At 44.2% G+C, this 121896-nt stretch overlaps 2 protein-coding genes across 14 annotated transcripts; one reads left to right on the top strand and one right to left on the bottom strand.

Moving 5' to 3' along the window:
• Positions 1 to 1216: 1216 nt before the first annotated feature.
• AGFG1 (ArfGAP with FG repeats 1) lies at positions 1217 to 64229 on the top strand. Of its 13 annotated transcripts, none has more exons than XM_025182999.3 (15): positions 1217 to 1666; positions 21385 to 21478; positions 31612 to 31727; positions 33928 to 34090; positions 43007 to 43163; positions 48960 to 49079; positions 49740 to 49811; positions 50911 to 51120; positions 53383 to 53566; positions 54346 to 54425; positions 54750 to 54842; positions 57020 to 57067; positions 58522 to 58680; positions 63076 to 63167; positions 63565 to 64229. In XM_025182999.3, the coding sequence occupies exons 1-15, from the start codon at positions 1500 to 1502 to the stop codon at positions 63622 to 63624; spliced, it is 1815 nt and encodes a 604-aa protein (XP_025038784.2). In that variant the 5' UTR covers positions 1217 to 1499; the 3' UTR covers positions 63625 to 64229. The 13 variants fall into 13 exon arrangements, with proteins under 13 accessions (XP_025038784.2, XP_075793723.1, XP_075793721.1 ...); XM_075937608.2 differs by having other exon boundaries at positions 1367 to 1666; positions 53383 to 53479; positions 54349 to 54425; XM_075937606.2 differs by having other exon boundaries at positions 1367 to 1666; positions 53383 to 53479.
• A 14218-nt stretch (positions 64230 to 78447) lies between these two features.
• On the bottom strand, positions 78448 to 102711 carry SLC19A3 (solute carrier family 19 member 3). The gene is given in 7 exon segments (XM_014571932.4): positions 78448 to 78877; positions 78880 to 79032; positions 83360 to 83501; positions 87176 to 87368; positions 96750 to 97557; positions 98860 to 99020; positions 102572 to 102711. Coding segments are annotated over 6 exon segments (1533 nt in total). The 5' UTR covers positions 99010 to 99020; positions 102572 to 102711; the 3' UTR covers positions 78448 to 78790.
• Between the last annotated feature and the right edge of the window lie 19185 nt (positions 102712 to 121896).

Below are 121896 nucleotides of genomic sequence, written 5' to 3'. Positions count from 1 at the left end.
GGGCAGGGCAGAGGGAGTGGCTGGGAGGCGGGGTGCGATCGGCGCTGGGATCTTCCGATTGCATCTGAGGAGGAGGGGGAGCCTTGTCCCTGCTCCTGAGTGCTGGTCAAGCGCGTTGTGGAGCCGCAGCTGGACTTGCTTCGCCGGGACCGTGTGTGGGATGGGCAGCGCCCTGGAATCTGCACGTGCCCGGGTCAGTCCCCCCACCCCCACTGATTCCCCCCCCCCCCCACCAGCTCTGCTTCCCGCTGGCCACCCCCCCCCCCCCGATCTCCCCCAGCCAGCCCCACTGCCTCCCCCCTGCCTGCTCTGCTTCCCATTCCCCCCCTTCCTCCCAGCCAGCCCCGCTCCCCTCCTTGCCTGTTCCCCCCCCAACTCCTCATCAAGTGTGTCCAGTATTTTTTGAGACTACCTGGTAACCCTAGTTTCAACCACGGGTGGAAGTACCAGGACTTATCCATACGCTGGGGTCCTGGGCAAGGTGTGTGAGGAGGAGCTCTTGGCCCAAGCATAAGGGGTAGGCCTTCATGTGTGCTGCTGCAATGGTGGCTGTGAGCCCTGGAGCTCTGGTGTCGATTTGAAAGGCCTGGGGCACCCAGCCACTGCCCCAGTGGCAATGGTAGTCAGGAGCCTCAGGTCCTTTTACATGGGCAGTTCTGGAGCAGCTGCCCCTTTTGCTCACGGCTGCCGACAGAGAGGAGCCAAAGGAGGAGCAATGTTAAGTGTTGCCACAGCAGCGCGTTAGCATTGGCCTGTATGGCCCGATATCGGCTGCTGCTTGTTAGGGCACCAGCCCACTTTCACCTCTGGTTTCGGGGATACTTTTGGGATACGTTTTTGCAGAAAACGTATTGAATCAAAATGCCAAGTGTGATCATTGCGCTTCTTGCTGGCCCAACTGTTTTGATTGTTGATGCTCTGCCACCAAGCTGCCCTCTGAACCAGGCGCCTGGAAACCATTGGATGTTTGTCACCAGTGTCTACAGCAAGCCCCTCCCTCCTTCTGGGCCGGCTCTTGAGCGGCCAGGGGGCAAACGGGCGACACCCCGAACACCCCCCCCCCGATCTGTTCCTCCTCTCGCCTCAGACACTCCAGGGGAGAGCCCTGGCGCCAAGCCTTTGTGGAGGTGAGATCGGGGGGAGCTCCGAGTCCTCCCAGGCGGTAGGGGGCGCTGCAGGGAGGCAGCGCACCCGCAGGAGCCGACCAGCCTCGGCCCCGCTCTCCTTGTCCGTCCCCGCTACGCAAAGGTGTCGCGCAGGTTCCGCCTAAGCTCGTTATTCAGCCGCCCCAGGCCCGGCTCCGCCACCCGCCTCCTCAGCGCCGCTTCGCTGGTGCGCGCGGGCCCAGCCCCCCCCGCTTCTCCGCCCCGCTGCCCTCCGCCTCCCTCAAGTCGAGCGGGGCCCCTCACCGCCTTCCCCGGCCCGGGCCCCTGCGTGCCGCCGCCGCCCGGTGTGTGCGGGGCCCGGCTCTGCCGGCCTGTCCCCTGCCCGGCGGCGCGATGGCCGCCAGCGCCAAGCGGAAGCAGGAGGAGAAGCACCTGAAGCTTCTGCGGGAGATGAGCAGCCTCCCGCCCAACCGCAAGTGCTTCGACTGCGACCAGCGCGGCCCCACCTACACCGACATGACGGTGGGGAGCTTTGTGTGCACCTCCTGCTCCGGCATCCTGTGAGTGCGGCCGGGCCGAGTGGGGCGGCGGGCGCGGGCAGAGCGGCCGGGGGGATCCTTCCTGGCTGGCTCTCGCGTGGGGTGTCCGCCCTTGGCGGGTGCTTCGCTCCCTCCCTGCTCTTGTGCCAAGGCCGGGAGCCGCTCGTGATTTCGCAGGGCTGTGTGGCCGTACCAGCAGCGATGCTTAGTTTGCCGTGGGGCACTGAACCGGATAACGGCCTGGTTTCACTACTTTGGGCGGGGGGGTGGCACTGCAACTATTAACCACAGTGAACGTGAGAAATCCGTTAGCTTTCTGCTTTAATATGTTCCTTACGCTCCCTTTTTGGGTGCACCACAAATCCTCTTCATTTTATCTACTGCTTTGATTGTGCTTAATGTTATAGGTGGTTCATTCATTTCAGTACTGGAAAAATGGCTATACAAGGCTTAATAATTTGGATTAGGGGAGTCAGGGTCATAACGTTATTCATATGATTAAATGCTTGCAAGATCGGAGCCTAACCAGTGCAAGTGTCTGTAAGATTGAGTCCTAAATCACTTACAATTTTTATAACTGAAAATATAGGAGTAATGTATTTAAACAATCTAAGATGAATGTTTGGGAGGGAGGAAAGCAAACTTTAGTAATTATCATAATTTCAGGAAAAGACAATGGAAAACATAAGTCTCTAGAATAAATACTGGAAAAGTACCTGTTAAGGTAACCATTGACTTATTTTTCGATACATATGTTAGGTCACAGAATTGTAAGGTATGAAGGATCATGGCATAGGACAAGCTTTGTGGAAAGCGAGGCTGTTAAACAATTTGCTAATATAAATTAGTTTTCTTTTATCAGATTAAAGTTTAGACTGTAAAAAGTTCAGGAAATTGTCTGGTAGAAAGTTACCATTGTCACATGAACGAGCTTAAGCTGTCTAAAGTCACTGGAAATGAAATGGACTTTTAAAACTTAAGAATGTTTTTCCCTATTGCTGTACTAAAATACAGAATTAATTCTTTATAAATTGCTTACATATGTGTTGTACAGATAAAGCTGTTGGATTCTTAATATACCTTCCGTTGGATCCTTAATATACCTTCCTTTTGCCCACTCTAATCCCACATCAAAAAGATATGTGCAACATGAAATCCAAAGCATTGAAAAAGTCAGGGTTTTTTTTCAGGTTTTTTTAAAGGCTATCTTGCAAATGCATCAGTCTAACTTTAGTTATGTGAGGAGTCATATTGACTTTAGTGAAACAGCTTTGCATGTACAGATGTTTACAGGTTTGAGTTCTACAGGATGAAAAAATTAGAGAAGTACGTTGGTGTTTAGGCAGTAAATATTATTCATTAGATAAGTTGGAGTTTGTAGATTGAAGTCAGAAATCCAAATAATCAGTGTTTAGGCCTCTATATCTAATGGGAATGAAGGAAGGGTGAGTGTGTGAGAGAGCTATTTTAAACTAGGGATATAAAATCCCATTTAGTTAACTGGTTAAACAGGAGGCTGGCAGGCAGTGCTTTTATTATTTAAAAAAAAACCCCAAAACGGTGCCAGTACTCTAGGGGAAAAATTGTTGAGTGAGCTCTGACTGGAGGTGCCGGTACTGCGTGCTGGGCAGTACTGTCACAAAAAAACACTGCTGGCAGGAGTAGCGGGGGAAGGCGTGCTGCAGTTGGGCTGGAATAGAGTGGCTTCCTACATTGAGTGGTTAAATGGTAGGGCACCTGTGCACATCCCTATTGTAAACTAAGTGTGGTTGTATAACACTGGTAGCTTTTCTTTTTTTAAACAAGGCAAACTAGTCAGTTCCATGTTAAATTTCCTTTGAACAAGCTGCCTTTTATATCTCTAGACTCCTACTTAATCTTGCTTTTCCCTTTTAATTGTCTTGCACAGATGTGTATACTTGTATGAATGCCATTTAAAACTGAAAGGTGAGCTCCAGTTATGGAATTGAAAAACATGCTTTCAAGTTGAATATATACTTGGCCCTTAAGCAATCAACTCAATACATTTTGTGCTTGTATTCAATACTATTTTAAGATGCTGCACATAAGCTTAACGACTGCATATGTTCTTTCTGCTTAAACTGACTGCACGCTTACATTACTCACAACAATACTATTTTGAATTGGCAGACTGGCTATTTTAAATAAACATGAGCACACATGATATAGAAAAAAATGATTTCAGCGATCTCAGTTGAGATGCAAGAGGCTTTGGATCACTTTTAGCTCACTGGTTAAGCTACTATTTATGGACCACTTATAGTCTACAGACCTCAGAATGGCCATACTGGGTCACAACAAAGGTCTATCTAGCTTAGTATTCTGTCTTCCGACAGTGGCCAATGCCAGTGTCCCAGAGGGAATGAACTGAACAGGCAATCAAGTGATCCATCCCATTGCCCATTAGGGATGTGAAGGACTAGTTGACTATCCGATAAGCAAATGCTTATTGGATAGTCAACAGGATAGTTGACTAGTCGCTCCCCTCCCTCTTGCTGCCTCTATCAGATAGAGCAGTGGTTCCCAACGTGGTGCCTGTGGGCGCCATGGCGCCCACTGGGCCATTTCTGTGTGCCCGCTGAATGATTGGGGCTGGCCCCGGACGTGCGGCACATGGGTGGACTCGCTCCCAGATGCGCGGTGCAAGGGCTGTGCCGGCCCTGGGCACGCAACATTTGGGCGTCCCCGCCCCTGGGCACGCGGCACAGGAGCAGCGCCGTCCCAGGCGCGTGGCGCATAGGCGCTGCCAGCTCCTAGACGTGCAGCACAGGAGTGGCGCCAACGCCGAGCATGCAGTGCATGGGCTGTTCTGGCCCCAGTCATGTGGCGTATGGGCAGCCCCACGCCTGGGCATGCGGCACAGGAGCGGCGCCGGCACCGGCGCCAGCCCCAGGAGTGCGGCGTATGGGTGGCCTTGCCCCTGGACCTGGGTGTGGCACCGCCCCCAGGTGCCCAGCAGCCCCAAAAGGTTGGGGACCACTGAGATAGAGGCAGCAAGGGGGCGGGACAAGAGAGGGGTACTTCAAAGGCAACTCCGTACGGAGCCCGGAGTTAGCTGCTCCATGCAGCGCTGCCGCTCTGAAGGCCGCAGGGAGCTTGGTGTCAGGCTCCTTGTGGCATTTCAAAGTGGCCATGCCATGTGGATCCCAGGATCAGCTGGGGTCTCCCCAGCTGACCTTTGGCTCCATGCCTTGATGCTACTTTGAAATGCCATTGGGAGGTCAAAGCAGCAGCCCTGCATGGAACTTGGGATCAGCTGGGGACTCGGTGTGGTGCTGTTGCTATAATTCTAGGGCCGTTGCTACACTTCAAAGGCGGAGGAGCCCTATTGACTATAGTTACCCGATACTTAACATCCTTATCACCTATTCCTAGCTTCTGACAGAGACTAGCGAGTTGCATAGGTTGATTGTGAATTGTATGAAGAATTACTTCCTTTAAACCTGCTACCTATTAATTTCATTTGGTGACCCTTAGTTATTTACTTCTTTGCATAACACAAGAACTCTTCTAGACTACAATTAAGATGCAGGGTTCACCCACAGCAAGTCAGACTGCAGGATGTGGGCTGCTAATTGTCTAGCCACTACACGTACAAACAAATATCTGAAGAGACAAAGATATCCTTTGAAGGAGAGATTCTCAGTATTTTTAATATCTTTTAGTCTTCTAATTAAAAAAATCAAGTTCTCACTGTTTCTATATATGCAATATGTTAAAATCTTAAGGAAGTGGCTACTGTTTTTTACAAATAGAGTACAGGCAGTCCCCGACTTACGCGGATCCGACTTATGTCGGATCAGCAGTTACGAACGGGGCTGCCCCAGAGTAGACGGACTGTGGGACCTCGCGGTCCTGCCGCCCGTGTACTCTGGGGCTTTCTCTGCGTCTCCCTGGTCTGCAGACCAGGAAGACGCAGAGCAAAGCCGCAGAGGGGCTCGGGCAGCGGGGCAGCCCCACTGCCCAAGGGCCCCCCCCCCCCCCGTGCGGCTTTGCAAAGCCGCGGGGAAGCCGGCGGCGGGGCAGCCCAGACGCCCCGCGGCTGTCCCGCTGCCGGCGTCCTCAGAGGCTTTGCTCCCTGTCTCCCTGGTCTGCTGGTCTCCAGCAGACCAGGGAGACTGGGAGCAAAGCCGCGGAGGACTCAGGCGGCGGGACCGCGGTGCGTCTAGGTCCGCCGCCCGTGTCTTCCTGGTCTGCTGGGGCGGGGGGGGCGCAGCTAGTAACCCACCCCCCCCAGCAGACTAGGCTTTTCTCCGGATGCCTGTGGCAGAGCAGCTGGGGTGCTGCCGGTTGGTCCCGCAGCGCCGCTCTGCGCGCTACTGGTCCAACCCAGCAGCACCCCAGCTGCTCTGCCCCAGGCGTCCTGATTTAGCCGCTGCTGAAACTGACCAGTGCTGACTACAGGAAGCCCGAGGCAGAGTTGCTCTGCCCCGGGCTTCCTGGAATCAGCTGCTGATCAGTTTCAGCAGCAGCTGACTTGAGGACGCTTGGGGTTCTTAAGTTGATTCTGTATGTAAGTCAGAACTGGCGGTCAGTTTCAGCAGTGGCTGAATCTGGATGCCAGTTCCAACTTACATACAGATTCAACTTAAGAACAAACCTACAGTCCCTATCTTGTACGTAACCCGGGGACTGCCTGTAAATAGTAATTAAGAGGACTTTGTTAATGTTTAGTTTGAAATAAATTTAGCTTCAGACTTATCATTTTGACTTATTTCTTCATATATCATAACTTATGGCTTTTTCTTGATCTAGACTATATGTAAGAATCTGTCCATATACAAATATATTTTCTGGACATAGTGAATTAATATACTTGATGATGATACAAGTAATACTTGCTTGATGGCTAAGATTCTTGCTGGTATTTAAGTCTTGCTATCTCATGATGAAACTTTAAAAAGAAAGTATGCATGTGAAAATGGAACTAGAATTCAAACTGGCTTATTTCTTACTACAGAAATTTCAATGTGGAACTGAACAATGATGAGAGAGAGCTTATCAGTAATACAGTAGGACTTTAAACTGTTAGCTTCTTCATATGACCTCATTCAGAATATTGTAGGGAGTTGATGCTGTTTGGACAGCTACTGTAGTGTTTGTGGTGTGGAAATGTACTACAGTACAGAACTATATTAATTGAGTTTTTATCATGTTAGCTGTTTCATATGCTACAGAAACAGATCAGAGTTATTCCTACCTTCCCATTTTTATTTTTGTTTATACCATTTCAAAGGGTACTTCCTTTGTAGTATATGACAGTTATTTCAAATCTAAAATGCATTGTGCAATGAAGGAATATCAGGTTCACTTATTCTATAAAGTGCAATTAACTTTGATTCGGCTAGCTCTTTGGGTAGCCATTTTTCTTGGGGGGGGGGGGGGGGAGGGAACCTCCAGTTACGTCCACACTGCAATTGCATTCTTTTGGAAAAAAATCGAAAACAGAGGAGTTTTTCCAACATTGATAAACTTCTTTCTATGAGGAAGAAGCCTTTTTCTGAAAGAGCTTTTTCGGAAAAAGTATGTGTGGACGGGGAAGAGAGAGTTCTTTTGAAAGAGGAGGAAAAAGCACAGGTGCCCTGGTGGCCACTCTGTCTACAGTAATCATAGCTTAAATGTGAGATAGCGTCCACACTGAATGGACACTATCTTTCGAAAAAGCAGATAGCAAAAGCGCATCAAAAAAGCAATGTAGATGCTCTTTTGGAAGAAGTTTTCTGGAAGATCTCTTCCAGAAAAGCTTCTTCCAAAAGAAGCCTGTGGTCTAGATGTAGCCAGAAGAAGAGGGGAAATTATGAATATAGTGGGGATAAGCATGATGTTTCAGATATCATCAGCTTTAAAAGTTTAATGCTGATATCTTGTGCATACTCTCCTGAAGATGTCGTCTGAAGTGCGACATATATATATATATATATATATATTATATAGAGTTCGTTCTTTATTTTGACTATGATGGGTAAAAATACAGTATGCTCCTCTCTCAATATTTCACTTCAAATTTTCACCAACAGTCTCCTGTTAGCTTTGGCTTTTGTGCAGGAGAAAAGAAACTTACCATGCAAACTAGGTTTAATCCAAAATAGGTGATCTTTGTGTGTCTGCCAGTTCTCTCCAGCTTGACTTCCATGGTGAAGTAACAAGTATGCCTTTATTGTGAAATTATAGGTCTTGACTTGATAGCTAAGGTTGATTTCTGTACTTAAATTGGGGGTTAAAACTGTGTATGAATGATACAGGGTGTACTAGGGATGGGAAAGGTTTAACCAGGTAAGCATCACCCTTAACAAGTGATGCTTACTGGTTCTGGATAAATGGTAGGGGCTGGAACAGCTCCCCACATGCTGTGGGCGGGGGGCTGTTTCAGCTCCTTGGGGCCAGCTGTAGACAGGGGCTTCTCTGGGCACTTGGGCTGCCCCCGTCTGTGGTGAGCCTGGGGGAAGAGGGACAGGCAGGGGCTGCTCCAGCCTGGCCATGGTGGGATGGGGGCTCTCCACCCCCCCCCCCTTATTGGTTAAGATTCACATTTAACTGATTAAACGGAATTTGGCATCCCTAGGGTATATATACTTAACAAAATGTTTAATGCTTAGCAAGTACAGAATTAATTCTGAGAACTTGCATATATATCTGTTAACTTGTCTCTCTTTGGCCAAGATGAGCTGAACAGAATAACACTTTTCAAAAGGTTAAAACTCACTGAAACCTTGTGCATAGGTTATATTTGAAGAAATTAGATAACATAATTGTAACAAATTTTACCTCAGGGCTTTAAATATTACGTCAGTAATGTAGGACATTCTTTAACTTATGCTGTTGTGATAAGATGTAACTCGGCCAATTACTGGCCTTCTCCTCCAGGTGAGGCATATGCTACCTTTTCAGTGGCTGAAATGAGTCAGTGAATATAGGGTAAATGGGACAAATTACTGGCCTCAACTGTTGCTCTTTAAAGCAGGTATGGGGAACCTTTTTTGGGTTGGGGGCTATTGACCCACAGAAAAATAATTCAGGGGCATCATACAAGTGAGAAGCCAAAACCCTCAGTGACGTGGTCCCGAATAAGAAGCGGAAAGACTCCCCCCACATTGTTCTTGCACACGTGTAACTGGGGGAGCCCAGGCTAGTAGATTGTGTTCCAGCCCTGTGGAGCAGTGGCAGGGGGCTAGAGTGCCACCATGGGCTTGCTTGGATCCAGCTCCTGAGGCACCATCCATCCTCTTATGGCCATCTGTGCTGCTGTTTATACTCCAGCCCTCTCCCCCTGCTCAGTCCCATGATGGGCTGATCCTTACTTTTCTTTTTCTTTTTTTTTCCACCCCCAGGGCTTTGTGCCCAGCCAAGAGCAGAGTGCTGGGCAGGAGTTGCCTTTAGCCACAAGAGCCCCCTCGCCATATCCTCCGTGGATGGGCAGGGGATGGAGGGAGTGGGAGCTGAGGAAGCAGCACGGGCCAAGAGAAATGCTGGCAGCCACTTCCTGTTGCTTCCCTTGAGGGGTCCATAAAATTTTAACAGATTGAAAAGGTGTCCGTATGCTCAAAAAGGTTGGGAGCCACTGCTCTACCTGAACAGAATCTGTCCAAGGCATGATCTTCCTTAAATTTCATGGCTTTAAGAATGTAACTTATAGTATGGATACGTAACTGCTTATACTGCCTGGTATATAAATCTTGTGATGATCAGTAAGCCACTGGCTCTTGCTAGAACACTTACAAGGCACTCATTAGTCATTTATTATGCATGTAAGTGTCCCAGGATATCCATGTAAACCCCATGGGTCCCCTCTGTTGTTCGACATCAATCAAGAGTTCCCTGGGTCAAAGTAACTATTGGAAACATTTGTTGAAAGTGGAAAAAAATGGTAGATTGTCACTTGAAGTCTTTAAACCAATTAGGTATCTTTGTAAAAGTTACAGTATTTCTCAGCCAGAAAATGGTCGTCAGAAGTGGGTTTTATTCTGTTAGTAGTGTAATACATACCTGTGACGATTGGAAATGTATATCCAAGGGATGTGACTGGCCGACTATCCGATAAGCAAAAGCTTATTGGATAGTCAACACATTAGTTGACTAGTAGCTTCTCCCCTTACTGCCTCTATCACAAAGAGGTAGCAGAGGAGGGAGTGCTGGGGGAAGCCGGCTAAAAAGCTGTTTTCTCCCCCCCCCCCCCCCAGCTCTGTGGGGCGCAGCAGTGGTGCTTCCTCTTGGAAATGGCAAATGCTAGTCGATTTAGTTAACTAGTCGATTAGTTAATTGATATTTAACATCCCTAATTATATCCTATCCTTAATATAAAATTGTTGGAGTCTCGGTTAAAACTTCACAATGAGAGCTCATACCAAGCAATCTAAATTGTGCTATTGAACTGATCTCTTCTTGTTTACAACTGTTTGTCTTTGTCACCTACAAACTTCACTAGCAATAGATTAATACACTGATAGATTAATACACTTCACTGATAGATTAATACAAATATTGGATATAATCTAACAGGGATCAATTCATGGCCAATGATACTACATGTACAATGACTTTTAGGATTTATGGACAAGTTTTTAATTATAGGTTGGACCTCCCTGGTCTGGCTCCCTTGGGACCTGATCAGTCCTAGATGAAGGCATTTCCCAGACCAGGGATGGTATGAGGATGAAGGGATGCCAGCTTCTCCTCAAGGCTTCTCTCCGCAGCTACCTGCCACTATGGGCTGTGGTGGCCCCAAAGGCTTTTTACTTCAGCAACATCGGTGGTCCTTTCGGACAACGGATGTGGCCAGACCAGAGGTTCAACCTGTATGTGCTAAATTGAATATTGTATTGTATTCTCTTTAATGAAATTTTGTAGTACACAATTTGTCAGCAGTTACCTTGCTCAGTTGGACTTGTCACCTTGTGTCTCATGCTTGTTTAAGACCTGAATTTAATAATAAAAAACTTTGATTGGCATTAGTTAGGTTACCATCCTTTTTAATTCATTATTGATTGAACCCTATTTTTGCCTGGAATCTGTCAGGCTAACTAGTCTGTAGATATTTGCATTATCCTAAATACACTTTTAAAATACTAGCACAATTTTAGTTGGTTGTCTCCAGTTATCTTCGGTGCTTCGGTATGTATTAAAATCTGTATTGAGAGTAGGGATGTTAGATATTGAGTAATTGAATAATGGTGTAACCGCATCAAAACTTAGCAGTTACACAATTATTTGATAGTCCCCGAGAGTGGGCCTGGCAGCCAGGGTGCTCCTGGCTCCACTCCAGGGGAGCCCTCTGCTCTTCTGCCTCTCTAACAAGGACAGCAGCTCTGGGTGTCAGAGGGAGCCAGTTTAAAAAGCATCTTCTTTTGCAGGTTAGCTGCCTGCTGCCCCACACTGCACTCTCTGATACAGAAACAGCAGCGTGGAGTGGCAGCAGCCCTCTTCATGGTGGGGCTGAACTCTGCATGGACTGAGGCTGCTCTGCAATCCATCCACAGGGAATTTGGATCCCCCCAGGAAAGGGGCTGCTGATGCAAAGCAGCCTTGGCCCGCAGTGGGCCCAGGCTCACTGCGGACAGAGGTTGCCCTGGGAGATGCAGAGCAACTGCTGTCTGTGGAGAGCTTAGACTTGTGGCAGCCTTCCCTGCTCTTCCCCCTCATCCCCACCTGCTGCTTCTGATAGAGGCAGCAGTGTGGGGGTAGGGCAAGGTGGCACCATGGAGGTAGGAGAGAGTCATTCAGGTACTGTGGTAAAGGGGGCCACACAAATACTTAAGGCAGATAGATGCAACTTTGAACAGCGATAAAAAAAATTTTCAGCTTGAACAAGACAAATATTTAAATCAGAAGTGACATGCTACAAAAGACCAGTGAAAAAGCCAGTGAGTTGAAAGGGTTTATTCACGTGTCACTATCATCCGCAAGAGACATGTGAGCTGATTCAGATACAATCTACTGCAATTCCATAGTTATGTTTCCAACAAAGGAAGGGCCAAATGCACAACTAGAACTATCTGTGCAAGGGATGTTAATTGCAGGTAATCAGCTAATTGAATAGTCAATGGAATTTCCATCAACTAATCAGTTAGTCAGTAAGGGGGGAAAACTGCAGAGCTAAATGTATTAAGAGCTGCCAGGCACAGCTGGGACCAGCCACAAGCTGCAAATCAGCTGATTCCCAGTTTGCATGTGGTATCCTGCCATAGCATGCCTCTGCCTCTCCTCCCCGGGTGTGTCTAGACTACAGTGTTTTTTGAAAAAGTGCCCCCCCTCCAAAAAAAGAGAAAAACTTCCACTGCGTCTAGACTGCTGCCGCATTCTTTCAAAAGTAAAACCTCGTTTGAGGAATAATGCCTTTTTTCTAAAGTACTCTTTCGAAACAAGGTACTATGTTATGCAACTGTTTTTTTTTTTTTTTTTTTGTTTTTTTTGTGCTTGGTGCTCTCTTTTGGAAAAAGCAACTGCTTTTTCGAAAGTACTGGTTGTAGTCTAGATGTTCTTTTTTGAAAGAGGCTTGCAGTCTAGATGTAGCCCCAGAGACAGTGCTGGGAGGAACCAGCTTTTAGGCTGGCCCCCCCTTGTATTGGGTCCTGTTCTCCTTGCCCCCCACCCCCACTTGCTACCTCTCTGATAGAGGCAGTAAGGGGGGGTGGGGAAGTGACTAGTTGAGTCACTTCTCAACTACACGATGCCAGTTGCTTAAATCCCTATTCTGTACTATTTCAAATTCTATTAACCTATGGAGGAAAAGTATAGTTTACCAGTTGAAGCATATTAAGGCACACTTAAATCTAACAAACAAGTGTTTACATTTTGTAGATGTATATTACGGACCACCAAAAATCAGAAACAGGAACCATGCAACTGTTATACCTATAATGGAAAGTAACACCTCATACTGTCAATACTAAAACATCCTTCTTGAAAGGAATAGATAAAAGCATAATACAAGTAGCACACCTGGGTAGGGATAATTCTATATAGGCTTCATTTGATAGATCAATTCATCTTATCAGTGAATGCAAGATAGGTGGCTTCCTTGGTTCCCCTGATCATGAAATCATTGGAAGTTGAAAAATGTAGGTCTGAAAGGAACCTTGGTATGTCACTCATTCAGTCACTGTGCAGAGGCAGGAATAAATATTATCTAGACTATCTTAGACAGGTGTTTGTTTTGCATATCTAAACTGCAATAATGGAGGTTTCATAACCTCTCTAGGTAATTTGTGTCAGTGTTTAAATGCCCTTTCAGCTGGGCTGTGCATCACTGCTAGCTAATCTGAGTACAGGTTTTCTGATCAGTAGTGCACTCATCTCTCTCTCTCTCTCTCATTCATATATATATATATATATATATATATATATATATATATATATATAAATCTAGAGAAGGGGGGGAAACCTAAGGCTGGCATGCCTGGATATCCCCTCAGTATGGGGGAGCCTGCGCTGGTGCTCCAGCCTCCTGCTTTCCCCTCATGGGACAGGAACACATTATACTGGGGCCCCCCTAAGTTGTGGTCTGCAAGGGGAAGGTGGGGAGTGTCATTCTCCTTCTCAGTTGGGGGCCACATCAGTGAGGGTTTGGTTTGGGGTTGTTGGTTTTTTTTGCTTGTGTGGCCCCCAGTTGACTGCTCTGTGCGTAAAAAGTCCCCAGCTCAAAAATTGTTCTGCACCCCAATCTAGAGAGGAAAAAATTTCAAGTTGGTTGTATGCCCCACATTCGCTTAGGATATCATGTGAAAGCATCTAAATCCTTACTGAAGTTGAGACCTATCACGTCTATTGCTTCCCGCTATCCACAAGGCCTTCAACCAGGTAACAAGCTACAGTCCCAACTAGTAACATATTGCAAAATGGATCAGTTTCCCATTTGAGTAACACTAATTGGGAGAAATAGGTTACAGAACATTTTTTTATTATTATTTTTATTTACCAGGAGAAAAAGGAATCTTAGCAAGGTATAAGTTTTACTAGATGGAGATAGTATAGAGATGGTAAAATCGTTGTAAAATAGTATTCAATATTTCAGCTCTATATTTGAAGAGAAGGTGGATGGCTTATTCCAACTTGATGGAATAGAAAATGCTTTTACTGCTAACAGAAACCAGAGAAGTTTAATACATAACAAGAGATGAGAAAAATTTAAACTGTACAGAAGAATGTTTAAAGAACTGATTAAGATCTTAAATATTGAGCTCTCACTTAAAGATGTCAAAATGTAGTTGATACTCTGATAAACCCAGGCTTATTGGTTAATCAGTTAATCCTGTTGACTACATGCATTCCTCCCCCCTGCTGCCTCTGTATCAGAGGCAGCAAGAGGGGTGGGGAGAGGTGGGAACTGGTGTCGGCTCCCCACTAGGGATGTAAGCAAGTAGTCGACCATTTGACTATTTGATAAATTTATGCTTATCAGGTAGTTGAATGGAGTTCTTGACTACTCTCTTCTTCCCCCTCTTCCCCCCTTTGCTGCCTTTGTATGAGAAGCAGCAAGGTGGGGAGAGTCAGGAGCTGGTGCTGGGGGGGGGGGGAGAGGACCTGGCTTTAAAGCCTTTCTCTTCTCCCTTCTTCCCCCCCTTTCCCTTCTGGACCGTCTCCCTGATGCTGCCTGCCTCCTGTACTGCCTCTATTGAAGGCACGGGGTGGGGGATAGGGAGGCTGCTCTGGCAGCAGCCCCTGTCCATGAGGGTCCCAGCTGGGCCCCCCCACAAACATGAGTTGCTGCCACCAAGCAACCCCTGTTCGTGGCAGCCCAGGTTGGCTGTGGCCAGGGGCTGCTTGTGGGGAGCCTCTCCCCACCCTTTATGGGTTAACTGGGTGTACGGTAACATTCTTAATATAGTCCTAGTGTGTGACTAAGTTCTGTGATGGTATCACTTGTATAGATATGTGAACTGAGTGGCAACAGGTTTGTTACAGAGGTAGATTCCTGGGTGAGTTGTGGTGTGTGGCTGCTAGCAAGTATTTACTTCAGGTTGGGTGGTTTTCTGTAGGCAAGGATTGGCCTGTCTCCCACTGTCCGAGAGTGAGGGATCATTTTCCAGGATAGGTTGTATATGGGCAATGATGTGCTGGAGGGCATGCAACTAAGTAAATTTTTATGGGTTTTTTTTTTTTTTTTTTTGGTGGGTAAAGGCAAAGACTAGGTACTGATGAGGAAATATGACTAAGGAGGGTTGGCAAACCAGTCTGTTGACTGCCTTTTTGGCCAGAAAGAGTGAGGCTGGAATTCTATCTCCAGCCAAGCTTTGCTAGTAATATGAAAAATTCCTTTCTGATGTGGATATATGACCTCATATTTCTGTAGAGACTCATCACTTCTTGCTCTTTCTCCTGTTCCCTGCTGTTTGAATCATATATTTCTGCAGCCTGATTCCTTCGCTATGTAATCTGAGTCTGTAAGGGCCCTAGGGGAGGCAGACAGGCAGCATTTCAAAGATTTTGATGGATGGAATCTTCTAGAACAGCAGCAACTAGAAATAGAACTGAAAGTCTGATGGCTGATTGAAAATCGAAGATTTCATAATTGAGAGAAGTAGTGAAACATTAATTCCCAGAAGTAGTGAAACATTAATAACTGTAACATCAATTATGTAGCTTGGGTGAGAGTTAAAAAGAATTGGAAACTTTTTTACTAGACATAACAGATTTTCTATGGTCAAAGCTGAGTGCAGCTTCTGTAGTTGTGTCTGTGACCTAGATAGAATAGAGATACATGAATTCTTGTGATGTGTTCAGTATGTCCAACTACTTGCAAAGATTTATTGCAGGCAAATAAAAAAAAGGAAAACGGTTCTACAGCAAAATTTTTCGTTCTCTGCGTTCTCCTTCTGCATCATCTTTGGCAGCAGCATCACAAAGCATGGAGTCTTTTGCTGAAGATAGTAATGTGAGTGAGAATGAAAGTGATGCTAATTCTGTTTCTTTATCTTCTAATTGAATCTTGCTGCTCCATCTGCTTCTGCATTGAAAACTTACTCCTGGGAAATCTTCTGACCTTTATCAAGGAATTGGAATTAACAAATTTTCTGGAGAGAACATTCTTTGACCAGAAAATCCAACTTGACCATATATTTGCTAGAGTATTATGTCAGCAATTGCACAATTTCATGTAGCTGAACATCTTAGAGATAATCTTTTTTTGTAAAGTTGCTGTACAATAGTACACCATAAGAAATTACTAAAATGACTTGCCGGAACTCTTTTGAACGCCAAAGCAGATTACGTGAAAGAGGATTGATGTTAATAAGAGTACCATCAACTTCACAAAAATGCCACAACCTATGTTTTACTTATCCTCAGTTGCACATCAGAATTAGCACTTACCCTGTTGCATTGGTGACAAGTTAAAAAATATCAGTGAATTGGTTCCTGGAACATTATTTCAGTTGTGGCGGACAATGTGGCTAATATGAAAGCTGCTTGGGCTTTGCTAATGAACTAGTGTCCAAATGTGTGTGACTGATGTGCTGTCCTTATAGTGTAGTTTTCCATTGGTGATATTGAAGCTCTGACAACTTTCTAAGATGTGACAAAAGTGAAAAGCATTGTCAGATTTTTTTTTTTTCAGACACTGAAAAGATGGTACTGTACTTGTTTAATTTTCATGTGCTTTGAGTAAGCCTTGTGTGTTAGGTATTTTCTGTTAAAGGTCTCAACTTAAAATATGCAAGAGGCTCTTTAATCAGCAGCTGTTGAAAAAGTGGTGGGTCATATCCCCAACTAATTTCCATTGACCTTATTTTGTCTTTTGGGTGCAAAACTTGAAATTGATTTAATGGCTTGAACCATAGCTCAGTCAGTTCAGAATATGGAAAATGATAGTTCTACGCTGTCCTTCTGCTTGAAGTCAATAACAGGTTCCTGAACATTAAGAAGCATATTTTTGTGAAAAGAATTGTCTACTACCTTTCTCTTCATATTTTGTGAAGTGGACTAAGTAATATTGGAAAACCAAGTGATTGTTGCTACCCTCTTGGTCCGTGATTGTAGGGCTAGCCCTTTCTGAATATTTATGCATTTCAGCTTGTGACCTCTTAACGATTGTTTGAAATATTTGAAGAAATCTAAATGAATGATCCAATGGTTCTGATGAAGGTAGAAAACACATAAAGCAGTAAGTGTCCTGTTCAGTTGTAAAGTAATGTGGAGCGCAGTCCTACCTATTAAATCAGAACAGCTTTTCCCTTCATTGTGACGGAAAATTTCCTCCTTGCACTCTGGCTATAGTGGCAGAATTTCTTTAACATGTCCATCCCTGTACTACTGCATGTATAGAATGAAATTGGTCAGTTTTGGGAATTGACCATTCAGAAACAGACTGAACACCTTCCCTGGTGGAAAGCGAGATGGCCTCTTATCTTTCATAAATTCATTGAAAAATGACTTTCTTGCCTTGTTGCTGTGTGTATTTTCTCATTTGCAGTTGTTCAGTCTTCAGTTCTGTTGTGACAAGTCTGAAGGGTAGCCATGTTAGTTTGTATCTGCAAAAACAAGGAATTCTGTGGCACTTTAAAGGCTAACCATTCATTTGATGGTGGTAGTCTTTACCCGTGAAAGCTTAAGCCCAAATAAAGCCTTAACAAATTTAAGGTGCCACAGGACTCTTCGTTTTTTAGTTCCATTGGCAGTTAAATGCTAACCTATAAAAATAACTCTTCTTTAATTTTCTATAACTTCATTTCATAGTTTATCATTGCTCTAGTTAAAATAACTCAGTTAAGGAATTTGTTTTTGTAAGTAAGCATAAGTATTTAAGCTTATTGGAAAACAAAGTCTTTCTTTTTTGTTACTGATATTGTTCACACTTGTGCTTAAAATATTTGCACATTTTTGACAATATTTGTCTAATTAACCAGTCACCTTAGGACCAGTTTTTTTTTAATGGACTAAAGAAGATGAGTGTAAGCAAAATAAAGGATGGAAGAGTTATCACAGAAGTGTGAAGGGTAGCCTTAGTCTGTAACTTTAAAAACAATGAGCAGTCCTGTGACACCTTAGAAACTAACAAATACATTATATTATGAGCTTCTGTGGGTAAAATTAACTTCATCAGATGGCTGGAGTGGAAATTACAGAATCCAGAATATATATAACAGCAAAAGCAGTTACTTGTCAATTTTAGGACCAATGTTAATGAAGCTAATGAAGTCAGGCTGGGTGTGTCCCATTCATAGCTTTTGATGGGTAAATATGCATATCAAAGGTAGGTGAAATTGCCTTTGTAGTGCATATAAATAGAGCTGAAGTGACTGGAGCTCTTTGCAAATCTGTGGCAGGGATGTAAAATCCTGTTTAACTGGTTAACCATTTAAAGGGGTGGGTGTACCCCGTACTGCTGCCTCTATATAAGAGCCTGTATGCTCCAGCCCCACTCCAGAGGAGCCCTCTGCCACCCTGCATGGCTGCCTCCTATCAGAGGCAGATGCATATGGCAACTGGCAGCTAGTCCATGGGAGGAGCTGGCACCCTGTGCTGCTGCTTCTGATAGAGGCAGCAGCATAGAGTTGGAGGGGGTTCCTTTAGAAATGGACCAGGAGTGTACTGTCTGCTGGCATCACCCCTGGGGACTAGAGAATAGTCAAGTAGCCGATTAAAAAATTCATGAGGTTAATCGACTATTCAGTTGATTGAGATGTAACACCTTCCTCTTCCCATCACCTTCCTTTTCCCTTCTTACACTGTTTAAAAAAGTGTCAAAAAAAAAATCAAAGAAAGCACTGTGGGGATCACAGGGCCAGTGGTGGACTCAAGCAGTACCCTACTGGCCCCATGCTCCCCATGGCGTTCCAAAGCCGCAGCGCTGCATGGAGCCAGGTTCAGCTGGGGAGCTTCTCCCTCCTTTCCCCCTGCCTCTTTCTGATTGAGGCAATGTGGGGTGGGGGCAAGCGAGTAGTCCACTAGTGTGTTGACTATCTGATATACAAATACTTACCAGATAGTCGACTAGTCATTCACATCCCTAATATCAAGAGGTCATCCGTTCCAATCCCTGGCCTCAAGGTAGGACCAAACCCAACCAGATCTTCCCTGACAGATGTGTCTAACCTGCTCTTCGGTATCTCCAATGATGGAGATTTCACCACCTTCCTAGACAACTTTATTCCAGTGCTTAATCACTCTGACAGGACATTTTTCATAATGTCCAACCTAAACCTTCCTTGCTGCAATTTAACCCATGCAGTGCTGCCACTTTGAAATGGCACGGGAAGCATGGGGCCAGCAGGGGACTGCCCCACTGGCCCCATGCTCCCCGCAGCGCTTTTGCCTTCAAAGTGTAGCAGTGGCCCCAGGGCTGTTGCTACACTTCAGAGACGGAGGCGACCTTATTGACTAATTGAATAGTCAGTGCACATTGCATCGAAAATTAGATTAACATCCTGGTTATCCAGTACACGCGTTACATTTTAGAAGGCTTCAGTTTAAATTACCCCATTTGCAAAACTGTTGCTGTTTTAAAATATGATCACTAATACAGGCAAGGTTTGTAGCATGTTGGTTACTAAGGTTGCTTCCCATTATAACCTCCTGTTTTCAATTCCTTGTAACTGTAATGGCATTTAATTTCAGCCCAAACAGTTTTCCATTTCAGGTGACTGTCTAAGGCTGATTATATTTTGAATTTCAGCCATTTTGTGAACAAAGTTAGGGGAAGATATAAAAATTGATGACTTCTTAATAGCTGTAGTGCACCCATGCTTTGGTGCAGAGACTTGAAATTTGATGGGATGGGATGGGGGCAGATAGTAAATAAGGTTGTCCACTTTCTAATTACATGCAACCCAATGCGGTGCCCCTTCTGAGACCCTGCCCACCTGACTCCATTGCCACCTCATTCCTTTGCTCACACTCTCTCCCACCCTTCTTTACTTTTGGAGTGGGGGAGCGAAGGGTATAGGAAAGTGCCAGAAATGAGGGATTCAGGATGTAGGAAAGGGTTCTCTTTTGAGGGGAAGGGGGCGTAGGGAGAGAGGCTTCTGGCACGGAGTGTGGACTCTGGTGTGGGGCTGAGGATGATGGTTTTGTGCTATGGAAGGGAGTTCTGGGATGGGACATGGGTTTGGGATCTCAGTGGCACTTGACACAGCTCCTCTGGAGCAGCTGCTGAGACCCCAAGGGAGCTTGGCAGGCTCAGTTGTCTGACATCACACCTGCAGGTGCCAACCCCGTAGCTCCCATTGGTCATGGTTCCCACCCAACAGAAGCTGCTTAAATGGCACTTGGGGTTGGGCAGTGCATGAAGTCCCTTTTGTGCTTTGGGTGGCCGGGACTTGGCAACAACTTCCTGGAGCTGTGTGGAACTAGTGAAGGTAGGGAGACTATCTTGGCCATGGGCCACAGCTTGACCAGAGCTGCCAGGGTCTCTTTTGGACCAGGCCTTCTAGTTGAAAACCAGTCACCTGATAACCCTGGTGGTATGGTAGCCTTTGAGGAATGTGCCATTTGCTGTTTCCATATAAAGTTGGCCACACTTTAAGACTTTCTTTGAAAAATTGTGATGTACACATGCTCAGAATTGATTTTGAGAGAAATTCCTAGAAGAATCTGTTCACACCAAGCATGTTCCAGTTTGGGGTTCAGTTAAGACTTTTCATTGCAGCTGTGGGTTGCTGCAGGCTGTGTTGGCTCTACACCTGGTCTGGGCGCTTCAGTTAAGAGTAGGGTGCCTTTCTTTTCTGATCTCATATTCCTCCAGTGCTGTCCAAGCAGCATGAAGGAAGAAGCTGCTTGGTTTGACTGCAGATGGGATAAGTCCTATAGTGACATTGGAATGGAGGAAGGTATAGATTGGAGCAAAGGCCAAGTGGGCAGGAACAGGAGACTGGCACTTGGGGATGGAAAGTGGAATTGACTAGGCAAAATGACTGAGATTGAAGACTAGTGGTAGGTGGAACGGGTTGGGCAAGGACTGGGAGAAGAAGCTCAGGTCGATGAGGAAGATGCTGGGTGTGTGTGATATGCACTGAGATTGAATGGAACACTGAGGGTGGGTGTGTGTGTGTGTGAGAAAGAGAGAGACTTGGATAGGTATGTTAAGTTTAGTTTAATCAACTAATTGACAAGAAATCCATTGACTAGTCAATAAGCAGGGGAGCTAACCCTGCTGCTGTTCTGCTTTTTAAATGTATTAAGAGTCAATAGACTCTTAATATATTTAAAAGGCTAAAGCACCGCAGGAGGGGCCCAGTGAGAACTGGGACAGCTGATTCCTGGCTCGTGCTGGGTAACCCCCCTCCCCCTGCTGTGCACCGGCCTTTTAAATGTATTAAGATCTGATAGGCTCTTAATACATTTAAAAAGCAGAGGTGCAGTGTCTGGGACTAGGTATGAGCCGGGAATTGGCTGATTCCCGGCTTGTATCCAGTCTCTGCTGGCCCCCCCTCAGATTGTGGGCTGGAGGGTGAACTGGCTTTAAGCTGGCTTCCCCCCAGCAGTGGCTCCTGCTAGTCACTTGTATCCCTAGACTTAGACTGTCGAACGAAAGACCATCTCATTAATAAAGAAGCAGACTTTTGAGGAATTGCTTTAATGTGGTTAGTAGTATATTTAATATACAGTATACTACCACTCAGGGATCATTATGTTGGTTGGTTGCAGTTTCACTGCATATTTTCCGCAAACCCAGCCTTTTAAACCACGTTTTAATTTTTTGTAGCTTATTGTAAATATGTAACTGTGTGTGTGTGTGTGTGTGTGTTTAGAATACTGACAAACGTTTGTTTTTGTTTTGTTTTTTTTAGGCGAGGTTTAAATCCACCCCATAGGGTTAAGTCTATCTCCATGACCACATTCACGCAACAGGAAATAGAATTTCTGCAGAAACATGGAAATGAAGTAAGTGCTTGCTTATTGTAAAATACCTAATGTTTGGTGAATGACTTAATTTGTTCTAATACTTGAATTTGAGAATTTCTCAAGAGAATGAGTGCTGCAGCTCAAAAGTAAATTGAGGAATTCAAAGTTTTGGACACTTTTAAAAAGTTCTTTCAATTACCATGGGGGATGGGGGGAGGATTTTTTCCTTATTGTAGTGATGCACTATTTAGTAACCAGCAGACACCTGGATTCATACAACTAGCACCTTCCACTCTTCATTTTAGGTGTGTTTCTCACCTAAATGTAAACAGACTTGTTTATCTGAGCAATTGGTTGAACAAAAAGTAGGACTGAGTGGACTTGTAGGCTCTGAAGTTTTACATTGTTTTGTTGTGCAGTTGTGTAACAAACCCTACATTTGTAATTTTCACTTATGACCGAGATTAAACTACTGTTCTTTTGAGATGAATTAAGACACTATTTTTTATTTTAGAAACATTTGCGCAAAATAAACAAGTGAGCACTGTATACATTGATTTCTATTACAACAGAATTCAAAGTATTTGAAAACTTAGAAAACATCCAAAATTTCAATTAATAGTCTATTGTTTAATCTTGAAATTGGTTTTTAATCATTTGCCAGTCCTAATAATGTTTAGGGTCTTGGCAACATTCCTTTGAAGCATAAGTAAGTAGCTTCTAATCCATAATGCTTCCATTGTACTTCCATTGTGGGCTCCAATAAGTTCTCTGCCCCTTTCCCTCTGCTATCCTTCCTCTCCTCAAGGACTTGAAGAATTAATTTTACTAATACACTTTTACTGACATCTGTACAGTTGAGATTGCAAGGAGCATGCAACTGATTTTCTTTTTCCTCTTTTAAGAGACTGGTGATGCCTTCAGTCTCCACAGAGGGAGCTTACCAGGCATGAATATAAGAGTGCATACTGGATCTCTCAGGAATACATAGCAGAAGATAACAGGAGTTATAGTGAAACATACTGATGTACTTCAAGCACCTGACTAGAGACTCTGAGCTAAAGGAGGGGAAATGGATACCTAAAAAGAACAAAAGTGCTAGCTGTATGAATCCAAAAAAGGTTCTATGGTTTAAAGAAATTGCCATGACACATCCCTCAGCATCAATTGGTATTTTGAAAGTGTCTCAAAGAGAAGGATTTGATTTTTTTTTTTAAATCAAAGGTTCCAGCATTTAGAATCTTTCAAGAGCACTTAAAATACCAAAAATCTTCAATTTCAAACACAGTTGTGCATCAAAATGTATCAAACAATCCTATACACTTGGTTTTGTCTAGGACTGATAATGAAACCTTATAGACTTTAAGGTCAGAAGAGACCATTTTGATCATCTAGTCTGACCCACTGCACAATGCAGGCCACAGAATCTCACCCACCCACTCCTGGAATAATCCTCTTACCTATATCTCAGATATTGAAGTCCTCAAATGATGGTTTAAAGACCCCACGATGCAGAGAAACCTGAACTTCTACGCTGAACTATTTGATATTTTATGTCATATCTTTCAGCAAGCAGCCCTCCAGTCCACTGCAGAGATTGATCTGCATTGAGAACTTGTCTGCAAGTTTTTTCACCAATAATTATCAGTTTCTAAGCCAATATGGCTACATTAGTGCAAAAAGTGTGTGGGGATAGCTTTTGGTTTTGATGTTGGTTTAAAAATTTAAACAAGCTATGCCGATTAAACGCTTTGACAGAATAACTGTCCACACATAAAGGTTTGCCCTAACTAGACAGTTTAGTTTATTTTGGTCTTACTCAGTTTTTTCCAACAATTTAAGACAAACTCTAAATTGCAAATATCAAATCACCTGTACAATTAACCTTGGGTTTTGTCATCCTCCTCTCCATGTTTGAAGAACTATACTTTAGGTTGAATGGATTTTAATGGAAGTAGTGTTTGTGACAGCACTGTGCAATAGAAAGCCAGTTACACATTTAACTGACTCAACCTGATTTCATACAAAGTATACTTACAACCGTTATTACTGGAAGAATAAAATCCCTCCAGTTCCTTCTCAGTTGCCCTCAGCTTGAGATGGAGCTCCACAGTTCTCTGCCTTACTGACACTCAACTAGTTATTAGCCATTAATTGTTAGTAGGCAGTTAGTGTTCTTCTTATGTAGTTAGTAGTTGTAGTTTTTAAAAAAAAAAACTTTTTTCTGTCATGCCTGGCTCTCCGGTTTTTAAACAGTGCACCTCTTGCAGAGATGCAATCCCAATCCCCAACAAGTTTATTTAAATTGTGGAATAATTTAAATACAGGCAGTCCCCGAGTTACACGGATCCGACTTATGTCGGATCTGCACTTACGAACGGGGCTTTCTCGCCCCGGAGCTCGCAGGCAGTGGGACCGCCCAGAGCGCAGCGGTCCCGCCACCTCGACCTCCGGGGTGAGAAAAGCTGCTCCGGGTGCCCCTGGTCTGCTGGGGACCGTCTCCAGCAGACCAGGGACACCCGGAGCAAAGCCGGGGAGGCGGAGGGGTCCCGCGCCTCTGAGGCTTTGCTGTGGCAAAGGCTCAGAGGCGTGGCACCCCGCCGCCGCTGTGGCTTTGCTCCCCGTGTCCCTGGTCTGCTGGGGGGGGGGGGGGGGGCGCAGCTAGTGCGGCCCTCTCCCTCCCAGCAGACCAGGCTTTTGTTGTGGACCCTGGGGTAGAGCAGCTGGGGTGCTGCCGGGTTGGTCCTGCAGGGACCTACCTGGCAGCCCAGCTGTTCTGTCCCAGGCTCGAGATTCAGCCGCTGTTGAAACTGATCAGTGGCTGATTCCAGGAAGCTGGGGGCAGAGCAATTCTGCCTCCAGCTTCCTGTAGTCAGCCCCTGGTCAGTTTCAGCAGCAGCGGCTGAATCTGGAGCCAGTTCCGACTTACATACAAATTCAACTTAAGAACAAACCTATAGTCCCTGTCTTGTACGTAACCCAGGGACTGCCTGTAGTAGATTTCCTCCCCCCCCCCCCCCCCCCCCCCCGCTGTGTGTCTAACAATGGTTTTGAGCTGAATTTAGCAATAACAACAGAACTGTGGCTTATTCAGACCCAGTATTCAAAATAGAAAAACACTAGAGATTTTATCCTTTTAGTACACTTAAAATCACAACTGGGGAGATAGCGGCTACTTAAAAGAAACTTTCATTTACCCTGGAGAATTACTGGGAATTATCAGTGAGGTCAGAGCTTGAACTATAGTATTTTCTTAATTGATTTGCAAATACGAAAGTGTGGACAGTAATTTTTTGATGGGGGCAGGCACTCCAAGATTTTGGGTAAGTGGTCAAGGGCAGTACTTTTCTATGGAGGAGGTACAGAGGTTGGGTACAGAAGGGAACTTGGGATAGGAGACATGAGTACAGGAGAGGATGTGGGGTCTGAGCGTTGTGGCCTGTGGCAGGGGACTGGGGTGCAGGGTCCAGGAAAGGGTATGGGTATAGGAGAGTATTCTGGCAAGGGGAGGGACTAAGGAGGGGGGGCATGGTTTAGGAGGGAGTTGTGACCAAGGTAGGGGTAGGTTTGGATGGTGACTTGTAGCAGGGAGTTGTGGTACAGCAGGGAGTGGGATGTCAGAGGTGGGGTCTGGCCAAGAGGCACTTACCTAGGCAGGTCAGCGGACTCAGAAAGGCTCTCTACTTGCCCCCAGCCCACAACTGCTCAAAAGCAGCTGGCGATTCCATTTGGTCTGTGTGCTACATGCCCTTCACACAATCTCTCAGCTTCCATTGGCCAGCTTCCTCCTCCCTAGTGCATGGCACAGAGCATAGTAGCAGCCAGCTGCTTTGAGTGATGTGGAACTGCTCCATGCCTGAGGGTCCTGGCAGAGTGGGCTTTGTACCAGATTAAAAAGCTTGGTGACCTGTGGGCGGGTTCTTGGCCACTCCTGGTTAAGACTTTATTTGTGATGTACCACTAATAGGGCCCTTCCAAATTCACAGTCCATTTTAGTCAATTTCACAGTCGTAGGATTTTAAACTACAAATAGAATCACTTTGTCTATTTAAAGCTAAAATTTCATGGTGTTGTAATTGTAGCACTCTTGACTCAAAGAAGATACAGGGGAAGTGTACAGAGTTATAGTGCAGGAGTTGGGGTACTGCTACCCTTACTTCTATGTTGCTGTTGGGAGTGGTGCTGCCTTCAGAGGTGGGCAGCAGAATAGTGGGGGCTGCTGGTTGGGAGCCCAGCTCTGAAGGCAGAGCTGCTGCCAGCAGTAGTGCAGAACTAAGGATGGCATGGAATGGTATTGCCATCCTTACTCCTGTACTGCTACTGTTGGGGTGCTGCCTTCAGATCTGGGTGCCTCGCTTACAGCCATCACTCTTTGGCCGCCCAGCTCTAAAGGCAGCACAGAAGTAAAGGTCACAGTACTGCACCCCCTAAGATACCCATGCATACCCTCCCTCCCTCTGTAACTATCTGTTGGGTCAGGACTCCCAATTTGAGAAATACTGGCCTCTCTGGTAAAATGTGTAGTAAAGGATAAAAGCGCACTCAAAACCTAAATTTCATATGCAGAGACCAGATTTCATTGTAGCAATGTAATCGTATAGTTGATTAACCTATAAGCTTTTGCATATTGTGTATTCTATAGCATTAACCACCATTCCCCCCTCGTCCTCTCTCCCTCTCCCCCCACCAGTACTTTTTGTTTTGTTTTTTTGTTTTGTTTTGTTTTTTTAAGATGACTGGCCAGCTATCCATCTCAGTCCTGGCTCATGCCGGGTCTGGGACCTACCTCTGCTGTGGCTCTGCATTTTTTTAAAGTGTATTAGGAGCCAGGTGGGCAGACTCGTGCTGGGTCTGGGAACTCAGTCGTCTCCCTTCTTTCGCCCGAAACAGGGGCTCATGAGGTGACAGGCAGCTAATTCGAGGGGAGCTGGGGTTTAAACTGGCTCCCTTTGTGGACCAGCTCCCGCCTGGTACCCCATGCTGCTGCCTCTGTATCGGAGGTGGCTGGCAGGGGGATCCTCAGCAGTGGAGCCAGAGTGCACTGGCTGCCAGCCCCGGGGACTATAGAATAGTCGAATAATTAAGAATTAATTAGGTTACTGTTTCACAGTCCATGATGCCCTAACTAAGCATTAAGTACCATTTTAGACCTGGAATTTGTGTGATAAACCACTTATCTCTCAAGTTTTTCTGGTTGCATAACAGAATGATGTCATCAGACTCTGGCACCAGAGAGAGGGGGGTTGGCGAGCGTAGGGAGCAGGAGGCAGCCCGCTAGTTCCTTTTAGTAGCATTTGTCAAGCTAGGGGTCTTGAACCAAAAGGTAGTTCCATGCCTGTTGTGGAGGGTGGGAGTCATAAGAGGGGAAATACTATTTCTGTGCTGCCACTGGAGCTGGGTGGCTGGAGAGCAGTGACTGTAGGCTGAGCTCATGCAGCAGTGCAAAAGCATGGGTGGCATAATCCAGATATGAAGTGAGGGCTCATCACAGCCTGAAATACTTTCAAAGGGAGTCACAGCGGAAAACTTTTTTTTTTTTTTTTTAAAGAACATTCTGGCATACAATAGTGTATCTGATCACCTCTGTTAAGAATTTTTCCTAATAGCTTTCAGATAATGCACCCAAAAAGATACAGTATCTCATGGTCCACTTACCTGAGACACAACAGATAAACATTTTGGTGACTAAACCTTTTAGCCATTTGAAGTTTGTACATTTCACCTAGATTACACTTGGAGTAGATTGTAATTTCAGGTGTTTAAATCTCAAATTAATTCATTATTTAAATATTTTTGGCTCTTAGCTGTAGTACCTGTGTTTAGTGCTCTAGTTATCTACTTGTAAATATTATGTTTTTCTGGTTTCTGATTTACCTGCATTTCATAGTCTGCCATAAAGTGATTCTGAAATTCTCAGGACTGGGAAGATTTGTCAGTGAAAGCGTTTGTTGACATAACAAAATTGCCAAAACTTAAAACCGGTCAAACCTGTCTTTCTACCACCCATTGTCAACTTATCAACATGGCCATGAAAGCACCCCTTTGGACTGAGCAAATCAATATGGGTAAGAATCCCATAGTGCTTGGTGTCACCTTCAATCGCAAAGCACTGTGGGAATGCACAATGTAATTTGGGAATGTGAAAGTCCCATCAGCCACCTCTTCACTTCCTAACCTTCTCTGGGCTTCTGGCTTACTTTTGCACGGCCTCAATGACCCTTGCTGAATGCTCCAATATCTGCTGAGAAATCATGGATCTTTCAGGTCTCTCCCATAGGAATGTTAAATTGTATTTGATCAGTTAATTGAGTAGTCAAATGGAATTTCCATTGACTATTTGATTTGTTAAGGAGGGAAACTGCAGAGCCACCAGGAGGTTAGCTCCTGGCCCTGGGAGTTAACCCTGCTGTGGCTCTGCATTTTAAATGTATTAAGAGTCGCCAGGCTCTTAATATATTTAAAAGGCAGAGGTGCAGCCGGGGGGTTACTGGGTGTGTGCCGGGAATCAGCTGCGGAGCAACCGGATGTGAGCCGGCTGCGCCTCTGCCTTCCTGCTCCCCACCCATGGAGACAGTGCTAGGGGGGAAACCAGCTTTTAAACTGGCTTCCCCCAGCACCGACTCCTGGTCTTCTCCCCTGCCCCACAGCCATTGTTGCCTTTCTGATAGAGGCAGCAAAGGAGGGGAAGAGGGGGAGAAGCGACTAGTTGAGTCATTACTCACTACCTGATAGCCATATGCTTAATGGGTAGTCGACTAGTCGCTTACAACCCTGCCTTCCCATGTTGTGTTAAATGTACTTGAGACATCACATATTGAAGATTCTTTACTCCATACACTGGAGCAGTGTTTCCCAAATAGTACTCTGTGGAACCCCAGGGTTCCGTGAAGCGAAAGTAAGGGTTCCGTGAGAACTTGGAACGCCCCTGTTAGAGACAGTTATCGCTCTTGACCAATTTTTCTGGCTGGGGTTCCTTGAAATTCTAAAGGGGTTCCTTAGCCAAAAAAAGTTGGGGAACGCTGCACTGGAGCAATGCAGCACTCTTGGATCTTAAGCGGGAGAGCATTTTGAGCAATAGCAACCCTTTTTTTCATAAGAAGACACTATGAGGAGTTCACTGCACAATGCACCAGAATTGTTGGGAAAGAATTGTTAAAATTCCTGTGGTTGGCAAGTGGAAGGGGCACATCTGTTTATGTGGCTGCAGAGCAGCAGAGTTCAAAGCACTGACCAGGACGGCTGGAGGTCAGTAAACATGCTGGAGGTCAATAAACTTGGCAAAAAACCTACTGAAGTACACACTACAGCAGGGCTACTCAACTTTGGAGGCTCTGGGGGCCTTAATGATACTCACAGCACATGCCAAGGGCCGCAACTGAACTGTGGTTGCATGAACATGCAAAAATATATGCAATTAGTTTCTTTGACGCTGACAAAAGTGAATACTAAGACAAGACTACACAACACGCAGGCCCCATTTAAGTCAGTTCTGCTGATATTAATAAAATGCAATATTTACCCTATTTACACCCATATTACAGCATGTTTAATGAGCAACGACAGTCCAGGAATTGAACTACTAAAATGCATATCAACAGAAGACCATTATATTGATTTGCCATTATGATGTGTGTTCTCAGTGGAGGACGTGTTCAAAAGATCCCACCTGCATGTTAAGCCCTGCATAAACCCAGACTGCACCATGGGCTGCAAACAAACAGGCTGCGGGCCGCGTGTTGAATAGCCCTGTACTATATGATTGTCAACAATAAAGGGAGGCGGAGAGAAAAGTCTCTTGTGGAAGTGGAATTTTTGTGTCACTAACACTGCATGTTTGTCACAATTTTTGATGCTTTGCAATGTGAACTAGATTTTTGTAGCAGTGTGTCTGGATTTTGTAGCCAAAAAGCGTTTTTTGACAACATAACTTGTAAGTGTAGACAAGACTTTAGAGATCAGCATCAACAGCACATTCTTCACTGGGACATCTGAGTACTACCATGATAAAAATAATAAATCAGCACCACTGATTCAGAGGCAGCAAGTGGGGGCGGAGGACGGGGAGAAATGTGTGTAGTCGATAAGCCTAGGCTTATCAGTTAATCATATAGTTGACTACATGTTGACATCCCTAGTGAATAACATAGCTGAAGTTGACTTGCTTATATTTACTTACTGTGGTGTCTTCACTGCAGTGAATTGATGTCTGATGATCTCGTCAACTCTACCTACAAGTCTCCTTCTGGTGGAATACCAGAGTTGATGTGGGCACACTACAATCAGTTTATTTCTTATGCCAGAACTGATTAATTGACCCCTGCTGGATTGATCAGTACGATCTGGTGGGTAGTTGTAGGCTTGCCTAAAGTTGTAGACCTGGCCTCTGCTTGCTTTGTACCTTTTGGGAACTCCATGTTAAGATAATCCTTGAGATTTCTGTGATGGTTTCTGTTTTCTTTGAACAACCTGAGTGTTTCACAGAGCAGAGACTCAGTTCTGAAATGCTTATGGTGTTCCCTCCATCTTCCTGAAATGTTTTACAGTCTCAGGCTGAAAAGGTTGGACATCACTGACCTGAACCAGTCCACCACAGATGAATGTATTTAAAGCCAAATTAATATTCCATCGTACTTCCAAACTGACACTTGGCTATGTTACAGGAAGCAGTGTTTAGGATTCAGAAAAACACTTCACTCTGAATCTAAGCCAGTGCATTGTGCTCTCATATACCGTTCCAAAAGAGATATGTGGCCATTAAAGATACTAGTCACACTTTTTTGTAAGAATATTGACTCCTTTTCTTGCTAAATTACAGCTTTTTTTCCCCCCACCATTTCCTAAGCAGTTTGTTGAGTAAGTTCTCCATTTGTTATACTATTATCAGAGTTGCCACCTTTCAGTTGATTGGCTTTACTTCAGTAATGAACCAAGTGAGAACTGTATCATTCTCAGGTGTGCGAAGAATTTTTTTGGGGAGGCAAGTTACTATACCTAAATGTCTCAGTGGGGAAATGAGTGGTTAGAGGCAAAGCACTAAGTCTGATAATTTTTTCAACTTTGATTAAAATAGAATGCTGTCCTAGGATAAATCTCTCATTGCATTGTGTTCAGTTTCTGACTATGAGACTTGGAAAATATTTAAAATATGGCAGTGGAAATGCATATTTCCGTTAACTTGTGTATGTTTCACTTTTTGAATATGCTTAGAAACTTTGAGGTATGAATTTGGTCTTTGTTAGTGGCAAACTCTTAAATTGTTGGCACAATACTCTCTAATCCTGCTTGAGGAATTGTGTAGTTTTTAAATAAAACAGTCCTTTAAGCAAGATGACTTATAACCCTGTGTGCATGCCCTCCCCGCTTCTTGAGTTGCTTTCTACTCATATAGCTGAGTGCTGAGCAACTAATGCTAAGTTTTTCATGAGAGAATTTTGTTTTTGCTGAATCATAAAGAAGAGCTACTGCCAAAAAAAGCCGAGGGCGACCTCATTTTCTCTTTGGCTTAATTAATTTACCCATTGAAGGGACAGGACCAATTTGAGACACTTCTGTTCACCTGTGAACTCCTTGTTGTTAAATATAGTGTGTTAATTTTCTAGTTAACCATGCTGCTTTATAAGCACCTCATACATTAGACAGGAATTTGCTCTGTACAGCTGAAAACAAAACACTGTATATTGGGAAATTTTAAAAGCTCAGAAGGATTCTTAAACTAATTCATACAAACATAATTAATAAGCTGGAGTCTTCAGCTTACAGTGACCTGTAAAGTTTGGAACAGAGAAGCAGAAAAGAGTCTGTGGCTTGAACGTGTAGATCTTGGGGAGAAGGATTTCCAAAGACCAAAATGGCAGTTACTGTGTTACACCATTGGGAGTACTTTCAAAATCAAGTACTTCCTGTATATGTCTATGAAATAAGATACCAAGGTTTGTTTCTCCTGCTGTGACAGATGGCCTTGCAATATCTTAAACAATGAACTGTACACTCTCACTTCACTGAAGTATTTGTGTAAGCCAAGTTCTGTGCAAATAAATATGGTAAAAGTGGTTATTCAAAAGTTGTTAATGGATTCTATCTAAGATTGTAAATTGAGAATGAAAATATACATTTAATTTTGTTAGAATACTGATTTTTCTCTCTTCTTCCCTCCCCCCCCCCCCCCCGAATAGGTGTGTAAACAGATTTGGCTAGGATTATTTGATGATAGATCATCAGCAATTCCAGACTTCAGAGATCCACAGAAAGTAAAAGAGTTTCTACAGGAAAAATATGAAAAGAAAAGATGGTAAGCCAACACTTCCCATTAGTTTTGATAGAGATGCTCTCATACAGTAAAATGTCATAATTTCCCAAGCCATGTTATAGACATTTCAACAGGATAATAATCAGCAGATTGAGTTGACAAATAATACATCCCAGGGCATGTACAAAATATAACCATATAAATGTATCCCATGTTCACAATTAGTTTCCCCTGGGCTTCTTCATAAAGGTCTGTACTTGGATCCAAACTGCCTAAGCAGCTGCTGAGGCTATACAAGATACTTTCCCTCTGAAGGTGAAGAAGTTGCCCTCTGTTAAAAAGGGCAGCTTTTGCTGTTTCCATCAGAGTGGCTTTTAGGTATGGCAGAAGAGATGCTATTGGGTTCTGTTCATGCTCTAACAGCCCTTGTCTGTTGTTTTTTTGTTTTGTTTTTTCCTTTTTATATATGTGGCAGACCTTGTCAAGCTGTATTAGATTTGTTGCATTATACCCTGAATAGGCTGTAGGAACTACAGGTTGGACCTCCCAAAACTGGAACTCTGTCATCTGGCAACATTTGTGGTCCAGCAGGACCATAAGTGTACATAAACCTGGGATTCCTGGCTGGGAGTCCTGGTGGCAAAAGGGATGGTGGCTCAGAGCCCTGGTGGACAGGCCTGGAACTGGCACTGGAGCCCTAGTAGTAGAGCTGGTGATGTAGCAGGGCCGCAGCAGCATGGTGGGAGGAGGCGTGGCTGTGTCCGACAATGGGGAGGAATAAGGGTCTGGGGAGCCAGTACCAGGGAACTTCCTCTGGTCTGGCAAATACCTTCGTGCGGGACTGGTCAGAGAGGTCCAACCTGTATTAACTTCTCCATTTAAATGAGCTCTATCAGGCGATTGAAGTTCTGTATGTTTTCCATTGAATTGGGCAGTCAATATTTCATCTTGAACAAGGAAACTGTAGTTTCATATGGTGACATCAGCAGTAGTATAGGACTTACTGGGTAGTCCCTTACTGGGATGGAAGTACAGTGAAAGTAGCAATATTTACCTGGGGTTTGTAAAAATACTGATAATCTGTAAGTGAGTATTTAATAAATATTAATTCAAATTGCATTTTAAGGAAATGTTGACAGCATCTTGTATTCTCTCTCTACTCCAGCCCACATAATTAAAAACAGGGATGCAGCCCTTGGCATGTCTGGATCTGGCCCCGAGGCTCAGGGCTCTTCAGCATTGGGGAGCCCATGCTGGTGGTCCAGCCACTACTGCGAGGCTGGAGCACACAATTTACTAGTCTAGCCTCTTAGGCTCTGGTGTGGGGGGAGGGGAGGGGGAAATGTGTGGAGTGTCTTTCCAGTCGGGGCCATGTCAGTGAGGGTTTTTTCACTTTTATGCGGCTCCTGACTCCCCCGGAGTCAGCAACCCCCAACCCAAAAAAGGTTCCCTGCTCCTCATTTAAAAGCTCATATGCCAAACTTCAATATTACCTATTGTGTTCCCTCCCTCTGGGGCATCTGGTATTGGCCACTGTCAGCAGACAGGATACTGAGCTAGATAGACTTTTGGTCTGACCCAGTATGGCTGTTCTTATGTTCTTAATACGGTATGCAGCAATGGTTCAGACCATGGCAGTTGGTTGAGAAAGGGACTCTTAACATCACTCTTGAGTTGACGTGGATGTGACTTCAATACCCTAATTCTGCTAGAAGTGTTTTTTTTTTTCTTCATTTGTGGACCTCTAACATTTTTTTCAAATGAAGGTGCAGCCCCTTTTTGGAAATCCAGCCTATGCTCTACAGACTCCTAGCATAGAAGTCTTAGACACATGCTTGGCACAGTATTTGATGAAGCATTAGAGGACACTTAACTGTTTCTGTGGTGGTGGTGGCATTTCCAGATTTTGACCTGTAAGCGGGGGAGAGGGCATTCTGTTTTTCTGATGAATGAAAAGTGAGGGCCTTTTCTGGGATCTGAAAGGCTTTTTTGTTTATAGTCACTTTTTGCAGACCACAGATAGAAAACTGCTATAAAACACTGGAAAATTGAAGCATCAAGCTTGTGAAACCCAAATGGTTTGAGATGTGGGACACTAAAATGGTGACTGGACTATCAGACCAGTAGTGCAGTTTGACATTGGTCCAGGGCCTAACTAACAGCAAATCTCAGACCTCACAGCAATAACTCTTGTTCCATATTGGAACAACACTTAGTTAAATATTTTGCTTATTCGACTTAGGTATGTTCCTCCAGAACAAGCTAAAGTTGTGGCATCGGTCCATGCATCTATATCTGGGTCCTCTGCTAGTAGTACAAGCAGCACACCTGAGGTGAAACCACTTAAATCTCTCTTGGGAGAATCTGCACCGGCACTGCACTTAAATAAAGGCACACCTAGCCAAGTGAGTGAGTAATGGATGAAAGTTCTATTGCATGGGATTGTCACCAGATTTAAAAGGAGAATGGGCATTTTGTGCATTGAACAAGATTTTACAAAATACTGAAAATTAAGGCATTAGTGGATTATTACAGTGAAACAGGCTTTAGTAGCTTTCATGCTCGGTTGCTTTTACAGAATGTGTATAGTGGACTGATCAATTGAAAAACAGAGTTCAGTGGTGGCTTGACTTTGAAATCTTTAAACTAAAAATGATACTCTGCCCTTTGTAGCAGAGTAGACTAGTATTTTTGGTACTACTTAATAAAACTAAGACTTTCTTTTACAACTGCCATCTTTATTAAAGGGAGGCATGGACAGGACTTCTTTCTCAGCCAGTGTTACTGATTTTTTTTTTTTTTTTTTTTTTTTTTTTTTTTTTACAAGTAAAACACTGGCTTTTCAACAGCTAGAGATATGCTATATCTCTTTTTAATTTGGGCCTCTGACAATATTAACTGAAATATAAACTAGATTTTATATAAATTGTGTGTACAGTACTCTGAGGTGTACTTAGTATTTTGGTCAGTCCAATATACTAACTTTTGTTAGCCTCCCTTCCTTAGAAGCAATTCAGGGGACACTGAAGCTAATTAAATAGATGAATGTAATCAATCAATGTTTCTATATGGTTATGAATACTGTGCTGTAGATTATGCAAGTATGTGTTGTAGTCTTGTCATATGACTTTGTTCAGCTCTCTCTGTCTAGCTTATCCATAACTGCATGTGATATGCTGAAGGTAGGAAGGGAAACATTTATATATGAAAAATAATGTATGATGTAAATGAATCTGTACAATTAAACACACAAAAGGATCAAACTAAGGTTGTGTTTTATAGGATTTCCTGGTCTTAAATGTTTAATCATGTAGCCTTAATGTTCTGTCAGAAATTCTTCAAGAAGCTTAATTTTTTTTTCTGGAAGATGAAAAGGGGATTCGGTGAGAACCAGCTTCTGTCTACTGGGCTCTGAAGCTTTTGCTGGGCTTCAGAAATAATTACAAATACTACATACAGGTTCCATAATCTAGTCATTTGTTTAGACCAGTGGTTCTCAAACTTCTTCCTGCATCACTTGAAAATTGCTGAGGACCTCAGCATGCCACTTACAGATCTTTATTTCCAAATGTTTATCATGAACTAACCATTATAAAATACTTTGGATAAAAGTACTATTAAACCCTCCCCTCCCCCCCCAAACCTTGTATGAACAAGACATTGCCATCAAGTTTTAACAGTGGTTTGAGAAGAGAGCTCTTTCCTTCCACAGAGTTACCAAATTGGGGCTGGGAAGGGTCGGTCTCTCTCTCCCACCCATGCCCTGGCAGCTGCTGAACTGGGTCTAGGAGGGAAGGTGTGTGCGTGTGCGTGCTACTGTAGTAGTCACAAAGTTGAGGCTGGAAAGGAGAGGTTCTTACCCCAGCTCCCAGGCTCTGACTACTTGGGAAAGTTACCTTCTTTCTAATATCACTGCAGCCCTGCAAGTCCCAAAATACGACACCCCCCCCCCCACTTGTCACCCCACTGCTGCCTCCCACCTGAATTATATTTCTCCCCCCCCCCCCTCCAGGTCATCACCTCAACTTACATATGCTTACCTGCATGGCTCCACTGATTAGGTGGGCAGCCCTTCATTCTCTCATGTGACCACCTAGGCAAGCATTTTTAGTGCAAGGGTTATCAAACTTTGGGTTGTGGCTTGTAAGGGTAAGCTGCTGGTGTGCTGTGAGATTCTTGATTTACCTGAGTGTCTGCGGGTACGGCCGCTCGCAGCTCCCAGTGGCTGCAATTTGCTACTACCATTAGTCGGAAAAAGTGAATCATGTGTACAGACACTTGGGTAAGCAAAGAAGCTTGTGGCTTACCCTTACAAGCCGCAACCCAAAGTTTTAGAAAACCCCTTACTTAGAACTATCCTCATGCCACTGAGGCCCATAGTTTTTGAGACCCTCTGGTTTAGACACCTCTAATTTTCCTGTTTTGCATCCATCTTTGTCTCTGGTAGTCTGCTGCACAGCTCCTTAAGCAGGGCTACCTGAGACGCTTGCTAAGTCCATAGAGTTTGGCGAGGGGGGCGGGGAATATGATCTTGCACACCTTGAAGAGGAAAAGGAAAAGTTCTTTAAGTCATTGCTCATGCATATTCTTAGTTATGGGTGTGCATATCATGTGCACAGTAGCCAGGAAGGTTTTACCCTACCAGAATACCATTGGTCGGCAGGGGAGACCCCTAGAGTGGCGCCAGTATGGCTAGATATTAAGCACCCTGCAGACCACCCCACCCCTCAATTCCTTCTTACTCCCAGTGAAGGTTGTTAGAGCTAGCATTTCTTGCCTCGGGCAAGCGCGCTTTCCCTAGTTGGCCTTTGTAGGTGATTCTTTCAGGTGTTAAGTAGCTGTTGTTTAACAACTTAGGGGCTGGGGCATGGTGGCTGGGTCATGCCTCAGCTCCCCAGCTTCAGTCAGTAAAGACAGTGCATGAAGTTTATGTCTGCAGGTGATCCAAATGATTCCTGCCTGCAGTGTTTGAAATGGCCCAGTTACAGACAAGTGCTGCAAGATCTGCAGGGCCTTTACTTCAAGAATTTGAAGGGACAGAGCTTCGCTTCTGAAATATGTTGGCAGACATCCCTAGATTGGCATTCAGCACTGCAGGCTGTGGGACTGGAATCGGTGACGTTGGTGCAGAGTGTACCAGCTCCGTGTAAGGAGTCGGACAAGCCATTTCAGCACTGACATTTGCCGAAGTCTAGTTCTTGGCTCCCATCCTGCTGTGGTGCAGAAAAAGAAAAAGGCAGGAGAGGGGGCCAGTCCCCATTTTGAATGCTAGAAAGCTTTAAAGAATCATGTCCTGGGTTGGAGCACCCATTGAAAGAACCTGCCCATACAGTGCCGTTAACTATGGCGTCTCTGCCGATCCCGTTGACTCTGAGAGAGTCAGATGGGAGACGTGGTTATGCCATATACTCCTGAGACAAATGAAGCGGCCCATGACCTGATTTAGTGAACATCTGGTCAGTCAGAGTCACTGAGGGAGTATCCTCTGGTCCCTCTGGCACTGTTGCCAGTACTGGGCTTGGTGCAGTCAAGGGGGAAGCCTCCCATGTTAAGGTCATTTTTGCCTCTGCAACGGTCGTGGAATCGGGACCGACAATCTCTGCACTGCTCCAGTGAGGGCTTCTGTTCAAGGCAGAGGCCTCCTGGGTGGCACCATTGATTCAGCAGAGACTGTTCACTTCAGCACCGGTCCCAGGAGGGATCCTGTACAAGGTGGAGTCTTCCCGATGACCTCACTCCTGCACAGAGGCTGCCAGTGTGGCATAGTACTGATCCTCTGTAGTCATCACGTTCCACATTCACATCGGAGTTGGAACCGGAGGGTCACCTGTCCAAGAGGCGGCACTTCGATGCAAGAACACCTAGAGAGGAGGCAGGAGCTAGCCTTACAATGGCCTCCTGAGTGGCAGGCCCCACCTCATTGGCCTTTCTGGACTCCTTGGGCCTACCACCAGGTACAAGCGAGACGTTCTAGGTCCATCTCAGTGGCCTTCTCAGCAAGGGCACTCCCTCAGCGGCCCTAGACTGAGACCTTGACGTAGGGGTTCAGTTGTCCCAGCAAACAATGTCGGGGTTGCAGATATATGCTACGCATCATTTCGGGGTGCCGGAGGAATCCCGTTCGGTACCGAGCCTGCAACTGTGACAGGCAATGGCTTCCCTTTCCGGGGAGGACCAATGACACTGGGTTCTAGGATTGTGTCCGCATCACAGCACTCCGGTGCTGATGACCAAGGGCTTGTGCCTTCGGTAATGGATATGGAATAGGAAGAAGAGATGTGGGACCCCTTGACCTCATTGTCTCCAGATGAGAGGGTAGCAGGTGCAGTGACATTTGCAAATAGAGGAGGTGGTGGAGGATGCAGATCCTATGGTGGACATTTTGTCTCGGGAAGGGTGGGTGTCCAGGGTCACACTCCCTTTTTATCAAGACTATTTTCTCCACCATGAAAACCCTCTGGCAGACCCTGGCTTCTATCCCTCCAACTGCTGAAGGGGTTGAGCGTCGATACTTTTCCCCATCTAAGGGGTACAAATACTTGTATACACATCCACATCCCAGCACCCTGGTAGTGGATGTGGCTAATGCTAAGGAACACCAACGTTGCCAGTGTTCCAGTCTGAAGTCCGAGGACTTGAACAGGCAGGATCTGTTGGGAAGGAAAGTTTACTCATCGGGTAGTCTCCAATTAAAGGTCTGCTACAATTATAATTGGGCGACCAGGGACAAATTTAAAGAACTCCTCCTATTAGACTCTAGGGCTGTGTCCAGACTCAGGGGTTTTTTCGGGAAAAGTAGCCTTTTTCCGAAAAAACTTCCCCTGCGTCCAGACTCAAGCCGCGTTCTTTCGAAATTAAATCGAAAGAATGCGGCTTTTCTTTCGATGGCGGTAAACCTCATTTCACAAGGAAGAATGCCTTCTTTCGAAAGTTCCTCTTTCGAAAGAAGGCGTTCTTCAATGTAAATAGGGCTTCTTCGAAAGAGAGCATCCAGACTCACTGGATGCTTTCTTTCGAAAAAGCAAGCCGCTTTTTCGAAAGTTCAACGTGCAGTCTAGACGCTCTCTTTCGAAAGAGGCTCTTTCGAAAGAGGCTTGCAGTCTAGACATAGCCTAGGTCTGAGTTTGCGGCCCTTGTAGAGGAAGGGAGGGTAACTTCCCAAACCTCCCTTCAGGGAGCTCTTAATGTCCAGTCTGTCAATGGGCATAGTTATGAGACGGAACTCTTGGCTTCAGGTGCCTGGAATCCCTCCAGAGGTCCAGAATATAATACGGGACCATCGTTTGATGTTAGAAGTTGGAGTGGGGGTGTCAATAATGAGGCCTAGGCTTCTAGGCAGTTGCTAGGGCCTAGGAAGAATTTTTGAAGGTGTGCCCGAGGGCAGTGTACCTTTCTCCCTCTCAGATTCTGTTCCTATGTTTGGGGGCTGCGTGTCCCATTTTTACCATGCTTGGGTCCAAGTCATGTTGGACAGGCGGGTTCTGAGCATGGTAAAAATGGGACATTCTATTTAGCTTCTGGCAACCCCACTTTGCCATTTCCGTCCCATCCTTTTTTTAGGGACTCCTCTCACAAGCAACTCCTGTGGCAGAACATGCAAATGCTCATCAGTGTAGGGGCAGTAGAGGGGGGACTATTCAGGGGGACAGGATTTTATTCCTGTTAATCCTTATCCCAAAGGCCAAGGGCAGGTTATGTTCCATAGTAGACCTGCATGGTTAAAATTCATATGGTATCTCTTGCCTCAATTATCCCTTCACTCAGTCTGGGAGACTGGTACACTGCCCTCCATCTGAAGGATGTCATGTGGCTATAGTTCCAGCTTTCACAAGATTCCTTCATTTTCTGGTGGGTGGTTCCCACAGTCAGTTGAGGGTGTTACCTTTCGGCCTGTCTGCTGCACCAAGGGTCTTTACAAAGTGCATGACAGTGGTGGCAGTATTCCTGCAGTGCAGAGGGGTTCGGGTTTTCCCTTAAGTGGACAAATTGGCTGATCAAGGAGCCTGTGACCAAAGTTCCTTTTTCTGAGCCCTGCACAGAGGTTCAGAGCTCCCCATGCAGGCAGAGAGCTCAGCTGATTGGCTGGGGAAGCACGGGCAGGGCACTTGCCCTCTCAGAGGAGCAGAAACAGCAGCAGCTACTTGAGAAGCTGGCTGCAGCTTCTACTCCAGGGCTGAGCAAAAGATTATCTTAAGGCTGGATCCAGCTGCAAGTGCCTCAGCTGGCTCCCTGCCTACCTACTGCACCTGGCACTCTCGAAAGCCGAGTGCAAGGCCACATGTGTGTTTGAACTCAGAGCCTGGAGGGAGGGGGAAAGAGGCTTCTCTTACTGCCCCCACCCCCAGTAACTCTCATTGGCTGGTTTCGACCAATAGCAGCTCCCTGATTACAGGACAGGCAGCGTGTGAAGTACATTTTTCCCCTCATTCCCTAGGCTCACCTCATTCAATTGGAGCTGCAGGAGCTATGTTTATTGCTCTAATGAGCATGTACAGAGGTTGGAAGGTAGAGACTCTGACTAAGGAGGCTGCTGTCAGGGAGCCAGGTAAGGTCTCTGGCACCCCAGCCTCTGCCTCCCCCCCCTTAGCCCTTCTAACCCATGTAACCCAAACCTTCTGCACCCTTGCTCCAGTTCCTAGACACTACATCTGCCTCCTACACCCGTGCTTAGGTCACAGCCCTCTCCCAGACCTTGCACCCCAATCCACTATCCCTGGTCACAGCCCAAATCCCTTCACCCCCTCCTATACTCTTACCCCAGGTCACAACCCCTCCTCTCCTCAGTCCATTGTCCCAGATCAGGATCACCTACTTCACCCAAACTCCCATGTCCCACACCCCAATCCCTTATCCCAAGCTCCCTTCTGCACCCAGCCTCCATCCCAGAACCCTGTATCTCCTTCCTTAATATAATGGAAGAGTGCAGCCCTCTGCCACTTGCCAAATTCTTGCAGTGGTCCCTCATTAAAAATTATTGCCCACCCCGGCTTATGGTAAGAAAGAAAAAGATTTTTTTAACAGATTTTTTTGAGTGTTTCAGATATCTAAAACTCTGATCTTTAATGATTTTTTAAAATGCGGTATTATAGGTAACCATGTATGTATTAGTATTGCATTAAGGCCAGATTTTTGCTATCTGGTAGAATTCTAGCTCTGAGTCAGAAGTAGCGAGTCTTAGGCGGTTTGTAGGATGAAACCTTATTTGTAAGATCTTTGAAATGTGCATCTGTCTCTTATAAAGGATGATGCATGGACTCCAAGGTCTCAGAGGAGTAGCCATGTTAGTCTGGTGGGTTTTTTTTGTTTTTGTTTTCCCCCCCCCCCCTCATTACAACGGTCCTGTAGCACATTAGGCTAAACAAATATATAAATAGTATCATGAGCTTTTGTGTGCACAACCCACTTCAGCCAAGAGTAGTGTTAATTTTTCTTTTTATTTGATTTCATATTAAATAACATAGGCATTGCTCCTTGGTGATTATCCCTTGTTTTAATATATTTTCTTCCGCAACTATGGACTATTGTTTATACTGGTGGGTGCACATCCACACACTGCCTCACTTGCACATAAGAAAATTCAACCTGCCCAAGGATAGAAAATCTTACAGGGAACACTGACCATGACCATGTTCAGCGGGTTAGGCCTCTTATTTACCTTCAGAAGTCTACCCTATCACCCATGCAGAGCCTAGAGTTTGTAAGGGCACGTTTGGACTTGCTGGCAGCCAAGGCATCCCTCCCTCAACCCTGTGTTGCGCATGTGCAAACTATTTCAAGGTCTGGGGGCCCATCCTGTTGGGATGGCCAGGATTTGCCAACAGGTGTTGAGCATATGGCTTCTTGCACCTGCGTCATTCCCTTCGCCAAGCTTTGAGTCCATCCACTACCGGTGTGGCTAGCCAGCATGTACAAGCAGTCTTAACATTCTCCCCAGAAGGTGCCAGGTGTCCTGCCATTGGTGATAGATATCCTTCAGTGGTGGCTGGACCCTCTGAACCTATGCTGGAGATTGTTTTACTTTTTGGCTCTCACTGACTTTAGTAACCGATGCCTCAGACTTGGGATGGGTGCGCATTTGGGCAGACTCGTGGCATCTGGTCATGGGCAGAATGTGCAGTGTACATCAATGTAAAAGAGCTCAGGGCAGTGAGGTTGGCCTGTGTGGCCTTTTTGGAAAGTGTCTCAGTTCACACAGACACCACCACAGCGATGTTTTGTCAACAGACAGGTGGTGCTCACTCTGCTCCCTTGTGCAAGGAGGCAATGTCGCTGTGGGAGTTGTGCATCTTATTGTGCAAACACTTGTTGGTCTCTTACTTGCCAGTGAGTTCTGAGATCTTGGCAGACAACCTCAGCCGCTTGTTCCAAACTCACAAGTGGGCTCTGAGATGGGAGGTAGTGCAGTGCCTTTTCCAGAGGTGGGGTCGTCCCCATTTGGACCTCTTTGCCATGAGAGGGGAACAGAAAGTTCCGAGCCTTCTGTTCTTACCTGGGCAGCAGCAAGGGCTCCCTAGAACAGGGTTTCTCAACCTTTTTTTATTAAGTACCCTTTTAAAAAAAAAAAAAGTACCTACAGTTTTCAGACACATTTTTTACTACCATTGCAACACATTTGTTTAAACAACTTAATCGTAGCCAGGTGGGCGATGAAATTTTTGGGTGTGTAAAGTACAAAAATAATAAAATGCTGTAAAACTTAAAACAAAATTCAGTTTTCTCCAAATTTCTGTTGTTGATGTACCATCCCCTTCCGCCTCCAGACTACTCTAGAGTACCCCAGGGTACTTGTACCACTGGTTAAGAAATACTGCCCTAGAAGATGCCTTCCAAATTCACTGGGGAAGGGGTCTCCTACATGCATTTCCTCCTCTTCCCCTTCGTTCACAGGGTGCTAGCGCCACTTTGGGGTCCCCTCTGCCGACTTATGGTATCCTGGTAGGATAAAATCATCCTGGCAACTGCACATGCTGTACGCACACGTGTAGTTTCGAATGCACATGAGCAATATGTCTCAAAGAATACCAGTTATGAAGGGTAACTGTCTTCTTCTGTGTACCACAGGAGCTCTAGATTAAATTACAGATTTTAAGGAACTGATTGATTGTTGTGGGGTTTTTTTGGTTTTTTGTTTTAAACTGTATAAACTGTGGTCTGAATTGTAAAGTTATGAAAGTAAACTAACAATTCTCAATGGCAATACAACAGTTAAAACTAGTACCAGAATAGGTTTTCAGTCTGTGTCCTTTAGCTTTTTGTAAATATTCTGACTTGGTTAAATATTGGCTCTCTTATTTGTTTAGCTAATTAAATGTTGTTTGTAGTCCCCTGTTATTGTTAGATCTCAAGGACAACAGCAGCAGGAAAAGAAACAATTTGACCTCCTCAGTGACCTTGGCTCAGACATCTTTGCTGCTCCTGCTCCTCAGTCAACTGCTACAGCAAATTTTGCTAACTTTGCACATTTCAACAGTCATACAGGTAAGAGGTGTTTTTTTTGTAGACCCTCTCTCCTAATCAAATACATAGAGACCTTAAGGGTTACTTTCTTGATGGCTCTGAATAATAAAAGGAGTGACTCTTTCTGTGCCTGGAACATAGTTATATCAGTTCAGATTTAGCTTGCAGCAAGTTGGAAATAAACTTTAATAAAACAAGTATTTAAAATTTTACAACTTCTAATTCCTGCAAAGAGTTAGTGCAATTAGAAATGGGTCTCTCAAATATTGATATGAAACTGACACAAATTGAGTTTGGTCACTTTTTGTCACTCTACTTTTATTTCCTTGGGTTGCTTGTTTATAAAGAGAATTTTGGCTAAAAGGAGGAAGCAGGATTGTTACTGGCAAGAAGAAAAGGTGAGTAAAGTAGTGGGGATTGGCAGACTATGCAAGATAATATCGTTGCTTCCCTGTGAAAGTTGGCAAGATACTTTTATGGAGAAGGAATGAAAAACTGTCAAGAGACAGCTGGTATGGAAGTCAGTGAGGGGGAAGAAGCAATGCTGCCTCAGAATATAACAGAACTGAAGGAAGAGAGAACGAACTTTGTAGTGGAGGAAGTTTATATGGCTGGGATTCAGTAGCATGGGAGCAGAGACAAAACAGTTACTGAATATAAACCAGGGCTCGGTGTGGTGCAACAGACTTGTAAATGTTTGTAGAATCACTGTTTTTAAACATCCCTGAATATTATGGGAGTGAGGGGAGAACTTCAATCCATACAACTTCACCCTAAAGAAAAATGACCACAAAGTTGATTCTGAACGCCAATATTTGTCAGCAGCCTATAGCTATTGCTAGTGTGGTGCCCACAGTCACATAGGTTAGTGGTAAGTGCCTATCCTTTGTAATTGCTTAGCTTATGAACTCTTCAGAGTGGGTAATTTTTACTAAAATGTTTACTATTTGGTATAGTGGAGCCCCTGTCCTAGTGGTTGTCTCTGGTTTCTACTGTAATATTGCTAATACTGAAGAGAAGTGCTACTAGTGAAAAATCTGTGGCGGTCTGAAGTTAGGGTTGCCAGGTGTCTAGTTTCGAGGCGGACAGTCCAGTATTTGAGCTTTCTGTTTGGGGAAACAAATCGAGAAAATATAAATGAGAAAATATAAATGTCTGGTACTTTCTAAATAAGATGTAATGTAGATTGTGATGTAATGTCAAGTGTGTCTTATATTTTTGTTGAAACCATCTGGCAACCCTATCTGAAGTTGTCATGCTTTATATGAAATTACAAAGCTAAAATCATTGGTACACACTTCTGGTGAGCTGAGTAAGAGATTTGGGTCACCAGTTTAAATAAAAAGTTTATAATGTTTTGGGTTTTTTCCCCCAGATATTGTATTTTAAAGAGAATGTGAGACCAGTTGAATTCAGTAGACTTTAAACATGAATAGTTTTAGCATATTTCATGAAATGAGAGGCTCATATGAATTAGTTTCTTGGAATGTAGTTAATTTGGTATGATTGAACCATTACCTATTTTAATCTGAAAATTTACATGCTGATGGTTTTCTGTGATGGTGGCCAAAATTTTACTCCAAAGGTGTCTTAAGTCTTTCCTATAAAGATCCAGCATAAATACACTACATAGGTACTAGATTACTCTCACTTTTTTGGCAAGACCTGTAAGCCTCTTTTTTAGATATTTTGTGCTTGATAACTGATCGTGGTTTATGCATTTAGATTTATCTCTGTTCAAGACTATCTTACTGTCCCCTATAGGATAGGACATGTATAAAGGATTTTATATATATGAGTCAAGAGCAGGGGTGGGCAATAATTTTTGCCCGGGGGCTACTTCAGAAATTTTTAAAGTAGCCCCGGGCCACCCTGGAAGGGTTATCTAGGGGTGGGGGAGCCCCTTTGCCCCCTTCCCACTAGGCACCCATGCCCTGGAAGAGGCTTGGCACACTCACCCACCCCTAGGCCAATCAGGACTTGGGGGCGGGGGAGCATGGGAAGCCTTCTCCCACCCTGTGAGGAGCCCATGGCACAGGCTCCTTGCAGGGCTGGGGCAGGGCAAAGGAGGCTTCACACAGCTCCCCCGCCCCCAGGCCCTGATTGGCATGGGGCTGGGGAGCGTGTGAAGCCTTCTCTGCTCTCCCCACCGCCCCGCAAACAGCACATGGTGCTTCAAAGCCTCATGTACTCCTGGCACGTAGGCCTGGGGGCGGAGGAGCATGCAAAGGTGCCTTCGCTCTGCCCCTGCCCTGTTCGCAGGGGCAGAATGGAGAGGGGCGGGGGAGCAGCAGAGCCTTGGCGGGCTGGATTCACCCACTTTTGCCCACCCCTGGTCAAGAGGGAAGACTAACCTTTTTCAACGAAACCAGCTACTTTTGAGATTGAAACCATTGCTTTAAGTTGTGATGAATACTTGGAACATATCTCACTAGTATCCTTTTCTGCAGTAAGGTGCTCTTGCTCCTCTTATGTAGTGAATTTGGGGAAAACAAACCCAATTCAGAGCCTTCAGCTTGATCTGGACTAGTACTTTTTACATCTTACAGACACATTAAATTGCTTACATCAAGTGGCAAACTTTAGATCACCAAGCCAGTTTCTGTACAGTGCAAAATACCTGTTTACCTGGTTTGTAAGCACCATATTTTATAAGGGCATTTCATGTGTAGTAAACGTTTCCAGTGATCCAGCTCATGAGTCACAACAAGGCTGAAGCCCTTTTCTTTTCCTATCAACATCCTAGTGCCATTCCTCCCCTCCCCCATCCCCACGCTCCCATGAACCTGTGTTCAGTATTCAAGTTTCTAATCAGGTCTATGCTTTGCCCTATGAAGCTGGTTCTGATGTTACAGATTTGTCTTCATGGACCAAAGGAATGAATTGTTCAACTCATGTACACCTATCATAGCAAACTCTTAAAAGGTCTAAAATAGAATTGGAATTGCACACAAGATGGACATGAACCTCTTACAAGAAGAACATAGGATTGTTACAGTAGTTTTTTCTGTAGTTGTGTATTGGTGGTGGTCCATGATGCCTATTTTAGTAATGTGGTGGTTCTGCCTCCTCTACAGCTCCTCCTACTGGAAACTGAATATTTTTTTGCCACTTATAGAAACTGCAGCTGAGAGGCAGCAAGAATAGCCTTGGTTTTATAAGCTTTTGCAGCCACAAGAGGATGGGGGCATTTAGTAGCCAGCAAGAAAAACTGTGTTGGGTATTTCTGCATTGGTTGAGTAGAATGTGGAGAGAGCGAGAGCACTCTATGGGCGGTTGAGTGCCTGTTGCTGTACTTGGGTACTGCCTGCTAACTACACAAGAGTGCAGCTTCTGATGTGCTTTTGTAGCTCCTTACATGCCAAGTAGTATGTGGGAACTTGGGCAGAAGGGCTTGGGAGAAGAGAGGTGGGGAAAAGGAAACAAAGTGACGCATTGGAGATATGAATTGGGGAAGGGAAAACCATTTTAGTTTCCTATCTTCAGTATTCTGAACTACAAATCTACTTAAGTTTCTTCAAGTGATTGCACTTTTCCATTCCACTCCTGGTGTCTGCACCCAGGGCATGTTCATCAATTTTTTTTTTCCTGGGCTTGATTTAGTAGTTAGTGCCATTTCTATAGTACTCTATAGGAGCTGCTCCAGCTCCTACTGGTTAAAGTTGGATATCCCTACTTGCAAGTAGTCTTAAAGTATAGCACTCCCTGAAATAGATCTTAACAGTTCAATCTGGAAATCCTAGAAATAGTTAACTCTGGCAAGAACCTTGTGTGAGAAGTAATTGAATTCCAGTTGCAATTGGGAATGCATAAATATCCTAAATTGAGAGCTTCTTACCCCCATTTGGTAAGAGGAACTTTTCTAGAGGGCAAGCAGCATGTATAGCGTTATCTAAGATGCCTTAACAAAGCAGACATCATACTAATTGTATTGATTTGAACCTGAGTCTGCTTCCTTTCATCATAACTTCCATCTTAGCCAGGCACTGATAAAAACAAAGCTTTTGCACAATCTGGAGATGAAGTCTGTAGCTGTGTATGTCTGATGGAAATAATTAATGTGATTTTATCTATATGCAATTCCCCCATAAAGTAGTTCTGCTTTGAACAAATGTGATAGCTTCACAGCTGAACTTGACAAAGTATGCCTTTCTTTCACTATGCAGTGATGGTGTAGCCATATCAGTCCTCGGATAATAGTAACACAAGGCACATGAGGCCATATAGTTTGATCAGACTAACTTCTGTCTCACTCCTCAACAAAAGTTGGACCAACATTCTCACTTGTATTGTTCCTTTTACTTGACAACTCAGACCTTGTGTCATGGGTAGCTATATAGGTGGCTTTAAATAAAGCAAACCTCCTGAAGGGGGTATTTTGGCATTGTCCTGACTAGTAGTGTTTAATATATATGAAGCTTTCTTTTTACATACAACTTCACTTTCTAAATATGCAGTCTAGATGTTTGTTACACAATTCTTATACTTTGTAAGAGAACTTTGTTTTCATAGCTGGAATTGTCAGAACAACTATACTTTAGGCATCAGCATTTCTGTTGTAGCTTCTTTTTTTTTCCTGGGGTTTATGAAAACTTGCTCTGGCAAATTGAAAGCACTGATCTGATAATACCACAGTATCTCCAGAGAACCCATTCCCATCTGGTATACCAGCAGAAATTCATGTACTGAGACTTTTAGATCAACTTAGTCATTTTAAAATAGACTCATGTGTTGGGATTCCCCTCTGGTCATTATTACTTGTACATTGTTGAGTGTAAATAGTGGCTAGAATTTTCAAAGGGTCAATAAGTAGGTTACTCAGTTCATATTAATTTTCAGTGGGAATTGAGCACCTGACTCCACAGCCATGGTCTTATGACATGAAGGGAATGCTTGAGGGCAATGGGTGTCTTAATTCTAAATTTCCTTCTTTTTCAGGTTCACTCTGTGCTCATAATGTTGATTGGTGTGCAGTTTTTGTTGTCCAATATTCTCAATATCTGGATGTGGGGGCAAAAAAGCCAAATAAACATAAATGCTGTTTTGCAAAAGAAGGCATCTTACATTTTTGTTTGTTTTTTAATTGCTTAGTTTGGCTTCATGTTCTATAATGTGATTTTATTTTTTTTGTTTGGTTTTAAATTTGACAGGGTAGGTGACTAAATAGTGATGATTAAATTCTGTAACAGTGTTGTAGTTCATATGTCAACACATGACATTTTAAATGCTGTAAAAATACATCCTCGGAGTGAACATATTTCACATTTCCAAGCAAGACTTACAGGAGTCAAGTAGCCTACCAAGTACATTGGCATTTCACTAGAAAATGGTTTGGAAAAGTGAAACTTTGTGTGTGGGTGTTGGCTTTTACTAATTACAAATTTGATCTTCCAAGCTTTCTGTGCTAGTATTGTTTAAGATGAATCTGATATTGTATGTCTACATTGCAGTAGAAAGTGTGATTGCAGTACTGACTAGGCATGCCCATTCTAGATTTAACCTAGCTTTTGTAGACTATCTAAAAATAGCAGTGAAGCTGCCTAGTATTGGTTTTGCTCAAACTTGACAAGTATCCCCAGCCTGTGCTGCTACAACTTCACTGCTAGCTATGCCTGCTAGATTAAAGCTAACATGGGTATGTCGCCATTAGCTGCAGTTATACTTTACTAAAGAATGTGATGCTTCATTTATAAAAAGAGAGGTTGTGCTTGAGGCGGGACATAACAGTGACCAACATAGCCATAATTTACTTCAGTTAATACATATGTTTTTGTTTGTCATACCCATTAACATGTTTTGTTCCTTTACAATTTACAGCGCAGAACTCTGCAAATGCAGGTTTTGCAAACTTTGATGCATTTGGACAGTCTAGTGGTTCGAGTAATTTTGGAGGTTTCCCCACAGCAAGTCAGTCTCCTTTTCAGCCCCAAAATACAGGTAGACTACTACTAGCATTTCTGATTAATCTTTAATTCAAAGTAATCCAGACATAAAAGTTAGAAAGTACCTCAGTTCAATTCACTTCCTGCACCTGCCTGCTTTAACACAATCATAATCTGAAGCTCTGGGGAAACTCAAAATGAATGCCTTTTTCTCTTTGGTTGTTCGGTGTGTTTTTGTTTTGTGTTACTTTTTATTTTTCTTGGCTTTTTTTGGGAAGTCTCTTAATTTGTGACATGGTAATTTATTAGCCCTACACATGAAATATTTGTAGGCTTCCTGAATAGAACTATATTGATACTACTGAATATCAGATCACATTTATCTGTGGCTTGTATCTTCCAAGAGAACATTTCATTAAAGTTCAATAATGCAGACCAGACTGGTGCAAGTATTGAATGTATTTACCATACAAATGCACGTTAGCTACTCAGAATATTCCATGTGTAGGATCTATTGCTAAATTCTTATTTTGCTTTTCTTGTTAATTTGGTCACACTTAACTAACTTGGACTCTCAGTTGCTGTTTGTCTATTTCTTTGGATGATTTCTTTTCCTCTTTTCCTTTTTAAATGTGGTGTCGTTTAAACTTTTTTTTAATTTTTCTCCCTCCTTATGTTAACTGTAATCCCTCTCTCACAATTTCTGGCTGTCCAGCGTTCAGAACGCTTTCATCTAGCTGCAGTTTTGGGGAATTTACTTCAGCTTTCCCTCTCCAGGCTGTACACAGTAAGTTCCATTGACTAGGAAACTTAGCTTGTTTTGTTTTTGTAATTGTGTGTTTGATTTAGTTCCAGCCTTTAAATATATTTTCACCAGTCCGACTTTTTTGCTTATGTCTGTGCTTGCATTTAAACATATCAAATTGCTGATGGTGTATTAATAGTTAATACGTGCTGAGCTCTCCTCCAAGTGTGCATGCATGTACACATACACTTTTTTCTATTCATCTTAAATCTAATTTGATTTGTACATATTAACAAAACCCTCTGTCCACAGAGAAGATTTGGAAGCTCATAAATTAAATATACCTTTTTAGAGACTTAAACATAAAATTTGTTGCACACATTTAAAAACCTGGAGCTTTCAAACTGACTGCTATATTACAGATCATAGTGTAAGTTCTAATATATGTTTAATTTATTTTAGCATATTTAATGCTGGGGGGGGGGGTGATTTCCTTGGAAGAAGGGCTCTCTGATCCCTTTTCTTTTCCTTTATCTCCCCTCCTCAAGGCTGTATTGTCTGAGTGCAGCCATGACATAAGGGGGAGGAAGGAGAAAGGACTGAATGAGTCTCTCTGAACCTTGGCCTGGTATCCTGTTGTGCTACCTCTGGACTTTCAGGCTAACCTTTTTTTGCCTGCAGTGGTTACTGAAATGGTCAAGCATATTACACTGTTGAGGAAAATAAAGCAACTTGTATGTACTTTGCTGGATTGTTACAGCAGGAAAATTTGAGTTGCTGTATTTTGGATTTATAAAATTAAAGCTATTTTTTTCTAGCTAAATATTAGTGGTGTTCGAGTTAACTTGACAGTGTTACACTGAAACAGTTTTGCAAGAGCTGATTATGGTGTCTGCAAACTATTGAAGTTTCAGTGTTTGCTTCAGATTTAGAAGTTCATAGAGATAAATGTGCTCATTCTGATCATTCACAATTAATTTTGAGTGTGAGAGGGGTTTTAGCTAGTCTGTGGGATAAAAACCAAAAGTGGTGTTACTTTCTGGTGTAACCACCAAGAGGTGGGATGATATTGCCACCAAGAGAATTTGGAGAGACTTTCCTATACCTTTAAAGTATCCATGTTTAACTTATTTTGTTACAGGTGGAAGTGCTGGATCAGTGAATGCTAATTTTGCTCACTTTGATAACTTCCCCAAATCCTCCAGTGCTGATTTTGGAGCCTTCAATGCTTCTCAGAGCAACACAACAGCAACTGCTGCCAGTAAAGTTGCAGTGAATAAACAGAATCTCCAGTCAGCAGACAAATATGCAGCTCTTGCTAATTTAGATAATATCTTCAGCACAGGGCAAGGTATTAAGTTTTTTTTCTTTGACTTGTTCTACTTTTTTATTCCTTAGGAGGATGGCTGTGGCTGTCAAGAATGATAGCCAACTATATTAAGCATGCTTTTAAATGGTCTATTCTAATTAACTTAACAAGTGCACATTTTAAACTTCTGTATTGCTGTGCTGCTTCTTGTAACAAAGAAAATGCTTTAATCTATGCAGTCATTTGCAAAATAGCACTTATCAAAAAGCTCATGGGTTTTTGATATCATGCAAAAGGTTTTTTCATGTTGTCAACAAAATTATTTCCTAGTGATGAGTATTCTAATATACAGAAACCCGAATATTGTACTACTGCTGAAGTGTGGAACTTCATATATTTAATCACACCAGCTGTGGTCTAAAGTAAAAGTTGTCTTTGCAATCAAATGGGTTAGCTTCATGTACACACTAATCATACATTGAACAAGAGTGAAACATGAATTTCGTTGTCACTTAAGTTTGATTTAGTCCAGCATACTATAAGGGCAAGTTTAAGTCATGTATATCAGTTCTTAAGCAAAACTGATACAGTATATGACTTTGTACAACTTTAAGGGAAAGAATATTAACAGTCTTGAAGAGGGCCGTGGGCGACTAACTCTCTGACCAGATCTATACTGCGATAAATTTAAGATATGCAACTCTACCTACGAGAATTGAGTAGCTGGAGTGGATGTAGTTTGAATCTAATTTTCTCCATCCTCACCACTGCAGGAAGTTGATGGGAGAAACATTCCTGTCAGCTTCCCTTACTACTTGCAGCCTCGTGGAGTACCAGGGTCAATGGGGATGCCATCAGAGTTTGATTTAGCGAGTCCTTGCTAGACTTGCAAAATTGAACCCCAGAAGATCGATCTCTGGAGCATTGATTGTTTTTTTTCCCCCCTTTTCCCCATAAGTGTAGAATAATGGCTCATCCTGAGGCTTGTCTAAGTGCGACGTCAATACTGGCTGCTCCATAACTAAGTCTGCCGTGAATTTTGTTTTTAAAGATGAAATTTGAACCTATTCTAACAAACATTGCTGTTATATCTGTGTTCAACACAAATACAGAACAGATCTATTAGGTGCACAGTCAAGAGTCGCTCAGTATTTGTATCGCCATTGACCTGGCAATGTTTATGAAAGGAGATGTTAAAAAATGCCCTACTTTTAACCACAAGTTGTCCAATTTTTTGATTGCTCCTGCATGTTTTGGTGCATGCTTGCTAGATTGTTTCACTGAACTAATATCTTACTTAAGGGTATCATGAGGTGACTTACTACCCCTGTTCTTACAGTGTACCTGCATAAAATCCTTAAGTTACTCTCCTTTGTCAACTGTTTTGGTTCATATTCTTCCATATTCCAAAAAATAGGTGGTATTACTCAGTGCAGTTCTATGCTGTTACACGCTTAAAGTTTGAGTCCTTTAGACTTCTTGGTTTCAAAATGCCATGCACTGGTGCTTATAAAATAATCTCTGGAATCTTTATCTCAGTGGAAATCTGCTGAGAAAAGGTATCCTTGGAAACAAGGAGATTCTGTAAGGTTGTCGATGGTTTCATTTTTTTTAAAACTAATGCTCTGGATCTGTATCATGTAGCATTTTTTTTCAAGGTTTGAAGTTTTGTTACCCTATTAGGGCATCAAAGAAAATTAGCCACCAGTTGGAAGATATGGCATGGCATATGACACATTCTGCATGGCTCATGAATTCAGTGTTTAGTGGAAATACCATATAGAAGGCTTGGGAATACTTCCCAGCATATGGCCTTTGGGCTGAAGGCCCTGGGAGTGTGGGTTTCTGTATGATGATATTTTTGAGATAATAGTTAAGTAAGAGTAAGTCTATCATTGTAACTTGAATTGTTATGCTGCATTGCTTTCTAAATGTGTGTAAACTTGTTTCCATCTAAATTTTCAAAGCTCTATTTTAAAGATGTCACACTACATACTAAGGTTTCAAATGAATTTGTCTTTTTCACTGAAGCAAGAGTATTTGACTTAATAATACAATTGGTGGAAAATAGGAGGCTGTTTTTAGAATTATAGATCTGTTGAAGCATGGTACTGTGTGCTTATAAAAATAGAGATTTGGGAAGCAATAGTTGAGCCCTGTATTAGTGCTGCATTTAAATCTTATTTAATTATCTTAAATGATGTGAGAATAATTAAAACATTTCTTTGAGTGTGGAAAAGATTATAGGAAAAACATATTTTAGAAGTGTCCTTTTAAACTTCAATATGGTGTCTTCTTTTCTAGGTGGTAGTGAGCAAGGAGGTGGCTTCGGCTCTGTAGTTACAGCACCGTCAGGTCCTGCTGTGTCAGCCCCAAGTCAGCCAAGTGCATCTTCAGACAAGTATGCAGCTCTAGCAGAATTAGACAGTGTGTTCAGCTCCACAGCAACCTCTAGTAATGCATATACTTCCACCAGTAATGTTAGCAGGTACTTTTTCTTGTTAGAAGTTAAGTAATTAGCTCTAAGACAGCTGTATATATAGGCAGAAAAATAGTCCAATGGAAGCATTAATAAAGTTGTTTTTTTAATCTGCTTGTATTTAGCTGTTCTTCTTTGTTGTAGATAATTTAAAAATTGTAGGGAATTAATTCTGGAGAGGAGTTAGTTGTCTACGAGTGTCCTTACTAAACCTGCATCTTTTCTTAACATAGTTATGGTGGTACTGCCCGCTAGAGGTTGTAAAATTAAATTGAAACAAGTGTTCATCAGTGAAACACTTTTACACCTTCCCAGTCAGCACACACTAAATTCTGTTGGAGGATAATAATCCTCCATATGGATTACTTGCATGCTTTTTTAAATGTATTGCCTTAAACAGTTAAGATTAGTTTTGAATAGTGGGATATCTGCAATGTACAGGTCTTTCTTTTTTAAAAGTAAGTAATTAAAAGCAAGCACCTGTAGGAACTTTGCTTGGAAATATAAATTTCCCTGTGGCTTTTGCTTGGCAGCTTATGCCTATTTCTTTTTTTTTCTCATTGTCCTTACTCCTCCATTGGCAGGCAGGATTTCCCATTGCTCAGCGCTAATGTATTTAGCCTTTGACACTGGCATCAGGAATTCAACTCCTGGAACAAATGGATTATATAGGATTTTCAAATCTGTACATAAATATCCTTTTCTATTTGGCTTTAATGTGCCAATATTAATGGTAGATGTTTGTTGAATGAGCAACTCTAACTTTACTGAATGTGAATTATTTTCAGCAGTGCTTTTGGAACAGTACCAGTGGCTGCTACTGCACAGACACAGCCTGCATCTTCAAGTGTGCCTGCTCCATTTGGAGGTATAGTAAATGTTACTAATGTTCATGCAGAGTATAAGCAAATGTATTGCTGAATTTTAGTTCAGTATCCTATTTGTATGATACTAAAGATTTCACTGTCATTAGACTAAATAAACTGCCAGTGCAATCAGTATTATACAAGTCTAAAATATTAGCATGTTTAAAAAAACCTCTGTAGTACCCAACAAAGAAAAGGTACTTAAACCTTACGTAAAGTTATTTCTGACTATATTTGACTTTGCAAAGGATCTGTAGAACAAATGTAAATCAGTATAACCCTGTGTAAAGGTTTTTTTTAAAAATTAATTGTTCTTAATCTTTCAGCAACAACTTCTACAAACCCATTTGTGGCAGGCCCTGTTGCTCCAGTAGCACCTTCAACAAACCCATTCCAGACCAACAGCCGAGGAGCAACAGGTTAGAAAAACATCAAACTGTACAATGCATTTTTATGCTATGCAATAGCATACATTTTTAATTTCAAAGCTTTCGAAGTAGTGTCAACTTTATAGGAAGTGACTGAAAATAGGTCATGCGCAAATAAACATAAAATTCTGCACTTTTTTTAAAGCAACAGAGCATAATAGTTAAATGAGATCACTAGATATAGCCAAATTGTCCCTCTTTGATGTTGCAAAACATTCCCAAGGCTCTTGGCAGCTCGCCTAGTGAGGAACCTGGAAAGCTGCCTTTGTTCCACGGACCCTGGAAGCCATTGGTACTAGAACTTTCAAGAGCTTTGAACATGACTTCTGTCTCCAGACTCCCCACCAGATGGGCTGCCAAGGAGCCTGGCAGAAAACCAGACTAGGCAGGTTTTATAAAATGTTCAGCTTCCATCTATATTGTTGTCATGTTCTCATGGAGCGTTCAATGATTTGCCATTTTCTGATGTAAGATTTTTTTTCTGCTGGAAACTTTTTCCATCAGCTGTAATAATCCTATTCTGTCTCTAAATTCCCTTTTCAATTTCAATTGACTACAGCATTGACCTGCTGTGTACAACTTGTAGCAGTTATATGCTAGATGTGATTACACTACAGCGTTGGCTGTAACAGTTTTTGTATATACTTTGGAAAGCACTTTGGGGTACTCGGGTATGAAATACAGTATCTATAGGGCCCCTTAATTGTAGTTCTCTGTGGACTATAAATTCTGTTAGTCACAGTAACTCTTATAATTGTACTAAACTATCCACTGTGAAAGGCAGAGTGGGATTGAGATAAGAATACTTGTTGAATATTTAAGTATTTGAAACAGTTAACTGACATGTGCACTGTCACTGTGAGAACTTATAACCTGTTTAAATGAATGGAGCCGTTCTTGCTATTACCGTTCTCTGCACCCTCAAAGACAAACCCCACACCCATTCATATTTTTAGGTTTTTCCTTTTTTGCAATTAGGATGAGAAATCCTTTTTAAATGCTATCTTAAAAATATGAGGCAAAAGGTGAAATCTGGAGAAGCCATTGTAAAATGGTTAGTTGATTAATTGAAAAATCAGATTGCTGTTCCTCCTTCCAAAACAATGCTCTTGGATTTAGACACTACTTAGTAGCATTATATTTTATTCCATCTCTACAATGCTGAATCTTAGGATTGGTCCCATGTGGCAACTTGGACTATTCTGCCATTTAATATACTATTCATTTAAAAGTTTTGATATGCAACCAAAACTATCTCCTTTATTTATTTAATTTCATCCCAGTATTAAGATCTGGACCACTTTGGACTGTCTTCAGAAATTTGTCACTATTTTGTATCCATAAAAACTTATAGCCTTTAAAGAGTTTGTTGGACTTCACTGCCCAGTAGAGGCATTCTGAAGTTACCTCGGATATGCCTTCATTGACTGCAGTTAGAACTGTGCAGGTATGAGATGCACTGTGTGCCAAAGTGCTGAATGGATGCTGTAGATGTGACCTAGAAGACTCCTAGTTTACATTTAATGTAATCCCCTTCAGACAGGGTTCCATTGATGTGAAGTAGGAAGTTTTTTAGTTTTACTTCCACATGAGTTGGGTTGTAGCGCTTTGAGTGCGCTGCTATTCACTCCTCATTAGGCTGAACTGTAGGGCAGTGTAGGCAAGCCCCAAGTATGAAGATGGTTTTTCAGGTTAACCCTTTAAAACAAATTCTCCAACTTCTCTCCCCCATACTTCCAAAACATGCTATCCTTTGGAAAGTGTTTGGGCATCAACAAGTTAATACTGTCCTTGAGTTAAGTATCTGATACAGGAAATATTAATTACAGTATCCTCTCCTAAGTACCTTTCTGCAAACATGAATGTAATACAATGGCTTATAATTTAGCTTTATGCTATATCTGCATGCATGCAATAAACAATGGGTTTGGTATAAGCTTTAGAGTGCATATTAGGAACAAAAATTAGACATTTGACTTTGAAATTATGCTAACATCTATAATTTACTGCTTGATCTATAGCACATTTGATAAAGCTAAAGATGTTAGAAAAAATTAAAACAGCTAATTAATCACTTGACTTTTTGTTATATAAAATAGTTGTATAAGATGACTGTTCAATATATAATTCATTTGACATTGTTTGGTCTTTTTGTGGCTTTCCATAAGGCCTCTCAGGAGCAATGCACTCTCACATATTTCCTCACGCTCATTTTGGTAGGTGGCCACATTTGGCATCTGAGTTTCGTGTGGCTAATTGTTTACTTGCTTGTGAAAGCTTATTGCCAGCTTCCTGATTCTCTGCATGTAAAATTTGAGTAGGCTGTTTTTTCCATATTTTAAAATGGAGTGGGCATGGATGTGTGGCACTCAAAAAAATAAATAAAAATTGACTTTTGCATAACGCACATAAAAAATTATACCAAGACACAGCCATTATCACTTGCCTCCATGGTCACGTCAGTAGATGCTTATAACCTTGTTTAAGTTAATTCTTTGAAGCTTGTTTGTAGCAAGTTTGACGTTTTTTGGATATTCCCAAACCATTGGACAATTTATCACAATGTGTTTTGGGTTTGCTGTTTTATCAAGCTATTACATAGCTGTGCAGTATTAAATATCCTCTGCTATTAATGGTAAATTGTGAAAGTAACGTCAATGCATTCTTTGTATGTACTGTGTCAATTATTTGTTTAGTTTGTATCCCTTGCTACTTGTCTTAAATTTAAGTAACCATTAAAAGGAGTTTGTATGTGAGTGTACACACACAAACCTCATTCCTTTCCTGACTATAGCTTACCTTTTAGTTAAGTGAGATTTAGAATTAAATTTGTGCAAGTTTTATGCCAAAGAAAGCTAAATTGAAATTTGAAACACTTTAAAAGAATGATGAACAAGAGCAAACATGCGGCAGAAAAGCCTGACATTTATGTTTATGCCAAAATGTCTTCTGTGCGCTGCTCAATCCCAGTAAACACCAAAGGATGTAATGTTTTTGCTGCTAGTTTTTTGCATAACTGTGTTGCTGTTAGTTAGCATTTTTCAGATGACATGCCTGGGGCGTGTACATACTGCAGGTTTGTTCTCTGGACTGTTCGGTAACTGTCAGATGAGACTTAAATTTTTTTTAAAAGTATAACCTGAATTTTAAGCTAAGCAATCCGTGCTAGGAATTTTTTTGTATGAGTCTCAGTATGGTAATACGTTATTTTTAAAACACTGAAGATTGATTGACTTTACAACTTTTATCTCATTGTTTATAATGGAAATCTGAAAGCTTTTTTTCAAAAGTAATGTTTTCTTCCACTGAATGTACACACTTTTTTTGATGTTGCCTGTAAGTACTGGTCTCCATATTAACTCTTTTACCAGAAATAGAGACAGTTTGGAAGCACTTGAGCAGAAGTAAAACATGGAAAAGAGTTCAATGGCTTTACAGACACCCACTATTCTACTCAATTTTTCTAAAGCTAAATTGCAATTTGCATATATTTTAGCAAATTTCTATTAAGCAAATTAATTCAGTGGCACAGGAAGTGGAGACTAACCTGCCCACTAGCAGTTGTGTGGGTATTGGGGAAACTATCTAGATTCTTAGTGTGGCATTGTAGTAAACTCTTAAGAAATTACTTTTAAATGTAAAAGTAATTGAATGCTACTTTCCCTACCAGCGGCAACATTTGGCACAGCGTCCATGAGCATGCCTGCAGGATTTGGAACTCCTGCATCGTACAGTCTTCCTACTAGCTTCAGTGGCAATTTCCAACAGCCTACCTTCCCAGCCCAGGGAGCTTTCCCACAACAGACTGCTTTTGCTCAGCAACCAAATGGTAAGTTCATATATACCAGAAATCTTGGTTGAGAAAATGGGACTATGTAAAGTAAACCTCCTGCATGTAAAGGGGAGGGAGGACAGGAATTGACATTAATTTTTGTCTAAGTTGTGGTGTATACAGTACTTCATGGTCAAACTATGTTTTAGAAATCCAAGATAATGCTTAACTTCTAATGTACATGTTCCTTATTTTGGATCTTCTTGGATGATGCAGTTATTTAATTGCATGACTAAAGAACTGGGCTTCATGGTCTTTTGTGGTGTGGTGTGTATATATAATCTTTGTCAAAATGTCTCCAGTGTTATTCCTATAACTATGATTACAGTCTCTGATAAAAAAATTATAGTGAGACTTTTTAGGAAGATTTTTACTGAAACGTCTATACAGAGAAGACCGTTTTCCACTTCTGTATTAGCCTGGAACCTATTAACATATTTTCCTCAAACCTTAAAAAGGAGAGAGGGCTAGAGAGACTCAGAGAAAATTGCCTAAAGTATTTTTTGGTTAGGAATGGTTCAAAAAGAAAACTGCACTCGAATACAGTCAGGCAAGGAATAACCTTTGAACTTTTAGAAATAACCAGGCAGCTGTTGCTTTCTTTTTTTCCACTAACGCAAGAGCTAGGGGCAAATAAAATAGGAAGAAAGAAGTGTCTACTCTTGACATCTTAAATTAGAAGAGTTACCTGATGTTGTCCAGTGTCAGCCTGCGGAAGTGGGGGCCATGTGACCCACCCACCAGCTTCTCCCTGAGGAAAGCCCAAGCGGCAGGGACTGCATGACCCAGCATGGAGGTGGCCAGCAACTGCTCCCTGGGGTGGGCCAGGGTTGCAGGGGCCATGCTCCTGCCAGAGATGCTCACCAGGGTCGGGGTGCTTGCTGTCTCCTTGTGGGTCATTAGCGAGTATAACTGTCCCTATCACCCTGCTCCCTTTCAGTTTGATGCAAAACAATTTTATTCCAGGCACATCCCATTGTCCTGGCACAACCAAACCCTGATCTTCCTGTACATAATGATAAAAGGAAGCTGCCTACGAAATTTGTGGGTCCTAGCTCTTACCATTTAGGACGCATTCTTGAACAAACATTCACAGATGGATGGACATGCAAACAGACATTCATAAACTCTAAAATATATAGTAAATTAACACCTATTAATGCCTTTATAATTGGAATAAAGCTCAATCTTAGGTAGTATTATTAAATCAATATTTGTTGGCATTAGCTTTAGAGAGGCAATGTTCAAATTCTGAATACTCTTAAAAAGATGCTGTAACTTACGGTGCTTCTGTACTGTTACTTTGTACAAAATATGTAGTAGAAAATCACAATGATTTGACTTAATTTCTTCCTGGAAAACCACTAAAAGTCCTGGCTTACAGCTAGTCTTGGAAGGATTTGTTTTTATTAAATGTCGGTTAAACATTGGTTCCATTGTGTTACACAGGGAACGGGATAACGTTAATTTAGAATAGAATTAGACTCGCTCTAACTAGGTGTTAATGATCCCTGAATCAAAAGCGAGGCTCGCCTGGTAATCCGTATTTCTATCGCCGGCGGACTACAGGCAGTCCCCGGGTTATGTACAAGATAGGGACTGTATGTTTGTTCTTAAGTTGAATCTGTATGCAAGTCGGAACTGGCGTCCAGATTCAGCCGCTGCTGAAACTGATCAGTTTCAACAGCTGCTGAAACTGATCAGTTTCAACAGCTGCTGAAACTGATCAGTTTCAACAGCTGCTGAAACTGATCAGTTTCAACAGCTGCTGAAACTGATCAGTTTCAACAGCTGCTGAAACTGATCAGTTTCAACAGCTGCTGAAACTGATCAGTTTCAACAGCGGCTGAAACTGATCAGTTTCAACAGCTGCTGAAACTGATCAGTTTCAACAGCTGCTGAAACTGATCAGTTTCAACAGCTGCTGAAACTGATCAGTTTCAACAGCTGCTGAAACTGATCAGTTTCAACAGCGGCTGAAACTGATCAGTTTCAACAGCGGCTGAAACTGATCAGTTTCAACAGCGGCTGAATCTGGATGCCAGTTCTGACTTACATACAGATTCAACTTAAGAACCCCAGGCATCCCCAAGTCAGCTGCTGCTGAAACTGATCAGCGGCTGATTCCAGGAAGCCCGGGGCAGGGGCTTCCTGTAGTCAGCCACTGGTCAGTTTCAGCAGCGGCTGACTTGGGGATGTCTGGGGCAGAGCAGCTGGGGTGCTGCTGGGTTGGTCCAGTAGCGCCGCCGCTCCTCGGCGCTACTGGACCAACCCAGCAGCACCCAAGCTGCTCTGCCCCAGGCGTCCTGATTCAGCCGCTGCTGAAACTGACCAGCAGTGGTTGAATCAGGACGCCTGGGGCAAAGCAGCTAGGGTGCTGCCGGGTTGGTCCAGTAGCGCCCAGAGTGGCGCTACAGGACCTACCGGCAGCGCCCGAGCTGCTGTACCACAGGTGTCTGGAGCAAAGCCGCGGAGCACGGGGTCAGCGGGACAGCCCAGACGCGCCATGGCTGTCCTGCTGCCCTCGGGCTCCGCGGCTTTGCTCTGCTTTGCTCCCCGTCCCCCTGGTCTGCAGACCAGGGGGACCGGGAGCAAAGCAGAGCAAAGCGGCGGAACACGCGGGCAGCGGACAGCCCAGACGCATCTGGGCTGTCCGCTGCTTGCGTGCTCCGCTGCTTTGCTTCCTCTCCCTGGTCTGCTGGAGACCAGGGAGAGGGCCCTGTTCGTAACTGCGGATCCGACATAAGTCGGATCCGCGTAACTCGGGGACTGCCTGTACTGATCCAACAATCAGGCACATGAGGTTTAGGGTGAAACCATGTATTTTAGAATATAAACAGCAAAAACAGGAGTAGTGAACACAATTCACCCTATCCCAAGATTTAAAGAAGATAGAAAACATCCCAATACAAAAAGGTAATACGTTGCAAAATGTCAGGCGATCGGCGCCCGTGACCTTCTTCTACTTAGCTAATTTTAAGCTTCGAAGGAGGACCAGTGGGGCGATCTCTCGACACAGTATCCTCGCCTTCTGGCTTGGGCTGCTGGAAGATCCTTGATCGTTGGATAGTGGTTCTCCCTGGATACGGGAATGGATGGCTTGTCAGTGAATCCGTTCAGTCCAGAAGATGGGTGGTGGTGATGGTTAATAAAGTCTAAGTCCAATGTAATGACTGTAGCCCAAAAATTCTTACATTGGATGATTCCACACGTGAGTGGCAAATAAGTTTAAACCAAAAGGCTTTACCACAAAACCATTAATCCAATGGTGTTCAGTATGACAGGAATGAAAACGGGTATGGAACCTAAGGACCCAAAGAGCAAAAGGGTCCAAAGAAACCCGAACTCTTCTCAGCCCAGGCCTTTTATTGGCCCTGAGGAAAGGAAAGGGCTCAACGTGCTGAGTGCAAGATTTTAGGGTGGTGTGCAAAGACTTAGAGGGCTGAGTACAGCTAATTAGAGGGCTGAGTGCAGCTTTGGTGAGGGGTGCAGCACTGTAGTGACGAGTTCACATGATGTGGGGATGAGTGCATAGGTAGAGTATCATGTGTAACACTGCTCTTTTGGCAGGAAGCAACCCTTGTGATCAAGACATCCCTTATACAAAATGGCAGTTTCACAGACTATTTTGTGTACCCTTATTCACATAGAAATTACACTCAGGGTAACAATTCTGTGTACACAAATGGAATAGAGATGTCAGTCAACAATAGAAATGTACAGATAAGCAAAATATCTTGAACTTATTTAAATAAAAATCCAGAGATATAAGATTTTTGAATTAGACTTGTTATGAATTGACTAACAAATGAATAGTAAATAGCTATGATTGGTTGTTTTAAGCATATTTGTCAAAACCATGACACCATATACGAGGTGTATGTTAAGGGTTTATAGAACTTTAATTTTTTTGAATCTCAATGTATGTCTTAAGTTTTATAGCTGTAAAAATTACTTAATTTTTGCTTTTATTGTTAGTATGTTTGGCATTTTACTCAGACGATGAAAATAGTTTGAACATGGAAGTTAAACTGATTAGTAAGTTTCTGATCAGTTTCACATAGTGTCATGTACTTGAACAACTTTGGAGCATTTTGGCATGGAGACAATCCTCAAAGTTGTTCTAAAACATGCTTCCACAGGAATTGGAAAAAAATTCACGGTTTGTTTTTTTAATTTGCCTTCAAGTTTTTTGCATAAAATTTATATTTAGAGAACCTAAATTATGGACCAGACTTGACCTAGTCCTCCTCTCTTGAGGGACAAATTACCCATGAAAAAAGTTTAACTTGTGTGTCTATGGTGGCAGTTGGCTTTACAGGGAATTGTTTTCTTCATTTAAGGCTTGGCCACCTGTATAAAGCTACTTTTAATGTTTTTTCTCTTGACAAGGTACAGGTTTTGCTGCATTTGGACAGGGAAAGCCTGTAGTAACCCCGTTTGGACAAGTTGCAGCTGTTGGAGTGTCTAGTAATCCTTTTATGGTAAGTGAGACTTACTACATAGTAATAGTCCTCTTACAGGTCCAGACAGAGAAATGCACAATGCATCTAATTTAGATATGCATGCAGCTTACTTTTGTTTTAAATTAGGGAAGGCCGCATGCGATCTCCTAGATATAATTCAATATTCAGATGGCATGGCATTGATAAGGCTTTTCAAAATCAGACCAAGGTATTTACGTACAATTATATTAAACCATCAAAAAGTACAATACATAAAATACTAAGCTTAACATAAAAAGGAAGCTTTTTTTAAACCAAGATAGTAATAGGTGTTTGGTCTTTTTTTTAAAAAATTCCATCTAGATACAGTACATATTTATATGTGCAAAAAGTTTGTGCATTTGATTTTTTTTTTTTGGTCTTGTCTATTTTTCAGGCTGGTGCACCAACAGGACAATTTCCAACAGGAACCTCCTCAACAAATCCTTTCTTATAGCCTTATAGACACTTTTACCCAAAAGAACTCTTATGTGGTCACATAACATCTCTGCGCCTCTTGCACTGTTGTCTTGTTTCACTGATCTTAGCTTTAAACACAAGAAGTCTTTAATAAAAAAAAAAACAAACAAACCTGCATTGTGTATTAAAACCACTAGGTAATATGTGCAAAATGGGAGGCTATGGTAACATCCTTAACCTGTGAAATGGCAGGAGAAACGTAGCGGTATCATGTATATTAAAAATTGGCTAATAAGTAATTGCAGATACCACATTCATTATGTTGCAGAACTGTACATATTTTTTTCTTAGAAAATAGCTATTTGTGCATATCAGTATTTGTAACTTTAACACATTGTTATGTGAAAAATGTTACTGGGGAAATAGATCAGCCACCTTGAGGTGCTGTTGTATCTCTTGGAATGAATTACCTACATCATTTTAACCATTGCTATTGGAAGTCATGAAGTCAAATTGGAGGTTTTGTTCATTCTTCAAAACGTTTTCCATTCCTAAAGAGCTCTTCTATTTATACATGCCTACATTCTCTATAATGTAGAGGGATACCTGTCTGCCTAATAAAGCTGATCATGTTTTGCTACAGTTTGCAGGTGAAAAAAATAAATATTAGGAAAAAAAGACTATGTGTATTCTTGCTGCTGTGCAGTAACAAAAAATGGGTTGAAATGTAAGCAGTGTGCGCACTGGTACATTGGTCCATCCATGAACACTTAAATGAAACAAGGCAAACACAATGAGTCTGCAGGTTTTACAGGTAAATTGAGGACAAAACTTCCATATGATTCAGCAAGTCAACTTGATACTATTTCATTTCTCTCCTTTCAGTACCATTCAGGTCAAACTTAGGTAAAGCCTTCATGCACTGGTTAGCTGTAGGGTGGCATCAGGATTTAGAAGCCTTTGCATGCGCTTGCCCAGCAGACATCAGATGTCTGTGTGTGCAAGTGTCCTCAGAGCTAGGCAGCAGCTGGATAGAGGTTTTGTGAGTGTTTGTATCAACTAAAGCGTTGGACATAGGTGCTTAAAGAGACAGCTATTCACCAGCGCCCATTTGTGAACTTACATAAGATACTAGCTCTTAGTTAGTCTTTATCCTGAATGCTTGTACATTGATGTGTGATTTTTAGGATATTTGGCCACAACAATAGATTCAATTACCAGTTGTATCAGATATTATGTTGTAAATATATATCAGGCTGGTCTGTTTTTTGAAAGTTTTTTTTTTCATGCTGCAATCTACTGTAATTCTGATATGACATAATAATCCAACTGACCAATAGGTCTGGATTTCATTGATTCAGAATATTGTAGTAAGAGGATAACTTGAAACAATTTGATTGTTCATGTGCATTCCAGTCAGGTGCGTACGTGGATGTATGCATGGTACGAGGAAGATTTTACTCTTATCAGCTAGTCATTGGGTCAGCCTGTGTGCCACCTAGAGTTGCACCTTCATGGCATCGAATATAGAGTCCAGTTGACCTGCCCTCTGTTCAGTTCCTTCTTACCACTGATGACGATTAGGTAGAACTTCTCTGCTCTTGTCTTTGAGTGTGCTACCAGTTAGCTTTTACATATAATTGTACAGAGTTCATAGTTAATAGGTATAATTCAGATTTAATTACTTAGTATTAATAGGGCTCTTTGGGAAGGCTTCTCCCTTGTGTCCCCAATAGTGGGATATGCCTAGGTTGCCAGGCTTCAAAACCTGTGCAAAGTGCATGCCTATGAGTGATCCCCACACTGTCTGAGGTGTCAAGGTGAAATCCATCCAAGGGCAAGAACTTCAGACCAAGCATCCTGAAGGGTGGAGCAGAATGGCTGAAGGTGATACTGACGGAAACCAGTCTTCAGATGCAGCAGTGAGTTAATCGTTCTTTGTATGGAGCCCACCTGCGCCATTAGTGGGTCTGGTACCATGTGACCATTCCAAGAGTTCCTCAACCAGGACGCAGGCACTACTCTCAATCCCCAGTGCCTCAAAAAGCAGCAGCATGATAAGGATCACTCTGCCACTTTTTTAAGAACAGGGAGTCTGCTACTGAGACCCCCAAGTAGGGCCACAACTTAGCGACCCTGCCACCACATGACCTTGCATCGACTCCTCCCAACACAAGGAGGGTTGAGTCTGCAAGTCCTGTTGTCACCACTCCCAACCAGGGACTTGTAACGACCTTTGATACCAGAGGCTTTCTGTTCTGCACAGGACCTCATGTATGCCACAGTGCCATTCTCCCCACTGAGACGGGGCAAGTTGCACAAGAGAATGACCATCTGCACTGTCCCGCAGCAAGCCGGCAACAATGATGCAATCACCAATTGTGCCACGTCACTCTCCCAGCCTAGGACTTCCCAAAGCCCCACTCGAGGCCCTTCAGTACCCGGGAGTACAGCAGCTCCTTGGTCTTCAGCATCAGAGGCCTCTGACTCAGTCTGACTTCTATAGCTCAAGCAGGAGTGCAATCAGGAGCAGGAAATCTTCCCGGCGAGGCAATAGTGCAGCTCCCACTCAGCACTGCAGCCAGTGCAATGGCAGACCATGACGGGGGTCATTTTGGACACCTTGGGTTTTTCACCAGAGCCAGGATCACCCTCCTCACTCTAATTCCAAGGCAATGTCGGTGTCCTCAGTCTCCTTTGTGCCTCTCCTTGGCACTGCAGGCACCGATGTTTTTGTTGTCTCTCACTGTGCCCATGATCTACAGCATATTGATTCAAACAGCTATCTCTGCATCAGTACCAGCACTGGCAGGACCTTCTCAGACACTGTTGGTTCTTCTGGTACTGGGGCCAACACCATTGTTTGCCTCACCGGTTCCCATCCTTGTGTTGACAACAAGGATGCAAATGCACCAAGTGGAGTTGGCTACATCCTCTGTTTGAAAGGCACCGGCAAATCACCCAGACCCGGTTCTCCACCAGGAACCCCATTCCCGAGACCCCTTTATGGGTGATAGCATGGAGGAATAGCCTATAAGGTTGACAATATTCTCATCCTTCCCAGATGAGGCATTAGCTACCACAGCCATGATCCCAGTCCTTGAAGACGATAGAGCCCTGCAACAGCTCTTGAGGAAAGGGAGTATTTATTCAGGCCAAAGAATTCATGAAAGATTGCCCTGCCATTAGTAAAGACCATTTTGGACAACACAGATCCTGGGGAAGACAACGGAGTCTGTGGCCCTTGCAGCCGAGAAGAAAAGTAAGGCGCTATTTTGTCCCATTGCATGGGTATGAACATCTGTACGCCCACCCTCCCCCATCTCACTTGTCATTCATGTAGCTAACCAGTGAGGATGTTGGGGCTTTCAGGGTCCCTTTCCAAAAAATAGGGAGGCAAAGCATCTCAATTGAATAGTCAAAAAGTCTATGCCACTGAAGGTCTGCAGCTCCAGATTTCAAATCAGCAGGCCCTTTGAAGTAGGTATTCCTACAATACCACTTGGACATGGCTTAACTTATGGAGCTACTACCCCAGGACTCCTGTCCTGAATTTTTGGCCCTGGAGGAGGAGGGCAAGTTGATTTGCAAGGCATCGTTACAAGCTTCCCTGGATGCTGCCACAAGGGTAGTGGCCATGGGTATTGCCCATGTGACAGAGTTCTTGGCCTCAGGTTTCATCCCTGCCATTTAAGGTCTGTCAAAGAATCTAGGATCTCCCCTTTGAAAGTCTGTGGGTTTTTTTTTTTCCTGGAGAAGACAGATAAGAGGCTTCACTGCCTCAAGGACTTGAGAGCTACTAGTCCTTTTAACATTAACAGGCCGATCACACAGAGGAGGCACTTAATCCTCCTGTCTCCCCCGCATCCATAAAACCTCTGGGCTGTCAGGAAGGCCAGAGAAGGAGGAATAAGTGGCTGGAAATGGCCTGAATCCTGGCTTGCCCAGTTCAGGTAACAGAAACCATCATCTGGGCATAAGCAGACCTTTTGAAGGAACTATCAAGGGGGACTCACAAGTCATGCAGCTGGATCCACCCTGCCTTGCTTTCTGATCCTGACTGTCCCCTTTCTACCATGCTTGGTCTCTCATCACATTGGCTCACTGAGTCCTGCACTGGGTAAAAAGGGAATATTCATCCAATTCTCTGCCCTTCCACTCACCCTTCCCCATCCCTCTTCAGGGAACCTGTTCTCATGAACAACTCCTTATCCAGGAGATGCACTTGCTCCTAGCTCGTGGAGCAAGTTACTTAATTCTGGAGACAGGGTTTCTTAGTCCCATTATTTCCTAATTCCGAAAGCCAAAAGTGGGCTCAGGCCTATTCTGGACCTTTGAAAACTCAACAAATTTGTGTTTAAAAAAAAAAATCAAGTTTCACATGGTCTCCTTGACTTCTGTAATCCCTTTCTTGGTCCCAATGGACTTGTATGTCACGCCCAGTTTAAGGTATGCTATTTTCATATTGCTATTTACCCTTCTTACAAGAAATACCTCAGGTTTGTAGTGAACAACATCCTCTGCCAATTCAGTCCCACCAATCAGCTGCTCCAAGAATGTTTACAGAATGCATGGCAGTGGTATCAGCCTTCCTACGCAGACACTGTGTCAAAGTATTCCTGTGCCTACACTACTGGTTGATCAAGGCCAGTCTCAGGTGAACGCTCATCTCAGGTTTATCACAGATGCATTCAACAATCTGTCTCATAAATAAGACCAAATCTGAGCTGTCACCGGATAGAGTTTGTGGGAGCAATCCTAGACTCCAACCAGACAAAGGCATTTCTCCCAGAACCCAGGTTTAACACTGTGACGTAGTGGGGGTACCTGGCTGGTTTCTATGCTGCTGCCGTGGGTACCACGACCCAGCAAAACAGGATGAGTCACTATGCAAACGAGCATGGCCAGCCACCCCCCATGGAGAGGAACAAAGGAAGGTGGAATGCTGCCCTGGCTGGGGGGCAGGGGTGGAAGAGGGGGAGTTAGTTGGTGTCTGGGAGCATGGAGGAGAGCCTAGGGAAAGAGGCTGGAGTTTAGGGGCCCAGTCTCTCCCATCTCAAGGGGGCCTGAGGCATCCTAGCCCAGCTCTGTGACCAGACTACATCTGTGCTGTGCTGTATCCTGGAGAGGCAATAAACTTCCTCTATTCCACCGGTGGGTGCAGTCTGTTTGTGCCATTTCGGGGTGCAGGAGACGGGGGACCCCCAACGCGCCGTCACAAACACTAATGCCCAGGTACTCAGACAGGTCCCCACTACAACAGCAAGGATGTACTTGAAGCTGCTGGGGCACATGGCAGTGTGTACATTTGAGGTGCAGTATGATGGGCTCAGACTCTGATCTCTCCAGTGTTGGCTAGCATCAGGCTGTAGACTGGGCAGACAATCTGCACATAGGGTAATACTGCCCAGGATAGTTCTTGACTCCCACCTGTGGTGGATGGATGCTCAGATGGTTTACACAGAAGTCCCCTTTGTGGCCCAGCAACCATTCCTATCCCTAGTGACAGACACATCAGATGTGGGTTGGGAAGCCCACTTAGATCTTAGGACTCAAGGTTTTTGGCCCTTCCCATTAACATGAGAGCTCAGAGCAATCTATCTGGCCTGTCAAGCTTTCAGCTTCTATCTGGCGGGACACTGCATTTCAGTCAGCACAGACAATAAAACTGGCAATGATCTATATATTAACAGAGGGGTGCATGCTAAGAAGCCCTCATGTTATGGGATTTTTGTATAGAACATTCTGTGTACCTGCAGACCTTGTACGTACTGGGGAAACCGAACGAACTAGCAGATCACATCAAGTCCTTCCACAAGCATGAGTAGTCATTCTGCCTAGACACTGTCATCACTTTTTTGCAGGTGGGGTTGTCCCCAGTGGATCTCTTCACCACATGTCACAACAAGAAGTGCCATTGGTTCTGCTCGTTGCAGAACCACAGTCCAGATTTTACTGCAGACACCATTCAACTTTCAATGATTCTGTGTGTGGCGGTGGGAGGGGAACGCCCTTCTTTAATACATGCTTGTAAACAAAGTACTCATCAAGATCAGGAGGGACCGGGCTAGAGTTATTCTCATAGCCCCAGCTTGGTATATCTATGATATACCGAGTCAACATTGGTATATCTCCCTGCTGGACATGTCAGTACAGAAACTGGCTCTGCTCCCCCTGGTCCTGGACCTTCTCTAACAAGAGCCTGTTAGCTTATGCAATCTGGACCTCGAGTCACTACATCTCCCAGTATGGAAACTCCATGGCTAAACCTGTTGGAGCTTTCCTGCTCAGAACAGGTTCAGGAGGTTTTGCTAAGCAGTAGAAAAAGCCATCCACAAGATCTGTTTATCTTGCCAAGTGGAAGAGATTCCTGGTCAACACAGCAGGGATTTCCCCTTATGCACAGCGATATGGACCATTTTAGACTACCTGATTGTTCTTAAACAACAAGGTCTATAGGTTTTCTCTTAAGATCCACTTAGCTACATTATCTGCTCTTCATCTAGAGCAGGGGTCTCCAAACTACGGCCCGCGAGGCCCTCTCATCCGGCCCGTGGAGACCGTCCCTGGGGCGCCGCCGAACGGGCCCTTCTTGCCGCGGGGGGGGGCCCTGTCAGGGGTGTGCGGCGTGTACTCACGCCGCGCCGGGGCAGGAGAAGCGGGCCGCTCTGCTGACAAGCGGCCGCGCGGCGGCAAACGGCGCAGGGGGCGGGGGTTAGCACGGGCGGCGTTCCCCCGCCCAGACTGACAGGGCAGCCGGCCAATCGGGGCAGGATGGACGGTGGTGGTAACGCCCGCCCGGCGACGTGCGGGGGAACGTGAACCCCGGCGGGAACTTTAAAAAGGTGACCCCTTCCGCCCGGGGGGGGGAAGGAGTGAGCGGTGGCAAGCAGGAGGGGAGGACAGCGTGCAGAGGAAGGGGAGAGCAGGGGGAAAAGCCCCCCCTTCCAGGAGAAACGGATTCGCAAAGCCAGAAATGTCTGCTATTTTGGCATCCAGGAAACAATTTCACCATTCACACTAATACAGGTGTTCATGTGTAGTGTATCAATGTGTTATTAAATAATAACTGAATAAAATAATATTAAATAAATAATTTAAAACAACATCCATGTTTTGATTGTTTTTTATTTGGACCTGAAGTGTGTAGTCGGCCCCCGAACTGCTGTTTGATAGTTAATGCGGCCCTCGGGCTGAAAAGTTTGGAGACCCCTGATCTAGAGGTACTTGGCTGATCTGTTTTCACAAATCCCATGGTTGGTTGGTTGGTTTCTAAAGGGCCTTGAGAGATTATCTTCTCAGGTCCAGCAACCTCTTCCTCCATGGCATCTTAACCTGGTCCTACCCAGACTGATGGAACCACTGTTTGAGCCACAGGCCTCTTGTTCCCTTCTCTACCTCTCTTACCAAGGTAGTTTTCCTGGTAGTGATTTATGTTGGCCAGGAGGGTGTCTTAGCTTAGAGTGCATACGTTGGAACCATCCTATATGGTTTTTCATAGGCCAGTGTCCAACTTTGACCCTACCCTTTTCTTCCATAGGTGTTCTCTGTTCCATATAAAACAAGACCATGTTCCTTCTGGTGTTTTACCATGAGCCTTACTCTCATACTAGGGAACACAGTCTCAACATTTTAAATGTTGCAGGGCTTTAGCTTTCTACATAAGACAGAACTAAACTGTTTAAGAAGTCTTCCCTAACTGTTTATAGCAGTGGCGGACAGGATGAAAGTTCAGAGGAGCTTGTCATGGATAGTTTCTTGTATCCAAAAATGCTAGAAGTTGGCAGGAGTACCCCAACCACCTCTCATAGCTCACTTCTTCCAGGGGGTTTCTGGTCCAGATCCCTACTTAGGAGATCTCTAGAGTGGCAACCTGGACTAGGAATGATGCATCCTTTGGTATGGGCAGAGGTTCAGTCAGTGCAGAACTCCAACCCCACCTCCTAACGAGAGCTTGTGAGTCTCCTGATTGGAATGCACATGAACAAGAAATCGAAATAAAAACATGCTTCCTCGAAAGTCTTTCTTGAGATGTGGTATTCATGTCCAATCCAGTCCCTGCACTCCCGCCTTCCTATCTGTGGGAGTAGCTGGCAAAAAAGGATCTGAAGAGGGGGCAGGTTGACTGGGTTCTACTTTTGGTACCAAGAAGGTGCTGCTCCCAGGGGAGCCCAGGTCAACTCTAGTTACCTGCTAGGGAAAAATCTTCTGGCTGTCGTGCTTGTGTGTACATGCCTGACTGTAATCATGTTAACACACCTTCTTGCAACTGTTCTTAAAGATATGTAACTATTTTCAAAGTGAAGAACTTATCAGCATGTCTTGAAACCATGCTGAAAGCTGCAAGTGTAGCTCAAATACTAGGTCATCTTGGAAGGACACTTTTTGGGAATTCTCCCAGAGGTTTTTTAACTAGCACAAGGGAATCTATCACTTTATTTTTTGACCCACAAGGTCAACTGGTGATTCCTATTCTAAATGTTAAAAAGGAAAGGACAACAGTAACTTTTACCTATTGCTTGTTACATCTCAAGCTTTTGAGTAGTTGTTAACAGATTCTTTTGCATTAAAAGTACTGAAATTTTCCTTTAAGTTAATCAGATGTTGCATTTGGGTAAGTTTAGTTATAATTTCCAAATAGTGCACATCTTGAAATTATCTATATAATTTTATACAGTAAGTTTTCCTTCTGCTTGCTATTACCAGGTGAAACAGGCATTTAGGGATTTATCAATTTTAGTTCAGGGTTGGCTAATATGTATTAGCAAACCCCACTACCCATTTTTCCTATTCAAAGCAAATAGGACAGGAAAGCCCCTATGCTCTGTATTTCTGTATAGCTTCCAGCTAGTTAACAATACAAGTGTCATCTCTTCATGCAATAGCAGCTTCTATTTTGTGTAATGGCAGTTTAGTAGTCAAGCAATTCTAAAGTACTGCTTTGTGGATCTAGTGGCTATTCACTGGATAGTAGCTGTATGCATGAAGGGTAGATGAGAACACAAGTTGAAACTGCAGTACTGCCACGCTGTGACACATGCTCTAATTCTGTATATTAAAACATTTAATGGATTAATTGACAAATATTAACATATGTATGCGGTAACTGACTCTTCTACAGCACTTCATCTTTGTGTGTGCCATTCAGTAATGGAGATGTAAAATTCCAAATTAAAAACTCATTGATGAAAGAAACTATATATTAAGGCTAAAATTTTAATTATACTAGAAGGTTGGAAAACTAAATTATAAATGTCTATTAAATATAGTCTCCCCAAGAAATATGTAAGAATGACAAATCTGTGATGGTAAACTGGGGCAAAATGACTGTGGAACATTAGTTAGGAATTGAGTGGTTAACCACATACCTCATTTGGAAATAAAATATGCAGTCAGGCTGTAGCAGAGAACCCCCTAACCTCTTCCCCACAAAAGCAAGTAAAGTTCCGTTTTAGAGGTTAGGGGGTAATGTTTTTTGGGGAAAATTGACATGATAAAGACATTTCTTTGCTTGTTTCATTTGAATTAAGACAACAGTGTCATTTTTCTCCTGCGTAATGTGGTTTTGAAAGTTTGAAAGTCTCAGTTCAGTTGTAATCTTTTTTGATGGAAAAAAAACTAATGTTTTGTTGAGGTTCTACTGTGATCTCACTATTGGCTCCAATTTTCCAAAACACTTAAGTGCATGTGCTTTTAAACCCTCCCCCACCTCCCTCAAAAAAAAGGGGAGGGAGGAAGAGTGCCACATACGGTGATTGGTAGTTGTGTTGCTTATTTCACTTTTGGAAGCACTCAACTAATGACACTATAAAATTCTCAATGGAGTAAGTCCCATAGACTGCAATAATTAAACATTTGTGTAGACTGTGGTGAATTTTAAGTGCTTTTCTGGGTTCAGCTCCTTTGAAAATGAAGTATTGAAGGCAGGATTGTATTCTTGTATGTTTGTTTCTCAGTACTGCATTTGGAGAGGCCTATTTGAAAGTGAAGCTTATACCTGTAATAGTTATTAAAGTCACATTAATACTCTAGAATATGCATAACTAGTCTCACGCTGGAGTAACAGACTAGTCAGTCAGAGATGAGCTTCTTCCTCGTTCCTTGCACTTCAGTGAAGCATGTCTGCAAAACAGTATCAAGGTGTATAAGCTACAGGAATGTTGCATTGCTGGTTGCTACCTGTTTACTGATCTGTGTTTCTGAATGCTCCTGAGAACTTTGGAAGAGCTCTGTGTTTTTTCTGCATTTGGGTGGAGATAAAGGTATAAGTTTCTTCTCAGAAAAGTCCCAGCTAACAGTGCAAAATAGCTACACCCCTTTCTCCCTTGCCCTTGGAGAATGAGGGGAGAGAGTACATGGACATGAAGCCACAGGGATCCCTTCCCTGGGAAGGGGCAGGAACAAACCCATTTTTCACAAAGGGAGGAGAGATCAGAGCTTCAGGGTTCTTCGTACACCTCTGAAAATGTTTACTGCAATCCTCTCGTTTCCTATCTAACAGCCTTCTGCTCCTGAGGGATGCAAGACAAAGAGCTCTGCCTGTCTCCTCAAGCAGCTCTGGTTGTCTCTGCTTTCCCAGAAAATGGGAGGGTCAACGGGGTTTGCAGGTACTTCTGGCGAATTGAGTGAAGGCTAGTTCCCTACTCTACCAAATGTGTGCACAGAGTGTGGGCTTGCATAGTGGAGCTGCCAGAACAGTCTTGAACCAGGAGTGGAAGTGGCTATGAACCAGGCTGCATTTTAGCCACCTGTTGGGATCATCATGGTTGTCTGTACGTTCTCTCCAAACACACACAAAGGAGACTTGCTCAAGGGGATCAGGGTTTCTCCTGTAAGTAGCCAGTCTCTCCAGTCCCTCACCACAACAGAATCCCTTCATCCAGGAGCCATTGCCTGGCTAAACAGGGCCTTTCTTGACCTTAGCTCCTCCTCACCTCTTCGCTCAGCAGGCCCATATTCCCTGGGTGTGCAGCTCTTTGGCCTGACTGCTAGACCCCTAATGAAAAGTCTGAGGGGAAGTTGTGTTAATCTGTAGCTTTAAAAATGAGAAGTACTGTGGCACCTTTTACTAACAAATATAGACTTTTACCATGAACTTGAGTCATCTGAAGAAAGCTAATACTAACTAATGAAAAGACACTTGAATAGCTAGAGGAGCCCCAAATAACTTGTTTTTAGTTGCTCAAATTGTGAGCATCTCATATGGACACATTCTGGACTAAGCAGTCAAAAGTGAATGTTAAGATAAGTGGCTGTGTTGTAAGAACAGAGATTCATGAAGCTCACTTGGCTAGCAGAAGTGAGGATCTTTTCAGGATAGCTTTGTGAATTGCTCAGTCTGAGATGTAATGGACTGTACCCATGAAATTTCTTCTGAACATTGTAAAGGTTGAAAATGAGACCCCTTTTTTATTGTTACAGAAATCTCATGAATTTAGGCACCCAAAGAGTCCTTGTTTGTTCAAGTCTTTTCATGAGAGATAGTGAGATCTATAATTGTCATCTTGAAAACATTAATCCAAATATGTAGGTTCCAGAAATGCCATTCTTTGCCTTCACAAACCTGAATAAAAAGAAAACTAGTACTCTTACAGATTTATCTTGTTGATGAAATAAAAAACAAAAAACTAACACGTCCCATATGTTAAGGTTGCAGAAGATTTCTGTTGTTCTTGCTCTATCTTGTTACCTAGTTGCTTTGTTTTGCTGCAAGGATGAAGTATGGCTATTTTGCCACCTCTTTATTGGCATGTTTGTAAATCACTTTGGGATGAAATTTGCTTAACAAATGTTAAATGTATGCTGAATTTTTATGCATTTGATAGCGCTTTCTGTGGCTAGTTAGTTTTTTAATATTGACCAATTAATAGTTTTTTCTGTGCGAGGAAAGGATGGCAGGGCTAGCGTGTTTTGTGTTTTTTGTTTTTGTTTTTTACACAGAAATGGGAGAGACTTTTTTATTTTTCACAAAGCAAGTACACAAAACAAGTAGGGGAATGCCACAGTCTCACCTGAAATCAGCCTTTTTTCAAGTTAATGCTGTCCATTTCAGCTAGCTACTAATTTAGTCTTTGGAAAAGCTAAATTTAAAATGTAACTATTTTCAGAGGATTTCCATTTGAGAAGGAAGAAAATGCTTATCAACAGAACTGGGTGCAATGCAAATAATATCCAATCTCAGACCTTTGGAATCCATTACAACGGTTAGTGGTCTGAATCACTTGTATGCTTTTGTGTTTGGATTCAACAACCTTATCAAAGTGTTTCATACTGTAAACTGACAGCAGTCTGAAATCTAATTTTAAACTAGTAGGTGAGTTAAACTCCATAGGACTTGCATGTAGTAGCTTTCCTTTTTGGCGAGGGAGAGAAAGATGACTTGGTGTGATTCATGCACAGAAGGAATTTAAAATTACTTTTTTTCCAGTCACTTTTTACATTCTATATTTGTCAGTGATGTCCTTTTTAGCTCTGCTGAGTTTCAATGTTTTCTCATGCACTTACTAAAAAAAAAAAAATTCCCTTTTAGTACTGGAGGCTCGTTTTGTTGTACGACTTGTTTTAATTTATGAACAGCATTAGTTAGAGATTTTTTTTAACTTTACTTTGAGTGTTTGGGGATTTTTCTGGGCCTGAAAGAAGATGATCACAGGCTTAGGTATGTTCACTGTCATTGAGTGGAGCAGTTATGCACATCTGCGATTGTGGGAGAATTAATACAGTGTAAGGAAGTTACCAGTTTTTAAAAACTAATGAAATTGTATTTCACTGGTTATCCTGTTCATCTAGTCTAATCAGCTAAATGTCTTGCTCTTGTCACAACTTGTTCAGGTAAAAACAGTGCAATATTTGTTGTCTCTCCCTCCCCCCAAAATAAACTTTAAGTGGAACTCCAAACTGTTTCTAATGAATTCCTCTTCTTTAAAAAGTATAAAATAACTAATGTCAAACTACTAATTATTATTTGAATCTGCACTGTTGTGGTTTTTATTTAAGTTGCTATTTTTATGAAAGTCATGTAACATGATTTGAAAATTACGTAGCTAGCCTAACATGTCTAGATGTTGGCAGCAAAATATGAGAAATAAAGAGTGAGCACCCATGCAATAGGCTAATTCTAGTGTTGGGTCTCCTGAAAAGTCCCTGTTCATTTTCATATATCCCACTGCTATGGCTGAAGAGCTGCTTGTTGCTGCAACTCTAACAAGATATAAGAACATTGTGGCAGTCAGACCCTCCAGGCTATCAAGTAAGAATAATATATCTATTTTAGTACAATGTTAAAATACCAGTTTATAGTATTTCTGAACTACTGTATAGGTAGCAATTGTAAGTTTATACAAAAGGTCACTTTTTCAGAAATAAAATTTTGAATTAAATATTTATATATTCATTTCTCTTAAGACAACCCAAACTGATTTATTTAGCGATCATGTTTGTAGAATAAAGGGAAGATGACTTTTTTTGAGCCTGATACCTTGCTGGTAAGAATGGGAAGCAGACAATTCTCCATTTTAAAAAACAAACAAAAAAAAAAAACAAAAACCCTTATTGCTTTTACTGTGGAGTAAAAAATGGGGCTGTAGCATGGTTTTTCCTAATGTCAACCGTAAATTTCTTTTGCTGCGATTTGAGCCCATTGTTTCTTGTCCTACTCATTGAGATGAACAAGAGCATTTTTTCGCTCCTCTCTTTGTAATAACCTCTTACATATTTGAAACCTGTAATTGTGTGCCACCTCAGTTTTCTCTTCTCCAGGCTAAACAAACCCATTTATTTTCAATCTGTCCTTGCAGCTCAAGTTTTTAGACTTTTCCAGTTCATTCACATCTTTCCTTCTTCTTTGTCTAGTCATATATTTGGGTGAAAAGAGGATAATACTTACCCGCGTGCTTCATATAGCCATTGGTAGGGCTAGGTAAGTAATATCTGTACAATTGCTTTGAGTGGAGAAACTCTTATGTAAATATGAAATATTTATAATTTTCTTTTATTGATAGTCTGGCTTTGAGAAATACTTGGAAAGTTCAACAAAAGTTTGTTATGGGGGGAAAAAAAAGTATAATGTGAGACTGGACATCTGTGAGGCAGATCTGTGCTTTCTGAATTTCTCCCCTCATTTAGCCCCGATCGTGAAAATGGCGATCGGGGCTTTTTTGTGGAAAAGCGCGTCTAGATTGGCACGGACGCTTTTCCGCAAAAAGTGCTTTTCCTGAAAAGCGTCTGTGCCAATCTAGACACTCTGTTCTGAAAATGCTTTTAACGGAAAACTTTTCCGTTAAAAGCATTTGCGGAAAATCATGCCAGTCTAGACGTAGCCCAGGAGTGAAAGGTCCAGTTTTCAAGAGTGATCATAAAAGTGGAGGGGAGGAAACAGCATTACAGGTACACAACTAAGATGAAATGTTATAAAGTGCAGATGCAGTAGTTCTTTTAAGGTACAGCAGGATAGAGCATACGTAGGTAGAAGCTGCCTGGGTCTACCTTGATCAAAGGTATGAGCAAAACCCTCTTCTCACTTAGTTTTTGCTACTCTAATTACCAAATAGAATGGCTTTTGGAATGGGAAGCAGCACATGTACAATTTTTTCAAAAGCCTAACTGAGCGAGGGAAAACTAGCATTTTTCGTGTAGTGCACGATAGTTATACTATTGTGTAAATAAATTCATATCCAATAAAATCAGTCTTCCTTTATTGGCAAAAGGTCAGTTCCTCCGAAAGATATAACTTAGTATAAATCAGTTCAGATCAATGGTACAATTTTGATTTGCACCAGTATTGCCCATCTCAAGCATGCAAAAATCATGTCAGGTGTTCAGAAATCACGATTAGTTTTAAAATCATGACTTTTTTAAAAAAAAATTACATTTTCATTGGTTTCCCGTTTCTGAGCCTGTAGGGCACAGTCATTTCAAGTGGTCAAGCTTTCCTAGGTAACCAGAAAATGGCTTTTTTCAAAATAAAAACTGAGATTTTTCACACATTCACATGACTCCAGGAGTGTCTCCTTCTGTATCTTGATTCCAGAAGCTAGTGTGGTGAGGTGTTTGATTTAAAAAAAAAAAATACCACAATACCTGTGATAAGGTCAAGAGAGCTGGCAACATATCTGGTATTAAACTGTTAGGCAATTCTTTCGGTTAAAGAAAGTTTGTTGTGATTTTTAGCATGGACATACATGAAGGACTAAATGCTGCTCCCCTTACCGCAATCTTGCATTGACGTCAGTACGAGTTTTGCAAGCGGGCATTTTTGACAAGTTAGAGGTACAGATGTTAGCATAGCTGGTTATAATCTGGTTTCTGATGCTTGTTCCTTATTGTTCTGACGTTCACTGGAGAAATTCTGTGTTTCTTTTTTGCATTGGATTGAGGCAATTGTGTAAATGCTTCTGATGAAGAAAATTCCAGCTATGATTGCAAAGTAACCTCCATAAATTAGGAACTGGGGGGAGGGGAGGAAAAAAAGAATGCAGAAGAATTGGTGAAACACACATACTGTTCTGGAGAAATACCCACCCCTTTCTGAACTAGTAAGTATAGAGATTCTATACATTTGTTCATTCATGCCATCGCTAAATTTCTGCAAGCACAAATTTCATCTAGATGGCTTATCAGATACCAGAGGATCTGTGTGAGATGCAGAAGTGTCATACTGGCTCTTACACCAGCCCCTTGCTCCTCCTGGCCCACATCATAAGACTATGATCAGGAAAGGAGGCGTGGTCAAATAATTCTTTAGGTTCTCAATGACCAGCTGCTGCAATGGCTCCTTGGGGTATATAGGCAACCATTGTAAGGGAGAGCAGCCTTCGGAGACGTTAGTTTATTCTGAAAGCAGGACTATATCAATATGGTCCAGGACTGAGAACACAAGATCTGTTTGCACAGTATCAATGATATTCTATCTTCTTCTGGTATAAGGCTTATTGCATCTTGGAAAATATTACAGTTCTACCTTGTTCATACAAACTTCAGATGCTGAAACTGTTAACTGAAACACATCGTACATATCAAACATTTATCAATTATGCTGATAAACTGATTATCCAGAAATGATGATCATTCCTCTGATAAGTATGTAGGCTAAGATGTACTGTAAATTTGTCTTCATCTCAGGTTCTCAAGATGTACTGTCTTAGCACATTTGTTACCTTCACTGTAGCACGGATCAAAATTTAACACATCAGGAAGCAACTTTTTGCCATTCACAGTGAATGGGGAGGAAGGAATATTTTTAATATTGTGAAAAATGTAAAGCTCTGATCATTTACTAAAAGCAACAGAAATTACTGTCAAGTAATACCTGAGAGATACCAGTTGAATTTCGAAAATGGCTGATTCTATCATAAGCCTGCTATTGTGCCTCTGTTGTAGGGGCTTTAATTCAGCATCTGTGAAAAGAAACCACCTAGGGGTCTTTACCATTTTGAACAATATTTTGAGTTCTCCCCCCATTGACCATAATCCTTTCTCTATCAGTTTTGTCAGACATTAACATAACTTTGCTACTAAAACCATCTGGCAGGTAAATAGTATAGCCAAGTTATTGTGCAGATGTAACCCTAAGAGGATAATCCAAGAGAGGGGTGCTCCATGCTGAGGGAATATGAAGGGGATGAGGGCATCAGTAGTGTGCCAATCATCAGTCCAGGAACTCTGCCTACTTGTGCTAACCAGCCAAGATCTATAAAGTTATGGAACAGTATATCTAAACTCAGAAGGCACACCTCTGCTGAATGGTGTATCTGAACACCTTTTTGGTGTTCTTGGAGCCCAAAGGGCCAGCAACAGTATTGTGGAATTTCTCTCTGAGATGTCACCGAGGGAACTCTACATTCACCTATAAATTTGGTAAAGATTGAAACTAACAGAAAATGTTTTTGTTTTCCATATTCAAAAGTGAGTTTTCCATGGACTCTTTTGTCTTACTGAAATATCTGATGACTTAGAGTACCCATATGGTGAACATTTGTTTGCGTAAGTCTTTTCCTTTGTATTGTCAATGCATATTATTTTTACAGTTCGCATCATGAAAGCATAAGTCTGATAGGCATGCAAATTCCAGAGTGGCATTTCTTAAACCTGCCACATCTAGGGTCAATTGGTGTGAATGGTCAGAGCTTCATTGACTTCAGTGGACCTCTGACAATTTACACCCTCTGGGGATTAAGCTTATAGAATTGTTGCTAAATCACTCTTTTAATGAGAGAGAGAGAGAGAGAGTTAGCGCCTAGTTTCTGGCCGTTGCTGGTCATGAAAGATCCCATGGCACTCTTTGTAGGAGGCTAAGTATCTTTGTCCTTACATGCCCCTCCCCCACACATGACCATAATCTCTTAGGAGAGGTTTCACCTTTCATTCTCTAGGATCAGGGTATCCACTATAATCCCCATTTTTGCATATGGAGAACTAAGGCACAAAGACACCAACTCAAATAGTTTTATACTCTATATACAGAAGTATTCTGTGCTGTTGGATGGAATCAGTATTCCCACTGACAAGTCTCAGAGGAGTAGCCATATTAGTCTGTATCTACACAAACCACCAGAAGTCCTGTGGCACCTGAGACTAGCAGATTTGTTAGGGCATAAGCTTTCGTGGGTAAAACTCACTTCAACAGATTAATTAGTCAAAATTACAGAGGCAGGAATATAAGAGAAACAGCAGAATAATTGATTTGCAAATTTAATACAATCTAATTAGGACTGAATGAGGATTTAAAATGGTTATCATGCTACATAGGCAGTTTTCCCCCTCTTGGTATTCACACCTCCCATCAACTGCTGGGAGTGAGCCACATCCACCTGACTGAATTGGCCTTGTTAATACTGCTCCTACACTTGCTAAGTAACTCCATTCTTTTGTTATACTAGTACTTAGAGCCCTATCTTTGTAACTTCCACTCCAATTCATCTGAAGTGAGTTTTACCTATGAACGTTTATGCGCTAATAAATCTGGGTATGTCTACACTACCCTCCTAGTTCGAACTAGCGGGGTAATGTAGGCATACCGCACTTGCAAATGAAGCCCGGGATTTGAATTTCCTGGGCTTCATTTGCATAAGCGGGGAGCCGCCATTTTTAAAACCCCGCTGGTTCGAACCCCGTGGCTACACGGGGCTCGAACTAGGTAGTTCGGACTAGTGGAACGAGGTGTACCGGTAGTTCGGAATAGGAAGCCTAGTCCGAACTACCTAGTTCGAGCCCCATGTAGCTGCGCTGCACGGGGTTCGAACCAGTGGGGTTTTAAAAATGGCGGCTCCCGCTTATGCAAATGAAGCCCGGGAAATTCAAATCCCGGGCTTCATTTGCAAGTGCGGTATGCCTACATTACCCCGCTAGTTCGAACTAGCGGGGTAGTGTAGACATACCCTCTGTTAGTTTCTCAGGGTACGTCTACACTGCACATTTATTTCAAAATAACATATTCTGGAATAGTTATTCCGAAATAGCTTATTTCGAAATAGCGCATCTGCATTAGAGAAGCCTGCCTCGGATTAATTTTGAGGCTTCCCTGAAGTATCTCGATTTAGAGCCCCAGGAAGCCCTGGGGAGGAATAACTTAGAATGGCCCTGGTTGAGGGGCTATTTTGAAAGAGCAGCAGTGGAGCGTCTACACGTGTCTTGTTTTGAAATAGCTATTTCAGAATAGGTGGTGGTCCTCGTAGAATGAGATTTACAGATTTCAGAATAAGCCGTCCATTATTTGGAAATTATTTTGTAATACCGGAATGGCTGTGTAGACATGCGCCTTGTTTCGAAATAATGCTAGTTACCTTGAAATAACAGTGCAGTATAGGTGCACCCTAAGGTGCCACAGGACGACTCATAGTATTCCTATTGTGTGCAGAATGGCTGAGAGCTGCAAGGATATAGCAATTATCAAACTGGCTCCGCCATCCAGCAGAGATTCAAAGTGGGGTCCCCTCTCCATGTCTTGCCCTCTTTGTCAGCTACTCAAAATGTGTTTGTGTCAGTTCCACCCTCTCTTTACTTTCCTATTATAGTACCTTAATGGTTCTGTCCCTTTTCTCCTTTTCCAGCCAAGTTGCTGATGGTTCCTTTCCACTTCTCTTTAGTCAACTGGAAAGTATCATGATGATTCCAAAGAGGGAAAAATAACTTACAAAGGTTTTGGCCATATCCTGCTGCAATTGAACTCAGACAAAATTTCAGCTGACATTTATGGGAGCAGGACTGGGAGCACTGAATATACCTGAGACAAGTAGCTATTATGCCTCAGTTTACACATGGGAAAACTAAGGCAGAAAGGTACAGTTATCTGAATTAAGTTACAAAATAAATCGGCTTCTGAGATGGAGTGAGACTGCAGGAACCTCTTGACTTTAGTTCTGTGCTTAGTCCAGGCTACCTCGTGTGTTACATGGTGGCTAGAGATATGTTAATTTCTCAGCAGGGTTGGGGGTAGGTAGTTTAGTTGTATTCACTTAGACGAAGTTGGCAGCAGCCCAACATTACCTGCTCAGTCGTGCATTGGTCTGCAAAAAACAAAGGATCAGTAGAATGTGATCCTAGAGTGTGGATCTGGTCGTCTACGGGTGAGGGGCTAATTTATGCGCTTCATGTAAAAACTTTCAAACCTCCTGACCAAGTTACAATAGTGCTGTCTATGCAAAGGAAAGGATAAGAAAAATTGAGTTGATTGCTTAAAATAGAAATTATGACTTCAAAGGATTCCTTTTACAGATTTAAGGTACATGAGATACTAACTTTAAACAGTAAATGTGAAATAAATTAATACTATTTACCTGGATGTCTACCTTCAATCCCAGACCTCCTGAATCAACTATGACTACGGTTAAAATAGTCTGAATCACCAGTGCAACAAAATTATTGAGTCCAAACATTAAAGCGTAGCGTTCCATGCTTAGATTGACAGCAATCTGAAACCTAAAATTAAATGGTTTGTTAGTTGAAATGCAGAGAACATGAATCTATTCCCTTCCCTTTAACTTGGGAAAGGAAGATGATTCACATGTAGAATAGTATGTCTAGGCTAGGATAAAAGGTGTGTCTGAATAATAGCGTTAGTAACATTTAAACAATTCCTCACACCCCGTGTAGATAAGGCAAGATGTATTTGAACATATTAGTTTTCTATCTCTGTCCTTACAAGCACCTCACCCCCCACATTAGTATAATCTGTTAGAAGTTTCACCTTCTATCCTCTAGAACACGGGAGGGCAATAAAACGGCAGCAGTTCACCAGGGTTAGCCCCTGGTGGGCTGCTGCCACTATATTTACCTGTACCTCTGCAGGTATAGGTGACTGCAGCTCCAATTGGCAGGGAATGGCATCCACAGCCAGCAGGAGCTGTGATGCGCTGTACCTGTGGAGGCATAGGTAAATATGATGGGGAGGGGGGGAGCCGCTGCCTAGGGGCTAATCCTGGCAGATTGGATCCAGCCTGCCTGCTGGTATTTGCCCACTCCTGCTTTAGGATTAGGGTGTTCTCTGTAATCCCCACTTTGCATACGGAGAGCTGAGGCACAAAGGAAATATGCCTCTGACGGCATAGGGAATTAAACCTGCGTCTCCCCGGTCCCAGGCTAGCACTCAAACTTGTGGACTATCCTTCCCATTCTTGGTTCAAATAAGCCCTTTGGGATCTAACAGATTCTCTTAAGAACAGAGTTTCTCCTGCTGGTTTGGAGTTTGAGGATTAATTCTTCTCTGCTGAATTCCGGTAAGGTTTTTCTTTCCCTTCCAACTGTTTTTCTTTGCGTTTATTTAAATCTTGGTAAAATTCTTTTTTTTTTTTTAAGGTGTTCTCAAAAAGTTTGCTTGAAATTCTTGCAATACATAATATGTTGTGTGGGGTTTTTTTAATTGGAAATAAGATATTTATTAGCTTTCTGAAGTGTTGTAGCTGCACTGTCCTAGAAAAAACAAAGGAGTGAGAGAAACCAGGTAGGTGAAGTAACATGGGTTATTGGACCAACTCCTGATGGCGAATTTGTTTGTAGTTTGCCATTCTGAACATATATTATTTAAGACTCTTGCTTTTTAAGACTGTACAGTAGTGATGGGCAACCTGTGGCCCATGGAACCCCTGGCTGCCCCCACCCTCACATGCACCGGGGGATGTTGGAGCCCTGTACTTTCTGCTTCTCCTCCATCCCAGCATTTTAAGAAGGGTCACTCCTGGCCTATTCCTCCCCCTACCTCCCAGAGCTGGAATGCCACGAGTCAGCTGTTTGTAGTGTTCCAGCTCTGGGAAGGAGAGAAGGAGGGCAAGGAATGGGGATGGAGCACAAATGAGGTGATTCGCAGGCTCTGAAGGTGCTGGGGGGAAGCAAGTAAGTGCAGAGCTCCAGTTCCCCAATGCACGAGGCATGTGGGGGTGGGGGCAAACAGAGGGGCCACAGGGCTGCAAGTGGAATCCCAGTGGGCTATAGGCTGTATAGCATCCAGCAAAATGGGAAGCCTGTTTTGCTGGCACTACTACTATTTAATATTTGGGCCTATGATTTTTTGGAAATAATTTAGGTTGAATACTCAATATACAGCATTGAGATTGTGGGTTGTGAGACTGGTCCATTAAGTCAGATGATGCGTGACAGAATATTTATAAAAAAACAGGAACATGTCCTGAAAAAAACAATTTGTCAAATCTCTCTGAGGGGAGAATTATGTGTTCTAGGAACTCATGGGACATCTAATGCTCATTCTTGCACAAATTGGACAGGAAACATTAGGCTTGGCCATATACATGGACTCTAGATTTAAAAACAGCTGAATTCCTTCTTGACTAAGGAAGACAGAAAGAAATAAGCTAGAAACTCCAGGGCAGTTTAAAATATTTACTGGAGGCCTGTTCTAGACTGCTCCAGCTGAATTTAAGTCCTGACATCCATCCAGATGGATTAATAATCATGGGTGGCTTGGAAAGTATCTGTGTGTGCATGGTTGCACCGATTCATGCCTCAGCAGCTGAATTTTCATGAAGAAAATATCCTCCCCAAATATGTATGAACAAAACTCTATTGCCCTGTAATCATAAAAAGCACTTTTAGTAGATGAAGCTGGATTGAACTGAGTGAGATTTGTCATACTTGTTCGAGAATGTGTGAGAGATGGGTGTGAAATGGTTTTCCTATTTTGAGAGAAGTTCTGAGATCTTGAAAATGTTTCCTGTCCTACAAATTGAGATGAAAACTCAATATTGAAAAATTTCATAAACTAATCTGGGAGGAAGAACAAAAACCTCAGATTGGGTCAATTTATAATTTTGAAATGTTTTCTAAGCACAATCCATTTGAATTCAATAACTCTTCTTTAAAAACAATTGAGGGTTTATAATCAGTCTGTCCTTTTAAAAAGCATTAATAATTAACCTAACAGCACAGTGTAAGTACAGGCAGTCCCCGACTTACGTGGATCCGACTTACGTCGGATCCCTAGATACGAACGGGGTGAGGCAACTCCTGCACATGCGCAGCAGCATTCCCGGGGCTCGCTCACCTGGGTCCTAGGATCCTCCTCCTCCTCGGGCCGGCTCCGACTGGGGTCCCGCAGAGCTGCCGGGCAGAGGAAAAGTGCCTCCCCACGCCCGCTGCCCCCCCCCCATCCCCCTGCCAGCAACAGGTTGCCCCCTCCCCTGAGCAACAGGCTGCCGAACAGACAAAAGCAGCCTCTCTGCCCCTCCTCCCCTCTATACATGCCGGGCTCCTGGAGCGCAGCAGCGTCCCCTGGGCTTGCTCATCTGGGTCCTAGAATCCACCTCCTCCTCCTCTTCGGCTGGCTCCAACTGGCCTCTGCCTGCAGCAGCTGGCCACAGGGACAGGGATCCCGCAGAGCTGCCGGGCAGAGGAAAAGTGCCTCCCCACGCCCGCTGCCCCCCTCCCCCGCGGCCTCGCATCCTGCACGCCTCCCCCCTCCCCCCCCTGCCAGCAACAGGCTGCCCCCTCCCCTGAGCAACAGGCTGCCGAACAGCAGACAAAAGCAGCCTCTCCGCCCCTCCTCCCCCTATACATGCTGGGCTCCCTGGGCAAACAAAGACTCCACCAAAACAAACAAAGTGCTGGCCTCATTGTGTTAGCAAAAAAAGGACCCTCCTCCTAGAACCCTGGGTGGTGTGTGGAAATAAAGCTATTAGCTCAAAGCATGGTGCAGAGCTGTTTGGTATTTGATGAGTTACTCCTTTAGTCCTGAGTTTGTCACAGGGACAGAAATAGATGTGAAATCTTCTGAACAGGGGAACAGACAGCAAAACAAACATTAGAGGGGAGTTAACCTTTCCCTATGCTATCCAAAACTAAAAAATATGTTTGGCTAGAGTTTCCCCTACAATATGTACCAGTTCCGACTTACATACAAATTCAACTTAAGAACAAACCTACAGTCCCTATCTTGTACGTAACCTGGGGACTGCCTGTATACCTAGCTATAGCTGTAGGGTAATTCAGTAGCTCTTAACCCCAATCTGTGGCACAGTTATATCTCAAATGTAGCTTACAACAACAAATATCTACCAGATGTCCCTAACCAGCTGAAACAGAGATGACATAACATAACCACTTGCTGAATTCCTTGAAACATTCCCAGTTGTGTAGAAACTTACGTTGCTATTGTTATGAGGAGCATATAACATGACTTGAAAACTAGATAGCTAGCATAGCATGCCCAGATGTTGGCAGTAAAATGCATGAGAAACAAAGAACCTGCATCCACCGCAGAGAAGGTTCCCAGTGCTAGCTCTCCTGCAAGATCCCAGTTAATAGTCACATATCCTACTGCCATGGAGCTTACTGAACCTAGAGAGAAGAGACAAGAATACTGTGTCTGTTAGGGCTATCAACTAAATAACAGCATATTTATATTTCAAACTCCACAGTAAATATTTGACTAGAACAGTTCTAGTTCCAGTTGTAAGTTGTGTAGTTTATGCAACAAGTTAGTCATTTTTAGATAAATGTCTGCATTCATCAATTCTTATCATTTTTCTTAATGACAATCATAGACGTGGCTATACTTGGTGTATTGGATAAGCTGTCTTGTGTAAGCAGGGGCTGAACTACTGCTTGCTATCAGCCAGCTAAAAGGAGAGAGCTGCCCTGGGAGTGGGTGTACTCACTCCAATTGTTTTGCTGTGCAGGATAATTAACTGTTAACTGTTGATATGTAAATACAGCTCATGCCAGGATGGGGAAGGAATCTGAGGTGTGGTTATGTAAATCCAATTCAGACTGGGCTGATGGAGGATCAGTTGTTAGAATGGAATGCGATGTATTTGGGTTAATTTGGGCTGTTGTGGGGATGTCATCATGCTGCCCCTAAGTGTGGGAACTGTAAAATATGACATCGCTGCTTGCAGCAGAGACACCATCATTGTAAGAAGTCTTAGTTGAACAAGCCTCCCCATTCCAGAGTTGAGTGAATGGAGTTGGGGTGGGGGGAAGGGAGAGCTTGAGCCAGCTGGCTTCATGCCTGCCAGGTGTGAGCTGTAAGATTGGTTCAACCTGCCTCCCCCCCCCCCCCCCCAGTCTAAGGATAGACTTAAAGCAGATTGCATCAGGAGTCTTTTTGCTAGTCCAGTGGAAGCTGGACTCTCTTGCCAGCCTAGATGGTGGCTAAAGAGTTTAAATCACTAAGAGCTGAAGTCACTGGTTTAGTCACGGTGGCAGGCGGAGCAAGCAGACCACAGGAGCAGCTCAAAGGTGGCATGGCCTCAGGCTCAATGAGTGGAGTTATCCAGGTGATGTGTCAGGGTCCGCACTGAGTGGACAGAGCTGTAAGTGGGGTACGGAGAAAGTTTGGGTAAGTGAATGGAATCCTTCCATTGTTGGACTGGTGAGCCTGAGGGGCAAAGGACATTGCTCAATCCCTTGGAACTGGGATGGTTACTCATGGAGAGTTATGAACTCTGTTTGTGGTATTTTCCCAAGCTAATGCCATGTGACTTCTCTTCCATTAAAAGTTTATTTTCCACACACAGACTCTGTGCTTGTGCGTGGGGAAGCATTGCCTCTCAGAGGTGCCCAGGGATGTGTGAATTTCCCAGGCTACTGGATGGGGGCTCGAGCTGGTTCTATGTGAGATGGACCCCAAAGGTATGTCTACACAGCAAAGTTTATTTTGAAATAACAGCTGTTATTTCGAAATAACTTTCCTAGCGTCTACACAGCCAAACTGCAATTTTGAAATTAAATTGAAATAGCAGAGGGCTTATTTCAAAATTGGTAAACTTCAGTCCACGAGGAATACAGGCAGTCCCCGAGTTATGTGGATCCGACTTATGATAGCCCCGTTCGTAAGTGCGGATCCTTCTCGCCCCAGAGCTCGCAGGCAGTGGGACCGCCCAGAGCGCAGCTGTCCCGCCACCTCGACCTCCGGGGCGAGAAAAGCTGCTCTGGGTGCCCCATGTCTGCTGGGGACCGTCTCCAGCAGACCAGGGACACCCGGAGCAAAGCCGGGGAGGCGGAGGGGTCCCGCGCCTCTGAGGCTTTGCTGTGGCAAAGCCGGGGAGGCGCGGCACCCCGCCGCCGCTGCGGCTTTGCTCCCCGTGTCCCTGGTCTGCTGAGAGGGGGCGCAGCTAGTGCGCCCCCCCCAGCAGACCAGGCTTTTGTTGTGGACCCTGGGGTAGAGCAGCTGGGGTGCTGCTGGGTTGGTCCTGCAGGGACCTACCTGGCAGCCCAGCTGTTCTGTCCCAGGCTCGAGATTCAGCCACTGTTGAAACTGATCAGTGGCTGATTCCAGGAAGCTGGGGGCAGAGCAATTCTGCCTCCAGCTTCCTGTAGTCAGCCCCTGGTTAGTTTCAGCAGCAGCGGCTGAATCTGGAGCCAGTTCCGACTTACATACAAATTCAACTTAAGAACAAACCTATAGTCCCTATCTTGTACATAACCCGGGGACTGCCTGTAGTGCCAATTTTGAAATTGCTATTTTGAAACAAGCGCTGTGTAGATGCTTATTTCGAAATAGGGGGCCTCCAGCCCTTCCCAGGGTGCCCTTCTGGCCGCTCTGGGCACAAACAGGAAAACTTCTCCCTCCCTCCCTCTACTGGAGCCCTTAAGGGGCCAGAGTCTGGCTGCAGTCTGTTGTGGCTAGCACCAGGCCTGCCAGCCCAGAGCCACTCTGCTGCTGCCCCTGAACCTGGCCACAGCATGAGCCTGCAAGCCACTGGCAGCCAGCCCTCCACCGCTCCCCAGGACCAGTCTTCCAGCTCCCAGGAGCCTGCCAGGGGCCGGAAAAGGTGGGCTCCGGCCTGGTCCAGTGCAGAGATCAGGGACCTGATTGAGGTTTGGGGGGAAGCTGCCAACATCCATGATCTTCACACTAGACAGAGGAACACGGCTGTCTACAGGTGGATGGCTGCCAGCCTGGCCACCCAAAGCCACATCTGAACCCAGGAGCAGGTTCAGATGAAAAACTAGGAGCTGCGAAAGGCCTGTGCCAGGGCCCTGGGGGGCAGTTCCCAAACAGGGGCAGACACAGACAGCTGCCCCTATTATGACGCTCTGGACTGCATCCTGGGGGGCGGGGTGGGCAGGATGCTCTGTGCTCCCCAGGTGGTCATCGACCCTGGGGCAGAGTGAGGAGGAGTAGGAGGGCCAGGAGACCAGAGGGAGCATGCCATGCAGCCAGGGCCCCCGAGCCATCCCAGCAGACCAGCCGCTGGTGTCCTCTGAGGCTGGGGGAGGCAACAACATGAGTGCCATCTCTGTCCCCGTATGCAGGGGCAGGAGGGGAGGGAGACCAGGGACGGCTCACATAGGCCTTGCTGGCCATGGCTCACGTAGCAACCTATGCATGTGCTGTCTGGGCACGTGGCCCTAGCTGGCTGCCACATGGGCCTTGGCCTGTTATCCACATGCATGTATGTATGAGGGCACATGACATGCTCCTGACCCTGGGGTGGGACATTGCACAATGCCCTCCCTCCATAAGCCCCCTCTACATAGAAGCAGGGGACATCCCCCCCTCCCCTCCCCCCACACATTCTATCTATCTATCTATCTATCTATCTATAGATGATAGATAGCACAGGGGCATGGGTGCAGTCCCGGGCCAGCTCCCACTCCTGGGGATATCAGGACATCCTGAACATGGCCTGTGTGTAAGCATATTGGCTCCAATGGTGCGGAGACCTGCCATCCTCACCTTGCAGAGGATGTAAATGCTTATTTTGAAATAGGGGGCCTCCAGCCCTTCCCAGGGTGCCCTGCTGGCCACTCTGGGCACAAACAGGAAAACTTCTCCCTCCCTCTACTGGAGGGAGCACCCACTGTGTCCCCAGGGAGAACTGACCACTTCTCTTGTTCTTCCACAGCTGCAGCATCTGAGAGTGCAGGGTGCACCACCCTGCCTAGGACATCATCCTGCACCCGGGCACTCAGCAGGCTGACCCGGAACCAGGAGTACCACCAGCGGCAGCACCTGGTGATACTGTGGGGTCTGCACTGCACCCTGGACTACTGGGTGCATGAAGACCTGCAGCTCTGGTGGGAGAGCTTGCAGTAGCTGCTTGTCCAGGACTGTGCAATCTGCAACCACCTGCAGATCCTTATGCACAGATTGCTGTCTCCTGCTACTCCAGCCCCTGCTGCCTCCCCAGCTACTGCTCCTCTTCCCACTCCTACTCCCCCTCCTGCTTCTTCCTCTCCCCCCTCCCCACCTGCTCCACCCTCCATACCCTCCGCCCCCTCTTCCCCACTCTCCTCAGATGCTGAGGCCCTGCACCCGCAGTGCTGAGAGACAGGTGGGCCAGCTTCTCCTTCCTCTTCTTCCCATTGCTTCTCCCTTCCAGCTCCCTCCTCCCAGGTTTACCCCCTCCCTTCTCCCACCCTCATTCCCTGTGACGGGGTAAGGCCACAGTCGACCCCTCCGGGGTGCCTCCCGCGGTGCTGACATGGCCACTGCCACTCACCTTCCCTTTCTGGTGCTCTTCACTGCCCGTCCCTCCTGGGCCAGTTCCCTAGTCTCCCCCAGCCAAGGCTCTGAGCTGAGGTTCGTGCCCCCACTGAGAAGCATCACAGACACTGAATGTGCACACTAATTGCCCCCCTAGATTTTAAATAGTAATAAGTGAAAACAGGTGGCGCAAAGTAGGTTACAAAACAAAAGAAACAAAACCACTTGGCTAATTCTCCACTGAAACCTTGGTTCAAACTTAAACTCACCCTAAAACCTCTTTTCCAGCTGCCACTCTAAACCAGGGCTCTCTTCCCTCCCCTGGGGTCTCGGGCTCTTTGCTTCAGGTGCAGCCCAGCCAAAAGACCCAGGCCTCTCCTTTCCTGTTCCTTTTGTTAAGGAGTTGGGGCCACTCCCTACCAATCAATACTCAGATTTAAGGACAAAAGATTCAACAGTGGCTCATCTAGAAGTTGTAGGTAACACCTTCCATATTTCCCATTCACACATTTGAAACTCACAAAGTATTCCCCACTCCATGTGTCTAATTTTACATACACAAATGATACAACAGAGTAAGATAAACAAAACCAGCAGACCATAACATGAAAATCGATGGGTTACATGAAATAATTTGCTCAAAACACCCTTGAGTTATGTATATTCATGTCCATGAGTCCATTTCATAAAGTGGCCGGGGGGGAGGGGAGATTGTCACACACACCCCAACCCAGTTTTGTTCAATAAAGAGAGTTTATTTTCGTCCATGTATGTCTTTACTGTACATTAGGGAGGGGTTAGTGAAAGGATGTGAGGATGGTGAGGCTTTAGTCCTACTCCGGGTGGAAGCTCTCCTGCAGGGCCTCTCGGATACGGACAGCCCCCCAGTGGGCCTCCTGGCTGGCAGTTGGGCAGGCCTACATGTACAGGCTAACCAAGTGCTCAGTCTCTGCCATTCTCTCGCACAAATTGTGCAGCATGCAGCATGCTGCCACCATGTGTGGAGTATTCCACTCAGAGAGGTCCAGGCAGATGAGGAGGCATCTAAAACGGGCCTTCAGCCAGCCGAAGGCACCCTCTACCACGATGTGGGCCTGGCCAAGCCTGGCATTAAAGGCCTGTTGGGAAGGATTGAGGTGTCCCATGTAGGGCTTCATGAGCCAGGATTGTAGGGGGTAGGCTGTATCCCCGACCAGGCACACAGGCATGTCCACATCCCTGACCCTGATGTGGCTCTTGGGGAAGAAAGCAACCAGCATACAGCCTCTGGCACACGGAGGAGTTGCAGTAAACCCGTGCGTCATGTGCTTTGCTGGACCAGCCCTTGTTAATGTCCATGAATTGGTCCTGGTGGTCAGACACAGCCTGCAGGATAACTGAGAAGCATCCCTTCCGGTTGATGTACAGGGATGCCTGGTGTTCTGGGGCATGGATGGGGATGTATGTCCCGTCAATTGCCGCTCCCCCGCAGTTGTGGAAGCCCAAGTCCCTTGATCACCGCATCCACATCAGTGAGGTGGATGACTCTGCAGAGCAGCACTTTGTTGATGGCCTTGACCACCTGCAGAGGGGAACACAAAGCCAAGTGTCACTGGGGTGCCAGGGTGGCTGAGAGTGCTCCTTCCCAGCCACTGCTCCGTGCCCCCACTCCCACGAGCAACCCTCCCTGCAATCCTGGCCACTGCGGGCAGTCCGTAGTGGAGGCAGGACAGAACAAACCCTCCTGTGGAGGGGACTTGCACCACCTCCCCCTCCCTGCTTTTCCCTAGGGCAGCTCATCTCCTCCTTGCACCCTCCTGGCACAGTGGCCAGAAACTGCCATACCTGAATGAGCACTGCTCCAATGGTGGATCTCCCCACACTGAACTGGTTCCACACAGATGGGTAGCTATCCGTCATGGAGAACTTCCAGAGGTTGATGGCCACATGTTTTTGGAGGGGAATGGCGGGCCTCATGTACTTGTCCCGTTGCTGCAGAGCAGGGCAAGCCACTTACAGAGATTGAGGAAGGTGTCCTTCTTCATCCTAAAGTTCTGGGTCCATTGTTGATCTCCCCAGTGCTCCAGGACGACGTGATCCCACCAATCGCTGCTGATGTCCAGATGCCAGATGTGGTGGGGCATGCTGGCGTCTAAGAGCTGTAGCTGCTTCTCCACAGCCCCCCAGGAGGGTCCAGAAGACGGCCTGGGGGTTGGGCTGCAGCAGATGCTGCAAGGCAGCCTCCAGAAAGTGCAGCCAAACTCGCAGCAACATATCCAAAAGAAGCACACGAGTGCCCAAGGGCAGCTCTGGCTCCATGGTGCAGAGTGCTGTGGTGTCCTGAGTGAGGACAACCAAAGCATCCAGGGAAAAAAATGCTTTGTTGTCCCTCAGCGAGGTAGGCAAGCAAACAGGGGAACATGAGAACCAGTTGTCTAGGGGGATCCCTTTAAGCAAAGGCCTCAGCCTCAGGTAGCAGCCACACACACTAAGTCCTGACCTAATGCTCTGCCAGAAGTGGTTTCAGCTGCCCTTAAATGTGATTCAGCATCCAATCAGTGTGGGTGCACTATTTTGAAATAGAAAAATGCTATTTTGAAATGCATTTTGTGTTTAGATGTGTTATTTCGAATGATCTTATTTTGAAATAACTATTTCGAAATTAGATATTTTTAAATAACACTGTAATATAGATGTACCCCTAGATATTAAATCCAGCCCTGGCTGCTGCCGGCCCTGCCCAGCAGAAGGGTTACACTAGAAGAAGGAAAATGTTTTTAAACTGAATGTCAAAAGTATGTGCTGGAGCTGGACTACTTCAGAGTGAGAATCTAGACTAACAGATTGACAAAAGAAGCCGTTGGAGATAGCCCAATGCTTCCCACTGATAAATCACAGAAATTGCTATTCCAGTTACAGATGTAGTACCTCCAGCTGACTTTACTATTTACAGTTCTAATGACTGATCTCTTTGCCATTCTGAAGATGTAATTTAAGTTGCTGAATGTTGTGTGAAATATCAGCTAAGCATAGATGCAGTGTAGAGAGTCTGTGACAAACCCCTCTCCCCCAGATTTATGAAATGGACTCATGGACATGAATATACATAACTCAAAGGTGGTTTGAGTAAATTATTTCATGTAACCCATCAATCTTCATGTCATGATCTGCTGGTTTGGTTTATCTTACTCTGTTGTATGTACTGTTTGAGTGTGGAAAATTATACACTTGGAGCGGGGAATACTTTGTGGCTTTCAAACGTGAATGAGAGACATGGAGAGTGTTACCCTCAACTGTTAAACTATCTCTTTTGTCCGTACGTCTGGGCAGTGGTTGGTAGGGAGGGGCCTCAATTCTTTAACAAAAAGAATAGGAGAGGAGAGGCCTTGATCTTTTGGCTGGGCTGCACCTGAAGGCAGGGGCCAGAGCCCCCAAGGCATGGAAGACAGCCTGGTTTAGAGTGGCAGCTGGAAAAGAGGTTTTAGGGCGAGTTTAAGTTTGCACTGAGGTTTCAGTGGAGAATTAGCCAAGCGGTTTTGTTTTGTAACCTACTTTGCTCTGCCTACTTTCACTTATTACCATTTAAATCCTACAGCTTCAACTTAATAAAACCATTTTTATTTTCTATCAAACCCAGTATAAGCAATTGTTACCTGGGGGGCAACCAGTGTGCACGTTCCCCCTTTCGTTGTTAATTCTTTGGGGTTTGATCCCATCTGGGGAGTGCTCTCTCAGGAGACTGGGCCCTAAACTGCATTCTCCTTGGACCTGAAGAGGTTCAGTGTCTGTGCTGCTTCTTGGTGGGGGCAAGGACCTCAGCTTGGGGGAGACCAGGGAGCTGGCCCAGCAGGACTGGGCAGTGAGGAGCCCCAGAAAGCAGGAAGGCGAGTGGCAGAGGCCAGGTCAGCACCCCAGGAGGCACCCCCAAGGGGTCATCTGTGACCGCACCCCGTCACAGAGTCCTAGACCAGTTTCCTAGGAAACCTCTTCAAAGACCTATTTGTTGTAAAAGTTTTTGATGCTGTAAGGAAGAGCTTTTGCCTGGCTTAAGGGAAATTAATTGTTTCCTGACTAATTTAAATATCTGAGGAAGCATCTTGTAAAATGTCCTTTTAAATGTATTAAAAAAAAAAAAAGCATAAAGGTTTTTCGGCTTCCTTATTGACATTGGGAGGCGCTTTTTTTTTTTTCCGGTGAATCTGTTTTTTCTCTGGCTGTCACCCAGTAAAAACAGTGAAACTGACACTAAGCCAAATGCATAAAGGAAACACACTTGAGAAAATATATTGTTCTGCTAATGACTTTCAGTTTGTCATCTTAGATAGTACTTGTTACAATAATAGGTATGATCTCTTCAGGTAGAAATATAATATTCAAGTTGATGGTGTCCCAACTTGAATGGTAGGGGTGCATGTGTAAAAGTTAACACCCGTCTCTGGCAGCAAAACGAGAGAGAGGTCAGTTGATCAAATACACAACTAATGAAATTATTTCAATGGGCCTATACTTGAGAGTAAGCAGTGTCTTTCTAAAATACTTGTATTTGCCCCCTAACAGCTGGAGCTGTATAAATGCCTAACACCACCATAAGATATACAGGACTGGCAGCATTATGGAAGTCACATTAAGGTGGTTATGTCTGCATTTACATTCCTTCAATTTTCTTTAAAAAACCCTCAAAACTTCAACATACAACTTCTTATTTGCTCTCTAGGAACATCACCATTAGTTTGGGCATTTTTTATATACACTAATTATAATAGGGTGTCTTGCCACTTTAAGGGCCGGAAGGCTTAGGGTTGGCCAGCCAGTCCTGTTCAATTAACCAACCTGTATTCAATTAACCAGCCTGTATCGGTTATTGGATTTAGGAGGAAGAAAGCCCAGTGGTTAGGTGCTGTCTGGAGAGGAGAGCAAACAGGTTCCTCTCATATGAGACAAGAAGCCTGGCTCAGGTTAGGAACAGTCTGATGGCAGTGGCCAGCCCTACTCTTGGTAGGAGGGTAGATCTGGACCAGATTGTTGGGAGATCCGTAGCCAGTGGTTAGATGGTACCATAAGACAGGCCATTGCTGCCCACCTGCATGAAAAAAATATAAGGCATGGAGTTGAATTTTTCTGGTATTTCTCATGAATTATTTTATAATTTGAATGTACAACCTACTTCCCCTGTTGTAGGATGTTTCGTAAGCATGAAATGGACTTACACCATCATATAAGCACACAGGAATTGAAAATGTTATAGTTTCACATTTTAGAAGGTACTTTACTAGATGAAATACTTTAATACTACATTGTTTACTTACTCAGAAATGTTGCTACTGCCTCAACAGCACCGTTATAAACATAACTCTGAGATGGTGCTTTGTCGTTCCATAATACCTGGACATAATTCACAACCTGGTTATAGCCAGCAGTGGCTAAAGCCCACCAGAGGGACCAGAAAAGAAGATTCTTTGTGCAATAGCATTCCTTTAAATCCTTGCATAACTGCACAAGCATGTGATGCTGGTGCTTGTCAGACTGGCATTCAGGTGAAGTTGAGGGGATGACAGATTTCCTAGCAGCTTTGTCCTCTTGGCAACTTAGCTGCTTGATGCTGGATACATTTGGCATTGTGTCTTGATCCGTGGCTCCTTGGGGAGTTCCAGGGCTATGCTTTTTGTGAAAGAACATGCTGCTTTTTGGCATTGGTAGAAAAAATGAGGATAGGAACGCCACAGATAGGGAAGCCAAACTGATGGCATTGAGATAAAAATAGGACAGATTTGCCAGAGATACTAAAAGTTGCCCCAACGCCGCTGCAACTGTGCTGGCAACCAGTGTGATGCTTCTGCAATAGCTAGTCACTTTCTGATAATGGTCAGCACTGACGATGCTGTAAATGTAGGCATAATAGGCAACTTCGGTAGCTGTTACCATTCCATAAAAAAACTCCATTATCTGCATTGCGAGCACTCCTTTGGCAAATAAAAGCATCAGCCATGTAATAATGAAGCTAAAGCCTTGTAGAGTGATGATGGGCTTATAGCGCACATAGTCTGTAATCAAAAAAACAGGAAACAGCAGCACCAGATAAGAGTATGTCCAAACTGGGAAAATCTTGTTTGTAGCCTAGAAGGGAAAGGAAGGAATGCTGTGATTTTTTTTTTTGTGTATAAGTGAATGCATTTGGAGACAGGATCACACTCATTGCTGTTCATTCAGTGCATAAAATACAGAACTATAAGTATGCATGATGCACAAATCTTGTACTACTTTCACCGCTTTAATAAAAATATTTTCTGTCTACGAGCCACCTGATTATTACCTTCTGTCATGAAATTCTCAGCTGCCCCTTTAAGGCAGAACTGGGGATTGAGCTCCTAGTCTTTCACAGGGGAAATATCATGCATGTATCTTTCTGTAATAAACTAGCCAATTAGCCCACCATAAAACGGGATTTTCAGGTCTTTCCTCCACGTCGGTCTTCTCTCCTGAGCCTCCAGTCTCTCTCTCTCTTCCTCCTTCTACTGCCTCCTACCGCCCCCTCAGCTCTCCTCCGCCTTCTGCCTCTCTCCGTCTCTTTCTCTTTTCCCCCTCCTGCCTCTCACTCTCCCTTTCTCTTCTCCTCCTCCTCCTCCTCCTCCTCCCTCTCACTCTCTTCGCTCTCCTCTGTCTCCATCGGGGATGCACCCTCGTCCAGGCCCCTCTCCCAGGCACGTATGTCACCGCCCTGCCCCCCTTCTCCCGCCGTGGCGCTCGGCTGACTTCTGCGCCACTCAGTCGGGCTGCCACGCGGGAGCAAGCAGCATAAACGGCCTCTCTCTCTTCTCCTAATGCCTCACCCACCCTCTCTCTCAGCTCTCATCTGCCTCCTGCCTCTCTCTCCATCTCTCTCTCTTTCTCTTCTCTCCCTCCCGCCTCTCACTCTGTGTTTCTCTTCTCTTCTCCTGCTGCGTCTCGCATTCTCTCTCTCGCTGTCCTCTGCCTCCTCCGTTCTCCTCTCTGTCTCCTCCGCGTCCGCTCTGCTTTCCTCCTTTTGAATCCGGTGCCCTTTCCTGACGTCAGAGATGCATGGTCATCCAGGCCCCACCCCCTGGCTGTTCCCTCTGGGTGGCGCTGTTGCCTCCCGCCATGGTGCTCGGCTGATTTCTGCACTGCTCAGCCAGTCCGTTGTGAGTACGGACCCCAAACGGCCACTTGTGCCCGCGCGGAGGCCCGACTGAGCGACGCAGAAGTCAGCCGAACGCCATGGCGGGAAGCAACAACGCCGCCCAGAGGGAACAGCCAGTGTTTCAGCATAACAGAGTCACAGACATTGGGCTACTATTATATATGATGTCTGAGACTGAGATTGCCTTATAGTTTCTTTCTGAAGAATAAAGTGTACTCAGTGTTTTGTTCCATATAATGAGAAGCCAGTTGTAGCCATACCTCCTCAATGGTCAGGTTTTTATCTGGTCCCACTAGATAAGGGGTGAGAAAAGGTTCTGATGGCCTCATCATGGAGAAGAAGCCATATATGCAAAGGACCAGAGTAGGATAAATCCAGCTTTTGCTTTGTACTTCCTTCCAGCAATCCATGCCCTGGCCAACTGAAATAAAGCGAAGGAAATGGTTAGTTAGTAGACTGGGGCTCTTCACTGGAATTGAAGGTTATTTTAACATTTATTATTTTTAAAAGGTCTTGAACATTGAATACAGAAGTTCCGCCTTTTGTTAAAAATGCAGCGAACTCTTGCTGAAATGTGCAGACTGGTAGAAATTCCATTCAGTTTGTGTTTATTTTTACAGGATTTGAAGGGATTACAAAGGACTGCTTCCAAGAGTGTTCACTATGGAATTCAGTTTCATTATTCTCTTATTTAAATATTTTATGACAATGAAATTAACCCAGGAAAAATTTTCCCAGACAGTTGATGATTGAGGAATTGTTTTTAACTTGCATTACCTACTTGAGAGCAAACTGTGCCCCAGTTTGATCTGTTTCTTAATTTTTTCCTCCCAGATCTTTCTGCTTTCATGTGCAGGTCTCCCAAAGCTCAGTGGAAGTCAGGCTGCCCAAAGAGGGGAGAAGACTTTAGTAAACTATAGAAAGGATACTCTGCAAGTGTAAACTGGCAGAGTTCCACACAAGCCTGCTTTGTATCCGGTCTCATTATTTAAAATGTAAGTGGAAGTTGTTTAAATGGACCCTGCTCAGGTGCAAGTGTAAATGAATGTGGGTGAGCCAAATTCAGATGACATGCCTCACTGGAAGCTGTGTCTTCTACACTAACTTGAATTCTCTTTAGAAGTTTGACTGTAGCTTACACTATCTTCAGTGTGACTTCTGAATTTGAGCTGGTTAATCTATTGGGAATCTTAACTGGTACCACTTTGTCACCTCAATGCACAGGTTGCACTATTTTAGATCCCCAGAGGTTCATTTCAGCTTTTATCCTCATGCCAATGTATAACTTTATGCCTAGGGCTGACTGAACATTTTCAGTAATTTTTGATGGGAAATACATTTTTTCAATTAAGCAGATTTTTGTTCAGAATGTATGCTTTTGTCAAATTTCAGCTTTCACTGGCAAACCTGAAAGTCACACTGCTTTCAATTTAGGGATGAAAAGTCACAAATTTCCATTGAAACTCTGACAATCACCACCACTCCATTAGATACATTTTTCTGTGCAGCTATACACCTACTAATTCTAAGGGAGTTCAGATTGTTTAACTCACTAACTAATGTGCCAGAAGAGTTGTTATAGGAAGCAAAGTGATTTGCAGGGTGTGTATATAAAGTAAGGACTTTCAAGTCTACTTTAATTTACACCTTCTTCTACCACACTTGGTTAGGATCCCTGACATGGCAGGAAGTAGGGATTCTGATTTATTCGCTTTTCAAATTCTGAAGCAATGCATAATCTATTGACTTCAATAGATTTACATCAGGTTTGTTTGTTCGGGGTGAATTTTGTTGGAGAGCCACTAGGGGGCAAGATAATCTCAACAATTGAGCAGAGGACAGTAAAGAGCCAAATGCCAGAGTAGATTAGAGCTGTACCGCTACCACTGAACTGGTCCTACTTCTATCCTTGACATTGCAGTCACTAGTCCTGTTCCATTGCTGAAACTGCAGCTGCACGTTCTGACTCTGCCATGTCTTCTATCCTCCCATTTCATCACAACAGCATTTTCTCACTGTATTTCCCGAAGAGGAAAATGACACCCTCAACTGCTCAGCCGAAGCCAGGTCCCCCCCGCCCTCCCGGCTGTTGCTGGTCACTGGAGCATCTCATCCCTCCCATGCTGGGTTGCTGCCCAGTCACTGGAACCCTGTAAGGGCCCTGCGTGCTGGAATGCTGCTTCCCCACTCAGCCAAGGGGGCTGGCATCTCCACTTGCCCCATCTGCATTGCACCCCCCATCCCTAAGAGTGGGTATTTGTCTCCTTTGCTCTTGCTGATGAAGTCAAATGCCTCCTGACTTTCTTATCCCCAGAAGGCTGGCTGTGAGCAGGGCTTAAAAAGAGGGACAGTCCTGGCCAAAATGGGGCATGTGGTCATTCCTGACCCTCCTTTCCCTTGAAGAGAAGTGACACCACTGTTGCTGCTAAGATACAACATGATGGGCAATCCTGTAACTGGACAGATATGCTTCACAAGATACCGAGAGGCTGAACAATAACAGCAAAAAACACATTTCCCTGTGTACTTAAGAGGAGCATATTTAGCAAAACTCATGTCACCTGCATAGATAACCAAGGCTCCAATTCCTTCTTATTGGGTTTGCTTTTTAGAGCTAGTCTGCCACTACACACCTTCAAGAATTAAGGTAGATTCTTTGCTGTGTGCCTGGCCATGCTGTGAGGGCCAATGCAAGGGGTTGGGAGACCCCTGCTTTCTCCCCATCTCATTTGAGACTTTTTTCCATCACTAGGGATGCTAGCAGTGAGCAGCACCTGTGTGCTAGGGAATTCAGAGGCTGCTGTGCAGTTGATTAAAAGGGTGGGTGCTGTTTTTACACTTCGCTCCCATGTGCATCCATAGAGCACCCAGGGACAATGACTCATAGTTAGGCTGTGATTAAGTCATGGACTCTGACTTCCATAGACTCCTGTGACTTCCACCAGTGCTAGTTGGGAGCTGCAGAGTTCCCTGCTATCTGTGGAGGCAGGGAGCTGTGGAGTGCCCCAGATGGAGGTAGCTCCTAGCCTCTGTGGGTCGGGGAGGGGGGAGGGAAAGACCCCTTCTCCCACAGCTGGGAGTCACCAGCGGAGATGGACCCTGGAGCTGCAAGCCCCAGGATGGTGGAGGGCACTGGAGCTCCCAGCACACGAGTAGATGCCCAGCCTCTCTTCCCCCATTTTGTCACGGATATTTTTAGTAAGAATCACAGGGATAGGCCACAAGCTTCCATGAATTTTCATTATTGCCCATGTCCTGTCTGACTTTTACTAAAAATATGTGATACAATCTTACCTTACCCATAGTTAATATAAAAATCGAGTGTCCGTGCATTTTTTCTGGACAACTAATATCTCATCACAGTAATCTTTGTTCTGAGCAACATGAGCATCACCCTCTACAGGTTTCAGCAAATGCTACTTGAACCTTTCTTTTTATACTTGAGCAACCCTAGTGAGTACACCCAGACCCAGTGCCATGCACACACAAACTAATTCCCAATCCAGGCACAGGTTTCTTACAGCTGTGTCCTGTTTTTCCTTTCCCTTCACTCTTTTTCTTCATCTTACCCAAGAGCATAAGTGATTTTTATTGTTGCTGTGGCACTTATATGATGGACAATCGTTCTTGAAGGTAAGCTTTTTACCTTTTCACTGAAGTTCTGCAGGAAAGGGCTGTCCCTTGCACTTTCCCTTTGTTACCACCCCTTCTTTTACTCTAATAGTTCTTTGTCCTTTTGAAAAGTTGCTAAACTTCCTTGATTGTGAAACAGCAACAACACCTCTTTGTTTTCCTATTTACCCATCCAGATCTTAATCTCATCACTTTTTCCAGAGCTGCTATTCTTTCCCTGCCCTTCTCATTTCGTTAATTTTCATATTCTTATAGCGCTGAATTATCTCCCTTTCTTTTCTCCCTTTTCCCATGGAAGTTATTGGACTATAGGTTTTGTAAACTCAGATGCAATCAAACCTGGTCTGCCGTGGCTGGTTCTTGAATCTCTTTTGCCCCGCCTCGGTACAGTTCCCTTTTTAATATTCCATGTTCTTTTGTTTCTCCTAGTTCAAAAAACTTGTTCCTCTTGCATTCCAGCTACTGTAGTACTCCTGTTTGGCCTCCTTCCTGCTGCACTTGTCTTTTCAACTTGATTTACCAGACACCTTCCTGAAAATCTGCCCAGCTGGCTCTGTTGCACCACTCCCTTTGGAATTAGTTCCAAGTGTTTTAAAGGAACAGTAAATTAATTCTGGCATATTATTTATTTGCACTGTGCAGGGACAGAAAGACACCAGCTAATAAAGACGAGGGCGCACGCAGCTACTCCCTGTGAAACATACAGGTGGTAAATGTGATCCCTTTTCCTGAAGAACTTGTCATCTAAATGACTGTGTGGACTGTAGACCAACAAAGTGATGGAGGACAAGGACAAGCATACTGATACCAAGTAATGAGGTGATGAGAGCCAGTTACTGAATGGTTTGTTGGTTCCAAATCATTCCAATGGTTTACTATATAAAATAGTTGCTGGGTGGGGCTAGTCCCTGGAAGAGGCCACAACCAAAGTGGTTCTGGAGAAGGGTAGTGAATAGGAGAATAACTGTCAGACTACAAAAGATGTATGAAGTGTACATATAAGTGTATGCAGTGTAGTTGTTGGGCTCTGAGATCTTCCAAGTGGCCAGATCTTCCACTGGGCTAAGTTAGCATAGGCCTGCTAGATTCTCTAACTGCCAATTTATACTTAGAAAATCTTGCAGACACATAGTGGCTGAAGTATATGGACTCAGGAGAATAGCAAGCTATGGAGACTAGCACTGTGTAGCTAAAACAAAGGAACTTTGTTTTTAATAGAAGGGACACTGTACTCCCTTCCATACCCTTTTAGTTCACTAGACCTCCCGTTGCCCATGATTTGCCCATCCTTACTGATCACACTGAGGCTGTGTCTAGACTGCATCCCTTTTCCTTAAAAGGGATGCAAATTAGACACATGGCAATTGCAAATGAAGCGGGGATTTAAATCTCCCCCGCTTCATTAGCATAAAAATGGCTGCTGCTTTTTTCCGGCTCGGAGCTTTGCTGGAAAAAAGCGCCAGTCTAGACGCGGATCTTTCAGAAAATAAAGCCTTTTCCGAAAGATCCCTTACCCCTTATCCCTCCGGTAGAGAGGTGACTGGAGCATTCCTACACCTCAACAATTCCCAGCTGCCAAACTGATTGCATGAGAGCGTAGGCAGCCAAAGAGCAGCCCTGAGATTGCTTTACTTTAGACTGGCTCCTGCCCAGTAGCTAGAAATCTGTACATTTGGAGATGATGAAGTATGAAGATGGCTTAATACCACCATTGCACATACCTCTTTCTCCAGCTGCTGCCAGCACTGTCAGCGGGATACAATAGAGTCTGTACCTGTATTTGTATTTTTTCTGAAAGGTCTTCCTCCTTTTCTGAATAAAAACTATTTGTTGAAATGAGAACATATGAATCTTATCCACCAATCTTTAAATCTTGCTTGCAAACAAATGATTGTCAGGGCAGTGAATGAGTGGCCAGCTGGGCAGGAGCTGGACAATGCGGGGCCCTGAATACGCAGGGCCCAAGGCAACCGCCTTGCTTGCATTCCCCAAAGTCCGGGCCTGGCTCCGTTAATGCCAAGGCCTTCAACTTCCAACTTGTGTGCTTGCACAGACAGGGAGTGTGTCTGAGGGATGTAGGTGTAGAGGAAAGAGTTGTTTAAATCAATTCCCAGTTGCTAAGACTCCAAGGACCTATTACAACAGCCATGAAGTTCCCACTTCATGCTTCAGTGACAAGGGGCAGGTGGGGTGGCACAGGAGATAAGATCACATACTCGCATACTATCCACTTTAGGAGTATATTTAACAGTCTTCTGGCATTGCAGGGTGCCCGAGAGGAAGAAGCCCTGAAAGAATGCCTTGGACCTTCAGAGGAAAGGTGGCCTGGGCCAACCCAGTGCCTGTGCATCAGTCTGTGTGTAATGTCAGCAGGCAGAATTGAACCTGGTGTGGAAGAAAACAAGCCTTCACTCTGTGTTTGTAAGCAACAAGTAGCCAGAGACAGTTTATTTGAGCAATATTGCAAGGGAAAGTACTGCGAGACACAGACCTTCAAAATATGAAACAATTAAAGCCAATATATATATACAGGCAGTCCCCGAGTTACGCGGATCCGACTTATGTCGGATCCGCAGTTATGAACGGGGCCGTCTCCCTGGTCTCCAGCAGACCAGGGAGAGGAAGCAAAGCGGCGGAGCACGCGGGCAGTGGACAGCCCAGACGCATCTGGGCTGTCCGCTGCCCGCGTGCTCCGCCGCTTTGCTCCCCGTCCCCCTGGTCTGCAGAGCAGGCAGATGGGGAGCAAAGCAGAGCAAAGCAGTGGAGCACGTGGGCGCGGACAGCCCAGATGTGGGCTGTCTGCTGCCCACGTGTTCCGCCGCTTTACTCCCCGTCTCCCTGGTCTGCAGGCCAGGGAGACGGGGAGCAAAGCAGAGCAAAGCCGCGGAGCCCGAGGGCAGCAGGACAGCCACGGCGCGTCTGGGCTGTCCCGCTGCCCCCGTGCTCCGCGGCTTTGCTCCGGACGCCTGTGGTACAGCAGCTGGGGCGCTGCCGGTTGGTCCCGTAGCGCCGCTCTGGGCGCTACGGGACCAACCCGGCAGCACCCCAGCTGCTCTGCCCCAGGCGTCCTGATTCAGCCACTGCTGGTCAGTTTCAGCAGCGGCTGAATCAGGACGCCTGGGGCAGAGCAGCTTGGGTGCTGTTGGGTTGGTCCAGTAGCGCCAAGTAGCGGCAGCGCTACTGGACCAACCTAGCAGCACCCCAGCTGCTCTGCCCCAGGCGTCCCCAAGTCAGCCGCTGCTGAAACTGACCAGTGGCTGACTACAGGAAGCCCCTTCCCTGGACTTCCTGGAATCAGCCGCTGATCAGTTTCAGCAGCAGCTGACTTGGGGATGCCTGGGGTTCTTAAGTTGAATCTGTATGTAAGTCAGAACTGGTGTCCAGATTCAGCCGCTGTTGAAACTGATCAGTTTCAGCAGTGGCTGAATCTGGACGTCAGTTCCGACTTACATACATATTCAACTTAAGAGCAAACCTACAGTCCCTATCTTGTACGTAACCCGGGGACTCTGTGTGTGTGTGTGTGTGTGTGTGTGTGTGTGTGTGTGTGTGTGTGTGTATATATATATATATATATATATATATATATATATATATACTGTCCTTTACATATAACAACACTAAACAATTAGTCTCCTTTCCATAATAATTCCCTTCAGACTCCACCTTATCTCACGGTCTTCACCAGAGTCAGCATTCTATCCTTATCTCCTAAAGCAAGGCGAGAGGTAAAGGCAGCGGTTCACCACAGCTCTCGCCTTGTCAGGCCACAGATTTAGCCTGACTCTTGCTCTGCTACTGACAAACCCTAAGATGGCTGCATACAAATCCCCTTATCCCCTATTCCTGCTTCCACACTGGGACTCCTGGAGCTTAGAACATGAGCCTCTCCTGCAGACTCAGTATTCTTTCTCTCTGTCAGTGGTCTCAGTGCCACTAGATGGGACAGTGCATCACACCCAGAGGGTGTGTGGGTTACACGTGAACATAGGGCTGATTTCTACACTAAGATTTACAGTAAGATTGACTGACTTCTACAGTAAGATTTACTTTATACCCTTCTATTAGCTGCTTTTCCCCCTTCCAGGGTAAATAGCACTTTGTCTGCAATCCCTGCTGAATGATGACGATTCTTTTATTTGTATTCTCATGCTTATAGGCACTGGTTGTGGACCAGGACCCTGTGGTAACAGGTGTTGTTCAAACACTGATCCTCAGAGTGGGTATGTCTACACTACAGCGCTAATTCGAACTAACTTAGTTTGAATTAGTTAATTTGAACTAAGCTAAATCGAACTAACGCTTCTAGAACTAAAAACTAGTTCGAATTAGCGTTTTGCTAATTCGAACTAGCGCGTGCACACTGATTGGACGCAGGGGGGCATTTAAGGGCAGCTGAAACCGGTTCTGGCAGGGCATCAGGTCAGTAGTTGCTTTGTGTGGCTGCTGTCTGAGGCTATCTGAGGCTCCAGCTTAAAGGGACCCCCCCCCCCCCCGGACAGCTGGTTCTCAGCTTTTCCTGCTTGCTTGCCAACCTTGCCGAGGGACAGCAAAGCGTCGGTCTCTGTGCCCGTCTGTGTCGGTGCCTCGGGGGGTCCCAGGTCCTGGGCAGGCTGCCGGCAGGCTCCTGGCTCTCGGAGCCCTCCTCCGTCTCCTGGAGCGGTCCCTCTGCCCCGGGGTCTATCACGTCCCGGGGGGCAGGGACGGCATGAGCCCCCAGGAGGCGGTCCAGGGCGTGGAAGTGGGGGCAGGCCTCCAGGTCGGCCCCTGGCAGGCAGGCACGGGAGTAGGACTGCCGCAGGTCTTTGATCTTGCAGCGCACCTGCTCCCGGCTGCGCTGGTGGCCCCTGGCGGCCAGGCTGGCAGCCATGCGGCCGTAGACAGCCGCGTTCCTGTGGCTAGTGCGGAGATTGTGGACATTGGAGGCTTCCCCCCAAACCTCGATGAGGTCCACGATCTCCGCACTTGACCAAGCGGGTGCCCGCCTCTTATGTCCCCGGGCAGGCTCCTGGGAGCTGCCAGGCTGGTCCTGGGGAGCAGTGGAGGGCTGGGTGTCCTCGGGTGGCTGGCTCATGTTGTGGCAGGTGCAGGGTCTGCTGGCTGGGTGCTAGCAGCCTTGCAACTGGCACAAACTGTGTAGCCAGCCCGTGGCCCTTTAAGGGCTCCAGGGCCAGGAGGGGGGCAGTCGAGTTTGCCTGGTGTTGGCCAGAGTGGCCACCAGGGCAAGCTGGGAAGGGCTAGCCTCCCACTAGTTCGAATTAAGGGTCTACACAGCCCTTAATTCGAACTAGCTAGTTCGAACTAGGCTTAATCCTCGTAAAATGAGGTTTACCTAGTTCGAACTAAGCGCTCCGTTAGTTCGAATTAAGTTCAAACTAACGGAGCGCTAGTGTAGCGCCTATGAAAGTTAGTTCGAACTAACATCCGTTAGTTCGAACTAACTTTGTAGTGTAGACATACCCAGTTATACTTATTTACCCTGCAAAATCCCTTTTGTAATCTTGTTACCCACAGTAAGCTTTTCCCCTCCCAGCATTTTGCTGCTGCACTTTGCCTCACGTTTTCTAAGGAGTCTGATCAGTAGAAGCTAGTGAATTGAATAATGCAAGTGGCATGCTAAAAGAAGCAGAGTACCTGTGGATTAAGGGATGAACAGAGATAGTAACTCCTTGGCTTAGGTTCAATGGTGCATATGTAGAATGGAATCTGAACTCAGGAAGAGGTGCTAGTTACGTTTGTTGTGCACAGAGGGTGAGAGAAACCAAAGAGCAAGAAAAATCAATATGTTACAGGGTGTAATGATTGAGTGGAATGTGAAGACGTTGCTTGTATGTAATCAAATAAAGTGAAACCAATTCTTTATTTTGGCTCAAGAGACTGCCATTCAGGAGTTGTGCTGCTTATTTTCCCATTTGATTGTGTGCCTTCCTGTCTGTTCAATGGGAAACCAGGCAGGAATTTATCCATTTGTTTTATTTTATTGGGGTTTCATTGTTCCCTCTGTCTAAGCTCTGCTCAGGCACAGCAGCAGGGGAGACTGTAAGGGAAGCTGGTCACAGTTCCTTGAGTCTCAGCCATGCAGGATCAGTGTAAATTAAAGCAGAGGGTTAGCTTCAGCCTTGCCCCCACTCTCCTGTCCCCTTTGCCCTCTACATATCTTTACTCCAAGGTCAAGGGATCCAAAGCAGAACTTGGTGCTTGCAGAGATTTTCCCTCGGCAAGGGGAAATTCTCTAAAGGCAAACAATGTTTGCTCTTACACAGCACAAAGTACATTTGAAAAACTGGAGTTTCCCAGCCTTTACAGTTCCACAAAATACAAATGAACTGGCCAGTTAAAACAATCCACACTAAAATCACCCCCCTTCACCCTCCCCCTGACAAATTAAAGTAGCAAACTTCCTCCCCAATCTAACCACCCACCATTACTGAAGACCCAAGGGAATGGAAAGTACTGGTGTGCCCTAAAGGTTTAATCAATATGGGGTCTAAGTGGTCAAGAGTTGTGGGAGAGAATTCTCAAGCCAAAAGCCCTACCTACCGCTCATTCCTCTCACTGAAGCCTCTGCCCATAAGCTCTAGTGCCTCAGAAGATTGCATATGTAAGCGGGGGAATGATCCCGCTCTTGTGGGGAACTTTCCTGGCTTCTATACACCCCGGTGAAATGAACCAGCGAAAGGATCTGAGTCCCCGCTCCCACTTCCTTTACCCCACGGCTCCCTGATCCTGAGGGCTCCCCCTCCACTCTCCTGAGTAGCAGAGCCCTTGAAACCCCAACAAGGCTGGGCCCAGGTTTCCTGGGGCTTAATCCCTGACCTTGTAGTCAGTAGGGGCAGGAGTTAGGGTGTCCCCACTCCGAGGTGCTCTCTTTACACTGCAGGCCTTCTTGGCCCAGTGATCACTTCATAAGGTTCAAAGCAAATACAATTTATTAAAAAACAACTGATTAAAGAGAAAAGAATAAGAAAAAATGAGAATGGTTAAATGAGAACACACAGCCCTGCTCTGTAGCACAGGGACATCAAAACAGCAGTTTGCAGAGTGTAAGGACAGTCCACAGTCTCTTTCTTAGGCTATGTCTAGACTGCAAGCCTCTTTCGAAAGAGAGCGTCTAGACTGCACGTTGAACTTTCGAAAAAGCGGCTTGCTTTTTCGAAAGAAAGCATCCAGTGAGTCTGGATGCTCTCTTTCGAAGAAGCCCTATTTACATTGAAGAACGCCTTCTTTCGAAAGAGGAACTTTCGAAAGAAGGCGTTCTTCCTCATGAAATGAGGTTTACCGCCATCGAAAGAAAAGCCGCGTTCTTTCAATTTAATTTTGAAAGACCGCGGCTGCAGTCTAGATGCAGGTGAGGTTTTTTCGAAAAAAGGCTACTTTTTTCGAAAAAACCCCTGAGTCTGGACACAGCCTTAGAGGCCCTGGATATGCTGCAGGGGGGCTACAGGCAGGACACGCTAGCTCTGGTAATGACCACACAGTCTCAAGCTCGAAGTGGCCAGACCCCTCTCCCAGTCCAGAGCCTTTCCCCACACTTTGCTGGTCCCAGGTGCTCACCACATCCAGCTGCAGGCTGTGCTGCTTGGCCAGTTCCAGCTCCTTGTGTTGCTTCTCTGTTCCTTTTGGCTCTCTGAGCACTGCCAGTCTGCTGCTCAACACAGGGTCTGCACTCCCTGTGCTGTGTATGCCTGGCTCTGCTGTTGCAAGACTGTCTCTCCACACAGCGTGTACTCCTGGCCTGTCTGTGTCTGGTTCTGTCGCTGCAGGACTTCTTCACACAGCTTGCACTGCTCTTTCAGCTCTCTGTCTTTTTAGGACCTCTTCTGCACACAGCTTGTTTGTTCAGAGAGAGCGCCAGAACAATCCCAGCTCACAGGGAGGACGGGGCCTGGCCTCTCCCCTTCCTCACTGGCCTGTCCAACCTGTCAATCAGGCTGAGCTGGAGTGTTGGCTGCTTTCCATTGTTTCTGGGGTCTGTCAGCCTCCTGAACCCTTCCCCCTCTGAAAGTGGGAGCTGGCAAACCAAAAAACTCCCACAGAGTTTTAGTAAGGGGTAACAGTCCCCTTACACATAGGTCCATGCAGAGGCTGTCTGTCAGGCAACTAGGGGTCTCACTACTGGTTATGGGGATTAAACTGCCTCTCCCTAAGTTTTCCAGATCCAAAGAAATTCACACTTTTACTCATGGGGAAGCTGCTTTTAGGTTTCTTGGTGTTATATTGAGATGGCTCATCTCCTCTCTTTTCATAAGGCCTTGTCTCCACTGCAACAGGGATCAATGCTGCAGCTCCAGCAACCGTCAATTTATCGTGTCTAGTATAGACATGATAAATCTATCTCTGAGCATGTTCCTGACAACACCAGCACCAAGTTGAGAAGAGTAGCTGGTGTTGACAGGAGAGCAGCCCCCAGCAATCTTACTGCACACGAGACGCTGTGGTAAGTATGTCAACTTCAGCTACGGTAAGTGTAGGCAAGGCCTAAATATTCCTCTCCCAATTGCTGCTTTCTGTATTCTCTTTCTGCTTCCTAATTCTGGTTGTACGTAGCACCTTTCATCTTAAGCTACATCTACACCTGGAGCTGTGCCCTGTGTGATTGCCAGCTCGTGCAGACATACTTGTACGAGCTCTCGTTGAGCCAGTGTACTAAAAATACAAGTGTAATTGTGGTAGTGAGGCACTGTAGAGCATACTCTGGTTGGCAACCTGTGCCACTGCTGCTTATACAACGGTGGCTGTGCTGTTGTTTGTAAGTGTACTAGTTCAGAGGAAAGCTTGCATGACTGGTTATGCAAACAGGGAGCGTCACTCCCAGTTCCAAGCGTAGACCTAGCTATCAAGACAGAAGATGCTTTGCATAAGGTATGCATAGAGATGTGGAAATAATCTTATGTTGCTGTTTAAGAACGCCACATGAAACTTGTTAAAGTGCTGTGTACAAAGTAGCTTAAGAATATTTAGCCAGGCACATGGTTTTTGAGAGAGAAAATGGGGAATTGATTCCCCTTAATTTTCAGATTGATGTGCAGATGTAAGTTTTGATGCTTTGTGATACATACGTAGGTGAAAGTGTTTTCCAGTAAGGCCAGATATTATACCTATCATTCAGCTGAATGAATCTGTATGGGGTTTTAAAAACCAATTTCCATTCTTCTGATAGGGTATGTCTACACTATAGCGCTATTTCGAATTATCTTTAGTTAATTCGAATTAAACTAATTCGAATTAATGCATCTACACACAAAACCTATTTTGAAATAGCGTTTTGCTATTTCGAAATAGCGCATCCACACTGAGTGGACCCTGAACCGAAGTTATGGCTGGCTGGAAACAGTGCCGGCAGGGCATCAGGTTAGGACTTAGTGTGTGGGGCTGCTGCGTGAGGCTAACTGAGCTCTTTGCTTATAGGGACCATATCCCCACCGGCAAACAAGCGGGCACAGACAGTTCTCAGGGTTCCCCGCTTGTTTGTCTACCTCGATGAGGGACAGCAAAGCAGACCTGTCTTGGAGTGCCCTGAGTGCCCGCACTCGGGACACCTCAGCACTCAGCCACATGGAGCCAGAGCTGCCCCTGGGCACGCCAGTGCATCTCGTGGGGTTGTTTCCATCAGCCCGGCTGCACTTGCTGCAGGCTGCCATCGGGGGGGTTCATCGGGGGGCTGTCAGGATCCAGGAGGTCCTGCGGGAGAGTGTCCTCTCCGAGGAGCCCTCAGAGCCTCCCCGGTCCTCCCCACCAGGAGCTCATGCCCCATTCGTCCCTCACGTCCTTCCACTTACCCCTCCCTAGCCCCCCTTCCTGATGTCAAACAAAAGACACGAATGCTCAAAAATGGAAACTGGGTTTATTGAACAAAACTGGGGGGGGGGGGATGAACCTCTGGGGAGACTGGGAAAAGGAGGTGGGAAAGGGGAAGAGAGAGAGTGGGGGAGAGGAGGAGGAAACCTGAGAGGAGGGAGCTGGAAGGGGGAAGCAAGGGGAAGAAGGGGGAGGGGAAGCTCAGGGCCCAGGGTTGGGGGTCTCGCTGGACCAACTTGATTTTCATGCAAACCTGCTCCTGGGTTCGCATGTGGCTTTTGGTGGCCAGGCTGGCAGCTATCCTGCCATAAATAGCCGCATTCCTCTGTCTAGTGCGGAGATCATGGATGTTGGGGGCATCGCCCCCAATCCTGAATAAGGTCCACGATTTCCACCCTGGACCAGGAAAGTGCCTGCCTTCTCCAGCCCCTGGCAGGCTCCTGGGAGCTGGCAGACTGCTCCTGGGGAGAGGTGGAGGGCTGGCTGCCAGTGGCTTGCTGGCTCATGTTTTGGGGACACTGGGTCAGGAGCCTCGGTGGCCACTGCTGCCTCTGGGCTGGCAGGCTTGGAGCTGGCACAGGCACTGTGGCCAGAGTCTACCCCTTTAATGGCTCTGGGGCTGGGGGAGAGGAGAGAAAGTTTTCCTGGTTGTGCCCAGAGTGGCCACCAGGGCTCTCTGGGAAGGGCTGGAGGCCCCCTATTTCGAATTAAGTTTCTATATGGCACTTAATTTGAAATAGCTATTTCGAATTTGGCATTACTCCTTGTAGAATGAGGTTTACCAAATTCGAATTAAGTGCTCTGCTATTTTGAATTAATTTAGAAATAGTGGTTTGCATGTATAGATGCTATTAAAGTTAATTTGAAATAACGTCTGTAGACATACCCTAACTGAGAAAAACAATGAAATGAAAAATTTTGTTCTCTTTAACTAGTAAGGGGTGTATTGCAGTTTACACAGCTGAAGGTGCTTGTTCAGATACCTGTATTATAATTGACAGTGCACTTTTAGTTATATTTATTATGGGTTTTCTTTGGTTTTATTCTTCACATTCAGACAATCCCCATATAAAGGGAACTGGAGACAGGCTTGTTTGTGTTAGTAAGGACTACAGCATCAGACCAAGAATTTCCACAGGGACATTCACAAATCTAAACCATAGTAAGTAGCACAGTAGGACGTGTGTGTAAATCGATGGCAAACCTATTTGGGATCTAGGATCATAATCAAAACTTCTGATGGAGTTTTTGCATGTATTTGGTGTGTTTTGAACTCAGAATACCACGAGGACTGTGGTTGTGTGTGAACCTTATGAATGAATTCCAGAGAAGTTGTTTGCATGATTTCTCCCATCTCCCCCCGTTCAACTTTCACACCTCTCTATGGGCATATGTGCAATTAGACAACAGTGGCTAGCCCGTGCCAGCTGATGCAAGTTCATAAGGCTCAGGCTAAGAGCTGTGTAGATTTCTGGGCTTAGGCGGCAGCCTGAGCTCTGGGATTCTCTCAATTTGCAGGGTCCTAGATCCTGGACTTCAGTCCAAGCCCTAATGTCCACATCACAAATAAACAGCCCATTAGCCCAAGCCCTGCGAGTGAGCTGGCACAAGCCAGTGGTAGGATTTTAACTGCAGCACAGATGTACTTTAAGAGCATCAGTTAGTTATTTCTCAAGTTTTGCAAACTTCCCTGAGGATGATTGTCTCTAAATTTAATAGGAGAGAAAAAAGGAGAATTTTCAGATGCATTGTAACTGAAAGGCAAGACTCGAATCAGTCGTCTGTGAGGGTCTGCTGGCATTTTAAGGTTCATTTGGGGAAGGTGCTTAGGCCAAAACCATCTTAGATTGATTTGTGGAGAGAAATCTCATTGGGCCATTAAAGGATGTAGAGCTGTTCTCTATTCCAAGTGCTGCCCAATGGGACCTGTATGGATTGGCATAGCCATTGTAACCTGTTTGCTAGCTAGCCCTAGGGGCTTCTGGGAGAGAAATCACATCTTCCCAGCTCCACTCCCAGAAGCTGGCTGGACTGAGGGAAAGCTGCTGCGCTTCTCACTGGCTGTGTTAACCCAGCCCACTGCTGGCTGTCTTGGTATCCTATTTGGGAATCTAAGCAGTTGGTTTCCTGGTCTTCCATCAGGGTATGTTTTCTTTGCTTAACCTAGGTGATTGGGACCTGGGTATGAGCAATTGTCTTCTCAACCCATACTCCCGTGACCTCACTGGTGCTGCACCCATCTGTGTCAGTCACTAGGACTCCCAGATGCACATCTGTGTACATTGTGCAATAGTAAATGGAGGGGCTCAATTTTGGCCAGCATTTGAATTAGCGTTTAATCAGTTGAACCTTAGGTTTAATGGGTTAACTGATTAAGTGGGAACAGAGAGGGCACTGCTCCAGCCTGGCTTAACTGGTTACCCATTCACATGCCTAATCTGAACTCTCACTGAAAAGCAAGCAGGAATGAAGACCGTAACCCCCATTTGGTCAGTTTTGCCTGGGTCCAGGTGCACCGACAGACTTTCTGGGTAGGGTTGCCAGATGGTTTAACTAAAAATACTGAACACCTCCCCTCCCCCCCCAAAAAAGGAGGGAAAAAAGGGGGAGACCAAAGTTGTTGAGCACAAAAAAACCAAAACAAAACTTGAGAGTTGTTCTGAGCAAAAAAAAAAAAAAAAAAAAAAAGCATGGCCCCTTTAAGAAACACTTTTGAGGCTCTTTGGCCCTAACAGGCTGCCAGTGGCCGACTGCCATCTTGCCTCCCTACACCGGGCTGGACAGCTGCCCTGCAGAACCCAGTAAGCACCCAGGATTTTTGCTTCCTGGCCAGGAAAAAAATCAGAAAATACCGGACATTTTAGGCGTCCGGTGTTTTCTGAATTTTTTTTACTGGACAGGAAGTGAAAATACCGAAGTGTCCAGTTCAATACCGTACACCTGGCAACCCTATTTCTGGGCCTCTGAGCAAAGTGGAAGGGGGCAGCTCCATGGGGGCCTAAGGCAGAAGGGACTGTGCTGACGAGCAGCCTGCCCTTAGCACTGCTTGGAGCATGCTGCCCAGTGCGCCAGAGGTCATTTAAAGGGCCTGAGCCTCTGGCCACAATCACAGCCACAGTAGCAGTGGTGGCAGCTGGGAGCCCTGGGCTCTTCCCTTTTGAATCTCCCGGGAAAGTTGCCTCCTCTGCCTGCCCTTCCTCTCCCCTCCATTGGTGGGCCTGCCTGGTGCCAAAGCACCACCGCACTCAAATGAAAGATTTTTGTGTTTGGATGTGGAGTAGGCTGAGAGCAACACCTGAGTAGGAGTCTAGTTACCTCTGTAGTGAGTTAACTTTACCCTGCAGAAAGAAAGGAGAGAGGATCTGGGCCAGGCTCCTGAAGAACAGTGTGTGGAAGAAACTGAGAATATAGCTAAATTAACTGCTTTTTTTTTTTTTTTGCTTGAGTTCAGTAGCTGCTAGTGGGGTGAGGACTGTGTCTAACATACGCGGTTATACTGTGTCACTTTATTAATACAAATAAAGTATAACATATATGTGAGGATGAGTATGGCTTTCACGATTCTGGAGAATGTCTTATTCTGAGTCACTAGACTAGACAATCCTGTGAATAGCAGTTTTAAAGAATCACCATGAATCCTTCCCACAACATCACAGCACAGAACAGGGGAAGAGGGGGAAGGAAAGGGAGAAGGGGAAGAGAGAGAGTATGTTCAGTTTTAGAATTTGTGAGGTACTCGGGATACCATGAGGATCCGCATGGTATAAAATTCCTAGCAACAGTGAATAGAAGAGGGCTGCTAGTGGTTTTCCTATTAGGAGCCTGCTATCTTCAGAGGAGGGTAGAGGGCCAGGAACAGCTATTCCTCCTGTGCAATCCCGCTATCGTTCTAGAATAGGGTGTAGATTATTCTCTGGGAAAAAGCAAGTAAAATGCCTCCTGTGGTATATTTCTGCTCTCTAGCTGAACCTGGTGGCACACATCACTTTCTGTGTATCTGTTACAAGAATACTATATTTGTTTGCAGACTAGTCTGGGTTGCATGCTGCCTTGATCTCAATTTAAACCAAGGTAGTGAAAGGAAATGATAAGTAGGTCAAAAGAAAATTGTGCCTAAAGTAGTTCATTATGATCAGTCACAACTAGTAAGACCTGTAAACTGTTCAGTCTGCGTGTTAAAGGGGTAAGGTGAGAGGAAAAACCTGATACATTTTCTGACAGGTTGCGTGGGAGAAGAAGGGGGAGGAGGAGGGAAGGGGATGTTCCTTCATCTGTTCATCCTACTTCACAGCCCTAGGAAAATGTGCATTTTTATCCCCGGCCCTTAGTATGAGGCATAGAAATGATCTGGATTTGCAAGACACCTTTATGGGGGAAATTCCAACTGAGTGTGTCTGTCTCAGCATCAAGATGAATATTTTGATATTTTAAACACAGAGCGAAATAGCTTCTTTGATTCACCAAGCACACACTAAGGAAGTTAAGATGGCAGCAGCAAGAATTTTCTTTTAGCTGATGCAGTGCATGTAGTGGGCCAGGGTTGTAATGAGGAAATGTATTTAATGTTGTCACATCTGTTTCCCAGTGTTCCATGTTACAAAGGCTACTTAAGGTGTGAGACATGAGAAGTATTGTACTGTACTATATTCTGATTAGTTGTGGTATTTGTTTAAATGTGAGCATGTGACTGTCTCAGTTCTTCTGCTGAGGCTACATGGAAGAGTTTGGTGTTAGGTCTTGGAGATCACACTCCAAAGCAGCATCACTTTCAAACAGAAGTCCTCTTGTGGGTGATGTAATTTTCTCAAATGCTTCAAAAAATTCTTTGGATCTCCTTAGCTCTCCCTCAAATATCCTTTCATTTATGCTTCAAATTGTACACACAGTTGTACTTCAGAACAGTGGCTCTCTACCAGGGGCACAAGAAGATTTTACAGAGGTCTTCCAGGGTGTACATCAACTCATCTAGATATTAGCCTAGTTTTACAACAGGTGCATAAAAAGCACCAGCAAAGTCAGTACAAACTAAAATTTCATACAGACAATGACTTCTTTATTCTGCTCTGTATATTGTAAACTGAAATATAAATACAATATTTATTTTATAATATGGTAACAATGACAAAGTAGGCAGTTTTCTCTAACAGTGTACTATGACATTTGCTTTCAAAGTCAGACATAAAAATACAAGTAACTTTGAAAAGAGAAGAACCTTGGGGATATTCTAGACCAGTGTTTCTTAAACAGTGTTCCGCGGCACAACGGTGCGCCGCGAGGCAGTGGGAGGTATGCTGCAGAGAACAGAGTTCAAAATGGCCAACCTTAAAGGGGCAGGTGACCTTTTTTCTCAATAACGTCTCCCAACCCCTTCTTTTATTATTATTATTTTCTGCTCAATAAAAAATCCTTGGTGTTCCTCATAAGAAAAATAGTTTGGTGTTCCTTGGTCTTAAAAACTTTAAGAAACACTATTCTAGACAAATAAGACTCCTGAAAGGAATACAGCGGTCTGGAAAGGTTGAGAGCCACTGCCGCAGAGGTTTAAATCAGTATATTTGATATTTAATCTCCTTCTGAAATCTCCAAAGAAATAATCTTATCTGGTTTGTTTGAAGAACTGTGGTTCAAAGTTTCTGTATCACAGATAGCCCTGATCATAAGCGACACTTAACTTCTGAAAAACCATAGTGACCACTTGTTACAATGACCACTTCCTGTTATTACAGGACAGCAGTCTATTCCTTTGGGTGGACCTGGCTATTCGATTTGGCACTTGTAGTGTGCTTGTTCCTTTTTCAGCCGCTGGAATGTGGGAAACTCCCCTTTGCCTCACAGATTAATTATTAATTATTCTAGTTGCCAGGTTGGAGTTGATTTGACTCCAGAAGAACCCACACCCAATATGCTTTGGCCTTGCCTTGAGATGCAGGTGAGTGGGGAAGGAGAGGCGTGTAAGTCAGAGAGAAATTTACTCTGGGCTCAACAATAAAAAAAGTGTTTTTATTAAGTATAAAAAGTAGGATTTCAGTGACTGCAAATGAAACCGACAGATCAAATTAAGTTACAAAGCCAAAACGTCCAGTTAAGCCTAATACACTAAGAAACTTGTTGCAAGCAAATTCTTACCCTAACAATACTTCTAATAATCTTTTTCACAAGCTAGGCAACCTTTATTTGGGTCCAATCTCCCTCCCCCCCACTCCGGCCGTTAGATCTTAGATGTTTCCAGCAGGCATCTTGAGTGGCAAGTTGGGATCTCCTGGCATTGGCCACTTCCCCTTTTGTTTGGTTTCCCACCTTTATGTCCCCTTTGTCCAAGGCAGGAATTCTTTGTGTTCAATTCAAACTTTTCTCACCCTTAGTGGAAAAATACAAGATCCAAAATGGGTTACAGCAACAGGTGGCCTAGTCACATGTCCTGGAAGGATCAATCACAATCCAGATTTACAGGCAAAACAACATTATTCACAGGTCGTTGGTTTGAGTATGGAGTATCAGTAGTGGCCCTCAGTAACACATCTAGATTTATAAACAGTAACCCTTCATATTTCTAACTTCAGATACAAAAATAATACATGCACACAAATAGAATATTCACGTTCAGCAGGTCGTAAAAATGTCAACGATGCTTTTGCCTAAAGAGTGTTTGAGTTATGCATATTCATAAGCCAATTTTCATATAGGAGGGTGACATAAGCATAGTGTAATTCAGCATAATCCAAAACTAGTTAAAATCTCTTCTGGACTTAAGTGCCACATTTATACAGTTATATTTTGCGGGCCTATCATATTTTATGTAATGTAATGCACTGTAGAGTTCATCCTCTTGCCCAGCATGGATTGCTTTTGCTCCTCTTCCTCATCTCAAATTTCCTCTGTTTCCTATCTGCTTTCATTCTTGAGTACATTATTGTGGGCAGGCTGCTGTGAGCATGTAGATTTTTCACCAGACTCATTGTGTCCGAGGGAGTTAATTCTGAAATCCCCCAGCAGGATATTGCATAATCTGGGGTCAAACTGCCAGAAGTTTCGTCCTCGGCATGGAAAGTTTGTGTGCCTGACATGTGCAAATTGTTGTCAGGTGATGCTCTAAGGGGAGAACTCTGGTATGTCCACTTTGTCCTAGCCACCACTGATTTCATAATCTTCTCTTCTGACATAGTGTAAATTACTCCCAACAGAGTTTATTCCTAAATTGCATCAAACCCATATTGTCTCACAGTATTTCTAATGTAAGTCCTGTTCTAACCCTTTCTGATATGATAACATTTTCCCTTCCTTTGGAAAGATAAATGTAATGATTAAGTGCTCAAGCCCTATGGCAATGGGGCTATGTAAATACCTAAATACTAGTTTACTATAATAATTTTGTTACAGCACCCGGACTAAATTACCTAACACCTGACAGGAGAGGGCTCTTGAGAAAAGGGCCAGGGGAATTTCAGACCTGAAACCTGTTCCAGATTTCATCATCAGCACATTTATAATTAACTCATTTTACTTGGCCTTTGTACAATACAGCAATCACAAACAGGCCCACTTGGAAACTACAGTAGGGAACTTCCCTTTCTGCTTCTCTTCTTCCTGGTCTGCCATTCACTTTGCAGAAGAGTTTTATTTGCAGCAGTTCAGAGCTTGGAAGAGTGTTATAGAAACCAGCATACTGTGGAGCTGTATTAAACACGCAGCTGCAAGAAACACTAAAACACACACACTCTTGGCCACTGCGCAAGTTGCTGCAGCCAAATAAACTTGACTTTTCATCTTTCTTTAGCATATACATCAAGTTATCACAGTGTCTGAGAAAAAGAGGTCATTAATAGAGGCTACAAGTTTATAGTTGCCCCAAAGGGCCTTTGTCATCCCCTTCCCCTGTTGGTGGGTCTGAGTATATCTTAGACCAGCACTAAGGTATTTGTCTATCAGTTTGACAGTGTGTAGTTACAATTAATGCTGCCATCCATCTCTCTCCTAAGAAGCTAATGTAATGCATGAAGCCTCAGAGCTGGATATTTTCTTGAGTGTCTATAATCTGACAAAGCAGCTAAGTATATGCCTCATATTTTCAGAGGTAACTTATGCTGCTCTCCAAAATCACAATTTCAGTCTTGTGCACCTATGTTTTGCATGCACATTTTTTCATGGGCCCAAACTTGGATTTTCCCACAGAAACTGCATTTGTATATGCAAATAGAATAGCTACAGGTCTATTTTACTTGTCTCTGAGAGCAAAAATTTGTACATGGAAAAATTGTAGTAACCATTTCAGAAGATGCTTTGGAAAGTTGGGTGTTTAAAAAATATAGTTGGTCTTACAGAGATTGGAGGGATCAAGGGTGGTATTCCTGATCTGTTTTACCAGTCTTACATGCAAGCAAGCATGCCTATGTGAGAGCTAGATGTATACATTTAGAATTAGAAATTTGGGATGTTGGGTTTTCTTTCACCATGTCACTTTCTGTAGTAAAAACTAAATCTTTGCCTATGTTTAAAGTTGGGGAGGTGGCTCCAGGGGGCTCACAGATTTGCCAGGCCTCTGGGCAAAGGGGGCTCCATACTCCCAGAAGGGGTGGAGTCTTGGGTTGAAGGGGCGGGGCTGGGGCAGCCAGTCCTCAGCATTTCCAGGAGTGTACTACACCCCCCCAGGCAGCCCTGAGAGCTGCCCAGTGTGTGCTGCATGAGGCTCTGGCTGCTACTGCAGTAGCAGCGGTGGGAGCTCCAGGTCCCAGGGCAATTGTCCTCTTTGTCATCCCCTTCCCCTGTTGGTGGGTCTGAGTATATCTTAGACCAGCACTAAGGAAAATCAAAGATCAGTAGCGTCTTTGTGGAAAAAGAGGAAAAAAAGTGGAGTTAAGAAAGATAAGAGATTATTAGGAAGGGAAAGTCAGGGAGAGACAGATGAAAGAATTAAGGCAAGGGGAGAATGAGATGGGAGGAGTGAAAGAAAACATTATAAAGAGAACAGAATCAAAGGGGAAAATCTTACTGAAGTGAGAGAACAGGGAAATTATTAAGCAAATAATGGGGAAATATAAAGATTGAGAACACATAGTTTGAAGGATGTAAAATTGTCTTCTATTATGTTTCTCATGTTTTTGCAAGAAAACAGACAAAAGGAAGAAGGCTAGACTGAGGTGAGGGAATCCAATTTAAGCATATGAAGGAACACTGACGAAAGTGTTGGAGATAAGGGAGAACTTAGGGTTTGAGGTGAAACTGTGGGGAATTAAAAGGGGGAGAAGAGGATCTTTCCATACGAGTATTTTTCCACAGTTCAAACACTACTTCCTCTTTTTTTATATAATTTACTGTGTGTATTGTTGAACTTGCAAACCCAGATAGTACCGTGACATGCTATTTATCTTGGCCTACTGCTTCAGTTCCCTTTTGTGGCATTTCCAACCCTCCCGACATTTTATAAATAAATAACTGATGTCATCGTGAATACCTGGCACACAAGAGTACATGTTCAAAGGAATATTTTATCCTAATTTTGAGTCCCTTAGCATTTTAAAGTAATGCAATACAAGACAGTGTTCATTCCTGTGGTGGCCAACCAGTTCTGAAGCTAAGTAGCCACACTCAACTGGCCAAATAGCTACTAGTGGCTAGCATGTTGGACACCACAGATTTAAACCAAGTGCCAGATTTAAAGGGGAAAACATTATACCAGGAAAGAGAATATTCGCCAATAGTAAATTTGATGGATTGTTTGGAAGGTGTTGTTAGGAAATGTTTTAATTATTTATTCAGTACTGTTGATTTGCATGGCACTAATAGATGAATAAGAAGATAAGGCTCCTGATAAGATAATGTGCTTAGGATATGCCTGAAGTAACTGAAGACTTCATTTTTCTACAATGAAA

The sequence above is a fragment of the Pelodiscus sinensis genome, chromosome 10 (assembly GCF_052426305.1).
Source record: "Pelodiscus sinensis isolate ZL-2025 chromosome 10, ASM5242630v1, whole genome shotgun sequence".
NCBI classification, from domain to species: Eukaryota; Metazoa; Chordata; order Testudines; family Trionychidae; genus Pelodiscus; species Pelodiscus sinensis.
This window is presented reverse-complemented; position numbering and strand designations above follow the sequence as displayed.

Bases quoted from the DNA above. Each gene is read 5' to 3' on its own strand.
- AGFG1 (XM_025182999.3), top strand. From the start codon at position 1,500: ATGGCCGCCAGCGCCAAGCGGAAGCAGGAGGAGAAGCACCTGAAGCTT. The intron at 57,068-58,521 runs GTAGGTGGCCAC...TTTCCCTACCAG, and splicing joins ATTTCCTCACGCTCATTTTG to CGGCAACATTTGGCACAGCG. The intron at 63,168-63,564 runs GTAAGTGAGACT...TCTATTTTTCAG, and splicing joins TGTCTAGTAATCCTTTTATG to GCTGGTGCACCAACAGGACA.